Source organism: Xiphophorus hellerii, chromosome 18 (genome assembly GCF_003331165.1).
Source record: "Xiphophorus hellerii strain 12219 chromosome 18, Xiphophorus_hellerii-4.1, whole genome shotgun sequence".
In the NCBI taxonomy this organism is placed as follows: domain Eukaryota; kingdom Metazoa; phylum Chordata; class Actinopteri; order Cyprinodontiformes; family Poeciliidae; genus Xiphophorus; species Xiphophorus hellerii.
Window position 1 is genome coordinate 23,933,672 of NC_045689.1, and position 144,179 is coordinate 24,077,850.

Genomic DNA, 144,179 nt, shown 5'->3' on the forward strand with positions numbered 1-144,179 from the left:
CACACAGTGCCATTTTGTAGCACAATTTATTAACTATGTTACCTTCAGTGGTTATAAAAATGTTGCATCAAACATTGAAGAAATTTTACTTTGCAATTGGATGTCTTAAAATTGGCCTCTGTATCTTTAGGAAGCTCCTGCTCCACCTTCAGCACTTTATCACTACAATGCCTTTCCATTGTGCCATTTACAACTTTTCTTAGGAGTGTTAGAGTAATAACTTGTTTGATGAATTCAGCAGTCACAGTTCAACCAGGTGTTTCCTTGTAAAACACAAATCCACAGGAGAAACGGCAGCAAAGGCATTGTTAGTAGCTCCAGCTAAGAAGGAGACATTGTTAAAATGCTGGTAGATGTAGCTTTAATAGGAGAGAGAAAAACAAAAAGAGTATCAAAGGTAGGAGCAGCAACAACTTGTTGATTCTGTCTGGCAAAGAGAGGTAGGATTTGCCAAAAACAATTTTAAGGAGCTTGGCTATCTTTTGAACAGGCACTTTTTGCACACAGAAAGTTTGGAATATTTCCTAACCCACATTTGCCGTTGAGGAAGACGATCTCAATGACTTAGTAAGGTACTAGTTTTAAAGTTCTACTAAGCTCCATTGATTTGACACCATTTTCTTTTTGCATGTTTCTGTTACATATTTAGACAGGTTACAAAATACCCTGCGAAAACATTTACATGTTTTCGTAGGGTATTTGCTTAAAAGGGGGTCTATTTTAACTGCTTCGTGCAAGTTTTTAAAATAAAAAATGAAGAAACTACACTGCAGTGTTCCTAAATGTTCATTCGCCAAAGCACCAACCGTGTTAGTAGGTGAACATTACTCTGGCAGAAATTAATCTATTTATTCTGAATTCTCCTGTTAGTCGGAAAAGGGAATGAATTTGGAAAAGCAGGAACACGACAGGTCTCGGGAGATTTCTGCCGGCTGCCTTCAGCACCTAATAACAAACATCGCATTAGCCAGACCCATCTGTTGAGGAGATGCAGGTAATGTTCCTGCGCCTGTGTTTCGCTGTAACTGAAAGGCGCTGGCTGCTCAGGGTCGAGCAGCGTGAGGCATCGGGGGAGCCGGGCCTGCTGCGCTGGGGAGAAAAATCTCAGGACGATCGATGAAGAGGATTAGGACCGGCTTTGGGGGCTCAGAGGCCTGGATCTGAGCAGTATTCTCAGTGGGGCCTCTGGGAGAGTTGGGGAGGAACGCTGGAGGGAAGGGAAGAGGGAAAAGAGAGCTAACCTGGAGCTGTCAAGAGGCTGAGAGAAGGGCTGGCCAGGCTGGGAATAGAGGAGCAGCCAGGGTCCCAGTTCACATTATGAATGGCACTGAATCTGTGCCACCCACTCAGATAAAGCAGTCGAGGGGACAGGATGGGATTTGTAACAAGACCGAACATAAAAGCAGATCAACAAACAAGCTGAAGTTGACTGTTTGTGTCTCCCTGTACTCAATCTTTTAATTTTCTTCAGGGCAAATTGGTGGTTGTCCTCTAACTTGATGAGCGCCACGCGCAACAAAAGGCTGCCTCCGTCTGCCTCTGATGCTCATGATTGGTCAGCCCATTCGCCGGCTCTCCGCTTTCCCCCGGGTGCGGGCGATTGGATCCACGATTCATTTTGCAAAGAGGAAAAAAAAAAGAAAAAGAAGAGAGCACATGTGAGAGAACAACCAAAACCACTGGGAAATTATACGGCGGAGCAGCGTGGTGGATCTAGAATTAAACGGCATAATTAATCAAGCAAAGAAGAAGAAGAAGAAGGAAAAAAAAAAGAAAACAAGCACGTTGCTCATACATTTATTATTTGCATTTTTTTCCACTTCAGGAGATGTAATCAGCATGTACACACTGAGAGACTTGTGATACTTGTCACAAAGACCTGAAGGCCGGGCGCCCATTTAGATTGCTGACCCAACATTTGTAAAGTAACGTCATCTCTCCTGTGCGTTTAGTGTTTTTCTAACTTCACAACGCCTTCAGCCTCTGAAGTAATCTTTGCTGCAAACACAAAACAAGTCCAGAGAATCACATTGTTGCATGCCCCTCTTTTAAATCGAGGCGTCTGTAAAATTGGGTTCACAAGTCAGAGTCTCTGCGGAGTTGTTCTGCATTATACAGCGAGCGCATTAGACTCAAAGAATGGAAAAACTGGCTTCCTCTTAGACAGGTACTGTATGAATATCCTAAAAGCACAGATTACAAAGCAGGGAGTGCTGTCTTAAGCAAAGTTGAAGGATTACATTTTCACCTCGGAAAGGAATTTCACAACAACAACAACAAAATAATCATTGCAAACATGTAGAGAGTTTAAACAAACATCAAAGATGAAACACACTTTCAGCTGAAACTAGATGTTTTTTTATTATAATAATGTAAAAAAAAAAGATACACATTGCCATGTGAGGATTACCAAAATTGTTTCTACTTGTAAAATGCTGGATTCATTATTTTCATTACTTTCTTTACATACTGAAAGTTACACACAAACACAAATACACTAAGATTCTTTCAAGCCTACTTTGGCTTTCCAGATCGAAAATGAGCCAAACTGCCAAACTTTAAATGTTCTTGTGAAATCTGTGTGAGTGACAACAAAAAATGACATCTGCTCTCATCTCAAAACTTCACAACATTTGAGTTAGGCTATACTTGTGGCTATATTTTAAGGCAACACCTCAAACACAGTGCTGTGCCTCAGGGATGAACATGTGTTGGTGTGAAATGTAAATATCAGCCACCCCTGCAGAACAAAAACAAACGACTTTGTGCTGATGCTGACTGAAGCGGGTAAGAATATAACAGGTCAAAAACCACTGTAAGCTGAGAGGTCGCCGAGTTAGGAAGAAGCCACTAGGACAGAGCATTAAAGTTTGCATATACCTTTTACTGCACATTGTGAAATGATAAAAAATCAGAGTCAAAAACCAATGCATCCTTCATCAACTGAACACAAGACATCATTAATGTTACACTTGCTTGCAAAAACGTCTATATTTTGTTGACTTGGAAAAACGTCACACAAATTTGGGCAACTTTGAACGTCTCTGAAGTAAAAAAAACTAGCATCTTCTGTGTGAAGCTCATTCCTTGGTATCCATATCGCAAATTCTGCAGACACCTTTAAGAGTGCTTTTCTATGCAGTATGGTGGACCACAAATAAAATACAATTAGAAAGCTTTATACCAAATCCACCAAACAAATGATGTAAAGGAACAAAAAGATGATTAAGTCTGGACAATTCAATATATATTTTTTACAGTGTTTTCTCCTGGGAAAAATAAGACCAGGTAACACTAATTTCATAAATCAAGTGATCCAAATGCCTGTTTGTAGCCGTGGCAGCATGTGCAGTCCTCCGCTGTAGGTCGCCCTCCTGTTTCCCAATGGGAGGTTTGTACAGGAACCGGCAAGAGTCTCTTGGGTTGCAAAAAGTGTCAAAAAACTCAGTTCACCTCCACACCCTTCAATCTACCAGGGAGCATAAATTCAGAACCTTGGCATTGCTATTCGGTCTAAGAAACAGACTACTACCAAAGATAAGATCGCTTAATCAGAATATAATCAATTCAGTTTGTGATGCCGGATCTGTTTTGTTTTGTCAAACAATAGTGCAGAGACACCGGAAGAACAAAACGTCTGTGTGGTTTTAGAGACATCAGTTTCGTTTAGCTGTTCAAAGTATTGATGTTGTAAATAAATCCATGAAGAATACTCAAATGTGTTGGGTTGTTACCAAGATGTTCTAAATCTTGTTCTCTCACTTCTTCATTTTTCTGATTCCACATTGTTTGTGCAGTTTTCTGAACACTTGAAAGTTTAATTTTATTCTTCTAAAATCCAGTTTTTAAATTTTTTAAATTGCTTTTCGGCTGGATGTGGACCTATGTAGGTTTTTCCTTTCGCATCTCATTTAGGAGAACCCTTAGTGACAACTTATTAATCTCCAAAATATAATCCATGTCATGCGAACCTTTCTTTCTGTCTTGGTCCTTTAATATTCGAGTTGAAATATTCATATAACGGACACCCATTTGTGAAAAAGTATTTGCAATGCTGTTATTAATGTTTTATTAAATAATTCCAAGGTGAACTACTTATTTGCCTATAAATGAGGGTTGAACCTAAGAAAATTAAACAAGTGAATAGTAGTTATCAATCCCACCTCAAAAAGTCAAAAATTACCAGAGGAAACATGCAAAAAGCTGGTCAGCAACTATAAGAGGAGTTTGATTGCTGTGATGCCGATAAAGATTTTTCCATTGATTATTGAGAAGGGTATGAATAATTTTCAAACATGCAATTTGTTATTAATATGTAAATTACACCAGGAAAATTATTCAATATTGATGCTCCTTTTATTATGTTTGGATGGATACCTGTCAATTTCTTATCAGAAATACCCTTCTTGGTTGGTGTTTGAATTATACTTTACAGTACACAGTTTTGGAGGTCACATTTTGATGACACATTTTTGCTTGGCTATGTGCAATGTTAAGGTTTGATCAATTTCTTAACCTCGTGCTGGGATGCGGGGGGTTGGGAGGAAATTGAATAGACATTTTTTTCCATTATATATGAAATTATCATTTGAAAACAGCTTTTTGTATTTACACAAGTTACGCTTCTCTAAAGTAAAACTAGTCTGGAGATCTGCCACAGTTAAATGTGACAAAAAAGTAAAAAAAAAAAAAAGAAAGAAACTGAACACTTACAAACCTATATGTAAAACTTATGGGCTATAGGCAGCCAACTATGGCTACAAAAGCAGCATCAGAAGAGTGTCCTTTTAAGGAGGCTCAATGAAAAACAGGAGGCAGTGCTTTTAGTTTTGGTGTATATTTATTCAAATATTAAGTGATTTGAATAAAAACAGACAATTACAGCAGCACGATGAGAGACAAAATAATTGACTCAGAATAAATTAATTCCAAAATCATAAAGTCCATAGTCCTTTTTCTAGCTGGCCATCTTCAGATCCAGGTATGGATCTGATCCAACAGGGGGGGGAAAAGCCCGACCTAAAAGGTCAGAAAACTCATTAAGTGTTTTATCAAAAAAACAACAATTATGTACAAACATACAAAGGAAATAAATATTAAATTTGAGCATTTGTTTATGCATATTAATTGCAAAAGTAATAATTAAATTCCTAATTAGACAAACATTTCAATAATCAGGTTAAATTAACCATAATTTAAATAAAGTTTTAAAAAAAATTTTTAAAAAAAGAGTATCATATTTCACGCTAATCAATTTAAAGTTATCAATTTAAAGTTAAAGTGCACTTTCAAAATATCAAGAAAAATTAAATAAATTAATTGTCAAATACTATAGAGGAGCGAGAGAGAAAAAATTAAATAAATAAACTGCGCGACATCAAACTTAAGTGTAGCTACATTCTGTTTTGATCAATTTCATTTTTAACTTCGCTGCCTCAGCATCGATGTAAACGTGTCAGAACACGCACAAAATTCAGCCAACAAGTTACCGTCTCAAAGAGAGTGGGGCGCACTTACCCACAATCAGCTGCGACAGAATCCCGGTGATGGTCCAGGTAAGCAGCGCCAATGATTCTAATAAAACAAAGCTCCAAAGAGCAATCGAGCAGAAGTTTCACGTGTAAAAGCAATACTGCTGTCAGGTAACAAACTCAACAGGTAATCAAATCAGTAGGTTCAAAGATTTGGATGAAACTTGTCTTAAACTGGTAATGTCTCACCACTTACATTACTGTTAGTTTGTTAGTTGTGTACCCAACAAAACTAATTCCTGAAATCACACCACAAGTGTTTGTTAAAGAGTTTTCACGGGAGTGTAGCTGTCTTAGGTTTTGGTAGGTTTAGTATTTGACTCTACCACTACGTGTTGGTGTGTCCTTGGGCAAGGCACTTCCACTCAAATTGTGTATCGGTGTATTTTTGTGTTGTGAATGCGGTTCGGTTAATGAAGTAGTCGGTATGGCAATACAATCATTTAGTTAATGAACCAGATTGATCACACCTAATGTAAACGCCTTGAGAAGTCAGACTAGATGAGCTACAAATTCAGTCCATTTACCATTTAGTTGTTGCTCTGTAAAATCTTTAGTTGTAAAAATAAAAAGGAGACATGGATTCTTCGCCCAGGGCATCATTTATGATAGAACCACAGCAACGCCTCTAGAAGAATCTAGAGACACTTCATGAAGGTTTTCACACATTTATTTGCACACAAATCCAAACCCAGTTCTGTTCTTCTAGTATCCCTGTCTCTGTGAGCCATTATTCCAAACTACATCCCACAAACAGCTTGAAACGTGTCACTTTCCTGCAGGTCAATAAAGGCTCGGCGCTGAAGCGCCTTCATCAATCGTGGTATCAATATGAAAATACCACTGTGACCCAGACATGAATCAATCAGGGCTCCTCTGGGAGGAGACGGAGAAGGGGAGGGGAGGCCAGGAGCGCCTAAAATCATCAATGAGCCGGATCAGGCCGGAGTCAGGCTCGGACAGTCTGTATTGATAAGAGCATTTCCACCTGTAGCGGCCGGAGCGGAGCGGGGAGACAGGTCGCATCTGAATTCAATACCCGCCGCCGCAGCTGCGAGCTTGGAGCGCAGAAAGGAGACACGGTTGAGCGGAGATACGTGCCTCGACTCATCATCAGACCAGTCTCTCTCTCTCTCTCTCTCTCTCTCTCTCTCTCTTTCTCCACTCCTCCTTATATATATGTTCCCTTCCTTCTTCTTCTCCTCCTCTGTTGTTCCGCAGAACTTTAAGACCTAAACATTACACTTTTAATACTGAGCAGACACGTCCCGCAATTAAGTTCTTTTGTCTTTATTCCGCAGCTTTCCGTACTTCCTCGCCCACATTATCTCTGGAGTTTAGTAAACCCCCTTCCCTCCTCTGACTTCAAACTGAGAGGGGAAGAGGAGATCAGGATCGGGAGGGAAAGTCTTCAGAAGCTGCTTTCTCGTATTCCCCTCACTGAGAGCGCCGGATTAAGGTGTCATCCCGGCCTGACATCCAAGACTTGACCCGATCAATTAGGTCCATGCTCTGAAAATCCAGCAGGGCTGCAGGGGGACCAGCGCGAGACAAGGCCGCCCCCTAGTGGCGCGTCTGTGCATACACACACACACGCACGCACCCCCCCACACACACACACAAAGCAGAGAATGGAGAGGCTTTTCTTGAAAGAAAAACTTTTATGCTAAACGAGTGTGGCTCAGTTTAGTTTGAACTTTTCTTGTTTGCATTTTCTGACGTTACAACCGCAAACTTCATCCTCTTTTATTGGGATTGTAGGTGAGAGACCAACACAAGGTAGCATGTCAAACGATGCGGAACAAAAAGGAAGAGTTTTGCTTTTTAACAAATAAAAATCTGAAACTGAATACTTTGCGGAGCCACTTTTCACTTAAGTTACAGTTGGTGGTCTTTAAGAATATTTCTCTAAATTTGCACAGTTAGAGACTGACTATTTCTCTTTGGGTGCATAGCGATTTTCAAGTGTTGTCCCTTGTTTTGTCAATGTCAAACTCAAATTTATTTATATAGCACTTTAAAAACAGGTGTAAAACTGCACCAAAGTGCTGTAGCAGAACAATAATAAAATAAGTTAATGAGAAGGAAAAAAACAAAAACAAAAAAGATCACTTTTTTTGTCAAAAAAAGTGATCTTTTTTTATTTTCTAAAAAAATGAACATTGTTCTATCTAAACCAGGGGTTTTGAAATCCAGGTGTCAAGGCCTGTTTGCTCTGCAACTTTTAGATGCATCCCTGGTCCAACAGACCCGTATCAAATAGCTGAATTAGCCAACTGTTTTCAAATTGTAGTATCTAAAAAAAATTGTAGGAAATTATGTTTACCTACAAATTATGTTGCAGGAACAACATACATTTTCATTCTCATCACTTATGCCCCACTCAGGCTTATAAAATGCCAATACAATTAAAATTTGTGGTTGCACTGTGACATAATATGACCGGACTGGCCTGCTAAACAACGTCGAATTCCCCATGTTTGATTTGCGATCAACCCCCAGGCTGTGCTCTCTCCACCACGTCGCTCTAAAGGTTAGAGTTTAAGGGTCGCGTTCCTGTGTGTAAAGAGGCCTGCCCTTTTCATCCCCAATCGGAAGCTAATTTTTCCCCCCCTCTTCCAGTGCCAGCATGAAGAGATGCTCCACAAAGGTCATAGACATGGATTTCCTTTGGTTTGACTCTATGAAAAGGTCAGCTGAGGGCACCATGAAATGGCAGCGAGGCCTTCACGCTACCCTCTTAGGATCACAGTCCTTACATCACCCTGAAATGGCATAGGCTGAGCCCCCGCTCGGGGATCTCCCCCAGGACCGTCCTCACAGGTTTGGGCTGCTGTGAACCCATCTGGTCTCCCAGAGGAACTTTAGAGTCCCTCATCAATGTGCAACACATGAACAAAGAACAACGCAATTAGCATCATGTATAAAATAAAACTGTTTTTTTTTAAAATGTTGTTAATGCCCATTTGATCAAGATTTTCTCAACGTTCATTATTGGGAGCCAGTTTTTAATGCAAGATGCAAAGAGATTTTAAAAATGTTTTCCCTTTTAGAGTAAAATTCAGCCATTTATCAAATGTTACAGCAAATATCAAAAGAGTATTGTGCGTCTTGCAACTGTTTTAATTCTTTTTTGTTTATGTTTTATGCCTCTGACGGGTAAGTGTGCATGCTTTGCTGTATGGATTGTGATGGAGTTTTGGCCTGTCCGGTGTGCAACCCGCCTCTTCCTCAACGACCGCTGGAGAGAGGCAACAGCTCCCCCTTGTGGCTGGATGGATTTTTAAAAATTACTATTATTTGTGAATTTACGGTGAAAATAATTTTAAAAAGAAAAGAAAAATGGAATAAGCAAAAGCTCTGTGTATTCTAGAGAAATCCTGTTTTAGTCACATCCACGTATATCCAGGTTCACTGTTGAAGTTGGATATGCAACACATCCAAAATTCTACATATTTCCCAATTATGACAACATGAAAAAACTTTCTGGATGGATTGTTAATCCAGCTTCATTGTTCGTTGTTAGAACCTCATGAATGACTGAATTTATTTGTTAAATGCCTAAAATGGAGAAAAGGTGCGTTCTTTTTGCTATGGCTGCTTTGTTTATTGCTTTTTAAACTGATTACAAGAATTTGTGTTTCAGCACAGATCAGAGTCAGTATCTTTCTAACTACAGCACAGACAGTAATGTGCATTGTTTTTAATGCACAGTAGTTTTTTTTTTTTAGGTTTCTAACATCAACTTCTCAGCATTGTAAACCTGCTGAAAGAACTATTCTACTGGACGTAAATGTTGGCACATTTACGAAACAGAATTTCACAGAAGAACAAAGTTTGTTAAAAAGTACGGAAAACAAAACAAAAAATAAAGCAGGTATTTTGGCAGATTAACAGTACAAGATTTGCAAGATTAGCTGTAAGCAGATCTAAGTTTCAGAGGGACTCTGAGAAAGTCTTCCCATTGGAAGCAGTTCAGTAAAGTCATATCTTGTTTCAGCCAGATATGACTTTGCTAATCCCTGACAGATGTAAACATGGGGACTGAGGCTGAAACAAGTGAGATAATGATGATCTGTTCTAGTATCTAAATTCCTGTTTGACGTTGACATGATTAATTACCATGTGACTGCGTGGTGCTGGTTAGCAACGTTGCCTTCCAGCAAGAAGCTTCTGGGTTTAAATCCTGAAGTTCCACGTTCTGCCTGTGCATTCTGGGTAATCACTGGGAACATTAGATAAAGTAAATAAATGAAATGAGCAGGTTGAAGAAGTAGCTTTTGCTTCAGTAGTTCTTTAAATATTTCAGGTGGCTACAGATTTTCTTTCTGCTCCCATCCTTTAAAGACTCTAGCTGAAAAAAAACAACCTTTATCAGCTTTTCAGTCAGTTATTTAAATAGAAATTTCAAGCTGTCCTCTTAATTATCAGAAGTTATACCATGTTTCCCCACCACCTTTCGGTAATATAAACCATAAGAACATTATCTCAACGTCTACTGTCAATAATCTGCAGCTCTAAGTTCACCTTTGACAAACAGGTTTGAAAATTGAGTTGAATTCGGATTTAATACATTTAAATTGAAAGGTTTCCAACAAAATGGAAATTTTTCATTAATGTTACGTAAAATAATTTGACCTGTTCTAGATTGCTTACATTTTCTCAGTAAAGACTTTGTGTTTTTCTTTACACGCCAGCTGTTAAAAACAGACAAGAAACGACGAGTTTAACAAGATTTGATTTATTAACTATGATACAGGTCACATAAGGCCTTGCTGTATACACCATTCCCACTGAGACAAATTACCATACTCAGCAAATAAAGACAGTTTTTTTTGTGTGTGACGTCATCTTTTCACTTTACAGTATTTCACTTATATATATTTTTTTAAATCACTCTCACCATCAACTTCCCTCAGCTCCCATTTATTTCTTTTTTTATTGTTATTATTTTATGTCATCACCACCACCACCACTTAAATAGAGAGAGTGTTGAAGCCCTCTTCCTTTCTCTTGGGAAGAAATCATGCATTATACTGGGCTGGTCTCTGTTGCTCACAAAGAAATTGCAAAAAAAAAAAAAAAAAAAAGGCAAAACATTATTTTTTTTTATCTTAAAATCTTAAAATTAAACATGAAAAGAAAAAGAAAGTGTTTCTATGAACCCCCTGACTAAAGGGCAAAGTGTTAGATCCCCCACCCCCATACCCTAACGAGAACAATTTGAATATAGTGTTGCTTGTTTCTGGATTTAACTTAGACATATGTCACAATTGTTGCAATATAAACAAAATAATAATAATAACAATAATAATAATAATAATAATAATGCAGCCACAATAAATTTCATCACTGAACCAAAGTTTGCAACTCTTCATTAAATTGTCACTTTGCTTCAGCCCTTCCCATCCCCTTTTACTCCCTTCCACAGTCTTTGGCTGCCCTCACAGTCAGTTCAGTATTAACAGGTTGATGTACAAAGGGAACACCACCGGCCGGCGTTCTCACACAAGTACCAGTGGTCGCTCCCTCTTCCCCCCACCCCTCCGTCTCCCAGATAATGATCCCATTCACACACCCCTCCCATGTCCGCTCCCCCGTTCAGTCGTCGTCTTCTGTGAATCAGTGCGTGTAATCGGGACGAGCTAACAGGGTTACACGGCGGTGCAAGTGACCAAAAGCAGAACCACATTCCTTCCAGTTACGTTCGGCCGGATCTCGTGTCACACGCCCCGCACACACGCAAAGTGAGCGAATGAGCTGATCAAATCTCCTTCACTGTTCACTGGTTGAGTTAGAAATATGTTGTGGTCATTTTGTCTGGCTCATGGAACCAAAACAAAACAAACAAAAAAAAAAAACCACACACTTGCAGGGACACCCTAAACCTTCTTCATTCGGATCTCAGCGATTCTCCTCCAGCTGCATCGGCCGGTTTCTACAGTAACGGTGGGCTCGGCCTGAGGAATCCAGCAATGCTCCGCTTGGGTCGTGCGCTCAGATGAATGGACTGTCTGTTCTCTCTCTGCTCTCTGTTTCTGATAGGGGATTCAGAGGCGCACAGAGAGATTGAGCTCCTGGTGGAGTGGTTATAATTCATTTCTTGCCCACCAAGAGCACCAGATAAGATATTTAATTCCAGAGAGCCTTAAGCTGTGTCCACTGCCGAGGCCTGGAGAAGTGGCTAACAATTATTTTCAAGCATAAAATACCTTCAAGCTCTGATTTTATCTCGCTTTGTGTCTGCTTTTTACTAAAACACGATGTCTGAAAGAGAACAGGGCTCCTTTGTCAAGGTTTGAGCTCGTAGCAAAGGAGAAAACTGAAACGCAACTGAATTTTTGCGGCTACACATTCGGATTTCATATAATCTTTATTTACTTGCATTTGAGTTAAAATCGTCTATGTTTAAGTCTACACTAGAACATCTATTTCCACGTAATTGAAGCTGATTTCACAGGATTTTGACAACTGCACCAGATGCTACAGAAACCACAGCAAAAGGAAGGTGCTACGCCCATGCTCATGTGGCAGTGATACCCAAGTCCCCCTCTAGATGTCAGTGTTGTGTTCCCAGAGATAAAGTGGACAAACAACAAAAACAGTCACTTCATGGCAGCCCCTGGATTGAAACTGTGCCTCAGAAAAGTGCTTTTTTTTCTCTCTCTCTTTTGATTAAGGTCCTCGCTATGAAAAATTGCAGCAACAGAGGCTTGGTTGTAAAAACCACCACAGCGTGAAAAGAAACATGACAGGTAATGGTCCAACTCTGGAATTATTTCCGCTAAGTGTCGAGCAGAGGGAAATTCAGGTTAAGAAACCGAATAAAAAGGCAAAGCTGCAGGTACTTCAACAGGGATTTGGACCAATCAGAAAATTTCACATTGAGAACTTTAGATCTTATAAAGAAGTCCAGGAAACAGGGAGGAGCTTTTTTCAGAGAATTCAAAGGTCGCTACAGCACCTATAATCCTCACCAGCAGATCCAGTTGGTTGGGACTTTTTTCTTTTTTAAACTCTGCCTGGCATACTTTTATGATTAAACCCGATTTTACCTCTCTTTCAAGGTGTGTGTGTGTGTGTGAATGGCTGACAGATAGGAATTTCTGAGCCTCTTTGGTCTGAACATTCTGCCGGGTGAGCTTTAGCACGTGTTTCCTTGTGCAAGTCCTCTGCAAAACGGTGGAATAAACCAACACATGTTCAGTCCTCCAGCTTGTGGCAGCCGCAGCCTCTGGGGGTGGTTTGTTACAGCAGGTGGGCTCGTGTGTTGCAGCGCGTCTGCTCCCGGATTGAGGATTTTACTGTCGTTTGGGTGCATGTGTTTGTGGAGCGAGCCCCGCCAGAGTCGCTTGGACAGCTTTTCCTCACTACACTAGAATCTACAATCTGGTGTAGATTTGCTAAAAGGCAGTGAGGATGGAACTAGTAAAGTGAGACAGAGAGACAAAGGGGATAAAGTGTCAAAGAGAGTAAAGTTCATTCAGTCAGTTCAGAGGCTCTTCATTTGTTTCGTGTTCTGAAACCAGCGGAGGCTGAAAACGCCTCGGACCTTTTCCCCCCAAATGTGTCGGTTCCTCCCTGTACATACTGCATCTCACTCATACTCTCCCAACTTCGACTTCCATCTTAGATTACATGTCCCAATCCTTCAAACTTTGACCAGTTTTACTTTGAATTCTTCACGCTTTGTCCGTCTTCATCTGCCATCTCTCTTGATTTTCTTCCTTTTCCCGTCCCCTTGATGCCTGGGTTCACAGCGTGTGTTGCTCAGCCGGGGGGTGATGGGGGTGCAGAGAGGGCGGCAGCAGGGCTGGGATCGTGGACTGGGGATTGGGCGGTGGGGAATGGGAAGGGGATCGGTGTTGATGGTGGTGCTGGTGGAGGGGAGGGCCGTAGTGAGGAATGACGGGAGGGGTGGCGGGGAAGACGTAGGCAGCGGGGGACGGAGCCGACGAGGAGGAGTAGCCTCCGGCCATGCAGGAGTAGGCCGAGGTCCCGCTGCCCCCAGACAGCGTGGAGGTGGGGGAGCCGGTCAGGCCGTTCGAGAGGGGCTGATTGTAGAAGAAGAACGCGCACTGGTGGATGAAGCTCTCGATGATTGTCTGGTAGGTGCGGGTGGCGGTTAGAGCGTCCATGGTGGTAAAGTCAGGTCTCATCAGCGTGGGCCAGAAGCAGATGGACAGGTTCTCACTCGTCATCAGGTTAGACTTGCTGTTCTGACTCACCCTGGGAAATGGACATACATCATTAAATTTAAAAAAATTAAGACAGAATGAAGTGTGACCAAATCGGCCTGAAATGTATGAAGATTTTCCTAAGAATAAAGACGATCTGGAACTGCAGCATGTTTTTGCATTCGAAATTTAGACAAAGCAAGAGACGATTCTTTGACAATTCAGCTTCATAATGAATAACAATACTCAATTACGACAAAAAAATGACGTAATTCAAGATGGTACAAGTCGGAAATGGTTTGTTTACAGCTACAAAATTGCAGTTCGATTAAAAAACAATGCCAATGTCCAGAGCCGAAGTCTGTTAAATTAAACGGTATATGCTAGGAGTCCACCTGTGCAGCTAACCTGACGCGTTACAAAGCTAACATCAGGTTATTAGGTTCCCAATATTAGATTATAAAGACACAAAAAAATATTTAGCACAACAAGCGCATTGATTATAGAATTGCTTCTAAATCTGGTGTTTACTGCACATTTTTCTTTAGATTTTCTATTTCTCCCTCATCTGTTTTACGAAAAAAGACAATTTAAGGGTGGCCTGCTGGCTCACTGGAGCTTTAATAGAAACCAGTTTAGAAAAAAGAGATTTCTTCATTAATATTTAAATATTTATTAATGATTGATATCACATCAGTTTCCATTGCAATAAACTGTGACATCAAAATGACGGTAATAATTGAAAAAAATGAAAGATTCTTACATCTTCGAGCCATTAATATAATAATAGAAGATGCTGTATTGCATACCAGCCGATGTTTATAGTGCAACATGAGCTGGTTTGAAAGAGCAAAAGTTGAAAAATATAGATCAGGGGCCTATCTTTGTCACAATATTATGAAAAATAATATTTTATTGGCTATGAGAAGTAATGTTTGTACAGATAGAGCTGAAGTTGACCTCAATACAGAGAGCCTTTGGTTTGGAGAGCGGCTACACCCATAATTACTCAAATTACGCAGCAATAACATCATGATAGTGTCATAACTTGGTCCTTCACTGACAATTGCGTAGATTACATTGTTTGTAGGTCAAATAGTTCTAACAAAAATGCTAGTTGCTAAAAGGTTGTTGTAGTTTCAGGTCTTCATACATCTGAATATTGCCAAAGGAATAAAAACACTCCTTACGATAAAGACTGCATCGCATCTCTGTGAATTTTAGGAATACCTATAATTAAATGAATACGCTGAAACGGTGCTGATGTGCAGAACACACAGCCTGAGTGAACAAAACAAACAAACAAAAAAACAACAGCTGTCTAATACAATCACTGCGGCTGTTCCAGTGACATCACCTGCAGGTCACCTGACTGGGTGACCAGCTGTGGAGTCAGCACAGCTGCCAGAGGCCATCTCTGCCCCTGCCCATCACTCACTTGTTCAAATGGCTGATGACATATTTGAAGACCTCGTAATTCTCCCGGGGAAAACGTCGCAGGACATCCTTCATCGTCTGAAAGCGCTGCTCCCTGTCGTTGATTTCTGAATAATCGGCACAGGGAGACGAGAGGTTACAGAGGAAGGAGCACGAGCGGCCGAGAGAAAAGATTAGGGGAATTTGAGGAGAAGATGTCTGGGGATTTAGAGAGATGAACAGGGAGAAAAAGACATTCACAAGCAATGGGCTTCAGCATTAATAGTATCTGCACATTTTATCCTTTAAAAGTTGCAGTATGAAACTTTTTTTTAAAATTAAAAAAATGTTTTTTACAGAATTGTTCAAACTGCCACTATTTCGTGGCAGTATGGGATGAGACAGATAATCTGAAAGAGTTGGGCTGCCTTCTCCCAGTTGCCTTCTGAAACAACCAATCGCAGCCAGGATTAGGGCCTTAGCGCTGTCAATTATACCTGTGTACGCGCCTCTCACACCCTCCCCTTTTCTCTCTGCTACGCTATAGCTAGTTCCCAATACAGTCTACCAGGAATGCTTGCGATACTTAGCATGGCCACCGATGATGGCGAATAAACAGTTTTTCTGGAACGGTAAATTGTTTCTCCACCTCTAGCCCATTTAGGAGCGTGTACACGAGCAGGACTGACAGCGCAAAGACCCTCCTGCTGGATCTGATTGGCTGTTTCTCACTGGGAGAGATGCATTTCTGTAGATGTGAATAGGAGCATTGGAAAGAACTCAGTCTTTTCACAGATTATCCGTCTCATATTATATTGTTATAGTTTTAGCAAAAATATAACATACAGTTTGTAAAAGTTGCATATTTCAGCTTTAAGACTATCATAAAGGGACTGAGTACAGATGATAAGAACATTTCGTCCGTCACTGAAAAATACAGATGAAACCGAAGTTTACAGTTATAATGTGAAAAATACCATAAAAACGTTAATGGAGGAAAAAATGCGTTCCTGTATTAACGATTGAAAAAGACCTCAAACTACAAATGGAAGAAAAAGAAAAAAAAAAAAGAGTCAAGACAAAAGACCACACACGTTCCAGAGCAGAAACGGCCTAAATCCTCCCAGTACAGTCTTCTGCAGATTACAGCAAATCACACACAAGCTCTCTCCCTCTCACACACACGCCCACACACACACACAGGGTGTGCTGGGCCTGACGACAAGCGGGAATGAGTCAGAGAAAACGACGTCACCAGCTCACACAGTCCCATCCTGCGTGTGATCGAGAGCGAGCGAGGCAGAGTGAGCAGATGTTCCTCTCTGGCATCGGCGGCGTGATTTACAGGCAGAGAATCGGAGTTTGTATTCCCACAATGAGGTCAGCTCAGATCAAAAACAGATTTAAAGCGGGATCAATTTACAGAGCAACGGTTCCCCTCCTGCTGCAGATCCATCACCAGAGATTAAAACGCAACTTCCTCCAGTTTATTCAAAGTAATGTCACTGTGACGAGATCCAACTGAACCCACTCCTCTCCGCTCGCACACCAGGTCCTGGACGCCTTCTATCCGCCCCTTTGTGGCGTCGTTTCAAATAAACTCTGGTCCTGGGCTTTGTGAGACCTTGTTTGTGATGTTTCTGCTGCAGAATGAAGGCTTTGGTTCCTCCTCCTCACCTGCTCTGTGTCGGCAGGAGGTTTATCAGGTCTCTGTCACGGCTGAAGGGTCTCGATGGGAAACACGCGCGCGTCGAGCTCTGTGACTGACAGCAGCCGTGTGGCCCGCGGGTAAATCTCTCTGGCGCTACGCAAGGCTAAGCTGTGCTTTAAATCTCCACTCTGACAGATTACAGGGACACAAAGCGAAAACGCTGCCTCGTTTATCTACCACACGACCGTTTTCTAATGACTTCATTCAGATCCCTCCATCGCCACCGCGCCGTCCTTCTCAAAAGCTTTAAATATTCTCCCCTTCACCTCCTTCTCTCCTCCGCTTTCACAAGCGAGTGGTAAATCTAATTCTCCTCTTGGATGGATTTGGATTGCAGGGTTTTTTTTTTTTTTTTGCTTGTTAGGCTGGAGAAATGTTACAATAAAGGGAAACGGATTTCAGACTAAAGTCCAACACAAGTGCCGAATCCGGTTCTCCACACAGCCACCCTCCCCGTCTCCAAGCATCGGGGACTTACTGAAGGCCTCGACCAGCTCCGTCTGCATGCTGTAGGGCACCAGAGGCTCCGGGAGCTCTGAGAAAAAGGCCTTCATGGCTCCTGCAACTGTGTTGATGCTCAAGTCTTTCTCCAGGTCCAGGTTGTGGTCTGTGGAAGACAAACGGCACAGAAAGAAAGTTAGAGTTCTGGGCAAAAGTGTAGAAACTCATTCTGCGAGGGAACGTCTCAGTACGTTGTGTTTTTTTTTTTAAGGATTTATTGGGACGACGTTTCTTCCACAAAGTTCAACTAACTCAGACGGAGAATTTTAGATCTACAAGAAATTGAGACTGCAGCCGTGTATGCATAGTTTTGAGCCTTTGTGGGTTAGGGAAAGCTAAATTTGAAAATCAAAAGTTGTGTATTTAAATTAAAAAAACCCCAAGAAAATAAATAATAACCATTTGTTGTATGACTTCCACTGTCCTACATGTTTTAGAGGTTTCCCTGCTTTAATGTGCCTGATTCAACTGATTGCAGTTCAACAAACGCCTGTTAATCAGTCATCAATTGAAATCAGCTGGACTGAAGCAAGGAAATACCTAAAACATGCAGGGCAGTGAGTCTGGAGGACCAGGGTTGGGAAACACTGACTCAAATCACAATAGCGTCTGCATGGAACGGCTCATGGTTTGCTACAAGTCAACCGCAATTGTTACCAAATTTATGTAATGAGCAACGCAGTTACATCCAGGTGTAGTTAACTTGAATTTAAATTATTTCTAAGATAAACCTGACTTGAAGATGGTTTTTTAATTAAAAACAGGATTAAAAGACGGGAGCTTAGTTTAAATAAATTTTTGGGAAAGTAAAGAGAATAGTAACAGAGCAAAACCAGAGGAGTAGGAGTAATTCAATGATCCGTTTTTAACAACGCAAGTCAGCATGCGTTTGAAAAAGAGCTACATTTTCAAACTTAGTTTCTTCTGCAACTACTTCCACCTGCAAAAAGTTTGAAACACCTTCAGGGAGCCGATGAAGGGCCGACTTCAGTGCAGCTCTGCACCACCTGCGCTGAAGGTTTCACCTTTAATTGACTCGCTCCATTGGGCGAAAGACTTCGAATGATTCAGTGCAGGTTTTCAACTCTGGTTACCTGAGTTGAATTTAACCCCAGCCAAGCGTGGACACACACACACACCCACACACACAGATACAGACCCATAGGCCATCTTGGTCTGCTATCCATCACGACAGCAACATGCTTCATTAACCAAACCAATCTGGAGGCAATTAAATGCCCTCAGCAGACAGACACGCATTCAGAGCGCTTGTACTCGTGCGATGATGCACACCGGAGCAGGTAGACGATTAATGAGGGGCAGCTCTGCAGTCTGAGAGGAACTGAAGGCCAATTAATACACCCTGCTCAATGAAGGGAGAAGCAGGGTGCTTTCAGAGCAGGGGTGTCCAAAGTCGGTCCTCGAGTCCCGGTTTCCTGCATGTTTTAGTTCTCGCCCCCAGTTCAACACACCTGGATCAAATGATGGCTCGTTAGCAGAACATTGACATGCTGAGGAGGTAGAAACTACCACCAGGGAGGGAACTAAAACATGCAGGATACCCCTGTTTCAGAGGGAGACACACATGCATCTTTATCGCATTTTGTTTGCACTTTAAAGCGTGCGGTAGGCTCTAAGAGGAAGTGCCCACCTTGTTCGAACTGCCGCTGCATGCCCTCGATCTCCGCCTTGTTGCCGCTGACCCTGTAGATTCCCTCTGTGCTCAGACCTGGAGGCGACAGACAGAGAGAAATGCTTTCAGCTCAGGGTTCATTTGTAAAAATATTTTATGGCAGGTTGCCTCCAAAGGCTGGTGTGCAGCACACAGGTAGAGACTTTTTCCTATCACAGTTCTAAAGCAATTTATGATGACAAACCACTGCAGGAATCACTGGTGCAGGTAGAGAAGTCATGATAACAGATTCTGATGGACAAATTGTCCCAGAATTTATAGGGATAAATGACATTATTGTTGATTTGAGACCACTTTCAAGAAATAAATTGGTAATGGCATAATAATGCAAGTTCGCACTCTCAAAGACTTTAATTTTGTACACAACACGGTACTGGAAAACATTTAAAATATCCAAAATTAAACGGCACAACCGAAAAAATAATAAATAAACAGGAAATAAACACTGCACACAACTGAAATCATAAATAAAATGAGTTATGAAGTCTCTAAACAAAATTGCCCTTTAAAAAAATGTTAATCATCAGAATTGAAATTATTTTCATTTATTACGCAATTAATTGATTATTGCGACAGGCTCAGGCGCAGTGTGAAAAATCTAGACTGCTTTGGTGCCACAGCAACATAAAATGTCTTGATTTACAAAATGAGGGGGAAAAATGGTTTTGTGACACTTCCATGTACTTCAGGAGTTTAAAAACCCCAAAATATCTATATCTGTTCAGAGAGGCGATGGGTAAAAATAGCTGGAAATCTGCAGCAACAGTTTATTGAACATAACAGAAGGAGAAATGATTCATGCTAAGACGCAACTAAATCAACTTTTTTAATAGACTTTTTTTTTGCTGCTTTTGTTGCTTTCGTTCGTATATATAATGAATTGCCTTTAGTTTTTTTTCAGTGAGAAGTGCCATTCTTGCAGTACTGAGTGTGTTCCCTAGCAATGAAGGACTAAGATTAGACTTTCTTTAATAAAACAAATTACCTGAGGTGGAAACAGGTCAAAAATGATGTGATGATAAAATAAAAAGTAAAGTCAAGAGTGTGGGATAAAAGTACCTGATTTAAAATAAATTTTTAGCACTTTGAATGGAGGTTAATTTTTCAACAGTGGTGAGGTGTAGACAATAAATTAGATATTAACCATAAATTGATCTTTAAGTAAAAAACCACAAGTTCACAATTACAAAAGCAAGAGTACTGAGAACTGAGAAAGCAATTAAACTAAATCTCAAAGTTGCTCCTTACAGTTACAATTACAAACAGCTTTTGCTTTCATAGACTCAGAAAATTAGCAACATGATTTTAAACAAAAAAGTTTAAAAGTTGTCAACGAATTTATGTAAAAAAAAAAAATACAGATAAGATGTTTTGATACAGGTTTACGTGTGTGCCTATTACAGTTGATTTAAATGACACATCTCAAGGATTAAAAGACTAAAATCTTTACAGGAGGCAGAGGACAACCAGGGTAGGGAGTTAGTCCATCAAGGGGTAACACAGAGACGAAAAGGACAAATAACCATGCACACACACTGAGATTGTCCCCTTGCATTGTTCACATTTTTTGTTAACTCGGTAAGAAAGGCAACTTCAATTGTCTCAAAAATGTGTTCAAGTTAATTTGCATATAAAATCTACTTTAAAAAGTATAAAAGAAAAAGCCTTTTTGCTGCATTACAGAAATGTGAGTAAATGTTGCTATCCATTCCACTAATCTAACCTTGTAAAATAATTTAAATGATCGTGCTATTGCTTGATAAACTTTATAGAGAACACAATGTTGTAAATGTAATGTCTTAAAGCGGAGTTAAATTATTATTATTATTACACTAGTTTTATAAATTTTTTTTTTCCTTGGGCAGTTTTGTGGAACACTGAGGTTGTTGTAATCATTTACAATTTGTTGTCACGTGCTCTGGTGATTTAAGAAATTCAAGTTCATATCCAGAATAGCCTGCAGCCCGACAGACCGCAGCTATGCTGAAAAAGTACCAAGAATCCAATGTGATTTCCAGACAAAACAGATCAGATTTAAACTGTTTTGCACTCGTGATCTTAATTTTCACTCGCCAGACTAAGAAGCCACTGGTCACTAAAAAAAATGTTGAATAATTGATGATTATTTTCTCCCCAAATCGATAAAAACACAAGGAACTAAGTCAAAGCAGGACAGAAAGCAGACATGCAGATACCTCATCGCATTTTATCTCATCAATATTTTCCACCAAATTGCCATAAAAAAAAAAAAAGATATGGTTTCAGTTCTGAGTCTTGAATTACACTCCCTCACTCACACTTTGGGGGCAACTCGGAGAGACGAGGGGTATTCCAAAGGGAGTGAGGTATATAGGGCAGAGTCAGAAAGAGAAGATGAAATAATGGGAGAGGCAGGGAGGAAATGAGAGGGCTCTCTGTTAAGGCATACAGCATCGATCTGTGCCTTCTGCCAATCAATTCCCCACAAAAGCTCTGCAAGCCAGACGTGGGGAAAACAGGGATGGGAGGACAGATAGTGGGAAGGAGTCGTGTCGCAGTGGGAGAGTGGAAGATAGCATCAAAGTAGGAATGACGAGGAAAAGGAAGATTACAACAGTGGAAACAGTTGGAGAATAAAAAATGGGTTAGGAGTTGTGGTCTGTCATTTTTTTTTACTTTTGATTGTCTGTACAGAGTCTCGTTTGTAGAGCTTCAAAGTTCATTCCCCCAACTTAACGTAAGTAAACACAAGAAAAACCTGACGACATCATGCTCTGTGGTGACTGTCAGAGCGTCTACTAGCGCTCAAGTGAACAGAAAGACGCCCGAGGACCTGCAGACTTTGACAAACAGCAATAAAAAGTCTTCAGGGTTAGCGGCTGCATTTCCGCTTGTGCCGCAGACTGACACGACACCAGCTGATCCCTCATCAGTCCCGGCCTCGTTTCCTCGGGGAGGAGCGTAGGGAGGAGGGTCCACCAGCCCCGGAGGCCGATTTCATAGTTCACCATGGAGACAGGCAGTCGCTGGGTGCTGCCCTTTTCGTCGCTATGGTGGTCCCCACCACCAGCAGATATGCCTGTGCCCGCCGCAGCACATTCATCACCTGGGGTGCCCGAGATGAGCAGAGCACCCGGAGACTACCGCGCCGCGAGAAAAGCTTGAGCTGAGAGGAGATAACAGCAGTCACAATGGATTGATTTTATATGACTGCTTTTCTGCAAACTCAGAATGCCTCGGAAAAAAAAAAACAAAATACCACATCAACTCCAATTATTCTCAAGGACAAAAGGAAAGTAGCTATGAGGAACAAAATATGGGAGACAGATGAGACAACAAAAAAAAGGACAAAAAATGAAGTCATTGCGTTTCAAAGAGTCACTATTAAAACCAACCAAACCCTAAATTATGGACGTGAACATCAATTAGAGATCTCCAAATCATTTGGAAATATGGCTGCAACTAACAATTACTTCAATAATTCTGGCAATTAATCTGACAAAAAAATTGGCACATTCTGCAGACTTTTCATGTAACCACTTAAATATAATATTAGAAGGATATTAAAATATGAAAAAAATAATGTAATTCCTTTCATAACTAAGAGAATAAACATTTTATTGCCTAAAATGTGATAACAATGTGAAATACATATAACAGTTTCTTAATTCTTGCTCTGAGGGTGTTGCTCTTTCAACAAATGGCCTTTTGAGTCTGCTAATAGCTAATCAATTTTAAATTAGTTGATAATTATTTCAATAATCGACGCATTACGATTAATCTCCTTAATCGTTTCAACTCTAGTTAGAATATAATCCAACAGTTGATTAAATGTAAACAAAAAATAACTTATGTAATATAAACTCATTACATTCAGAGAGATATATTTCAAGTGTTTATTTCTGGTAATGTTCAATACAAAAATGTTCTGCTATGGCCATATTCATGGCCCACACAATCCAAAATTCAACTTTTTAAACATTTTTTACTTTAATTTATTTCATACGATAAACCACATACATAAAGTATTCGGGGTACAAATAATGTTTTATTATTAACCTTCATTTCACCAGAAAAATCCCAATGAGATTAAGAATCTCTTTTACATGGAAATCTTAACTATGACTGGCCAAAAAAAAAAAGAAGAAATAAATCAAAGCAATAAAGCAAGATATGCAACAATACAACCTGATCTGGATATCAATTTATTTTTGATATCCAGAAAGGGTTGGGAAGTAATGCCTACTTGTTTAATCACATCCCTTCTTCAAAACTCAACATTTACGTCAGTTGAATAATAGTAAGTGTAAGATTTGGTCAAGGAAGGTAAGCTACAAAAGGTCATTGCTAAAATAAGCCGGTTCCACATAGAATGCACGAATATTAATGGAAAGCTGAGTGGAAGAAAAAAAATCTTCCAAGGGATAATAACTTCAGCCTTCATCTGATTATAAAACCAAAATCAGAAGAGCTTCATATGAGCTAAGGACAAAAAGGGACCAGACTGCTGGCCCATTATCCAAAGTTCTGTTTTCAGGTTAAAGTATTTTGTAATTTTCATTAGGAAATCAATGTGCCAGGAGTCTGGAGGATAAGTAGTCAGGCAGAAAATAGACTGAGGTCCTGTAGGAACTAAAAATGATGGTTCACTGTACAAAGTCAGAGACATTCCCAGAAGTTTTGAAGCACCTCATGTTTTCATTTTCTCGCCAGACTTGGCTCCTGCTCTCACTGGCAAATCTAGATTTTGGATGAATTCTTTGTGGCATAGTTTCCTCATGGCGTTGGTAACATTTCTGAGAGACTCTGATCTATTAATGTTAGGGGCAGCTCGATATCCTGCGAGTTTACTATTCCTGTGCGAAATCTAAATTTCCCAAACAATTCCTGGAACTAAATTAGCAACTTGTATCAGGAGTTCTGGCTTTCTGCATCAGTAAAAAACAAACAAACAATAAATTAGTGTTGAACATAGCTAAAAATATTTGAAGACGGCGGAAGGATGTTCTGATAAAGACACCAAGAAACTACAACTCAGCCAAACAGCATATGTAGTCAGAAACATGTTGCTGATTTGGAAATAATGAGTTTTCTTTTCTCCCCCACACATTTCTATAATTGCGACAGACTGGTGACCTGTCCAGGGTGACCCCCGCCTCTCGCCCGGAACGTTAGCTGGAGATAGAAACCAGCAACCCTCCCGACCCCATTAGGGACAAGGGTGTTAGAAAATGGATGGATGTACATTTCTATAATGTCACACAAGGAAAAGGCATGTTTATGGTGTTAAAATACATCCAATTACAAAAGAAAAAACTCAGATGACTTAAGTAAAACTCTGAAATTTGAAAATAATGCATGTCGTGTACGTCACAGACTGCATGACGAATAAAAGTAAAGATATTTTCAAAGTTTCTTATAAATAATTCTGCATTTACTAAAAAAAAAATACATCCAATTAACTCAGATATTGTGCACTAACCTAAAATAAACTTACAAACCTATTAGATCACTATGTGGGTTTTATGATGTTGTTTAAATGCATGATAATCATAGCATATTTAACAAACAAATTTGAAGAAAGTGTAAAAAAACCCAATTATTCTGGCATTTAGTAAATAAGAATGATAATCACAGCTGATCTAAAGTAGGAAGTGTTTAGTCTTCCAATGTCAGGCAGTAAGGTAAAAAGGTTTTGTGTTAAACATCTGGTTTCAGGTGTCTGAACCCTGGAATGTCTTCAATTAATGAACAAAAAGTGCTGAGGTTTGATGGTGGGTAAATCTTAACCCTCCTGAATGACTGTTTACAATAAAATCGCAAAAATAATTTCAAAAACTGACTATGGGTTTCTGTTTCATAGGTGACAAACTATAAACTCCCTTTCCTCCCACAATAACTGAACACAGTTGTGAGATTTGAGTCAGTATGACTGGTTTGGTGACTCCTCTTTCGTTGCATAAGCTAATTCAGTGGCATTCAAATCTGCCATTTATTTGAGGGGAAACAACGAGTGTGTTTATGCTATGGCTATAAATGTAGTGATTTCAAAAAAGGTTTTGATAACGCACTCCTTTTTACTCAGTCACGTCTGACCTTAATGACACCTGATCCCTATTATTTAACTGTAAACCTTAATGGTTAGTAAAAACTGGTGCAACTCCTTCCCTCCTTCTAGATAAATAAACCTGAACGAGCTAAACAAACTCGGAAACAGCAAAGCACAAACATCCGTCCCGTTCCTGATCTTGTTAAACGGACAGAGGGAGCTGTGGGGCAGAACATTACCTGGAAGGTCCTTGAGAGGAAAAAAACAAAAAAAAAACCACATCCTGACACATGCAGACTCAGCACGTTGGTGAAAGAAGGGAGAAGAAGCACTGAAGAGGAAGTAAGCAGATAAAGAGAATAGCTGGAGTCGGAGGGTGAACAAAGGAGCAGAGGAAGAAATAAAAAGAGCATTTTGAGAAGGAATGAAAGAAACTAAATATGACAGGTGTAAGTATTCAGTAAGGAGAGGAAAAAAAAATAGACACACCTGGGAGCTGAAAGAGGAGAGGATTAGGAGGAATACTAAAGGTAAAAAGGTGAAGATAAAAGGCAGCGAATACCTGAGAGTGAGCTGCAAACGCAGCTCCGTGAGCGTACAGCAGAGCATGTAAATACCTATTCAACTAGTTTTTCTCCTTTATCCTGCAGTAACTGCTGTGACTGCTTCAGTTAACATCTGAGCAGGGAGAGGCAAAATCAAAGATGATGCCTTGTTATCCGGGGCTATGCCCCTATACGCTCCAGCATGCAGGAAGGAGGTGGCTGTTTTGTAAGACGGTAATCCACAAACGCACAGGCTTTTAATCAGGCCAGAGATTAAACTGGAAAGCACTGGAATGTCCGTCAGCAATAAGAGCATCATTTTCACTCAGACAGCAAAATTAAACGCAACTAAAGGTAATAAAGTAAATTTATCAGGCACATCGCTTAGGGTGTGCAGATGGAGGGAAATTAATTGCAACTAATGGGAGGGGGAGGGCGGGAGGACGGAGCATGTGAAATCGTGATCCAGAGAAGAACTGAGAGATCAGCATCGCAGCTCACCCTCTGGTTTAGGTTAACAGCTGGTGGCAGAGTAAGCTGGCACAGCCGGGGCAGTGTGGCATCGGAGCCGCCTGGCAGAGAGCCTGGCATCTGGGCAGCGGGGTGGAAAAGCTACAAGAGGCTGTCTGTGCACATCTGTGCTCCAAGAGAGGAGAGAGAGAGAGAAAAAAAAACTGGATGTATAGATTGTTGCTGACACCAGACTAATGACCTGTAACCTAAACACTGAAACACAACATTAACCTGAGCATATGGGTCTTTCAGGTCTAACGTTATTTGTTGAATCCATTTGGTTGGCTTAAAAATCGCTGTGATGGGGGAATGTGGCTTGAGGGTGCTTTATGTGCTTTGAAGGGCAACGTAATTGCATTCAAGGAAAATAAAGTAAGACAATGGTCCGTCCCACCGGGTTCTTTTCTGTTCGGCTCCACGACTGAGGCGATGAGGGGGGGAAAAAAAGCAGCGGAAAATGAAAAGAAAATATTTGCAATCTGTGTCATGCAAAATTATGCACACCCCGTTCATTTATGTGACACAAAGCAGCATAATGATCAAGTTGAGGGTCAATTATACTTGTTCAATCTTTTTAAAAGCAACATATGCCAACATAACATAAGTGGCATATGTTACGCCAACATTACATATTCCACTTATGTTGGCATATGTTGCCACTTATGCCAACATAAGTGGCATGCATTTATGTTTGGTCCAGCTTCCGCTGATATTTTTAGATAAAGTCCATTTCAGAAAGTTGAAAAGAAGAGCCTACTACGTGTGTGTAATAATCTGTGAATAAACCCATTGGCTCTGTAACGAGCTCAGAGATTTTAGAGAAGTGAGCAAACAGCACACACCGGCAGATAAACAATATCCCAAGCTTTGAACATCTCTCAGAGAACCGTTTAAACTATCACCCGAAAGGTGAGATGGGACCACAGTTCAACGTGCTGTGAGGCGGAAAACTAACACTGCATATCACCCTGAACACACCATCCCCACCGTTAGCTGCTAAAAGGATGTCCAGTCAAAGCCCAGACCTAAATACAAGTGAGGATGCGTGGCAGGACTACGTGACGTCCGACTGAATCTGAGCTGATTTGCAAAAGAATAAATGTAAAATTCACTTACTCCAAAGGACTTGTAGCTGTAATTGCATTATTTTATCCATTATTAGATAATTTGCAAAAAAACCCAAAAACATTTCAAGACAATTCATCCTATTCTGAACACATCACAATGGTGCCGAGTTCTGCGTCGGACCATCACATGCGATCCAAATAAAAAACTACAAAGATCAAGGGTGCTGACGTGACAAAATGTGAAGGGGTAATTACAAACTTTTGTGCAGATGCGTAACAAGAGACACTGAAAGAAAAGGTCTGACTGTGATGCGTCAAAGACAAGTTGAGCAGATTCTTACCTGTGGTCTCTATGAAGCGGATGCATTTCTCAATGAAGACAGGGATCGGTCGCTCAAGAGTGACCACCGCAGCCAGCGGCATGCCGAAGTAGTTGCTCTCAACAGGTTTGGAGTTGGAATGCCGGGGCTTGGACCGAGTTTGTTTCTACCAAAAAGGAAAAAAAATAACAAACAACAAATAACACAGCTTGCTTGGTGAAATCAGACAGAAAATACAACATTATGTGACACCAACTGTGATTGGGACAACTGGCTAAGGCAAATTTTAGACTTTTTTTTTTTTTAAATCCACCATAGCACAAAAGCCACAAAGGCCATGACCTTTTTCTTTTTTGGAAAGTTACTGCATATTCATGCTTATTGTACAAAAAGGGCAAGCGTACATGTGCACACCCCTCTCTCACACATACCTTCTGAAGGCTAAGCCGATAAGAAAATCATACATTCCTATCTTAAGCCCTGACGTTTCCATCAGTCAGATATACATCGCCGTTATCGCTCTTTCATCTCTTCATGCTTACCCTTCTCCTTTTGGCGTTTTGAATTTCTCCCTCCACTGCATTGCAGCTCTCGTATAATCAAACTCTTATTCAGCGGTTAATTACTTTTCAACCTCCTTTATTTTCCTGTTAAGAGCCCTCTTACACACTCCCGCAACACTTTCTGCCTGTTCCCGCAAACAGCCGAGGGGCAACAGCAGTAATTGTGCGATCCCACTGATCGCTTTAATAGCGATCAGTGGGAATATTTTCAAGCCCCCCTGCCCCTACCCAACCTCTGAGGCCTGGATCTGCAGTAACTCTGTCAGCAACCCCAGAGGCACTGCCCTGGCAGGCTGGGGTGGGGGTGAAGCAGAGGTGTATGGTTGGCTGGACACACAGATTGCGGATGCAGTGCAGCACTACCGATAGACGGACAGACAACAGGAAAAGAGCTGGAGTAGTGCTCATTAGAGAGAAGAAGCACCAATGTGCCCTCTGCTCCAGATACCGGCCTCACTTCACTCCGCCGAACATTTTTGATCACATTTATGGACACATTTACTCTCACAGCAGTGCTCAAGCAGAGAAAGCAGAGAGAGAGAAGTCATTACAGCTTGTTTTCGTTTCATCTTCCACAACCGGCAGGACCGAAAACCAACACAAGTGAAATTTGTTTTTGTGTATTTAAAAAAAAATAAAATACAAAAAATCAGTTTTACATTTGGAGACGACTTGTGCACTTAATCCTAAAGGGACAGTTACAATTTCTACAATTTGTCCTACTGGCTCGCTGAAAACACAACGTGTGGCAGTTTGTATCAGAGTTTCTGTGTAAAACTCATGTTCATTTTGGGCCAGGTCAAGATTATGAACATACTCAAAGGGGCCGTTTGTGGCAGAATGTATTTATAAAACCAGTAAACAAACCATAAAAATATAAATAAATAGCTGTCTCTGCAATAAATGAGTACTTCTGAGAGTTAAATGATATTAAACAGCTTTTCATACTGATGAAAACTGCTATGATTTTCCTGATAAAATCTTATTTAAGCATACAACTATTACCTTGAAGGCTCTATTTATGTGTCTATTTTGAGTCTAAAGGGCCACATAGAAAGTAATGGCGGGCCGGATTTGGCCCTCTGGCCTTGAGTTTGATACGTGACGTAAAGAAAAAAAAAAGGAAAAAAAAGAGTATTATGAAATAATTGACAGATTTTGAATTGAGCCATAATTTGTTTAAAGTTTAATTCTGTTGATTAAATTATTTATTCAAGTTAATGGTTGTTTAGTCATAAACAGATCAAGTTATTTAAACAACAACCATGAGAATCCCTTAAACTATTCTATATTTTAATCTTTCTATTATTATCCAGGTTTCACCTGGAAAAATGACTGAAATCAAAGAACTGGAAAAATACCTGTCAATTCCTGCCTGAAAATAAATGAAGTAGGAAAGAAATGACGACTGTTGCAGCATTCATTGGAGTTGAAGTATCTGTGTGGACGTCCATCCGTTTCAATTGGGGCAGTGCAGTTTAAATAACTTGACAGGAGGATATCACAAATAAGCTTCTGAGGGAAGGTTAAAAATGACCTTAAACATACTCTGTAATCTTGTGGATAACCTTCCCAATAGAGCTCAAGCTGTGATAGCCGCCAAGGATTGTGTGACATTTTATTAAACCCTTTGGATTAAGAGTGGGATGTCACTCAAGTTCTTATGTGTGTGAAAGATGACAAGAAAATACGTTTGCCACTGTAGTCTAAGGATTTTTTTTTTTTAAAAAGGTAGACTGTAGGCAGTGTTTAAAATTTCTTAGCTCTCCTTTTTACAGCTGATAGTTAGGTTTCTGTTGTCGCCACAACAGATCACTAGATTACTAACATCTAGCCCTAAAAATGTCTGCATGTCATTCACCGCCTGCTATCTGTCCCTACAACTAGTCCAATCTGTCCAAACATTCCTGATATCTACATTCACATTCTGCAGTCAAATGTAAACTCTGAGCTAATGTATTAAAGAAGTACAAGTTGTATATATTTACACAGAAGTACAAGAAATAACTACACATGTCTGTGTTTGGATAAAAAAAAAGAAGGTTGTAATAACTAGACTGCAAGAGTGCAGAGATGTGCTGGGTTCAGTTTGGCAGCATCTAATTTATTTCACTTCCATCACAGTAACTGTGTTGCCGTCTCATTTTAGCAGACTGTCTCTGTACCCACATACTTCTTCTCTCTTACTCTTTCTGGCTGTCTTCTCCCCCTGCAGTTTTGCCTTCTGGCCTCTCCTTTCTGCTGCTAACTGAGACAGGATATGTCTCCAGCTCTAAGAAGACAAAGCAGCCCTCCACACAACCAAAACGAAACAAGTCACATCCTTATACAGACATCAAGGGGAGAGTTTGCGCATACACACACTGCATACTGTAGGACACCAAACCACGACTCAATTCTGGAGTTTTGACATGAATTTGTTTCCCGTTTCTGCAATATCTTGAACTCTTTTTCCTTCTTTTCTTTTTTTTTTTTTTGCTTGAATGAAGACACCAGACGAACTAGGTGTCTGAAGAATTTCAAACATTCCTCTCGCTGCCTGAGGAGATTTCAACAAAAAGCTGCAGGAGAGAGAGAGGAAATGTTTCCTGTGTCTCAGTGAGGGAGGGAGATCAGGGCGGACAGACTTGGTCAATGCCTGACGTAAAAGTTTTTTTTTTTTTTAAATGGGCTCAAAGTCCTTTTGAATATTTGTTTTAACTCATCATGACTCAGAGTGGAAGACAGTACCCTAAAGCTCCACCCAGGATAGTGTTTATGCTGCAGCATGTGAACCCAAATCCTTACCTTGAGAATAACTTTAAAAAAAATATATATATAGCTTTAGTTTAACTGGCACAAAAATGGGGACAGGACCTTTTATACAAGCCTGCACCAACTGCTGCAGCATGTCTCCTGAATATGAAAAATGAACTCGATAAAATGTAATCTGAAAGGGATTTCGAGCTGCAGCAGACTGTAAATGGCCTATTACTTGAGCGACAGCTGCTTATAAAATAGGTGAAGAAATTTAATCCTTTGTTGTAACCATAATAAATCCATAATAGCTTGTAATGTGGCCATCAAGTTCCCAGACCAGCTGCATGCCACAAATCAGAGGCACTTAAAAGAATAACAAGGATGACATAGATCCACACCCTACTGGCTGCGGCTTTTTCAGGGATTTCTCTGTACATGCTGGATTTTTAACGTCCAATGTGACAATTTGCATCAGACGCAGATTGCAAACCCAGATGTCTTCTCGTGACTGAGCTGTTCGTACTTTTTTCTGACAGACATATGGCCTCAAGCACTGCAGAATGTAGTCCAGGCAGCTGAATAATGCGAGACGACAACCTCCGTGCAGGTACATCCCAGCTGAGTGTCTAAAAACATTCATCATCCGCCTCCTTCTCCACCCTCCTGACAACCACGGCAATTATCACAGATATACAAGCACAACATGCACAGCTGCAACTCCTGCTTCAGCTGGCACTTCAGCGCCACACCATGTGCGCGAATAAGCAGCATACCAGGGCCGATAAGCCTAGTGTAAGAGGTCAAAAGTATCAAGGGTGGGAATGGAACAGGACACGGTGTGACAAGGAGACGCCAGTCTTTAAAAATAAAAAAATAAAAAAAGACAAGCGAAGAGAAGCGAAGCAAAAAGGAGGTGTGAAATGAACAGACAATAAGTATGATGAGAATGTGAGAAGCAGAATGTATGAATCAGCAAGATGCAAAGACAAACAAACGGAGCGGCAAATAATGAAAGGAAGGAAGTAAAGAAAGCCAAACTGTCGCTGGGAAGAATCGTGAGTCTTTAAAGAAAGCTGACAGGCTTTGGCATATACTACACTGCAGTGACAACAAAAAGCGAACAGTAAGCAGTGATGCCTCAGCTAAGAAATAGCACTAGTGTCCATCACAGCCTCTTGTTTGATGGCAACTTTGTGAAAAAAAGTAGGGTAGGGAAAAAGTAAATGTGGAATTTAGCAAATTATGCAACAGGGAGTGCTGTTCTATTCTGGTTCTATTCAGATGAAACTAACTTTATTTGTCAGTGGTAACCTAAGTAATCCATGCCTGGAAATGTAAATAAATAAGTCCATAAATTATGTGTAATAAAGTGGAATGATATAGGAAATGGGGACTGAATAAATGAAAAAAAATAACCTGCGAAAAGCATAGAAAGCCAAGAAAATAAGTGGAATCTGACAATATTTAGAAGCAATCCTGTGCAAATTAATATCAGTGGGTTTAGTCACTTATTACCAACATACTGCAAAAGAATCAACTTATAATGCTTATAATCAACACTCAACTGGCATCAGGGAAAGAATACAAAGCTACTAGAATAGCAAACTGGACTTAAATTTACATGAAAATCTATGAAGATCAAAGAGCATGGATGAAACCCCAGGAACACCAATGAATCTGTGTGCTGTTTAAAGTCACACCTGAGCAATGCATGCTTTCTGTCTGCAAAAGAAATTTAGAAGCTCTTACTTTGACAAGATACTTAAATTTTAGTGAATGTGATCAAAGTAATTACACATCATTTCACACAACTTCATTTATGGACTTATTTGAGCTGATTTATTTGTGGGTGAACTATTTGGGTTCACACACATCTGGAATGAGATTCATGCCAAGAGGCACATTAGAAAAAAAATAGTGAAATCATTAATTGCCCAATACTTATTTTTTTACACTAGAAAAGTTTTAATTTTGGGAATTAAAAAAAAAACCTTCCATGCTGAGGTTTTATTCTCGCTTTTCATGTGATTTCATTACTTTTTTATCATGGAGAAGAGCTGACCGTATGCATTAGACATATATGCACAAAACAAAACAAATGGGGCTCTGTTCCCATTCATTAAGACATTTTGGATTCTGGTATGCAGCAGTATTCTGTCAGATTTCTTTCCCACTGGTGATCTGGCTAGTTTAGGGGACTCCCGCTGAGTGGTCCATCCATCCATCCATCCATCTTCTTCCGCTTATCCGAGGTCGGGTCGCGGGGGTAGCAGCTTCAGAAGGGAGGCCCAGACTTCCCTCTCCCCAGCCACTTCTTCTAGCTCCTCCGGGGGAATCCCGAGGCGTTCCCAGGCCAGCCGAGAGACATAGTCCCTCCAGCGTGTCCTGGGTCTTCCCCGGGGCCTCCTCCCGGTGGGACGTGCCCGGAACACCTCACCAGGGAGGCGTCTAGGAGGCATCCTGACCAGATGCCCGAGCCACCTCAACTGGCTCCTCTCGATGTGAAGGAGCAGCGGCTCTACTCTGAGTCCCTCCCGGATGACTGAGCTTCTCACCCTATCTCTAAGGGAGAGCCCAGCCACCCTACGGAGAAAACCCATTTCGGCCGCTTGTATCCGCGATCTCGTTCTTTCGGTCATGACCCAAAGCTCATGACCATAGATGAGGGTGGGAACGTAGATCGACCGGTAAATCGAGAGCTTCGCTTTTTGGCTCAGCTCTCTCTTCACCACGACGGACCGGTACAGCGCCCGCTTGACAGCAGACGCTGCGCCAATCCGCCTGTCGATCTCCCGCTCCCTTCTTCCCCCATTCGTGAACAAGATCCCGAGATACTTAAACTCCTCCACTTGGGGCAGGACACCCCCCCTGACCCGGAGAAGGCACTCTACCCTTTTCCGGCTCAAGACCATGGCCTCGGATTTGGAGGCACTGATCCTCATCCCGGCCGCGTCACACTCGGCTGCGAACCGCTCCAGCGAGAGCTGCAGATCACGATCTGATGAAGCCAAAAGGACCACATCGTCTGCAAAAAGCAGAGATGAGATCCTAAGGCCACCAAATCGGATCCCCTCAACACCTTGGCTGCGCCTAGAAATTCTGTCCATGAAAGTGATGAACAGAATCGGTGACAAAGGGCAGCCCTGGCGGAGTCCAACTCTCACCGGAAACGAGCCCGACTTACTGCCGGCAATGCGGACCAGACTCTGACACCGGTCATACAGGGACCTGACAGCCCGTATCAAAGGGCCCGGTACCCCATACTCCCGGAGAACCCCCCACAGGGCTCCCCGAGGGACACGGTCGAACGCCTTCTCCAGGTCCACAAAACACATGTAGACTGGTTGGGCGAACTCCCATGCACCCTCCAGGACCCTGCCGAGGGTGTAGAGCTGGTCCAGCGTTCCACGACCAGGACGAAAACCACACTGCTCTTCCTGAATCCGAGGTTCGACTATCCGACGGACCCTCCTCTCCAGGACCCCTGAATAGACCTTGCCAGGGAGGCTTAAGAGTGTGACCCCTCTATAATTGGAGCACACCCTCCGGTCCCCCTTTTTGAACAGGGGGACCACCACCCCAGTCTGCCAATCCAGGGGAACTGCCCCCGATGTCCATGCGACATTGCAGAGTCGCGTCAACCAACACAACCCTACAACATCCAGAGCCTTAAGGAACTCCGGGCGGATCTCATCCACCCCCGGGGCCCTGCCACCGAGGAGCTTTTTAACCACCTCGGCGACCTCGTCCCCAGAGATTGGAGAGCCCAACCCAGAGTCCCCAGGCTCCGCTTCCTCAGTGGAAGGCATGTTGGTGGGATTGAGGAGGTCTTCGAAGTACTCTGCCCACCGGCCCACAACGTCCCGAGTAGAGGTCAGCAGCACACCATCCCCACTATAAACAGTGTTGGTGCTGCACCGCTTCCCCCCCCTGAGACGCCGGATGGTGGACCAGAATCGCCTCGAAGCCGTACGGAAGTCTTTCTCCATGGCCTCTCCAAACTCCTCCCACGCCCGGGTTTTTGCCTCAGCAACCGCCCGAGCCGCATGCCGCTTCGCCCGCCGGTACCCATCAGCTGCTTCCGGAGTCCCACAGGCCAAAAAGGCCCGATAGGACTCCTTCTTCAGCCTGACGGCATCCCTCACCGAAGGTGTCCACCAGCGGGTTCGAGGGTTGCCGCCGCGACAGGCACCGACAACCTTGCGGCCACAGCTCCGATCGGCCGCCTCGACAATGGAGGCACAGAACACGGTCCACTCAGACTCCATGTCCCCCACCTCCCCCGGGACGTGTTCGAAGTTTTGCCGGAGATGGGAGTTAAAGCTCCGTCTCACAGGGGATTCCGCCAGACGTTCCCAGCAGACCCTCACAACACGTTTGGGCCTGCCAGGTCTGACCGGCTTTCGCCCCCACCACCGGAGCCAACTCACCACCAGGTAGTGGTCAGTGGACAGCTCCGCACCTCTCTTCACCCGAGTGTCCAAGACATACGGCCGCAGATCCGATGAAACGATGACAAAGTCGATCATCGAACTGCGGCCTAGGGTGTCCTGGTGCCAAGTGCACATATGGACACCCTTGTGCTTGAACATGGTGTTCGTTATGGACAATCCATGGCGAGCACAGAAGTCCAGCAACAGAACACCGCTCGAGTTCAGGTCGGGCGGGCCGTTCCTCCCAACCACGCCCCTCCAGGTCTCACTGTCATTGCCCACGTGAGCGTTGAAGTCCCCCAGCAGAACAAGGGAGTCCCCAGGAGGAGCACTCTCCAGTACCCCCTCTAAGGACTCCAAAAAGGGTGGGTAATCTGAACTGTCGTTCGGCCCGTAAGCACAAACGACAGTCAGAACCCGTCCCCCCACCCGTAGGCGGAGGGATGCTACCCTCTCGTTCACCGGGGTAAACCCCAACGTACAGGCGCCGAGATGGGGAGCAACAAGTATGCCCACTCCTGCCCGACGCCTCTCACCTTGGGCAACTCCAGAGTGGAAGTATGTCCAGCCCCTCTCAAGGAGACTGGTTCCAGAACCAGAGCCGTGCGTCGAGGTGAGACCGACTATTTCTAGCCGGAACCTCTCGACCCCACGCACTAGCTCCGGCTCCTTCCCCACCAGAGAGGTGACATTCCACGTCCCAAGAGCCAGTTTCTGCAACCGAGGATCGGACCGCCAGGGTCCCCTCCCTCTGCTGCCACCCATCCCACACTGCACCCGACCCCTTTGGCCCCTCCCACGGGTGGTGGGCCCATGGGAGGGGGGGCCCATGTTTCCTCTTCGGGCTGAGCCCGGCCGGGCTCCATGGGTAAAAGCCCGGCCACCAGACGCTCGCCATCGTGCCCCCCCTCCAGGCCTGGCTCCAGAGTGGGGCCCCGGTGACCCGCGTCCGGGCGAGGGAACACCAAGTCCAAAGTTTTCCTTCATCATTGGGGTCCGCTGAGTGGTCAAGAAACGAATATGGCGTGCAGGCATGCTTTCAGAGAAGTCCGTACAGCATGACATGTTTGCTCTGGGTTCAGTTTTAAACAGCAGAGAGGTAATTCTGAACCCTGCTTTTTCTTAACTTCAGTAACAAACAATTATCCACCAATGCTAACAGTACTGGGTCTTAGCCAAAAAATAATTACGATGGGGTGATTTTCTGCTTTTCTGTGTACGTGAGGAAAGCAAATGTTTATGCTTTCCATATTATCTAATCTAAATTTAATCACGACATAAGATTGATAGGTTTGCTTAAAATTAATGTTGTACCAGGTTGTTCGAAGATAAGAAATCTCTTTCTTAAAACATTTTTAAATTTACTGGAATAATGAATGCACTCCCCATTGGTTGGATATATAATCATATTTACTCATACAACATTTGGTTACACAGTTACCAACCTTTGTATTTCTGCGGAGACCCCGGAGAATCTTTATTGTTTTGTGATCATCACTCTCATCTATGGAGTTGTCCTTCTGAGGTCCTCCGTCGTCCTGGCTTGTCTTTGGTGGACCACCCGTCTCATCATCACTGCCAAGAGAGAAGCTTGTCCTAAAACTGCTGAATTTTCCAAGCCGTTGGGACCTGTCTCTGTAAAGCTTGGGCTTTTCACCAAAAACGGACAGCTTCCTCCTGCGCTCCAGCGAGCTGCTGTCAGCTTCACTGTCAGAACCGTTTCCCGCAGCGCTTCCATTGGCATGACCTTTGTTGGCGTTGCGGATGGTGACAATCTTGCCCTGCGTGCTGTCAATAGGAACAGAGTAAATATTCTCCTCTTCAGTAGGTCGAGGTTTGCACACAGCATCCATAGGCTCTGCGTAGTCCGAGGGGTCGTAGCCTCCGTCGCTCCCTGGAGCCCAGGTGACAGTTTGGGGCAAGACGGGTCTGTTGGAGGTGCCTTGCTGATCAACGTAGGGTCCGAGATTTACTTTACGCACAGGCTTGGGCTTTACTTGTGGAGGCACCTTGTTATTTAGCTTGCTTTCAAAAGTACCAATATCAGAAATGACAGAAAATGTATCACTTGATTCCAGGTCTTGCAGCTTGAAACTTCCCAGTTGGGAACTTAGACTACCACCCTCCCTAAGTGTAGGGTAAGGTGGTGATGGATCAATATCATCCTCTGAGTCAACATGAATGTGAACTGGACTGGGGGACCCACAGCTCTCATTGGTACATGCCTCAGCTGTATTATCATACATGTGTGCGGCCTCAACAACATTGCGCTTCTCCATCACCTCCTGTAAGAAGGTGTGGAAAAGATCTATCTTGTGAAGTCCTCCTACTACCCCACCATGTCCGCATATTATTGTGCTAAATCTGGCACTGATTTCATGGGCCAGGTCCTCTCCCTGACAGATTTGCTCCTTAGCTGAATCAGAGTCTGACAACTCCATCTGACTCTCCCCTACTGCTAGCAACTGGACCGGGACAATGTCTTGGACCTCACAAAGGAAAGCACACATTGTCTCCATGGAGGCTTTACGGCGGGCAGAGTAAACTGCAATGTAGCCGTGGACCAGGCCTGTTTTTCGGAGCGAAAACGAGGAGTGGAAAGAGAGCAAAGACAGTTCAACGTTCTGTCTATGACCCCCAATAATAAGATCCATGAGAACGGATGTGCCGCTGCTATGGCTTGATGTAGGACGACAATGCTGGGGCAAAAGGAAAGGTGACAGTAGTTGATCTAAATCATATGTGTCCCCACACATCAGGCACATAACTATTCGGAGGTCTGCCTCATTACCTTGCTGAGACTGAGAGTCTCTGTAAGCAGGGGATAAAGGAGGTAATGTAGGGGAGCTGGTCCCAATGTTTCTCCGAGTTTCTAAGAGGCCTCTCAGCATCTGGTTAAGCTGTTTCTCACTGACATTGCGGCCATAACCCTTACCTGGGGAGGCTGGATCTAGGTAGGCGCATTGTAGCATTGCAGCTACCTGCTGCCCTTGCTGTATTAGAGTCTGAGCCGTTTCTCCTCCGATATCCCCAATGGAACCAACACCACGCTTAGTGACCAGAAGTAGGGAAAGTGGGAGTTGAGCTAAGCTGTTTTCCCTTTCTCTTCTGCCTAAGGTTGACTCTCTAAGCTTTTCTAAACTCTCAACAACATAAGAGAGGGATTCCTTTGAATTGTACAAACAAAGGCATCCATGTGGTGTGAAGGTAGGTGTGTGGAATGAGTTGACAGGCAGACGTACGTTGCCTTCTATAGGACGAAGTGTTAACTCATATATCTTGCCATCTACTACATACCTGTCATCACTAGAACATAATGCCCTGATCTCATTAGCCATTTCTCTGGCTAGTCCATCTTTCCCTAGGATGACAAGATTTATCCGTTCCGCCCTTCCACCTTCCAGTCTAGCACTGTCTGATGATGCGTATCTGGTAGGAAATCTGGAAGCCAGTATCTGCTCAATCTTACTGTCAACACAGTGGGGGCTGTTGGGGCAAGTATCTTTTGTAGGATGGTAGACAAAGTGTATGTGTTTCAGTACTAGAGCATCCCTTTCTGCCTGTAGCTTTTGTAGTGCTTTGAATCGCTGCTCCTCGCCCAACACCTCCTGAATGGCTCCCATTTTCTCTTTACTTGGTTTTGCATCCACTTCTAACTCATAAAAGAGCTCAGAGTATTCAAGAAGCAGTTCCTGAAAGTCTTCTTTGGCCCGGTCAATGATTTCCTTCTGATGTTTGTTGTAGATGTCTAAATATTCAGCTTCATCCAGCCACTGGTAGAAATCCTCATTCATGATAAAACTTCGAGCCTCTTCCCACGGTTTCCCTGGTGTGATGAAAGGAGAAACACTTAGCTTTTCTTTGAATTCCCATCTCATCTCTGCCCGTTTGCGCTCCTTCCTTAACTGATCCAAGTGGGTTTCATAGATGGTTTCAGCTGCTGGGGTCTCCAGCAGGTCCTGGGGGACTCGATCATCATCCATTTTATCAATGTGCGGTGTCGTCTCCCAAGGTGTGTCATCCAAAACTACAAACCACTGAGAGAAATCTCTCTTTGTCTCCAAGACCTTCTGAACTCCAGACCAACTCAAGTGGTCTATCTCATCCAACTCTGGTATTAGCACAGATAGGGCCTGTGGTAGAGTATTTAAATAGGCCTTCCTGCGTTTCTCTATGTGCTCTTGTTTTAGTCTGTGAACATGCTGTTGGAAAAGCTTCTTGGCCTTCGGCGTTCCCTCAAGAAAAACATAGTCCTTGTACTCAGGAGCTGTCTGCATGCGACGACTGACAACAGGCCATGTTTCATTGTGGTTGTTCGCAATTCGGGTGACCAGCCACTCATAACGGTCTTTTGCTAAGGCAATCTGTTGGCTCTGCTGTTTCAGAGCCTCAAAGTATGGTATAATCTTGGGCTTTCCCCTGCTCTTATCTATGAGCTGAACCAGAGTAAGGAATGCCAGGTCAACATTGACATTAGAGCGGGCTGAAGTTTCAACCACCTGTAGGTTCTTCTTGGCAAGAGCAAAAGCATGAGAGTCTTTAATGTAGCGCTCAACTCCTTCATCACATTTGGTGAGAGCCAATACTACTGGTTTCTTCGTTTTGGCTAGTTGATTATACAGATTGCCAACAAACTTCATCTGATCCTCAAAACTACGGTTCATACCCCTGCTTACATCAACACTGAGTAAGAAGCCATCCACTATAAGCTTGCCTTCAGGCATTTGCTTTTGCTCAAAGTCCTGCTCTAGGCCCAACTGATCTGTGCAAAAGTACATCAGTTTTTCAGCTGAAGCCAGCTTGGTGGAAGCTGCCCTCTTGATGTACGGCTGGAGTGCCGTGCTACGGTGTGGCTGGAATGTCTGATCATCAATAAACTCTGTCTGCTCCACCACATTCATGCGGCACTCTTGCCCCTCTTCTATCGTCCTACCAGCTTCTCCCCAGTATAGAAAATGGTCATTATTCACCACACGACCTCCAAAGTCACTGGTGCTCAAAACGGAGGTGTGATCCAGGTAGAAGTCATCTGCACTCGGCCGAACAAAGCGGTTGCACAGGCAGGACTTGCCCACGCCACACTGGCCTTTTTCCTTTTCTGTGCCAGACAACCCCACCACAACCAGGTTGTAGATGGGAGCCCGGGCATCTTGTTTTTTAGCCATCATCATCGCTGGCAGAAGCTCATCCTGCCATGCTGGCTGCAAGCTTCAGGGAGAGGAGGGGGCTGCCAGGGAAGCAGGGTTTCCATACAAAATGGAGCTCAATGAACTCTGGTCATGATCTGTAAGATATGAAGAAAGACAAAAGAAATACAGAAACTTAGTCTCTATATAAAACAACATCAAGAACAGCAATCCAGTGTGTGTCTCATTTAAATTCCCATTATGTGCCTAAATTTTGATATTAATGTTTAATCTCTGATCCTATTTTCTCTGTAAATGTTTCCTGAAAAGATTGAGGTCAGTGGCAAAGCTGGTGGAATGCAGCACATTATTTTGCCAAGCTTTAGTTCAGTGAAAGACACTTTCCCACCAGTTTTACTCATTCAATTTTGAAACTCCACAGACTGCAGGGCTTTCTCAAAAGCCTGGCTGATATGGCTGAAAAAAGTGTCAGAATATAAACATTTTATATCGGTCGATATCAAAAATGATCAATTTAGAGTTTGCTTTAAATATCTAAAATACTATAAATATCTTTTCTCTTTAATCCACAACTTCCTCTTTAACTGTATGTACGGTTTAGTACTCATTTTCTCCTTTTATTCCAATGCCCTCTTTTTTATTCTTAAGCAGTTTTGGGTGAACGGTGGTGAAACATACTGAGTCATACTGTGAACCGTGCAGACCCCGTCCCGTTTGCACTGACCTGCAGACAGTTGAGATTTTATAGTCGAACATTTGCCTACATTTCTCCTGACAAATTCCCACAATCCGAATGGATACTAGGAAGTTGAGGAACTAGTTGTGTTTGTGTGTAGTATGTGTGTTAGGACACAACGAACAGCATGGTTGGCCATGAATGAGTATAGCATAGTATAAGGTGAATCAGTAAATGTATGTACGGTTTAGTACTCTTGCAGCAGACAGACATGAATGTGCACAAAGGCCCCTACACACTTGTGGAAACAGGCAAACTAAGCTGCCTGCACCCCAAAATGAAAGAGACACACACACACACACACGCACACACACAAGAAGATGAAAGCAGATAAGTGTTCCAGTGCTAAAGTTACTAATTGGCCAACTAGGGAGAGCCATCTGCATTTTAAAAGGCAGCATTGCCTATTGGTTCACGTCTTCATCAAAAACATATTTTCCCATGTTTCTCATCCAATAGATCAGAGCTGAATAACATATTTATCTCAATTTGAGTGAGTAAACTGATGTATGGCAAGCAAGAAAAGGCATATATTAGCCAGACTGTACACAGAGGCCTGCTGTGAGGGAAAACTGAAGAAAATTTATTATAGATCATATCTAAAAAGAAATTAAGCGTTAAGGTTCGGGGATTAAGTTAATTGACAGACTCTCCATTAAGGGAACAATTAAAACTTTTCCTTAGCTGTAAGGCAGACATGAAACCCCACCAATCGATATAAAAACTAACATTACTTATAAAAGGCAACACAGATAAAAACTAAACGTTCTTACTGTTAGCCAAACAGTAAGAACATTGCGAATTTTCAAAGATGAACTTCAAAATCCAACACTTCTAATGCAGATGGGAAAACAATGAAAGTAACTGCCGTAGCCGAAGCAAGTAATGCTCTACAGGACGAGATCAAACAGTGAGAGACCTACTGTAATTCGCCAGCTGAACATTCTGTATATTCCTTTTCTGAATCTAATTTGAACAGGTGCTTATCAAGGTTCAAAGCTGAAAGTTTTTTTTAAAGCACCCCATCCCTGGTCTTTATTCGTTTCCATCCAGAGCGTGAAATAACATCACAGAATCCAGCGCTGGCATCAGCAGCTTAAAAGTGCACCTGTGTCCTGACCCAGACTTGTTCACATTACAAAGCAGATGGCCTCGACATAACTTATACTAAAGATAAAACATGACCTTTGAATATAGTCTACCACCTTAACAGGGCATGAATTTAGCCTGCTAATAATCGTTCTTTATTTCATCAGCATCACTTATTGGACAATATTTGCCAAATCTACAAAGCAAACATTCTATAGATCAATGATTTCCATCAAATTTAGTCCTGAATCATTTAAATGCTTTAACTCTCAGAATAAATAATTTTTTTTGTTTGATTTGGGTGTAATCTTTGACTGCTTGGAAATTAAAAGTTGTTTAATCTCCAACTTTTCTCTTTCTCTTTTGGCCAAAACAGAAACTATATGGAATTATTCCAACCATCTTCACAAAAATCACAGTTAGTTCCATCTGACAAAAAGCTGCCCCAGATTGTAGCATTACCACCAACATAGCTCATTGTGGGTAAAGAACGGTGACAATAATGTTGTAAATTTAATTTGTGTTTAATCTGGATATTTCACAGTGTCCCCATCTCTCTTTTGAGATATTTTGTTTCTTGCAAACCTACTAACTAATGTAACAACATGGAGAATACAGAAAGTAATTCCTGCAGTTCCCTCAGTGATACCTTCAGCCTCTCTGTAGCCTTGAGGTTTTAGTCACATCTTTTAATTAAGTTTGGAAAAATGCCTAATTTTTTGTGAAGTCAGTCGTCCCATATCTATTATTTCTCACTGTTAAATGGCAATATTGTGGATTTTTTTTGTATCTTCTATTGACTGGTGCTTTTGTGGGTAAAATTGTAACTTCATTACATTTTACTCAGACTCACCGACTGATGGAAGGTGTGCAAAGAGTTTCAACAATGTGTTAGTTTTAGAAATACACATTTATGAAAATTATAGCAGATAATAGCAGCGTTTCTTCACACATTTGTTTATTTTCCCTTGAACGACACACAATATAAATCACATTACACACAGACAAGGTTGTGTTAGGTTAATGTATACAATAGATTGTGCTTTTACCTTGCTGTGAGACTCTCCTAATTAAAACATTGTCAAGCACTCTAACCAACTGCTTCTCTAGCCTAACTATGCATTTCCTTCACGGTTTACACCAAGGAAAGTTATCAACAGGCAGCCTTCAGGACAGAATTCAATCATAAGTGATGTTAGGACTCAATGGTTTAGAAAATATCAGCAACAAATAATAAAAGGATATGAAATGCCTCATTAAATGCCACAGCGGAGCTAAATGGATGGAATCAGAGAATATAAAAGGACACGACGACTGTATTAGATGGCTTTATTCAACAGAATAGCCACTGGAAGTCTGAGTGCAACATTTCATAGACTAATTCGTCTGGAAAAAACATTCTCTTCCTCATAAAAATGACACAGAATGTGCATAGCTAATGCAGCAGTCCTGTCACATCCACGCAAACTGTCTCACAGTTCGCCCTGAAGTCTGGTGTCTGGCACGGGTGTGCAGCCACATACCGGTGTCTTCGGGCCTTGGAGTGTATAGGAGAGGAGGTAGGGATAGATTGGGACTCCAAGTCTGCCTCTGACTATGAAACATGTCGGCAAACACAAAAGGAGAAAGAGAGACGGGGAGGGGAAAGAGGAAGAACTGCAGGAAAGAGAGGAAGGCATTGGTAAAGTCAACACAGGGTGGGAAGTCAGGGCAAACACCGAGAGGATGGGGGTACGGAGAAGAATGGATATGGAGGAAGGGGAGAGAGGTCGGTGGTCTGGGTCAGGCGAGCTGCGTACTGGAGTTCCCCTGAGGGAAGATGGGCAGGCTGTGGCGAAGTGCTGGATGAGTTCTCTTCAGCCAGCGTTTGTCAAATAGTGAACGGCATTGCAGGCCAAACGCCGCACCTGATTTTAGTCTAGTCTTTTCCCTACCACAATTTTACAAAACAGTCTGTTTCAAACGGGTAAATCAAAAGTCTGAGCCTATCATCGAAGCCCCTTTCTAGGTCATTGGCTTTCTCAAGGATAAGAGTAGCCAAGGAAGACAGAATGCATCTGTGGGGTGTTTGAGTGCAGCCTGGAGCTAACGCTTGGGTGGCAGGGCGTGAAGTTCATCATTACACGTGCTACAAAGGGCAGCGGGAAACGAGACTGTTTTCACTGCCCATAGGAAAGAACAGGCACCCCTCGTGGGGTAGCTGAATTCCTCTTATTACAGAGTTTTAAGAGTTAGCAAAGGCGTGTTGCACAGAAGGTTGAAATCAGGGGCAGTCTTGATTTTGAGCTTTTATTGTGTTGCTCTGACAGCTGACTGGATGAGAGAGTCATGATATCAAAGGTAAAGAAAACCCAAGTTAAGTATAGTGGTTCAAAAGGAAGCTAGTGGTGTTTTAAATAACTTAAATACAGGTCTGTGTATTAAAAAAAACACTATAGGACTGAGGCCATCGGTTTGGATAATCATCCATTGCTAGAAGTCGTATTTATACATATTTATAATGTTATGCCTCTGAAAATAATGCTTTCTCTAGTAACCGAAATTCTACATAAACGTGAATTCTGTCAATTCTGTCTTGAACGCAGCATTGCAATTCTAATTCTCAGATATTCCAGCTTTTTACCAGCCTTGAACGCATCATCCCATGCAGGATGAAAGTCTCAAAAGTTGAAAGCACAGGCAGGATGATCTGTCTGCAGTTTGGGATTCGTACACGAGTAGTGTATTACGACTTCTGCCATTTGAAAAGCACAATTTTGAGAATCTGCTTACATGTATGTGAATGTTGAGATGCGCATTTATACGTTGCTTTACACACACTTGTGAATCATGTTCACAAATATAAGCATTTGATAAGATACAGATCTTATGGAATGCTTTTTGAATCTTTCTGAGACTAATTTAGCTCCATAGACAGAGCTTTTCAGCACCCTTTATGCCAGAAAAGTGTCTTATTTTGTAGAAACAAATTTTTGTACAAAAACAAAGGTCCCGGTAGGAATCCAGAGTATTAATGATGTCAGCTTGGAAGAAAATCTCTCTTTATTCCTAGTGAGAAACAAGAGTGACCAGCCCTCTTTGTTTGTGTTAAAAAATAATCACCTCCCCCACTGCATGATGTAAGTCCTTAGTCAATTGTACATCCATTCTGCTCCCCCTTATTATTTTACAAACATTATCCTCATCATATGGATTTCCCATCCCCATGTTTAAGCTTCTCCCACCCCCCTCCATTCTTACTCATCTCTACTTGCATGCCCCTTTTTAGGGCGAGGGCCGAAAAAGTGTACATTTGGGGGGAAAAAAGGGCCTTTTTCTAAAAATTCTGGAGGTCTAACCCTGGGTCGTAGGGTTACGGGGTCAATCTCTAAAAATCCGGTTATCCCTCGTTACCCCCGTGACCCACCCTACCGATTTTTAAGACCCCCGGTCTCCCCGTGAGAGACCCCCAAACAGGACAAACTTTTCACAAAAATCATGGATTTTGCTCCCTCGTGGCAAGATTCGCTGTAGTAACGTGTTTCTGCCACCAGAGGGCATCGTTGCCATCTCGGTGTTTCTCTCAATGGGGAAAACTGCCACTTGGGTACCGGACCCGAACTTGCCACTTGGGTAGTCCGTCAATGGGGGCTTGCCAACTGGGTATTCTTATCCATACAACTGACACTTTGTCACATTTTCACTCCATGGGGCTTGCCAAATGGGTGTTTATGCCTATGGGGGGGTTGCCACCTGGGTATTCGAGAACATGGGGTTGCCACCTGGGTATTCGTGAACATGGGGCTTGCCACTTGGGGACCAGGGCAGATCATGGAGCTCACTTACCCAGGGATAGGGCACCCAAAGCCCGCATGGAGGTTGGGTGACAGACCCCTTGGACCTCCAGAGAACCAGGGGGGGGACTCATGGAGCTCCTTTACCCAGGGACAGGGCACCATGGGGCTTGCCACCTGGGTGTTTATTGCCACTTGGGGGACCAACACTTAAGCACCATTCGAACCTGGGGACCCAGACTTAAGCCAAATGGGTGTTTAGGACTATGGGGGTCTTGCCACTTGGGGGACGGACCCACACTTAAGCACCCTTCGAACCTGGGTACCCCACACTTAAGCACCCCTACGCGGACTACACCCACCAGCCCGCACGGCCCAGAGTCTCGTGCCCCTGGTAAGGCTCCCTTTGTGGACATGGCTTGCCACCTGGGTGTTTATGCCTATGGGAGGGTTGCCACCTGGGTATTCGAGTACATGGGGCTTGCCACCTGGGTGTTTATGTCCATGGGGGCTTGCCACCTGGGTGTTTATGCCTATGGGAGGGTTGCCACCTGGGTATTCGAGTACATGGGGCTTGCCACCTGGGTGTTTATGTCCATGGGGGCTTGCCACCTGGGTGTTTATGCCTATGGGAGGGTTGCCACCTGGGTATTCGAGTACATGGGGCTTGCCACCTGGGTGTTTATGTCCATGGGGGCTTGCCACTTGGGGGACCAAGACTTAAGGACCCTCCGAACCTGGGTACCCCACACTTAAGCACCCCTACGCGGACTACACCCACCAGCCCGCACGGCCCAGAGTCTCGTGCCCCTGGTAAGGGTCCCTTTGTGGACATGGCTTGCCACTTGGGTTTTCGGCACTATAAATGCTCTGCCATCTGGGCACACTGACCCTGGCTTCCCCCGTGGCACAATGGTTAAGGCTGGTGCCTCCCACCCGGCAGAGCCTGGTTCGATACCAGCTTGGGACGCAGAGCTGCAGGACTTGCCATCCGGGTATCACTTTCAAATGCATTGATGCCAAATGGGAACCAACATTCACGGGGGCTTTAAGGGGGGGTCCCGCGCATTTATTGGGCCAAAGGTGGGCTCGGGTCATCACACACACTTGGAAGAATAAACGAAACCAGGCACAACCTCCTCTGATGACCCCCTGCTCTGGGGGGGCTTTGCCAAGGAATGGAGCACCATAACCCCGCATGGAGGTTGGGAGACAGACCCCTTGGACCTCCAGACAACCAGGGGGGACTCATGGAGCTTCTGTACCCAGGAATGGAGCACCATAACCCCGCATGGAGGTTAGGAGACAGACCCCTTGGACCTCCAGACAACCAGGGGGGACTCATGGAGCTCATTTACCCAGGGCTAGGGCACTGAAAGCCCGCATGGAGGGCAGATGAACCACCCCCATGGACCTCCAGAGAACCAGGGGGACTTATGGAGCTCAAGTACCCAGGAATGAAGCACCATAACCCCGCATGGAGGTTGGATGAACCACCCCCATGGACCTCCAGAGAACCAGGGGGACTCATGGAGCTCATTTACCCAGGGCTAGGGCACTGAAAGCCCGCATGGAGGGCAGATGAACCACCCCCATGGACCTCCAGAGAACCAGGGGGACTTATGGAGCTCAAGTACCCAGGAATGAAGCACCATAACCCCGCATGGAGGCTGGATGAAACAGCCCCTGGACCTCCAGAGAACCAGGGCACATCATGGAGCACAAGTACCCAGGAATGGAGCACTATAACCCCGCATGGAGGTTGGATGAACCACCCCCATGGACCTCCAGAGAACCAGGGGGACTTATGGAGCTCATTTACCCAGGGCTAGGGCACCCAAACCCCGCATGGAGGACAGATGAACCACCCCCTTGGACCTCCAGACAACCAGGGGGACTCATGGAGCTCAGGTACCCAGGAATGAAGCACCATAACCCCGCATGGAGGTTGAGAGACAGACCCCTTGGACCTCCAGAGAACCAGGACACCTCATGGAGCTTAAGTACCTGGACCTCCAGACAACCAGGGGGACTCATGGAGCTCAAGTACCCAGGAATGAAGCACCATAACCCCGCATGGAGGCTGGATGAAACAGCCCCTGGACCTCCAGAGAACCAGGGCACATCATGGAGCACAAGTACCCAGGAATGGAGCACCATAACCCCGCATGGAGGCTGGATGAAACAGCCCCTGGACCTCCAGAGAACCAGGGCACATCATGGAGCACAAGTACCCAGGAATGGAGCACTATAACCCCGCATGGAGGACAGATGAACCACCCCCATGGACCTCCAGAGAACCAGGGGGACTTATGGAGCTCATTTACCCAGGGCTAGGGCACCCAAACCCCGCATGGAGGACAGATGAACCACCCCCTTGGACCTCCAGACAACCAGGGGGACTCATGGAGCTCAGGTACCCAGGAATGAAGCACCATAACCCCGCATGGAGGTTGAGAGACAGACCCCTTGGACCTCCAGAGAACCAGGACACCTCATGGAGCTTAAGTACCTGGACCTCCAGACAACCAGGGGGACTCATGGAGCTCAAGTACCCAGGAATGAAGCACCATAACCCCGCATGGAGGCTGGATGAAACAGCCCCTGGACCTCCAGAGAACCAGGGGGACTCATGGAGCTTAAGTACTTGGACCTCCAGAGAACCAGGGCACATCATGGAGCTCAAGTACCCAGGAATGGAGCACCATAACCCCGCATGGAGGCTGGATGAAACAGCCCCTGGACCTCCAGAGAACCAGGGCACATCATGGAGCTTAAGTACCTGGACCTCCAGACAACCAGGGGGACTCATGGAGCACAAGTACCCAGGAATGGAGCACCATAACCCCGCATGGAGGCTGGATGAAACAGCCCCTGGACCTCCAGAGAACCAGGGGGACTCATGGAGCACAAGTACCCAGGAATGGAGCACCATAACCCCGCATGGAGGTTGAGAGACAGACCCCTTGGACCTCCAGAGAACCAGGACACCTCATGGAGCTTAAGTACCTGGACCTCCAGACAACCAGGGGGACTCATGGAGCTCAAGTACCCAGGAATGGAGCACCATAACCCCGCATGGAGGTTGAGAGACAGACCCCTTGGACCTCCAGAGAACCAGGACACCTCATGGAGCTTAAGTACCTGGACCTCCAGACAACCAGGGGGACTCATGGAGCTCAAGTACCCAGGAATGGAGCACCATAACCCCGCATGGAGGCTGGATGAAACAGCCCCTGGACCTCCAGAGAACCAGGGGGACTCATGGAGCACAAGTACCCAGGAATGGAGCACCCAAACCCCGCATGGAGGCTGGATGAAACAGCCCCTTGGACCTCCAGACAACCAGGGGGACTCATGGAGCTCAGGTACCCAGGAATGAAGCACCATAACCCCGCATGGAGGTTGAGAGACAGACCCCTTGGACCTCCAGAGAACCAGGACACCTCATGGAGCTTAAGTACCTGGACCTCCAGACAACCAGGGGGACTCATGGAGCTCATTTACCCAGGAATGAAGCACCATAACCCCGCATGGAGGTAGGATGAACCACCCCCTTGGACCTCCAGACAACCAGGGGGACTCATGGAGCTCAAGTACCCAGGAATGAAGCACCATAACCCCGCATGGAGGTTGGGAGACAGACCCCTTGGACCTCCAGAGAACCAGGACACCTCATGGAGCTTAAGTACTTGGACCTCCAGAGAACCAGGGCACATCATGGAGCTCAAGTACCCAGGAATGGAGCACCATAACCCCGCATGGAGGCTGGATGAAACAGCCCCTGGACCTCCAGAGAACCAGGGGGACTCATGGAGCTTAAGTACTTGGACCTCCAGACAACCAGGGGGACTCATGGAGCTCATTTACCCAGGAATGAAGCACCATAACCCCGCATGGAGGTAGGATGAACCACCCCCTTGGACCTCCAGACAACCAGGGGGACTCATGGAGCTCAAGTACCCAGGAATGAAGCACCATAACCCCGCATGGAGGTTGGGAGACAGACCCCTTGGACCTCCAGAGAACCAGGACACCTCATGGAGCTTAAGTACTTGGACCTCCAGAGAACCAGGGCACATCATGGAGCTCAAGTACCCAGGAATGGAGCACCATAACCCCGCATGGAGGCTGGATGAAACAGCCCCTGGACCTCCAGAGAACCAGGGGGACTCATGGAGCTTAAGTACTTGGACCTCCAGAGAACCAGGGCACATCATGGAGCTCAAGTACCCAGGAATGGAGCACCATAACCCCGCAAGGAGGCTGGATGAAACAGCCCCTGGACCTCCAGAGAACCAGGGGGACTTATGGAGCACAAGTACCCAGGAATGGAGCACCATAACCCCGCATGGAGGACAGATGAACCACCCCCATGGACCTCCAGAGTAGTACCTATGAACCACCAGCACTCAGACACTTAGCACACCCAGCTAAGCCACTTTGCCACGAAGGAACACCGGTCAGAATACCCAAGTGGCAGGCCTCCCAATCCCCCACAATGCCCGTGGACCACACTACCCATGAACCACCAGCACTCAGACACTTAGCAGACCCAGCTAACCCGCTTTGCCACCGAGGATCACCGGTCGGAACACCCAGGTGGCAGGCCCTCTGAGCTGAAACTGAAAATCTGACAAGATTCTATTCCTTATACAAGAGCTCCATCCAGGGGATTTTGCATGAACTGCATCTGCACCCATATGACTCCAAAAGTGCCCAAATGGCCCATTCAAAGGAATACCGAGGTGACAAATAAGCTCTTGCAGCCACTTAGGCATAGTGGCAGAACACGGCGGTGACAAAGCCTATGGGAGAATTTTGCCACTTCGGACCGTGACCCTAACCCTTTTCCCCCCTTCTCTCTGGAGACTTGCAGTCCATTAGTAAGACACGAGGGTCCTAAGCAAGGCATTGGGGCTCTGGGTGGGTGGGGTTGTTTTTTTGTTTAAACTGATACCACTTCCTGCTCAGACTGAGATCTCCCACTGGACGAGCAGATGAACAGAAAAATAAAGAAGGGATGGAAAAACACAACTTGGACTCTTAGAAAAGAGCGAAGACATGTTTGTAACACAGAAATGACTTGCAGCAGTCCTCTGTGGAGTGTAGTCCCTTCAGTTATTTATCTTTTCCGCAAATGCTGCACATCTATAACGCCACTCACCAAACAGGAAGTACAAATTTCCTCCCCATTTCCATTTCTTGTAAAAACTCATCAGGAGAAGCAAAATAAACACTAAAAATCTAACGGCTGCTAACGTGTTTCACATGTGGCATGGCAAATAAAATAAACCAAACAAACCACACGGGCATATCAAATTGTGACTATTTTTATACTGAAATATGACCACAAAGCTCCAGGAGAGCCAAATTCACATGGACTGCACAAAATTAGGCATGGACTAGTTATCAATATCAAGGGTGTCCTCACGTTTTTAAAGAATAATGGTCTAAAAAAAAACACACAAACACCTTCTAACCATTTCTGCAGTTTAGGCATTTTCATGAGAAGCCAGAGAAAGTGCTACAGGGAGTTTGTTTTTTTCTAGCTGCATGAAGCATAAAGTGATACAGCACTTTCCCTTCCCCCACTTGTTGCTGAACACTGCCAGCCTGCTCGCTGGAAAAGGCCTGCTTTATTTTTCCATGCACACGTGACATGTTGCCTCTACCTGAGATATTAGTCTGAATAATTTCACAGATAATATCAGTTTGTCAAGCTTGTGCTACTACATGAAGAGCACAGAGACAAAAGGTGTCATATGTTGCACAAAGCACTTCAAATGTACTATATTTAGCATTGTTTTTTTCTAATATATTAGCTGAAGTGTGTGAATTACAATTACAATAACTAGAAAGTAGGCCTTATTACAATAAGTAGTAGCTTGTATTATTTTAGCAGCAGTAAGAATAAATATTGGTTCTCTTAAAAATAAACATCTTCATTTGAGTTTTATATTTCGGTGTAAATAAGGTAATGCAACATCATGTAATATTAAGTCAAGACCATTATACTGTGGGTAATATATACAGACACTTGTCTAAACACGATGTTTGAAATAAAAGTAAATAGATGTAAAAGTACATAAAATGAAAAAAGTAATGCACAAAATCAGTAAAAATAATATTATAATCTCCAATCAACCTGTTGTCCTATTTCCTGTTGAGCTGGTTACTGTGATTATAGACAGGCTGTAGATTAGTTGATGCTATTTACATCTTTCCATTTGGAGAGTCAGAAGTGCAGCTGAGATGATAATATGATGAGAAAGCAATGGGAGAAAAAAAAAATCGCTATGGCTACTTATTTGTGGTGCAAATTTGCAATAATGATCTAAACAAGAACCTTTTCCACAGACATAAGCAACTCCAAATGCTTACTTTCTCTCTTGCACCCGTTTCATACATACTCTTTTGCAATCTCTTAGAAGTTATTCTGCTATCGTTCTCTGGATTTATACATTTTGACAATGAGACATTTCTGATGCTTTAGAATCTCTCTGCCGACTCTGACTTAGATGCAACCGAGAAAATGTCAAGGAACGTCTATTGGAACAGCTGAACAAAGCATTTTAACAGGGGAACGTAGACTTTTTTATATCCACTGTAGCTTTAAGTCAGCACAGTGATCTAGCGCTGCACCATACCCCCAGCTACATGTCCAGTTTCCTTTGACAAGAACTGCAGATTCAAAGCATCAGCACCCCCAACCAACAAGAGAAGTATAGGAATAGAGATCAAGGAAAAATACAGGATAGCAGCACAAAAAAAATACAAGCGGGACCAGGTCAGCAAGAAATAAACTCACTGAAATAGCAAGATATAAAAACGACATTGCAGATAAAACTGTATTCATAATCCTGTCCGTATTTCACAAAGACTAAAACTTAAACTGAAACATAAAATAGAAAAAGGATGAAAGGGCAAAGTTTAAGTTGAATAATAAAGCTATTCTGAGAGAAAGGATAGACTTTGTGGAGAGCTCAAGCAGCGAAAGAAGAAGAACAAAATACAACAGAACACGTTTCTGACAGCACGGTTCAATATTGTGCTAGAAACATGAATGATGACGTGCAAACTACTGCTAAAGAAAAAAAAAAATCCATGTTGAAAACCGGTACAAACACATGGCTGAGGTGCACAACCATTCATGTTGTGGTAGCTTCTTGTTAAAAGGCCATTTCTCCCCAATCTGACAGTAAGTCAAATGAAACTGACCGAATCTTTGCAAACTGCGACAGAAGCACACAAACTTTGACAGCTGGAAATATTTTTCCATTTTTTCTTTTTTATGCCAGCTCGATGTGTAGACTTACCACAGAGATGACAAAAATCTGAACTAAAGATGTGGGATTTTCGGTAGCAACCTTCACCATCTGTGTACATCCCAGATATAGTGCTGTACATGGAAACACTTGCTCCGGCTTTACCAGTTCATCAGGCCATGCTATATAAACAAATACAACTGTTGTCTTGCATGTTCAGAAAGAAAAACAAGCCTTTGCTTTCCTCTGGCACAAAAGCTCATCTGTGGACCCACTCTCTCTCTTTCCCTACTTCTTAATTCTCTCTGCCAGGCATGAGCTGTCTTTCTGCTAATTTCTTTCAATGCTACCAGCCTTTTGCGTAATTCCGCCGTCATTTCTTTCTATCTTTGTCCACGCACATCGCTGCTGTGCTTCGTCTTTATTTTACACCTCTGTCTCCTCCTGCTGCGTTAATACCCAACCTTGCAGCAAGGCTCCTGTCAGAGCAACAAGACAGTCTGCTGGTTATATTTGCATACATCTGATCTGTGCTGTTAGGCTTGTCTACATCAGCACAACTGTATACACACGTTCAGCCATCCAGTGTAGCTTTCCCGTCCCCGGAGCAAAAATCCGATACAACAGCACAAACAAACGGTTATATGACACATGGGTACATGCAAATCTGCCAAACACCCTCATCAGGTTGTATGAAAAGGTGCACAGGGGACAAGCTAGAGTAATGTGCGTGGACAAATCCTGCACAGCCAGCATTTTGGGGCCATATAATGGCATTCTGCACAGGGACGGCGGCAGGTGAGGGTTTCACCTTGGCTCGCAATATTCCTACTGACTCTCACTCCAGTTTTGATTGCTTGTTGACCTGATTTAACAGCAATGGTGTGTGTAAGCATTTCAGTTTTCCACTGCATCCTCACTGTCCTGGTGATAATATCATGGCACCAGTTTAAAACAGTACAGCGGTTTAAAAAACGTGGCTTTATTTAACATAAACTCACTGGTTACTTTATTAGATACACTTCCTAACTGTGCTTGAGGGATTTTTCCCATACAAGTATCTCTTACACATATATTCGTATCCAGAGGACAATGAGCCGACTGGTTCAAGATAAATGCCAACCATTACACAAAGGTATGCAGAACTTTACTGCTGATAGTACAATACATTGAAAGGTGAGGCAGACAGGGTACAGCGGTCTATTTCAGTATCATTTAAACTCCGTACTCTGCCTGAATATTGCTGGTTGCCATTTCCATCCCTTTGTAGCCAGTGTACGAAATTTCAGTTTGATGAAAAAGATTTCTAAGAAGTGTTTTGAGTGTGTAACAAGCCCCGACAATGCTGTCCGCACTTATTGACACTGTTGTAAAAGAAAGATGTTTTAAGAGCCTCAAAATAAATTAATCTTTTCTTTTTGGCACCATTTATTCTTTGTGCTGCTCCTGCTTGCAAATAGGAAAGGACTTAGTCTTTCCCTAGACCATTTCACAAGGTTGGATCACACAGAGAGTGGGATTATTGACCAGTCCAGAAGAACGAACCCAGAGATCCAGAGATTGCACAAAGTCAGCCTGTGGGTTTTTGTGAAACTATTTTTGGGATTTATGATTACAGTAGAAGGTCAACTTTGTGGCTGATGAGCCAAACCTCTGTTGATTTTGTCAAATGTTTTTGAATCACGCTATCTTGCTAAAGCACCCAAAAATAGCAATTTATTTTTATATCTTCTGGTAGAAGCAGTCAGATTTTTTTTTTAAATCTCAATTTTTCTCCTGGTTATTCTCCATGTGAGAGATTATGCTCTAGAAATGAAAGAAAAACATATTTATTGACAATAATAACGAAAAATCCTTCTATTACATCTCTAACAGTAACTAAGTGTTGAATATGTGTGAGTTGCATCTCCCCAGAACTACAGTTTTCCACAGGCAATCTAAAGCACCGTCCATCTGAAGTCAAATCTCAATAGCGGGTCACATGCTGCCATAACATTCAATTAAATCGTCGTTATTAACCCATTTCCACAAAAGCACTCATCCTTAGCTGTAGTGAATGTCTAATAGACATGCTGGGTGTGTTATCCAGATGGTGAACAAGACAGGAAAGCTGTGCACACTTAGAACCAATTCTGATGCCATCAGAGTTTAATTTTCATCACTTTATCTGCTGCTGGGAAGATAAACTGACTGCCAGATGAAAACCGCAGCAGAGTCTTGATTGAAACGTCCACACAGACTTGGCTGTTCCATTGTATGATTATAATGTGAGCCGCGTAGCTCGTACAAATCTTCTGCATTGTTTCCTTCCTGCTAGAGGAAAGAGAAGGAAGCTAAGAAAATGGTTGGTGGCATGAGATGACGTAAAGACAAAAATTATTGCCGTGCAATCAAATGTTGTAGCTATTAAAATGTTTTCTTCTGGTAAAAAGGCTCTTTTTTATTTTTCAGTCTGAACAAGTAAACTTCAAAATTGTGAAGTAAAATACATTCAAAACTACTTTTGTATGTAAAACATCATGTACAATTCTGTAAGAAAATGCAAACAAAATAATTTGGGGGGGGAATAAGCTACAAAAGGTACAATGTTGAAAGAGATTTTAAAAAATCCAGTTTTATTTATTCGAAATTTACAAGCATGCCGTGTCAGAACCTTGGTAATGGTTCTCATTCTGTCAAGCAACATTGATCAAATCAATCTTTGAGGAGATTTCTTATCCACGGCTCTCTTCAGATGACTTCAAATATATTCTGGCATACTCAGTTCTGCACATTACCTTTAGTTTTCTTTCCGTAAAGTTTTTTGTTGGTTTGGAAATATCCTGGGACTCACTGAGACACTGAAAAATAAAATCACTGCTCTTCAGCTTCCTAGCAGACAGGTTGAATCTGGACGGTATCTGGAACTGTTCATGGCTTCATCCACCTAAAACGAAGAACACTCTCCCATCTTGCATAGCCTCCTTATTATGAAGCCACTAAAACCAGGTGTACCACTGTTTTGTGTCAAATATGCTGGAAATTCCTGCAACTTCTTTATCTGTTGCTGCTGACTTGTTGGCAGCCTAGATTATTAATTTACATCTAATTTGGAGAAATGTCCAGGTGTCCTGGGATTTTAATGTGTGGGGACTTTAGAGATCCACAGTTAGGTCTGTCACGATAAACAATAAATCAATTAATCGCATAAAAAATTAAAATGAGCTCAATAATTGTCATTTGCATGACTCGTCGTTTCTCTTTTCTCTCTCTTTCTACCAAAAACTGGATGACAAAAGTCTTCAGTCTGGTGCATCGGTCTAAACTAGACCTTTTTTCAGTAAATTTTATTAACCGATTTCATAATTTATGTTATTTGTCATTTCTGTTGCTTCGTTTATATTTTGGATATACCTTCCAGTTCCAGTGTTAAATGTTCATCGGACTTTAATGTCTGATGAACTTTAAGAGGATTTTCTTGCATTATTATGCCATTACCGCTGTACTACTTGAAAATATTCTCAAAACAACAATATTATCGTTTATTGCGATAAATTCTGGAACAATTTATCATCCGGCAAAATTTGCTATTGTGACAGGCCTATCCACGGTATACCTATATCATAATTGTGCTTCACAGATGCTGTGCTACGCAGTAGGAAGAGTGTTTCGCTGCTTTCAGAAACGCCTCTAAGAATAAGTTCTTGATTAAGCATCATTAGCTTTAATGCCAGCAACACAGTCTGTTTAATGCCGTCTACATAACCATTAATGATCTGAAGCTTAGCATCTGCCATATATTAGAGGAAATTAATGTTAAAGCACCACAATAATGTTCACTCCTTATTAAAATTAAGCGTTTAAGGTTAGTGCTGCAAAACTCTTTCCGTCTAGAATAATAACCTGCAGCCTTTGTATGTAATTATGTGACAAGATGCCTGCAGGGAGATCTTACATCAACCAGAGATCAACTCAAACTGTTACCAAGTGACAGATGGGGTTCACACACACACGCCCACGCACACACACACACAAAATCTAGCACCTAACACCATATGTTCCAACAAAGATACAGCACGTTCACAATGTACACATCCCCTCTCACTCATCTGCTCTCTGCTTAAATTGTCAAAGTTTAAATAGAAAGGTTTAATCTGGTCTCCACCGAGAGAAATATTCATGCACCAGCAAATCCTGAGACCAATTAAAACTGAAAATGACAAAAATGCACAAGTGTGACTTGATAGGGAAGTAGAAGAAGACGCTGTCGAGAGGTTTCTACAAAATTCTCTGTCGACTGCAACCATAAAAAAAAAAAAAGAAAAAAAGAAAAATGTCAAAGATGCCAGAAGAGGGACATCACTGAGGAACTGTGCATGCCCAGCAGTATGTGGTCCGCTCTCATCATGCTCTCGTGTGGGGAGTTGAGGTGCTAATGGCTAGGTCTGGTTGGGAGCATCTTTGTAGCATCATCGCGCCCTGCCAGCAGCAAAACAAGAAACTAGTCAATAAGCGTCACTTCCAATTGCATCTCCAGTCAATCCTGCTTGTCCATCTCTGCTCAGGGAAAGGCTAATAAAGCAGCCAGAAGTAATAAAAAGGTATGCCTGGACACAGCGCTGCAAGCTGCTTCTGACAGGCTTTCTGTAATTAAAGGCACAGCTCTGTCTCAAACAACTGGAGAAAGAACATCCCAATACCGGCTTTGTATGTGTAATTATTTTTTCCGCATTGACTTGGGCCTTTTTAGTGCTTTGCCAAATGATTGAGCTATTGACGGGCGACAAATTGCTTATTGTGAAGAAAAACAAAACAAAAAACAATGGATTGGAAAACTACAAATGTTTTGTTAAAGCTCTCATCGATTCCTCAGCTAAATTGTATTTTTTCGTTTTGAGAGAAGAAGTAATTTTCCACCAGTAAATGCAGCCTTTAAAGAATCTGGGTGTCTCGAAATTGAAAAAAAAAAAAAAACAGAAGTAAGACAAGAGCAACAAAATGAAGTTGGCTTAAAGTGGGTATACTCCAAGAGGCATTCGGGAGTGAATGAAGTCATAATTGAAGCAATGCAATTTTACGAGAAAGAGAGATATGACATTTAAGTACGAACAAACCAGAGAAGAGAAAATTAGTCGTTAAAGGGAACTTAATCTTCTTCCTTGAGTAAGTTAGGATATGTCTACGGGCTATACTGAACATATTCATTACATTTGTTGCACAAAATAATTCTCAGATGATGAGACGTCACCTGGCCAATTCTGTTTCGAGTTACTGTGCGAGTTGAATGTTTTAGAACCGTCCTCCAGTGAAGGTCTGCTGGGAAATCCTGCAGTATGCTGTCAGTCATTTTCAAAATAATTCATTGTAAAGTGAAACTACAATTTTCTTTGACAATGTGGCTGGAACATTGAAAACAGACCCAACAGTGGATGGGATCTCCCACCATTCCCGTCCCAGACAGGACAGCCTCTCGCCGGCCACTCCAGGCTGACAGTTCTCCCCTTTCTGCTGGAGGATTGGACTTAAAATTTTCTGAGATTTGTGCCTCTAGTACAGCACCGACCCACTAGTGGATGAGAGTATTTGGTTTCCCTCCCCTCCTTTAGCACATTTACTCTTTTTTTCGAAAAGCCAAAAACCACCTCATGCACACATATTAAATTGAGGAAATTGTTTTGAATTTTTTTGTTTCCATCAAATTTTTCTAATGTGATACCTCAAAATGTGCATGAAAACAATCTTGATGAAAACACAGTTAAAAAATCAAATTAAGCCAATCTGCTCTGTTCTTTGTTATATATAATTTTTTTATCATTTGTAACATCCTTAAGCTTAAACTAAGGAGGTGATTAGATGTTTGTGGAGTTCTTTGGCATTTAACATTGAAGCAGTTGGCAGTGAATGTAAAGTTAGCACGCTAAAGTTATTGGATTGTCTGTATTTTGCAATATATTAGTCTCAGAAATCAGATCTAGGGATAAAGCTACAACAGAGTTTTGTTTGTTGGAAATGCTAAGGTGTCGCCAATCACCAAGGCCTCCATCGCTAGAAGAAGATCTATTTTGACGACATCAGTGTATAATCTCTATACGTTGCTTTCACTGCATCCCATGATGAATACGGCATCGTGTAGTGGATGAAAAATAACACCTTTGAAGTTTTACTTCAGTTCATGCTACTACAAAAATGGCTGACTCACTGTAGAGCGGGCTGAAAAGTGAACAAGTAGACAGTCTGAACCCAGCTTTATTGTTGTGGGAGGAAGGAGGAAGTTAACACAAGGAGGTTTTGGTAAGTGCTTAGTGCTTGCGGTAGGTTAATGGTACACAGACAGGGCGACTCTACGACTCTACAATCTCTTCTCTGTATTTTGTGTTGCTGCAAAGTCATAACCCTCATAGAAAAGTATAGACAGACACTTTCCACATTCCTGTACCTCACATGTTCCCCGCAGATGAATCTATAGCACAGCTAAAAGCACCGGTGGCTAATCTTCCTCGTCATCACTTTTTACTACGCCCAACATCAACTGATCTTTCGATGCTTTATGCTGATCTAAAGTCACAGCGGCATTACTCCGCAAGCCCCACGGAGCAGGATAACCTTACTGAGGGAGATGACGGCGTGAAACACTCCCAGACCGTAAATTGTCCTGCGAGGCAGCTGGGGGAAAAAGGTACACAGTGAGCTTAGAGAAAGGATGACACAGGGGAAAAACAAGGAGCGCTAGAATGAAGCGCAGGTTTGCTGCCAAAGATGGGTGAGTCACTGAAGAGAGAGAGGGGGTAGAAAACACAAGATACAATTGAAAACACCTGAACCTGCCACAGAGTCAATTAAAGATAATGACTTTTTACTCGTTGCTGTAGTAACCAACTGTTGGCACAGAGGCAGATGGTTGCAGAGGTGTTTTGTTTCTCTCTATCAAACATTTCTTCCCCCTCCTCTCTCTCGCTCTCTTCATTTCACACCTTTTTTTTCCCTTTTCCTCTGGGAGCTTCGAGCTCTGCTTCTGTGCCAGTAAATTATGAACGTGCACAAAAAAGCCGACAATTAAACTGAACAGGTGCTTCGCCAAAACCCAGAGTAGAAAATAATTTATTTTGTCTTCATAACCAGTAATAAAAACTCTCAGGTGTATGAAAAACATTGAGGGTGTGACTGTGGTTGTGGAGGAAATATGCTTCTTTTAAGGAATTACCCTAAGTACAAAGCCACTTACTCTTTCTAAGAATGAAGATGACAATGCATAATAAAGTCCTTAGTGTTATAGCAGTGTTTGTGTGAACACTGTCCCATTTGCAGTTTATGTGAAGGAAAATTGGGAGCTTCAGAGGTTGCTGTGCAGGGCACCCAATTTGAATCAGTCAGCAAAGCAGATGCAAGTGTTGCATTAAAGCGCATGGCTTTGCCATTTCGCACCAATGTGCCTGGAGCAGCAGAGTATTAAAGCCCAAGGACAACTTCTGTGTGCCACGGCTCACTACGCAGACTGCAATGCACTGACAAGCTTCCCAATGAATTAAAATCGTTCACCTTTCACTGTGAAACCCAGCTGCTTATCCCAGAGGTGGCAGGAAAAAAAAAAAACATCTTTAAATTGTATTTCTGTTAATACTTTTAAATATGCATCGCGACTTGGCAAGTTGCACGCACAATACCGCGCAAGTCATGCTAGCGATATTCTGAAGAGGTTAGTGAGTGCAGAATGCTAAAAGTTAGCTATTGTCATCATCGGGGAGGTGTTTGAAAATGAAGGAAGAGGAGAAGATGAGGGAAGCTATTGAAAAGGGACAATTTATACAGCAATAGTAAGAGAAAGAGAGAGACAACAGGAAGTTAACAGGAAGTTTCAATAGATTTAAAGTTGCTATGGTTTATCCCTTCAATTCGTTTCCTCTGAACATACTTGATTTGGAAATGCTGGATATTTTAGAGGCAAGAAGAACCAACACTCTCTATTGCGAAACGAGCCACAATGACCTTTCTAATCACAAACAGTGAAATGCTAAGTCCAGTTCAAACTGTCAACACCACTGTTCTCTTCCCCTGTGCTGTCATCACTTCTGCTCCCAATGCATAGTTGCTCATAGCAGGATGACTGTAAATATTACAGCTGCTAAAGAGAAATTTGAATCAACTAAAACTGTGACTGGCAGCTTAAAATGCATCTCTAATCCACTGCATCCCCTTCCTCCAGCCTATTTGTCTGCTGAATTGTAGCACTGGTGGCTACAATTCAGCAGCGCTAAGTGCGGTAATGTGAAATAGATGTTTACTTAAGCGCCGGTACAAATTGGCGTCTAAATAGCAGCACACTAAAAGGAGAAGTGTGAATCTGAAAGATGTAGTATGTGATAAATATAATGGCGGACCACAGGCAAGGCCAGATACAATCAATACTGACCCCTGCTGACATCCTCCTCCTCCACAATTCAACCAGTTACAGGAGTATTGTCTTAATTATTCACTTTCAAACTAGTTTCTGCACACAGACTAGTGTCTGCTGTTAACTTTCCAAGCCTCAGAGCAAGACAACAACTCTCTGGGGGGTTCAGAATCCGCCCGGTCTCTGCTGAAACAGAAAAAGAAGCAGGTTGGATTTTATAGCAGTCCTCCTGGCTTTAACCCAAGCATCGAGCTCTACCTCCCACCTCATGAACACACACTCACTCCTCATAAAATTCCTGTTCTTAGCGGCGATGCCAAGACTTCCTTTCGCTATCCCCTCCTCTGTGCCCCACCCATCCTGTCTCTCCCCTCTCATTGGCAAAGTTGCTCTGCACCACCTCATGTCCCAGGGTTCTCGTACGAACCCGCCGGCCAATAGCGCTGGCCGTGAGCTTGCAAAGTTTCTCTGAAATCCTCTTGCGGAATGAAAAAGAAAAGTTTGGAGCTCTCCGTGTTTTGTTTTGACTTTTTTTTTATTATTATTATTCTTTGGAGCTCAAATGTCAAAGAGTTGAGTTGAACTTCTACTGTAAAGTATTTCAGCCACAAATTCAAAGTTTATAGCTAAAGTGCATTTTAGAGTTTAAATCAGCCTAGTTGTGCTCCAGATATATTTAAAATAAAATTAGAAAAAAAAGGCAGGGTTTGTCATCTTGTGAGAGAAGCATCTAATTAAAGGCGTTTTTACATATTCGGACAGCTGAGCTAATTAGCTAAAACAAGAGAATACAATCTGCTAATTATCCAAAGTGGCTCGGTACAACCATCCACGATGTACATGATGCACAGCGAGTATGAAAGTGATGCTCAGAGACCCCAGGGGGTCTGTTAAACATTTTAAGAGCATAATACTCTAGTGTACCTTTGTGTGTACAAGAAATGTACATCAAACTAAAGGGGATACTTACTAAAAGAGCGGGGGCTGAACTGAGTTATGAATTCAAAGTATGCTGACCCAACACAGGGCTTTCTACGACTGAATTAAAGGTCTACAAAAATTTTTGTATCTTTTTGTTACATCACGACTACTGTAATGCTCTGTATGTGGGCATGTATCACTCACCTCCATTGTTTACTGCAGCTCATGTTTGTTTTCATGCTATAGAAGGTGAACGCTTTCCTGCTGTCCTCTTGTCTCTCCTCTGGTCTCTGTCTGCTTCCAGATTGATTTGGAGTTTTATTATTAAACTTTAAATAGTCTGGTTTCGTATTATTTAATGGCTCTTCTCAATGGTCACACACCATTAAAAGAACTCCAGCCCACCAGCTAGTTACAAGATCTACGCTGAAATGTAAAAGTGGCTGGACCTTTGTGCGTCTGGAACCGATTCATGTTTTTGGTATTAATGTAAATACTAAACGTGGTGTGGCATTTGTGGCTCTCGAAAATATTTAGTTTGGCCCCTGAACACAAGTCAAGAATGGTAAAAATTTGCCCAAAAAATAGAAAACAGTCGATGACCCAAAAAATGTGGAAACTGTTGTTTTTTCTTTTAAGATAACTAAAAGCACCTTTTTATATTTTGTATCTTTAATGACATTCAGATTTTATTTTAAAAAAACAACAACAAAAAACATTTCATTGTTGAGGAGGTAAAAGAAAACAAAGCAAAAAAAAAATCACAATAAACAAATTCTTGTTTTTTCTATTTAATGTACTTTTGGCCTGTCGGTAGCTTAAATTTGGCTAATTTTGCCCCAGTGCAAAACGTCTGGACATTAAACAGAACCAAAAACAAAAGAATGATTAGTATGTCTTTATTATAAGATAGAATTTCAGACATCTTTTAATGTTTAATGCAAGGCCTGTGAACGATTAATTAATCAGGATATTTGCTTGTCGAAGCTAGCTTGCTGCTGGTGACTGTAGCTTGATGTAGTGGTGTCATCTTAATGATAATGACAGGTGGTGCTTATTCATTTAGTCCATCTCTGTCTGTATTTTTCTCAACCCAAAGCCTCCTTTCAGACAGCTGACCAGAAATGCACAGCAGCAGACAGGGGGAAGCATATTGCTGAAATAATTAACTTAACCAGCTTGAGAAGAGTCCAGTCACTCCAGCACTTTCACTACCATCTAAAAAAAAAAAAGCTAAACCGTAACAGACAATTTAGCCATTTTTGGAACCATAACATTAAAAATTGTGTTTTAAAGCATTATTTTCTTTAGATAAACACTTCAAGCATCTTCCCACTACATGCATTACTGGATAATGACTACTTCTGCCTATTGTCCTGAAGCATCAGCATCTTACAGCAGATAAAATCTGCATCAGGTTTTCATTTATTTATGTAGCAATAACGTAAAGTCTGTCCATCTGGCCATAAATATTACTGACATGTCTGGTGTAAATGATGTTGTGTTTCCTATGATGTTGTTTCTCCACGTTATGGGTGCTGGTCAAGCTGAAAAGTGGCCTATTCAAGTCCACCAGTGAAGAACTGGTGTATCTTTACTGCAAATCCTCCCTCTTTGCAGAGCTAAAGCCATCTTGGAAAACAGTTATCCTACAGCTGGAAAGGTGATGAACATTAAGAGCCTCCTAATCCTAGATGTGTGAATACCTCCCTGAACCCAGACAAATAAATGAGAGAATCACACACTCGCCTTCTGACAATGCCAACTCAACTGATGAGCTCAGGGTAAGGCAATAAATGGGTCTGCCATGTACGGCTAAGGAGGGATTATTTTGACACTATCCACTCAAACAACAAGGGACTTAAAGCTCTCTTTTTAGTCTTTATCTCTTCCTTTTCTCTTTCAATCTCTGAAAGCTCACTTTGCCTCTAGTGCTCGTCTCCATGGGGATTTGAGTAGAGAAGAAGGAAAGAAAAGAAGGGATAAGGTGCGAGATTGTGACACGTTCCTTTTTTTTTTTTTTCCACCATTTGTGAGATAAAATACATGTGCAAGCTGTGTGTACAAAGCCTCGAAAAGCGCGCTGACTGAGTGGCCTTCAGTGGGCTCATTCATAATGCCAGCCTACACACCAGAGAGGCACGAGCAAACAACTGAAGTTGATAAAAATCTACTGGGACAGTGGAGGGGGGGTAAAAAAAAAGGAATAAACTAATTAAGCCAGATAAAGCCTTGTTTTTATTGCACTCAGGAGACTTGCAGTCATGGCAGGAGCCTAAAAGGAAAAAAAAGTTTCAAAAAGCCGAGTCATTTACTGAAGGTTGTACTACAGCAAAACAAATTCTGTCACAGAAACAGCTTCATTTAGATTAAAGCAGCCAGGAAAACACCGCTGACATTGATTTCTGCAACTGCAGCTGCTCCTTGAGTCCAATAAACTTCTGATTTTTTTCAGTGGCTTTTTCAGTGACTGTCACGCTTCTGGCCCCAATCCCACAATCCACTCTGGGTGTTACATGTTTCAACTGAAGCCCTCACCTCACTCAGTGTTATGGGCGACAAAATAAAACAAAATAGAAATCCTGGCGCATCCGCCGGATTGTAGCTGAAGAACACTTTAAAGACAAAAGATGCCGAAAGGAAAAACAAGTCCAATTTAAACACAATCTGACATTTCCTACCGAATGGTAAATGTTGCCTTGTTTGAATATATTCTAGCGTTTTCTGAAGCACTGCTTATTAAACCCTATCCCTTCATCTCCCCATTAACTGGTCTGTCAGGCAGACTGTTTGCTGGACCGCTTTAAGCAATGGCATGTTTACCTCCAGTCAGATTCCCATTTAGATCCCTGAAGGAGAAGAAGGAGGTGAGTGTGCAAGTGTCCTGGAGTCTTAACAATGCAGGCTGGCTGCTGTAGCTTTGTTATTGTCATTGCTACCGCTAAAGGCTTTTTACATGAAGACAAAGCACACACCGCGAAGAAACGCCGCTGGCAGATTTAGTCAACTATATTCAACTTTTATTTATTTATTTATTTATTTATTTATTTTTTGTCAACATGATTCCTCTGTCTGGAAGCAATTTCAACATTTTTAAAGAGGCACAGGCGTCTTGACTTTAATATGAAGATGTAGCTAAAGGTTAGCGTGTTGGCAAAGGGGTCTTTCAACCTCAAAGGGTACTTTGGTTCGATTGGGGTCCAAAATTGCAACATTTGTTACTTTTTCAGCTGGTGCAGTTCACATTCATACTGCAGAATGTGACAAACGCTGCAAACACTTTGAGCAATCTGTTTACGCACTCGCCTGCAGGGGCGCTACACCAAGAACCACTGAAGAAAACAACACAAAGACTTCTGTAGACATGAGGACAACTTCCTTCTTTGAGACACAAAAGGAGTTGGACATCAAATTTTAGTGGCTGTAAGATTTCTCTTTAGTTTTTGGGAAAGGCCACAAACTGTTTCAGTAAATTTCAGTTCTTAAAGAAAAGAGTAAATTGTCAAAACTATACAGAGCTGAAAGAAGTATAAATTGTCTCAAACTTTGTGTGGTACATCACACAGAGAGCTCGTACTCGGGACGAGCTTCATTATGCATTATGGGAATTCTGGACTTTCTGAAATCACTCATATTTTATGTATACCACACCAGCCAGTCTGCTGGAAACAGATTTATGCATGCATGTCACAAAAAATGTCTGTAGGCAAATGATTTAGTTTTTGCTTCAGCAGCATTTTCATCTCAGAGCCCAGTCCTCACAAATCAGAGCATATGCATACTTACATGGGAGAATCCCCCCCCTTTTACCATCGATGGGCCAAAAACGCATGCATTTTCAGGTAATTACCTGAGCAGAGGAAGGCAGCTCAACTGCTTTATTAGATGCAAGGGTGTGTGGCTACAGCCAAGCAAATATGCACATCCACACTTTTCACACACAGCTTCAAAACATCACTAAGATGCCAGCGTATTAACACCTTGTCGTCACGCACGCACACACTCACGTGTGAACGGCTTGCCACCCTAACAAAAGGAACCGTTTCATGCAAGCCACACGAACTAAAAACCCACCCACAGACTCTCCGTCTCTGGCAGACGCAGCAAACATGCAGAGCTCGTGGTATAATAGGAGAACATGCAGCATGAAGATGGCACTAAAGCAGCTGGACCTGACTAGTGACAACACTTCCATTCATGACCGCGGCCCCTAGAGACTCTACATCCCTTCACCGAGGCGAGCGAGCGCGCACACAAACGCAGCTGTGCTACAATCAGCGCACAACGGCCCGTGTGAGCCTCGCCAACCAGTCGAATGGGGCTACTTGTGCGCTATATTATTCATCTGCATGCGAGCACATGACGGCGTCTCTGCTAGGAGAGATAAGGAGCTTCTTTATTTCAAATATTCATCGAACGTGTCGAGGAGTGTGTTCATCCAATCATCTATAAAATGGTCCATTTGTTGAAAAAAAAAAAGGCAGGAGCGGAAACAGAGATGTAATGGAGAGAAGTTAAAGGGTTGTAGAAAAGTGAAGGCAATCGAAGAGGAATCACTTAACAGAAGGAAGAGGAGAAAGTGAAGCAGATGTGGAATCGGGGGGGGGGGGCTTATCTTTGTCATATCTCACTTTATGGTTGAAAAACTCAGAAAACTCTAAATTGAAGTAGAAAAGTCTCCTGTGATGTTCAGCTTCCCTTACATTCAGTCCCACAGAGCACAGAATATATATGCACCAACAAGCCAACGCTGTCAACAAGCACAGCAGGCTTTATTCCACCTCTTCAAGAAAACAAACACACATGGCAGCACAGGTACTACAAAAGTAGTCTAGCCTAGAATAAACTGGAGGAAAAATGCACCAAGGAAGCACAGAAAATAGTGTTTATCATGCTGCTGTGAAAAATAACCCACATTTCCTGGCTCTCCCATCATCCTCCATCTGAACCTGATGGCATACGACGGCGTCATTAGACGGGCAGCGGGGGAAAAGAAGAAATGAAGCGAGTTAAAATTACAAGTGGAGATTTGCATTTAAAACGCTCCTGTTTGTGATGCAGGTGCGTCACAACGTGTCTTTGTTTACAGGAGCAACAAGGCTGAAGAAACGACATTCACTTCAAATAATAATATTTAAAAAATTAAAAATAAAAACTGTGAGATAAATGAATTAGTGAAAGATGAATGCTTGACTTAAAAAAAAAAGGAGATTCGAGCTTGGGGATTTTCCACTTATTGGACAACATGTTTGTTGATGTTAGAGTAAGACTGTGAAACTGAAATCAATCCATCGGATTGAAGCTACATGTTTGTGCTAATCATTTAGCTTTGTATGCTGACTACCGGAGCACCAGACAATAAATATGAGTAATTCTAGACACTCTCTGGTAAACTGAATAATTGACAGACTTCATACAGGCCACACTTTGAACCACGCTTTACAAAAATATACAAGTTGATGTCCATTCAATTGGCCAAGCAGTTTATTTGCATTCAGAGGGCTTTTGCAAGGCACTGGAATATAACAGTAAAACACAGGGTCAGTGCAATCAATGCATCGTGCCACAGGGTCAGACATTCATTGTATCTCATCATTTATCGTGATGCGATTCCTATAAGAATTTGGATTATTGTTGTCCCAAAAAAAATTTCAATTAACGATGTTTAAAACCCCACGGAACTGTGTGAATTGTCGAGAATGTTAGTTTTACAATTTTCTCCACTGTCTGTTCAATGAGAGCAATGAGTAGCAAATCATTTGAAAACATGAATAAATGAAGTTACTGTGTGCAGCTTCGTGACACAAATCACATTTCATTATGTGCCTGTTCACACCTGAAACTGTTTATCCTTTCAGTCAGTCAAAATCATAGTTAAAACAACCACAGCGGGGAGCAGCTCACAGCAGAACAGTAGCACAAAGAAAAAGTCCAATTTAGAGAAATAATTATCTTCAGTGGTAATCACAATATGGAGTATTTGTTTTGGATTGTTTCTCCTTGGGCTCCTCAGCCTCTTCAGCGACCACTCCCGTCTCTAAGCGGTCCACTAACAGGCTACTTAAACTGACGTCTGAAAGTACTTAATGCACCTGAATCCCACAGGTTTACAGGAAGGAAGTATGCAGTGTGTTGGGGTGTGTATGTGTGTGTACGTGCAAATGCTGACAGCAAAACTATGTAAAAAATTTTTTAAAAATAAATAAATCCTGCATGTTTCAGAAGAAAAAGCTGTTAATGCCCTCCGTGGATGTATTAAAGCAGTGCATCGCAGGGACTCTGGGATTTGTCATGTCAGGGTTTTTATATCGTTTTTTTCTCTCCCATGGCTGAAACAAAAATGGTGCCTCGACCGTTTGAACGTGTGTTTGCGGATACACACTCCTTTACGAGCTGCGAGCCACACTTAAGTGCACACATAGGCACAATAGAAAGTCAGCGGGTGAATGGTAGACGAGCAGGTGCTGTGTTAGAGGAAGATATGGCTTCTGTCCACCTCAGCATTTCTAAACACTCACAGTTATCTTCCCTCTCCACAGGAGGAGAGGTCATTCCTTTCTTCTTTTCTCCTCCTCATCACCATCCTCTCCTCATTTCTGCTCGTCCCCACACCACCCCGCTTCGGCTTTTTCTCCCCGATCTCATTTATCCACTTGCAACCTCCTTTTATATCCTTCCCCCTTTAGCTTTTTTTTTTTTTTTTAAATAATTTTTTTCGGCACTTTCCTGCTTTTCCACTCCACCCTGCTCCTCTCCATCCCCTCCTTCCTCCGCTCCTTGTCGTCTCCTGTGCTCTCAGCGGAACAGTCCATTCAGCAACTAAACAAAGCTGCCTACAGCATCACACACTGGCTAATCAAGCAAAACCAGAATGCAGCAGTCCTCAGATCCACTCAACAGCAACCATGATACCGGGCAGCCAGAAGACCCGGGTGACTTTGCCTCAGAGAGAGAGAGAATAAAACACTGCACGAGACAATGTGATCCTCACTAAATGCTGCTCCCATCTGGGGGGTTCGGCCCATGTCTGCATTAGCATTTAATCTAAATTGGCGTAAATATACTCTGGCACACGCAAGACGTGGTGTGAAGGATGCAGCGGACAGTCCGACAGGCTGGAAGCACTACAGGTTAAAATGAGGTGGGACCGAGAAGCTAAACAAGAGCAAACAGCAAAGGACAAAGATGATGCAGTGGAGAAAATTCTCCGACAGCCTATCAACATTAAGGCATTGCTTTTCCGACGATGATGAAACCAAACACTGGTCAACTGCAATCTTGTCCTGTGAGGAAAATGTAAGTTTACCAGACAGCGTGCGAGCCTCCCCTCTGTGAAGCAAAGAAAAAAAACAAAGATAAAAAAAAATAGATCAAAGATAGTGGTAGTGTAAGATGCACAGATACAAGGCATATGTAACCCTACCAAGGAAGCCACAGGGGGGCTCGTCTAGAGCTGCAGCTCTCTTCTACCTAAAGACACCGAGCTTTGAAGCAGCAATAAAACCTTATAGATTTATTTTCTTTTTTGTCACATTTACATGTTCTATAGTAGACAATGGTAAAAAATATTAAATAATGAAGTTTTTAAAATATAATTTCATTGAACTGAAAATAAGGTTGTAAATTCTATTCATTTTTTTTTTTTTGAATCATATGTCTAAAGCAGCATGACGTAGGCTAAAAGATCAGGCCCAAATATGAGGAAATTCAAGGACAGATGACAAAGTCACCGACATCCATCAGCCAGGAAAGACTTACAAAGTCTAAATCAAACATCAGGATGATCCCACATCTTTTGGAAAATCTTATTTGGTCTGATGAGACAAAAGCTGATTTTTATTTGGAAGTTGTGACTCCTGTGCTAATTCCTGAATTTTTCTCGTTTTTTTATTTGTTTGTTTTTAGATGTGTTGTGTGTTTCTGTGCTCCTTATGCTATTGTTCACAACAGAGCTGACTTTCTTCCTGACAGCTCTGTTGATATTTTTGTTTTTATGTCCTCTTTGTTCAGAGACTATGTGAACGGCCACACTCCTATTGCTTTCTCCAGGGATATGAAGCTAGCTTCGCTGTACTGCCTCCCACCAAGCGACACAATACCACCCAATGTATTACTGTAGTAGCAGCATCAGATATATAGGTTCACACAACAGTTGTTTTTCAAAAATATGTAAAAAAAAAAAAAAAAAAGAAGAATAAATGTTGTGATGGAAAAATTACTTGTAGTGCTTGGAAATAGTATTTTTTTCACGACAATGTTAATAATAATACTGTATAACTGTCTTGTACACATAATTGATGTCTGCAGAGGAAGTCATGTAATCATTTGAACATAGACAACATGTAGGACAGGACAGTCTGAGGATCAGGGTTGGGAACCACTGGTTTAGGGAGAAATTATTTTTCACATATGGTCAGGTTTTAAAATTTTTATTAAGCCTTTATTTAATCAAGCAATTTCCACAAAAATTAAAAATACCTTTTCAAAGTAGCCACGGCAAAAACATCTGTAATATCTGACTTCTTCACAGCACTGTAAATATTCAAATGCAAGGCTGGAGTCGATATTTGCACCATAATAGAAAAGAAAAGGGAGCTACCGTTATTAAAATGAGAAAAATTCTGTTTGATCTGAAAAAGCAGGAAGGCAAACAAAAACAAGGGCAGGGAGAGGTGTGGAAGAAGAAGTGCTGCAGAGCGTGCAGAACTCTCCCTGGTTTCTCAGTCAAACTCCCAGCATCTCAATTTTGCTCCAAAGCAACCAATACAGCCCCAAGTTCGGGAACCCATGCTGCTTTTGATTAACTTCGCCGAACAGTTGAATCGGTGTTGAAGTTCTGTCTCGGACAGAGTGGCTAAGAAATATTGAGTTTGTAACCCTGAGAAGAAGCTCCTCGCTTCACAGGACTGTCTTGAATGAAACCTGGTTCCTACAGCAGCTAAGACGAAAAAATTCACCAGTCATCGAAATCGGCTAATGCTCGGCATGTGGAAACACACCAAGAGCAACAGTTTTATCCGAATATATATATTTTTTTAGGATTCATTCAAGCTGAAGTCTGACATGTGCAGAGCAGCGCTGTCTGAGTTACTCAGCAGAATCAATTACTGCTAATGTGTTTTACTCATCAGATTCTTATTTTCACTAATTACTGCACATTAATGTTCATGTATGTTTATAGACTGAACAATGGTTGCTAATCGGATAACATTTTAGCGATGTTTGTACTTATGTTAAACCTGGACTGAATAACTATATAAAATGCTTTAAAAAAACTGTTTTTGATTCACAAAGCTTTACATGTTATTGTTGATCACACTCCATCTGTTTAGAGGTGAAGATTACTAACTCAACTCTTTTCCCGGTAGAAATAATGCAAACTCATGTCTCAAAAACATAAATGAGAAAATTACCAAATACTATTGTGACACCATCAATTATGCCAAACCCACATTTTTATTTCTGTTTCTTTTTCTCATTATCCTCATCAATCTCTGAGCTTTTGCATCTCAGCCACTGAGAATATATACAAAAAGTGTCTCATCAAGGTTTCCTTGATGTCTATTTAACAAGAACAGTTTAGTATTTAGTATTACATGTACTGCACTTAAAATATAGTTTTCTACCAAATTTTGAATCCATGGAGACACCTGTGATTGCGATCTTGTAGGCACTGATATGGCAGTTGTGCAGCTTAAAGCCTTTATTTAATCAAACAGAGCGAACTCATGCATTCGTTGATTTTAATTTGAACTACCGCACGAATTAAAGACATTTAAGCATTTCAACAATTGATTTTCTTTATCGTTTTGTAGCAAATTTGCCTTTTTTTCTTATATTGCTTAAAGCAAGAAGCCCTGCTGCAGTTTGAAAGAAGCCAGCACACCCGAAGCATCTAGAGAGTATCTAAATTAGATTACAACGAGGACCGGGCAGTACTTCCACAATCCTTTGTCTTGGGCATGTTGTTCTTTTAAAATATCTAGCCTCCAGCTAGGACTACAAGTCCCTGAAACACAGAGATAATGCTCACAATTAACCGCTCTGTGACATGACAATTTTTAATGCACATCAAGAACCTACCAAGACCTCTGTTGCAGCTTCAACCTTCTCTGTGCTGCTTCAAACAACTCACCGCTCTAAAAAAAGAACCCACTTTCAACAAAAGAGTGGCTACTAAACTGATGAATATACAGATTGAGAAATTTCCGCCTTGCCTCTTGAGGTTGTCATGTTGGCCCGGCCGACTGTTTGGGTGTGATGAGAGACATTAGCGGCGCTAAAAGGAAAGAGTGGGATGGTAAGTTCAAAGTGTGCTGCGAGGAGGAGTGAGTGCCGTGGCAGGCGCGGTGATAAGACGGAGAGGCACGAGTGATGGTGTGGCATGGAGGAGAGTGTGATGGTAGGATGGGATTTGAGTCTTTTAACTTCATTAGTTCTGCCTCAGTCTGGGGTCTGTAGATTATGTCTAATTAAGCAGCTTAACATGGCTTAAAATGCACCACACAGAAAGCACAAGAGCCTTATCTGTCAACCTGCTCAAACGATTCTCCGCTCCTCCTTTTATTGCCGTGGCAGGCTAACATAAATTCCCTCGCATAGCCTTTATGCTGGGGAGATTAGAGGATTTGACATCAGCGTGAGCTGGATAGAAGGCAACTGCAACATTAGCAGTGAGCATGTCTGGCAGGCAGAAATGCAGGCAGATGCTTCATCGCAGGATGCAAAGGGTTGACAACAAAGGGTGGGGCTCAACACACAGAACTCCTCCTGAGATGTTCAATTAAATTAGTGTTAACACTACAACTGCCATATGTGGACCACGCAGCCTGTCAGAGAGTCAGATGATATAATTAACCAGCCAACAACAGCAGGCCTAATTCAGATCCCTAAGCTGGACATCCAGGTTACACCAAAAAGGTCAGGGTAATTACAGGGGGTAACTTTTAATTAACAGCGCAGACAATAAGTTGCACCAAAACCTGAATGTAACATGTGAAATTTGTTATTTTTGGACAAAGAAATAGTACAAACTAGTAGTTGGATGAAATTTTAATTTACAGACTTATTATTTTATGAGTAAACTACACTTTTAAAACAGATTTATCAGAACCAGAACCAGAGATGTGCTTCTATTTAATCATACATCTGAATTTAAGGCGCCATCTCACTGATGTCAGCTCCAAAGTTTGGATCAACTGCGTAAATCTAAATGGCTTCTCTTTTTGTTCCTTTTCAAAGATCCCTGTTAGCACACAGTTTTGGCAATTGGGCTGGTGGTAAAACAGCCAAAGCAGCAGGATTATTTCTCAGCTACAAGTTCTAAATAAAAGCTTTTTTTGTTCTTTGCAAATGCCCAGGCTCGCACAAACCTTAAACCAACAAATCTTATTGCCTGCTTTTGATAGGCAACCCCTTACATCATTTAAAAATACCCAGTGTGACCTGGCCACTTCCTCTTCATATACACCACCTGTTATTTGTCCAGAATAGCAGCATTGTTTGACATCAGACAAGCCTGGCTGCCATATGTCAACGCGAAGCCACAACACTGGAAGTTCGAGGTGGAGACACAGGGAGTTGCAGTAAGACACAGGAGGTCAGATGGAGTTTGGATCGACTTGATTTTGTAAGCAAACCAGCATGACTCTACCTCAGGCAAAATTGCACCCACACAGTGGGTTACTTTGAAGTAAGTTATAATAAAAAAAAGAAAAAGAAAAAACACTCCCATGTCTCCATCCAGCGTCTTCTGCGTTCCTGTTATCGCCTCTGTGACAGCAGCACGCTGTCAACTAAGACTAGTACTATGCGTCAAACAATTCCAGCTAATCCACAAACAACCTTTTCTAGGTATTAAGGCAGGATGTAGAGAATTATCTCATGTGCGATTTCAGAGGCAAGATGGCCTCGCTCAGAACCGTAAACACGGCAGGAGATGGGGGGGGGGGGGGGGAACTGTTCTCACAGAGACCGTAATCTGCTGATGTCAATCGCCTTAGGATAGAAATCCACTTTCTCTCTCTTTCGGACAGAAGCTCATCTAATTTACTTCAGGTGTAAAGGTCCACAGGCAAAGAAACACAAGAATAATCTGCAGAAATACAAATGAGGACAGCTCGAGGTATTCAGATTGTAAAACGCATAAGAAACCAATGTGGTCAATCGTTGTAGAGAAGAAGCGATAAAAAGATAAAGTCAGCGCCTGAGCGACGTGTTGAACAGAAAGACAGTCAGACCAGAAACAGAGGGAGAGCTGAAGGCAGAGCTGCTATCTGATAGACGGGATTTATCCAGCCCTGGAACAGTAATTTACTAAAGCCATTCTACAGAGGCCCATCAGTAGTGATCTGCTGCCAGATTAGACGACAAAACCTCATCCCTTGCTTTCCCTCCAGCCAATCAGCGGCAAGCGGCGTGAACGGGGTGAAGAACGAAGAGAGGAAGGAGGAGGCCAGAAGGAAAAATTTCCTGTCTTGTGAATTTAAGGCGAGCGCATGCACCAAGACACTCACTCACGTGTGCATAGAAAACATGGAAGAGATCCGATTCGAGCCGGAGCTAATGCTGTTGCGATTTCTCGCCCTCAGGATACAGCGGTTAACTCCATCTGGTTGGAAGAGCCGGGGATTTGTCTTTTATAATCGGTTTTCTGCTCGTTTCCTCTGCACTTGCTTGTCCTTCTTTTCTGTGTTGCAGTTGCTTTTCTACCCCAAAGGCCATTGCAGCATTCCTCTGTTCTGCTGGTTCAATCATTCTCCAAGCCCACTTTCTCTGCCTGCATACATCTCACTTTCCACACTGTAGAGTCAGAGTGTGTGCCACAGCTGTGCAAGCAGCGCGAACCGTCCACCGGGGTGCACTGACAGGGAGCCCCACAAGTAACAACCCACACTTGTGCAAAACTCAATTTGTAGCCCCTCCAATAAAAATGGCTATAGCCCTTGACCAAAAGCCGTAACCTGCTAAGAGACAGGGTCAAGGAAATTAAAACTGGTGCTACTACTGGTTGAGAATGAACAACCTTTCAGGCCATGGTGATTAAACTTTAGTGACTTCCATGTTTAAAGACCCAGAACCAGTGAGGTTTCTACTTGGGTTAAACCAACAACATAATTGCAAAGCAGCAGGCCAAAAACTGAAAGTGAGTGCTCTAGTTGGGATAAAATATATCCACTAAGAAAACCTAAAGTTGCAGAATCCAAAATGCCCTTCTTGAGAAACATTAGAAATTCAGCCTTTTCTTTACCTTAAAACTATCAGGTTTTCACCCATACAAGATCCTGTAATGCTTCTATTCTTAAACGGATCAAAGACAAAAAAGTCCTGATCTAAAGGAGACGTTATTCAGCCTCACATGAATACGTTATTCATCTGAGGCAATACTGTAATGCCTCAGATGATGTATTAAGTCTAAATTCTTTCCAACAAACTCCAACAATTCAACTATTTTCACTATAAAAAATATGCCAAACCTATGGGGCAGTGTTTAGTTTACATTAGATAAATAAAAATAAAAATAAAACAAAGTCACCTGTAGAAAATGTCTACCTTGCTACACATAATCTGTTGGAACTTCCCTATAGAGAGGGATACTTCCTGATTATAATAAGAGAAAAGAGATCTCAAATTTGTCATTTGTTTTGCTTCTTTTTTCTGTTGAGCCAAATTTATACTGAACAGACATGTATGTACCACTACAGCGCTCGTTTTTTACCATGTGATGTTGTAATCTTTCTCTTTCACTGTTCTTCAATACTTTAATATACAAACCTCATTTCAAATGGCATCTAAAGCTACTCAAAATCAATGCCTATATTTTTTTAACGGTCTTAATACCAGCCATGTTTCCCAAATGAATTTAAAACCAGGAAAGAAAGAAAACGAGAAAGACGAAATACAATAAGTACAAGTTAGGAGACACATTTGATTTGTGAGGGTAAACTAAGGTTTGCCAACTAAAATTCAAAACACACTGAAGGGAGTGTCATATCATAAACTGCAACATGTATATAAAGTGATGTTATTCCATAGCTGTGATCAAAACAAACCAGTTCATAAAGTGTCTACTCCTCCCTTTGCTCTTCAGTAACTCTTAGCATTTCACACCCTCTTACCGCCCAGCGTAGACCAAAGCCTTCTTGGGAATTAAAACATTTCAAATTCTACATGACTATGTAGCAAAAACAGAAACTTTCCAGAATTACTGTAGAAAAAGAAATGAATCATAATCTAAATTTAAACCTGCCATGCTTGCGGCTTACCAGATTGTCCCGATGATTTATGCGCATGTCCTAACCATCGACATCCGGTGTCTCCCACTAGAAGAGTGACGTAAGACAAAAACAAAAAAAAAAACAGAACAACTTCAAGTCATTCCTTCGCTCTCTGCCACAATTGCAACCGTTTCCCAGTTTGAAAAAGACACATAATAACAATAACCTTCATTTAACCAGATAAAAACCTCTAAAATTCTTTTTCAACAGGGACCTGCATATCAGCATAACCTTGCAAGATCTACAATGACTCCCTAAATCCTCTGAGGAGTGGGATGACATCACTGACCCATGTCTCCTGTCAACTTTGACCTCCAAGCAGGAGCAGCCCTACAGCAAGGGAGATAGGAAGAGGCGAGGCCATGGTTGAAGGCTCCACTCTGTGGTCGAAAAGCTGAATACTCCTAGGATTGCACAATTTCCTAGAACCTGATTCTCTATGGTCAAACACTCACCCTGGAACCAGAGGGAGGGAGATATTTACATAGTTCAGTGGCATACGCTGAAATATTGTACAAGTATGTTGAAACAGAGTTGCTTAAAGTCTGACAGTAAGCATGTTCGAGTGTTTTACCTTGAGTTCTGGTTCTGGAGCAGGCTATGCTACTCTCTGACACTTCTTACGCTTATTTTACACACCAGAACACGTACAAGAAATATCGTCAATAAAAAGAGACAACCGAACTGATAGCATTACACCAACAACTATGTTGGTGATTATTACTTTATTATGCATATTTTCTAACAAACTACATTGTTTATAACCTTAAATAACTTGGAGACATTTGATCTTACACACCAGCATTTTCAATATTTGGATAGACATAGCAGGAGGTAGAAATAACAGGAGTTAATGGCCTGTAGGGATGTTTTAGTATCAATGTAGAGCTTCTGCTCACAGTAAACCCATACAGCGAATACTAATGGCAAGCTCTTTCATGACAGACTTCTACAAAGGATGGCTTTGAAAAACTTCACAGCAATCAAATGTCCTACCCATGTCTTGAAATCATGTCTGGTTTTGCTCAAAAAGTTATCAGAAAAAAAATACAGTGAGTTCTGCACAGTATCACAAATGCTGTTGTTTTCTGGTGTAGAGGATTTTCCAGTGTTATCGGTATGTGCTGCATACAACAAACATTGAAGAATTAAAATGGTAAACGTGAAGATTTCTATCAAAAGCTTACTTACTGGAACAGAAAATATCAAAAAATGTAGGCTGAAAGCAAAATAAAACAATATGGATTTATTGTTTTGTTTTCGCCTTGTTTAAATCAAGTAAACTGTGCCTCTAGGAGATTTCTACAGACTTTTCAAAGGTCATTTCCTCTCTTAACCTGACCAACTTCTCCATATTTATGTTCATTTTAAAATAAATTTATTGAAAATGTTGTGTAATGCAAATACTGAATGAAAACACGGACTACTACGACTAAAATTATTATAAAATGAAGACAACTGCATTAAAAGGAACCAATGCAAAACTTTGTATTAATCATAATTACTTTTTTTAAAATCTAAGAATAATGGATTACAATTGGATGATAAAGCCTATATTTTTCTGTGTGCACATTTAATGTGAGTCAGTTAGTATATTAGTATCTGTCTGCAGTCTACAAAAACAGAATTGAAATAGTTTCAGTCATTATTGCATAAAAACTGAGTCCTTCTGGTTTATTGTCCATTTCTAAGAATTTCCTTATTACTATGGTAGCACATGCTTAACTTGTACAGAAACCGTGAGTAATCAGTCCCTTGCATTTTTTACACTCACAGTTTTATTTTAACAGTGAATTAAAAATTGAGGTGTTAAACTTTTAGCTCCAGTCATATTGATACAGGCTCATAGTTTCCAATGCTAATAGTTTCCAATGCTAAAGTTCATGGATCTGCAGCCTGCAAGTGGCTCATTGGCTCACTTAATATATCTTAAACAATGAAATATTGCCTGTTTTTTGTTTTGGTTTTTATGCTGCAGTCTTTTGTTTTGTGCCTCCATGAAAAACAAAACTGGTCCCTTTCAGACATCTGGTAATTTTTGTCTAGAACTGCAGCTGCCTTGAGAGCTTCTTTTTTTTTTATAAACACAGCATATCTACTTCTGCTCAAAAATATAAACAAAATATTTGATTTATTTCAAAATTTGCACTCCAACTTTGCATGTAAAATGTAAACTCTACGTCTTAAAGCATACCCTGAACTCTCTTCGCTAAATCTCCTTTAGCACACATTTTACTGTATTTTTATTAGTGTCTTGATGTTCAAGGTTTAAAGATGTGCTTAGCTAAAAGCTCACCTTTCACAGCCTTTGTTCTTTTTGTAGCCATCACATGTTGTTAAGATGAGGCAAACTCAGTTCATCCTGACCTGACAGACTGCATTCCCAGCGACCTTTTCCCTCATTGGGTAAAAGAGCTGCATTCAAATATCTCCAACGGCTGTGACTAATACGAGCCGCGGCGTGGTGAGGTCGTCGTCTCTCTGAATAACCTTCCAACCAAAAAACAGCTCCGAGCAATGTTTACATTTTTTAGCCTGTGTTTTTCTTAATTTTATCTTCTGGAGTTAGGGCATAAATGGAAGTCAGCAAAGATACAAAAAAGGGAGAGCCTGGACTTGTGCAGACTCAGGGTTGTGGTATTTGTGGAGTTTAGCAACCAACAGTGGGTTGGTCAGAGTACTATTAGAAAGACAAACACGAGCAAGACGTCAAACTTTTCCCCATTTTGAAGTTTGAGCTATGTCACTGCTCTGACTCATGAACCATTACAGCAGCAAACTTGTGCCGTGTCTTGCAGGCTGTAACCTTGACTAAGAGGAAAGTTTACTCATTGTGAAAATTCCTGGATCGCAGAGTTTCATATCTCGGGGGAATTTCTGGGAATTTTTTTTTATTTGCAAGTTTCATCTTATTCTACAGCTCTGCTTGAGTCAGCTGATACCAACCCCCATCGCAGATGGATTCAGAGTTTTAAATTTACGCATTTCACTCTTCATCAGGAGAGATTAGGAAATGGTGGATCCTCAGGAGCGGCTGGAACACTGCAACAGGAAATGAACTCTGACATAAGTGCTATGGACCTTGGGGCCACGACAGCATCCTGGAAAACTCTGGCACTGAGAAAGTAAAAAAAAAAAAATTTTTTAAATAAAAAATACCCACATCCCTCCCCTGAGCCAAAATGAAAGCCAGAAAAACATATTTACAGTCCTCAAAAAAGGCATGGCAGAAATATGCAGCATTTTCTAAAAAAACTTTGTTTACTTAAAACTTGTATGTATAAAATGGCTTCCAATAGTCAAAATAAAAATCCCAAAAGCTAAAAAAAAATTATCTGAAATCAACCATTTTTTCCAGAATGGGATCTGATGGACAGATATAATATTGAAAATGTAAATTTTTTCATGTTCATCAATTGCATCACAACCAAACCACCTCCCATTTTGGGGCCCTTAAGCGCGTCATGCGCCGTTTTTTGGTTCGACAAAGACATTTGAAGCACAAATGGAAATGATGATGTAATGCTTTCTTTTTTTTCTATCAAATCCTCTGTTTTCCTCTGTCAAATGACCCACAACACATAGTTTGTCTTATATGGTATTGTCCTTGTAAATATGGGGGGAAAAAATGGGTTTGGTCAAAATCCAAATCAGCAGATCTGACCTCAGAGAAAACAAATAATTGGCATCAGCCAAGAAAAGCTTGATGGTTGCGTCTCTGCATGACATGACACAAAAATGTAACTGGTGCTTTTTAAAGCTTGGTTTAAACATTATACAGACAAAAATCTGGACCAAAGAGATGTTTTTTAAATCCATCTAAGATTCCTCAACATTTTTCACAGCACTGTAAATGATGAAACCCTTTATTTTCCTACAGTCTGCATTCCAGCCAATTCGTGACTAAGAAGCTTTTTTTTTTTATAGCATAAACAAAGATTGTATTTGCCCAGCAGTACTAATAATTACAGTAACAAGGTCAGGATATGGCTATCACAGAGACAGGCCGAAACAGTGATCCATCTTTCTAGCATACAGATGGACCAGACGGCAGCACAACAAACACAGCCAAAGCACAACAAAAATGGGAGGAGGCAGCAGGTCTGCCATTTTAAAACTCCATACTGTGCTGGACTCAAATGATCACATCCAGGGAATGTCTTAATGTGTCAACACAGAATTGACCTGGGAATTTACAATACATATTTTAACCTTGTTCAGCATTTACCCTGTATGCAAAACCCGGACTATGTCCCCAATTACACATAAAACTGAGTGAATTATTTAGTAACATTTCTGATAGCAAAAGTATTTCACTACAGGTTTGATGTAGAAGTTCAATTTAAAAAGTACTACTTGTTTGGACAAGTTATTTGAAGATAATATAAAAATTTATCTTTAGACGATATCCTAGAACCTCCCAAAATTTTTAAAAACATATTCAGACACGTAAAAAGAACCCAGAAAATGACATTATTTTGCACATTTTTTTTAAAAAACTGTGAGGTAACCCTGGAAACTGAAAGTACAGAAACTGTAAAAGTAATAATAATAATATTAACAATAAATGGATGACTGCAGTAAAAAGGTTTTACAAAGCCCAGTCTACTTTAGGTGTCTCACTGTTATCTTTCATATCCATCTTTCCCTCTCGTGCCACCGCGTCAAACGCCCACCGCTTTCTTTTTTGTGGCCATTTTCCAAGCTGTGAGACAATGGCTTGGACATCATTAGCTAAGTGGTGGCTGGATGACAAGCGCCAGCACAGCGATCGATAACGGCATGGGCCCTGGCCCGGCCGCTGGTGGAGCACCGCTTACTCATCAACCCCTGGGCCTGCCGGAGCCAGAGCTCGGACCAGATGCTTGGACGAAGCCAGATAAGGGACGTGAAGGTGTCAGGGGCCCGCTGCCTGTGATAACAAACGGCTATGAACAGCCACCTTATCGTCTCACCTCAAAGGGGTAATGACGCCCACTGTCACACAGCTGCCAACAACGCAGAACGGCTCTTGACAGTTATGAGGATGCCTACATTGTTTGTGTATTGAGGAGCCATAATCTTTAACACCGATTATTTCTGCCCTCATGACTGAACATGACGACAAACCACGTCCTGCATCAATTCTCAAACGTCCAAAGTCGAGTTACAGCTAACTGGAATACTAAACACTAGCAGCTAGATAACCACAACCTCGTGTCAGAATGCCTGCAGCAAGCTACGACTGAGGAATACCTAATCCAAAAGTTGTAAACCGCGTCCTAAAATAAAAGAGACTGTGTCAGCACCTGTTCGCTGGGGAGATGCCAAACAGGTGGGCAGATCCTCCTCCAGCGGCATGTGAAGCTAACATCTAATGACAAGGTGGTGCCCTTCCTCCATCCTTAAAGACAACTCGGCTCAGCCCTGCTCCACAAGGACAACAAAAAAAAACCCCCAAAAAAACAAACTGAAGCTGGGAACAGAAGTGAACCGAAAAAAAAAATAAATTAAGCGACAGATAAACAACATGAGAAGAGGAAAACAGGCGCAGGGGTGAGACCAAGTGATCAATGAAGTTGGTGGGAAGTTCAGGAGAAGTCAGAAGCTCTACTCTCAAGAGGGGCTTGCGGTTGTGCCCACAGAACCTTTTCTCCATCCCTTTCCGCTCCACTTCTGTTGTCTCCCCCTTTTCTCGGATGCAAATCGCTCTGTGATTAAAGCTGCCAACTTTAATTAGAATACGTTTGAAGCAGAACACCCCTGTGACTCACAGTCTCCACCTCTCCCTTCTCCATCTGAGCACTGCAGGTGAGCGAGTACACGTCCAATGACAGAGTCAAAATCCACGGAGGGACAGACTAATAAACAATCAAGACAAAGGACAAGTAAACTTCAAGCGCAAACAGTGTCAATATTAACAAAAGTATCGAATACTGTTCTTATAACCGGTTTAATTTTAAAAGCCACAAAGAAATTATCCACAGGAAAGGACCAAAAAAATATTTTAGATCAGTATCGGACATTGCATGACATGACAACATACAAATGTTAATGTTGGAGTTATTCTTTGCAATAAAACTTATACCATCTGAAAGTCTATTTATTTACACTCAAATGAGGCCAATGTTATACAAATATTTGATCCTCACCCATAAAAACCATATCAAATTCACTCTTTCAATGCCAAACTGTTTTTGTTTTGTTTTTTTGCGGGGGACAATGTGATGATATCGTACAGCATCTCCCTCACTGGAAAAACAAGGATTGTAATCACTGGAGACGATCTCAGAGCAGGGAGACAAAACAACGAGATTCTGCCATAAGTGGAAATCCCATATCTCCACTCTTGTAGTGCAAACTATCCTCCAAAAGGTCAAAGCCCGACCCGAGCCCTACTGAACCCTCGTGGCATCAGCCTGGGTGTGCTGTTCACGTCAGGGAGACCAAGGTTGCTAGACTGACAGATTTGTAACAAATGCTGGTAGGAGAATATTCCACAACCACGTGCGACCAAGCTGGAGAACGCCGTGCAGACCGGATGACAGACTGGTCTGGCTGATTAGGGTGGAAAGCTTTATGTTTGTAAAACTGTTCTGAAAAAATATAAAAGTGAGCATTTTCATGCTTTCTTTTCTTTTGGCATGAGGACCAACTTAAAATGCTTATAAGTGGGAATTGTCCATTTTCCCAGAAATATTGCTAAAGTATATTTAGCGTTCTCATATCTTATCTTACCTAATAATCTGGTAGATCTATTGTTTTAGTCTGACATTATACCCAGAAACGTATATTATTTTACATAATGTTCCAATACTATGACAAACTCATACCTCCCAATGTGCATATCTTACTATAACAACCAGTAAACATATCACCTTTAAATATCTTTTGTTGATTATTTGACAAATGCTGTGCCATGTTTTAATCTGACTATGGTTTCTAATATTTACGCTGCATTTTGGAGCCAAACAGCAGCTCTGTTTGACATTGTTGCTGTCAGTTATGATTTTTACCAAGCAGATTTGAGAATAGGTGAATATCTCAGTTTTTTTTGTTCAAATACAAACCATTATACTGGACAAACAGCTTACAGGCTGTCCAACTCCACAGCTTGGGTGTGTCAGAAAGACACACCCAAGCTGTTGTTTAGAAGTCTCTTTTCGCCATTTTCACAAATGTTAAGATAATCTCAAACTTTTGCTTGCTTATATATACACAATAATAAAACCACAGATATGTGACTTTCTGCTTACAGAAAACAATAGGCATTGAACCTTACTGAAGCGGTAGGTCGGATGCCAAAACATAACTACAACTAGATCTATGAAAACGGAAATTAGGTGTGTGCTCACCTGACATGATTCAGAGCAGCAAGCATGCACAAAGTGTTTAGTAAACAGAAAGTAATTTACTGACTGACTGACTACCAGCAACTTAGAAGACTCCATTCCTGTCGATGAGGCACATTTCTTTCCTGATCAGGGTGGTTATAAACAGGCGGGCTGTTGTCCAACTGTCCTCATTACAGATAGAAACAAGCATTACTGTCCCGTTGCTTTATGCCTCTGCCAATAAATCAGGTTTGAGATTACATCCAAGTATATCAACACTCTTAATAGTCAAGTGTATTTATGGTGTACCACAAAAGCTGATTCTGGTCAAAGACAAGGCTGTGGTTCACAAACATGATAAATCATATTGATGTCTTTGCACGCATAAGTATGTCACCAGAAGTTAAAGTTAGCTTTTAGTTCCTTGGTTTAGATGTCGTAAAACGACGCGACATCAAACAGTTTTAATCATCTCATCTTGAGGCAATATTATGCTGTAAAACAGCATTTCCTGACATTCTTGTGGGCATTAAATTTTTCCAGACCAACATGCCAGTAGTAGGAATATAACTTGTCTACCGAGTCCTTGTCAGCAAGACAGTAATTGTCTTGTTGACAAGCATTCAGTAGTCTTGTTCATCGGACCACTGATCTGGTACACTGGCAATGTAGTAACTTAACCCACCATATGTGTGTGATCTTATTTTTAACCTTGATTTGTGAACCTGATGAACAACAATAAGTTGTTTTTAAGCTGTTTTCTTCTTTCTCCGTCTACTTTTGGGCAAGGTGTAACATGTTGCTCAATCCTTCAAATACTCAGATCCAAATCTGACTTGGAAAACATTGCATCAAAGTCATATAAAAACTGAACAACAAGGAATTGCATCATAGATGACCATGATAGTCTGAAATAAAAAATGGCTGTAATCTCTCTGAAAAGGGAAGACATTTCAGATATTAAATGACTTTACTGTAGTTGGAGGTAGTACACCTGAATTTCCCCTCTCTGGAACAATAAAAGCTATTTCTATTCTGTTCTCTTATTTGGCAAAAATTTACAATATTTAACTTGAATTGCTGCTCGGAATAAAAATGGTTTTTTTTAGTGCTTCATTTGAATTAAAATAAACTGTTGTCATTTAAACTAAACTAATGTAAACTAAAGATTCGGCTTACTGAAGTTTTTAGTCACACTTGAAGTGTTGGACATATTTTGGACAATTCCTCGCTCTTGTCACTTTATGCAACTTGAAAATTGCTTTTGTTTAGTTCTAATTAAACCTGCTGCTATTTCCTCCCCAATTTGTTTGTCAATCAGTACTTCTGGTGTCTTTTGAGATTAAGCCGCATGCTGGGCGTGTTGGCAGTCACATGAGAAACATCTGTGCGTTCACACCATAGTCAAGTTTTAAAATCAAGTTTTCACCATACTTGATGTTAGCATTAAAAAAGATAAATGTCAAGGTGACAGTTCACATCTCTTGCTGCGACACGATGCAGTAGAACAGTTTAATCCCAAAAGGACTTTGTGCTCAGTAACGATGACAACCATTGACTGACGTCAGGTGAGCTAGGTCAGATGAGAGAACAATGCAGAAGCTACAAGAAATCTTTTAGTAACTGAAAAAATGAGAGGGAAAAAAAAATCAGCTTTATCAAAATCATGATGTACCAACAATTCATTCATGTTGCGATAGAAAGAGCAAGAGCAAGACTTTCACCCAGTAAGACAAACACATGGAGAGATGTCTTTTTCATACTAACTCCTTGTAGTTAGGTTGGACATTTACCCATGATGCAACACTGATTACTGATTTGGGACACCCAAGGGCCTGCTAAGCCTTCAGTCATTTAAACTATTTCTCCTTACTTCTCTCTGATCTCCTCCTCAGGTGTGCTGCTGCCTTTTGCTTTCTAGATTATTTTGATTCCACATTACAGCACTTCCACTTCCACGTATATAGGCCCGTCGTCCACACCTGACACCACTGATCTCACTGACTTTCACATTCCATATTGTAAACTTTGATTTTAACCTTAGTTTTTGTTGAATAAATGTATACTTCAGGAAACTCCTATAGCTACATGGAGTGCCTCTCTTTTTGTTGTGGCTTTTTAAGACAATTCATAACAGGGGAGGTTAGAATCATTCGGTCTGGCAAAACCATATAATAAAAAAATAGCTCTCTCACAAAGCGCCTTGACATTGCCTCTGTGTCTAGTATACATATAAAACAACCCCACTTCCAGCAGAGGCAAAGGAATAAAGTTTTAAATGCTGTCCTTGCATCTTTTATTATGGTTCTCGAATAGAAAATTGAATAGAATCAAATTAAAGTTTTACAAAAAGCAGAGATTGGCCACAGAACTCTTATTGGCGCATCTTTAAATGAACGTCCAGTCTTAGAAGCTCAGCCTTTTTCTATCTGTTGAAAAGTATCAAAAACTGCTTGAGATAATAACGAGGAACGGAGCGCAGACAGGCTTTTAGCTTAAAAAGGTCATCACTTAACACCAGTCATTTGTGTCATAATTAATTACTAGCTACAACTTTTTTATGACAGCATTTATTTCTTATAATTTAGCACTTCCCTCTATCTTGCCAATTACAGGATCCAAGTTATCAGTTGCACCAGTATTAAAGGCAGACCCTTGGGGCATTCGAGAGTTATCGCTTTTACAAGAATCAGATGACCCAAAAGTATCCCCCCTTTGGCCTAACATGAATGAATAATAAAACAGACCGCTGCCCCTTTCCAGCTCCTCTCCTCACCTTTGACCCTGTGCTCTCCACTTCTTCTGGCCCACCTCTTCCCTCCCACGCAGCCACGCATCATAGGTGGACTTCCTACAGGAAGCCCAGGGGCGCCAACAGCGAGAATCTCCAGTGAGAAAGTTAAACAAGAAATCATGGAGTCCCCCTTCTGCTAGCATCAGCCCCGAATTTGACAGAAAAAGAGCGGGTTTGAACATCAGGTTAACAAAAAAATAATAATCTGATCAGTGTTATTGAAGATTATAGACATCGTCACATTTATCTTTAAATGTTTGCGTAGGTGAATTTCAGTGGGAACTCCACTCTGTACAGTCTATCACCATATCAAGCCGTAAGCAGAAACACTGACTCATCCCAAAAATAATCAGACACTATTACACCCATTATGTGTAATGGAGGGTGTGTTTAAGCGTATCAAGTCTTTTTTTAAGTTAGTTCCCAAGGCAACCTGCCAACCTGGTTGAACTTTAAACCTGCAGAACATGCTGGAGCTGCATGCAGGTAAAACAAACTTTGTGTGAGCGACTACAGCAGCACAAGTCCAACCTCTTGACCTCTGAGCAGTGGCCTAATTTCACTGCCAGAGACTCAATCATAACATCTTATCTACGGACGTGCTGACTCATGGAATTCGGCTGGGCCATAGCTGAGCAGCAGGGTTACTTATGGCCGACATTGATTGGTCGATCCATGAGCACAAACACCAAAAGGGCGCATACCAGAGACACAGCCTGAAGCAGAAACTGGCAGCAGTTCGCTCGCGCTTTGTTTCACTCTTGTTGCCTCCGAACTGACAGCCGACTTTGTTGTGTCACTCTTTTACTTTTTCTTGCTCTTCCCAGAATTCCCTGCACCCAGGCTCTCCATGGCTCTTCCACATTACCACAGCCCCTTGTTCCTCTGTTGTGTAATTGGAGCTGAAATGGCAAAACAACGGCCGCTCGTTTCCAGAGGTCACCATTCCTCTGCGGCTCACATCCTGGTTCTTCATCTCTATGGTCACACTAAGTCCAAATGCTGTTACTGTTGTTTTCTTATTTAAATGTGACTTACAGATAAAATAAAAGATAGTATGCAGCGCTGTGCTTTTTTTTCCCTCCACTGCAACAAGTGTACACTCCCAATAAAATTAAACTATGTAACAAAGTGTGGATTTCCACAGTAGGATTTATTTTACAAACCAAAGTTTCTGAAATGTTCTTGCAGAAACAAAATGCTAATTCAGCGTTGTGTCTCCTTGGTTTGGTGACATCCCAACACGTTTAAGAATCAAGCAGATTCTTAAACGAGGAGATAATCAACTTTTGTCATATTCCCACATAAATGTTTAAGTTGCATTTGAGCCAAAGTTTACCACTGACAACTAATAACCTATGGATGCTACTGAAGATGTCGACATCAACAATGGCAAAGACTGTCTTCAGACCTTTAACTGGCACAAATATGTGTCCCATTGCACAGCTCAATCATTTGTTGCAGCTGTACAAAACACTTGTTTGCACCTAAAAAAGGAGGTATTGCATTGACAACAATAATTTTAAAAAACCCAGATTTATTCAAAAGAACTCAGATCAGTTACCTTAATTAAGCCTTATGTCAAGTCACCAGAAGTAAGTGTGCTTGGAAGCTTGCTTTGGAAAACCTGCAAATCAAAGAACTGACTATGACATGCTGTTCTACAGGGGGCAAACAACATCTAAACCAAGTCTGATTTTACAAAAAACGTCTGGATAGTAACTAAAGTATTTCTTCAGAACTACATAGAAAATATTTACAGTATACAGCACAATAGAAATGTATTTTGCTCCAATATAATACACGTGTTGTGATTGTAAGGTGAGTTTGAGTTACAAAGTGAAACCAATCTACTTGGATCACTGGTTTAATTTTGAATTATTTTCACGGTCATTTAATTTAAAGGACTAATGCAGAGAACTGTGTGAAGTCCTATAAATCATCTGCAAATCTGTAATGAGCTAGAGAACAGAAACAGCGGGGACAGAGGAGGCCTCAGTTCGACTGACGCAGGCACACTTTCTAATGGAAATTCAGATACAATCATCCCAGAATGCACTTCTCTCTGCCTAATAATCGGACACTAAAACAAGGCGGTCATTGAGAGGAGAGAGTGACTGTAATCTGGTCCAGAGAACTCCAAAGCTGGCCGCTATAATTAGCTTCTTTTATGCACCAAACACAGACTTTCAGGAAATAATAATAATAATAATAATAATAATAATAATAATAATAATAATAATAATAATAATAATAATAATCCACTCCTTTGAACTACCAGTGGGGGATAAAAATTTATGAAAGCACAATTTCACAAGTGGGGAAAATTGCCATGCTGGGTGTATGGAGTCAGCTCATGCTGACAGGTGGAACAGTTGTGAAATTTGCAAATGAGCAGGTAAGCGGCCTGCGATTTACCCAGCAGTGCACTGGTAAACAAAAGCTGGGGGTTAATGTGGACAAAATATGATAAGTCACACAGGGAAGTAGTGACTGTGAGGTTTATTATAACTCTCTAACTCTTTGATAAAATAAATTCAGCAAACCTAATGTCAGATTTTTGGATCTCTGATTTGATAATAACAGAAAAAGTGGGTTTTTTGCACCGATAGGAAAATCTGGGCTGATATCAACATCCTGTTATGTCCGATGACAGATATTTACCGATACAATATATGTTATATTATATATATTTTGACACCTTGAAAAAAATGACCACACTGCTGACTTCACCACTTCTTATCTGCTTCGGTTAAACTCCCAAAATTCCTTCGCAGCATCACTATGACACATGACTAAGCAAACAACATATGAACATCCTCCTCTCTTCTCTCTCAAGAATCAAATAGCAACGATATGAAAATAACTACTGATTGTTAATATCAGCCCAGTTTTATTAGTCAGACCGATACCGATATGTCAAAAAATTACTAATATCGACTGGTACCGATGTTAGTGCCGATATATTGTGTATCTATTGTGTATATATTGGGGTTTTTTTTAATCAATTGACCAGCTAATCACCAATCAGTGCAGATTCTGGGAAAACTGACTAAATTTGAGTCTGTACATCTTTACAAATCACCTTTCTTACTCTGATATTAAGAAATAGAGAGAATTTGTTATTTAATGCCACACCCTGTTCAGATCAGGATCTATCATCCAGTGACCTCAGCAAAACAAAACAGAAAAAAAATGTCTCTGCATCCCTGGCCTACATCCTGATGAGCCAAGTCTGCATCCTCTAATCTCAGGAACACGGTCAAAACCCAAAGCCTCCCATCTCAATCCACAGCCCTGAGGCAGAATGTCAGGGGTGAATGCGGCTAGCTAGCCCGCTGCCTGAACAAATGGCACAACTATTAGAGTAAGACAGACTTCCCAGAGAGGTGTGACTGCATTGCAAAGGGCCCAATCAAGCACAGCACAGGAGAGCTGACAGCTGCTAATGCATTTACCTGTGAGTAAAAAAAACAAAAAAAAACAGCATATTTCTGGGAAAATCTATATACGCATGTGTTTACTCAGTCTGCTTGGTCATCCTAATAAAGCCTGGATTAAATCTATAAAAAAAAAGACTTATCAAATGTACTCAGTCAAAACACGCCGGGGCAAATGTGGGATAATGAGTCACTAGATTTGCTGGAACAAGCCGCCCCATCCACAACACATAGCACCAGACAAAAGACAATCAAATGACAAAGTTCCTGTTTTTTTGCAAATGCCTCATTTATCAAGCAATGACACAGCAGTAGCTGCAGCTACAACTCAAAGTCCCCCTGCATGCTGAAAACAGGCTACAGTTATCTCACCCTGTGGGGAATATTTCACAGCCAGCATCCACTTGTAAAAAGAAAAGCACTCAAGTCCAGCAGAGGGACTCGAAGAGAAAGGGAGTGGCTGCAGAAGCGATGACCAGTCTGCGTTGAAATAAAACTGTGACACATCAGTGAATGATCTCGCAATACAAGAGAAAATGCTTGTGACAGCAATCATTCCTAACTTGACTCCGTTCTAGTCAATCCTAATATTAGAAAAGGCATAATTGGTGTATGCCATCTGAAAAGACTAAAGCAATTTCTCCTACAGAGAAGGGAAAATATAGAAATGCACCGATCAGCTTTTACCGGCCGAAACAATTATCTTTTTTTCACCTGATACAGCAAGGTGAAAAACGTATGCAAGGTTCATTTATAGTGGTTGTAGCTTTGAATCCTACAGACAATTACGGACCTGTAAGATTTACCCAATTTATTCTCAAAAGCATCCGTCCCTAGCACAGATCGGCCTTATTCAAGTCAAAAAAAGTCCATCAAAGGACAGGTTGCTGGTCAATGAGCTTACAGACTATAAATGGTGGGAGTTCTTCATTTTGATGTATTTAGAACCAGGAGGGGAACAAATAGAAATGTCAGTTTTTAACCTGCCGCTCAATCCGAGTCAATTGAGGATAAATCAGACAGCTGCAATTTCTATCCATTTCATGCATCTCTGTAAGTCAACTTGGAGCTTACTCCCAATCTCTATAGTACTACAAGGACATTCAATTTTGGAACAGAAATACACTCAGTCCACTTTATTTAATAAGACCTGATAGTACAGATTAGGTAGCAAACATATGCCTCTGTAGCTATCATGTCCTGCCCTTTAATGAATGCATGGTGTTGTAGAGTTTCTCCAGGCCTGGCAAAATCATTCAAACAATTTAAAGGCTTGAGGTACACATTTGTACAATCTTCCTATTCCATATTGAAACCAGCATACCTTAGAGAGGCTCTGAATATGAATTTCATGAAGCCATACATCATCATTAGAAAAAAGAAATCATTATTGCTACAACTAAGGACTTCAAATCGTGCCAGCCCTGTGTGTGTGGGGGGGAATGGGGTTGACTCCCAGTTCTCTTCTTATTCGCAGGAGCTCAGCCCAACACGAGCTGCACTGCTCAGAACACGATAAACACCCTAAAATATCGGCTTATTAAATTGCTATGATAATGTATGGAAAAGAGGAGTCTACATACCACAAGCAATCCTGTCTTCCCAGCTCTCGTCCACTCCGTTCTTCCTCTATGTCGCTCCTCTGCGACTCACGGCCGGGGAAAGACTTTCCCTTAAATATATATTTTAAAAAAACACAAAACACTCCCCAGAAACACTCGCATCGATTCTTTTTTTCCGCTTTTCTAGTAAACACGCCGTCTGGCCCATTCCCCCCCTTACATTAAGAGCTCATCCCCCCCGCTGTAGTCTGAAGTTTTCAGACATGAGCATTTGCACTTTCTCTTTCAGGAGAAAAAAACAGAACTCATTTCTGATTACAAGCAGCAGCAGTAAAAAAAAAAAAAGAGAGAGAGAAAGAAAATCTTGCCAAAATACAAGGAAAAAGTCCCGTCCTTTCACATAGGCTGGAAATGTCTGGCGAGGAGAGAGAAAAAGAAGGGGGAAGGCGTTGGGAAGCGCTGTTTCGGTGTGTTTTCCCCTTCTTGGATCACCACCACGTTGTTTTCACCAATTATTGTTTCCTTTGTTGTGTCTGAAATAAAAAAATAAAAAAAAGAAACAAAACAAAACAAAAGAGTCCGTATGGAAGCCGACTGGGAGCTCTGCCGTCATTTACAGCAACGCTATTTTCAGAGTAAGGACAGCTCGTTGTGAGGCGCTGTGTTTTCCTTTCTCATGTTAAGCCCCTCTCGCAGGATAAATGCGTGACGTTGAGTACGAGCCGATTTTTTTCCCCCTCAGCTTCCCCAATAATGGCGGACGTTCTCCTCTCCGATTCACAGAAAGCAGAGAGAGTCTCTCCCCTCCCAGCGGTTGATGCCACAATTACAGCCCAACACAACAATATGTGACAAAAAGCATTATGGATGCCATTTACTTTAGGCCAGAACGGCCAGAAATAGAGGTTTATTTTTAATTTAATGATGTCTGAATGATTTTAAATAATATCTGACCTTGGAATTATTTGGGTATTTAAATAAAGCATATACAAATAAAACCATAGAGTCATCTCAATCCTACGTGGAAATTTTATCTTATTGTATTTTTACATAACTTTGACTTTATGCCACAAATCTTAGTCAGGTTTTGTATTTTGGGATGAAATATTTTTTTCCCTCTGATGTTCACTCTCTCATATCTGCACCTATATCGTTATTGTTTTGTGGTCATTGGTTCAATTATATATGTAGTGCACAACAAATGTCATCTCAAGGCATTTTAGAAAAGAAGTAATTTCAATTCATCATCGCTGTTTTAGCCATAAGCTTTATCAAAAAGGACAGTTTTAAGGCTAGTCTTTATAGTAGATCGAGTGTCTGCCTCACTAAAACCTTAAACATCTTCCTCAAATTCTGGGACCCAATCTGAGAGCAAAGTGTCGTGTTAGGAAGATGGTGTCTGATGAAAGATGGTGTTTCATTATTAAGGACTTTATATATATGTGTGTGTGTGTGTGGGTGCGTGGGTGTGTGTGTGTGTGTGTGTGTGTGAGAAGGAGAATCTTAAATTCTATTCTGGATTTAATGCAGTCAGTGGAGGTTCTTTTCAAAAACACTATTCCCTTTTTTTTTTGTCTTTTTTATGCCAATAGGTAACTTTGCAGTCGACAAAAATCCCATTCAGAATTTCCCAAGGCTCCATCTTTAGCCCCTATAATGTATGCGCCCAGTAGCTCAGAATATGACAATGATAAGCTGCCGTAATAATGCAGGTGATACGCAGCTCTACAGTACGATGTCACCACTATGAACCCATCCAAGCACTGAATATATGCATAGAACAAATCAGGGCATGGATGTCAAAACTGCCCTTTTATCATCTAAAGAACATTTCTAGGAAAGACGGACTAATGTCCCAGCATGATCTGGAAAAACAAATCCATGCTTCTATACTTAGTTTAAATATTGCAACAATGTCTTCGTAGGTCTGCCCAAAGAAATCAATCAGACAGCTTCAGATGATCCAAAAGGCTTATGCTAAAACTAGGAAGTTAGAGCACACCACCTCAGCTCAGAGAGTAGACTCTAAAATACTTCTGTTAATTTATAAATCACTGAATGGTTTAGCACCAAATTACATCAAAGATTTGTTGTTGATGCATTAACCTTGCAGACTGCTTTTCTGATAGAGAGCAGAGTTCGTTGTTCTGTGCATGACAGCATGTTGACTTGGTTCTGAAACAGCAAAAATGTCCAAAAAGCAAAGTTTGAGTAACTTTTTCTTTCACCATAAAAGAATAAATTGACTTTAATGTAAATTTAAAGCGCAGAAGCACACAAAATAAATTTCACATTTGTCTGTGTGAGTAATAATTCAAATAGGATTTGGGTTATTGGTTCTGGTTGAGCCTTCACTTTGTTACAGTAATATACAGTGTATCTGCAGTTTAGAAAAGGACTAACTGAGTATATTTTTGTTCCATTTCCCTCCCCGGCCCCAGGGGTCACACATACCACTTCCGTTCTTTTACAGCTGACATTCACACGTACAAAAGTCAAACATTAGTCCTTCTCTGACATATTCAACCGTCCCTCCTATGCTTCACCCAATAAAGGATTCACCTGATAACTCTGACCTGAAGCCTGATTTAGCTTCAGTGGCAGCAGAGAGGGGAAATATTTCCTTCCTTAGAAAATCAATCATCTCAAAGGTTAGTCCTAATTACTTGAGTTGTGCTCAGAGTCCTCCACTTGATAAAAGAATTACAGTGACGGGCCTGGTACTTTGATAAGTTCAGCCAGTGAATGATGAATAATTCAATGTTCTGAGGATATCAGCGGCGCTGTACTTTGGAGAAATGACTGCAGAGTCGCACAAGAGCTCAAACAGATGTTTAATGTCTCTTACTTGGAACCCTCTCCTGAATATTTTCTCCCTCATTCTCTGTGAGTTCTTGAACTTCCTGAAATATGCCTTTTTAGACTCTTGATCTAAAATCAGTTTAATATTAAACTGTACTTTATGTGGCTTTACAACCAACTTTATTGAGCTGTTATGTTATCGGTAGGAGAGTACGAGCGTTGATGGCATAAAATGTGACTTCCTGGCAAAGCAATGTTCAACTTGTGCTAAAACAAAAACATACCTACCGTCACATTGCTTGCTGGGCTTTTAGCAATATTTGCATGATCCCGATTGCACAAAGCACGGTTAGCAGGGGTCAAAGTTTCAACTGAGCAACCTGTCTCTGTTTCAAAGGCCTTTCTCCTCCATTTGCTTTCCTTTCCTTCTTTTTCCCCTTCTCATGTTGTTTTATAACGTTAAATACCATCTAAGCAATTTCATCCTTGCTTAGAGATTACCACAGTAATGGCGCTTTTATGAAGCCAGGCACATTGGTGCCAAAACACAGCCGCAGGCATTGCATGGAAGAAAAACGTCTTTTGTTGAACCACTTGCAAGCTTCTGTTATCTTTTTTGTTTTCTTTCTTTCTTTTGCTGTTCCACCTCAACTCTTCTCCGCATTTTGCAGCTGACATATTTCTGGGTCCCATAGGACGAGCACATTCCTTTCCTCGCAGTTGTGCAATCCCTGACAATCACAGTCCACCACCTCCCCTTCTCCCTCTGACTCCCTATTTGCCCAAAGTGCTCACAGGGCAAGCTGTCCAAACTGTCTGGGCAATGTTCTCTGGTGAGCTGGCAGCCTAGCCTGACCTGTGTACAAAAACCGACCCCTTGTGATGAAGGAGCGAAGCACAAATAACTTGTTTTAAAAACACAACAGACATACAGTGGACATAAAAATCGAAGCACCACTGGCATAATAACAGGCCACTGTGTTGTTAGAAAAACAGATGTGTTAGAACTTTCTCTGTTTTTAATCTGACCTGTGCAATGAAAGACAAAAACATAGTGGAAAAGGTAGAAAATAAGAATTGAAAATAAGAATTGAACATGATACGGTAGAAGAGGGTGCTGTTGGACACAAACTGAGGATGTGTTCACTAACACCCACCACATTTAAGCTCACGTTAAACTGGATCCGTTATTTGAAAGCGTGTCTCATTAGCCCTAAGTAACTTTCAGCGTTTTCTAAAAAGTTTTTCTCACATTTTCTTGGCCATATTTCAAAGCAAAATCCACAGTCTACAAACAGCTTCTAGCATTTTCATTGCCAGGAGGCATCAGTCAGAGGAAAACACAGAAAAATTAATGAGGCTTTAAATGTACCATGGAACGTGGTCATCATCCTATTGAAGGAATATGTTTTCACAAGTGAACAGAGAGAAACTGGTCACCCCACCCCATAACACCTATGGGATAGGGTGGCAGCATAGACCATTTCTTTCAAAGAACTTTAGCAAAGTGTACCGAAAGCACATTTGCAAGATGTATTTTGATCTAAGGAAAACAGTGTTGAACTTCATGGCCAAAATTCTAGAAGGTATTTTGGGAGCAAAAGACCTGCACAACACCAATCCCTCTGGTGGTGCCATCATGACTTTTTTGTGCTGGGTTTCTCCAGGTATAACTGATGGCTTAGTCATGAACAGTTCTCTGGGCCAGTCAGTGTTGGTACAAAACTATTAGCCTTCTGCTAGACAGTTGACAATTAAGAATTGAACATAGGAGTCCAGAGTCCAGACTTAGATCTAATTTTTCCGAAGAATGGGACTGTTTAAGAACAATACTAATGTGGCAGGTGTCTATTCTATATTTTCACCAAAGTATGTGTATTTAAATAGAAATTACAAAAATACATGTTATTGAAAATATTATTAAAACTGCCACAGCTAGTTTAATTACTTGTTTTTGGAAGTAGTTGAAATAATTGTTACTTTTCTGTTTTAAAATTAGTTACAGTATATTATATTTTTACTGACATATTCAGTAATGGTTATTGGATTGTTAGAATCTCATGCTTTCCTGTACCTAAATGCAATGAGTGGCATAGTTTGGCTTCATATATCCTTGTCCATAACAAGAATGACATTTCTGTATTCAAAATATTTGAAAGTTTGCAATAAAGCTGAAGTTGAACAGTATTGATATTCGTGGACGTAGCTACATACATATACTAATGAAATGTCAGAGCGGTTGTTTAATAATTGTTAATGTCTCAAAGAATTGTGTGAGAGAATCCAAACAGTTCTTGTTAAATATCTGAGCCACTTCTTTCGGATCTAAAAACAAAAGCCGGAATTCCCGTATCCGCATCGCGACCAACGGATGGACTCATGTGACTTTTAACGCAACTCATTAAGAAATCGTCATGCAGGATTTATGGGTTTTGTAGTTCTAAAAATGAAAGCTCTGAGTTCCTACCAGTGCAACAGAAACACGATTCCCATCATGCAACGGTACTTTAGCGTAGCTTTGCACTTCCGGTTAGCTTGGTAAGATAGCGGACGAGCGGTCGATAGAAGAAATCCTGATGTGTTAGTGTGGAAGTGGTGCTTTTTCTGCTCAGGAACGCGGTATTCTTAAGCTCGCAAAGACTTTATTTGGAAAACGAAAATGGTAACTATGTCATTGTTTTGCGTTGCTGGGCTTTACTTAAAATGTCAGTTGGAGTTTGCTACCGTTTGAGGGTTGGACTGATAAGCTCGACATTCAGTCAGCAGGGAAAAAAACCGCTAGCGATTTATTTATTGACCTAAAGAGTCAAAATGTATTTAATTGACCCAAACTAGTTTAAAAATATGGCTGGCTTTCTAATTGAACTGTCCTGTTGCTAAATAAACAGCTGTTGTCATTTCACATTAGCTAGGCTAGTAGTAGTTTTTAGCTACAGGGACTTCTTTACCAACCTGTCCACACTTCTGCGTTTTTGCCTACCCTATAAAACGTTAAATACACATATATTTTTGTTTCCCCATATTAAATTGCTTTGACCAAGGTGATCATTTTTGTATTTTTGTTGTAGCTTTACTAATGTTTATTTTTCTGTTATCTTTTTCCTCGTAAAGATCCGCTTCATCCTCATTCAGAACCGAGCAGGGAAGACGCGGCTGGCCAAATGGTACATGCAGTTTGATGACGACGAGAAGCAGAAGCTGATCGAGGAAGTGCATGCCGTGGTCACTGTCAGGGACGCCAAGCATACCAACTTTGTTGAGGTAAGGGGATTTGTTCACGTTTAACTCGTGGTTCATTCTTTGCGCAATTTTCTCTCCAGCAGATTGACGGCTCTGAACATTTTCCCAAGAGTGTTTGTTGTTAAAAGATCTTGCTAAGAGTCTGGATTAACATAATTGCTGTTTTCCAACTAGTTGGTGCAAAGCTGCAGTCTCTCTATGCTATGTGACTATTCTCATGGAAGCCGTCTGTTGTTTTCCCTCAAAATGAAATCTGCAATCACTATTTAAAATGAAAGTGTCCGCTGAAAAGAAAAGCTATTTTTTTTTGTGTGTTTTGAAAACGCTTTAAATGTAGACACCTTAAAATGTGAAATATTTCGGTTTAAATTATATAAGCTTTAGTGTTTGTAGGGGTCCTACATTAACCATTTTCATATCAAGCGAATCATTTACCTGTAGCCTATTGTACAGGGCATTGGCATTTTTTAGGAGAGGAGAGGCTAAAGTTAGTGATAATTCACTCATTTTCATTCACTCAAGTCATTTTCCTTTGTTTAAATATGAGTCATTAAACTCAAAGGAACCTCAGTTTCTGTACAACCTTGAATTGTACGACCTTCAATTCAAAGTCGATGCATCTGATGCTCCAAGCCATCAGATATAAACAAAGATCTGACCTTGTTTTTATTTCTTCTTCATCCTGCGGATTTTATACGTTTATGCAACTTTTCTTGATGGGAAAGCTGTGGATATTGAGCGCTGGTGAAAGTGCTGATGTTATGAAACGAGATGCTGAGTTATTAAGAGTGTTTCTTTTGTTTTACTCCCACAGTTCAGGAACTTCAAGATCATTTACCGGCGCTACGCTGGCCTCTACTTCTGCATCTGCGTGGACGTGACCGACAACAACCTGGCATACCTCGAAGCCATCCACAACTTTGTGGAGGTAAGTAACTGAGACACACACCATGTAGACAGAGCATGTGAACTGTGATGATTTAGTTGTTGTGGTCTGCTGGTTTCCAGGAATGTCTCCAGAGGGTTTCTCATTCTTTTTATTGTTTTTTTTTTTAAAGAATGCTTTCTGGTTTATTTACTTGCTGCATCTAAATGTCAAACTTGTATTATTTTTCCAGTCAGTTCAAGTATTATCTCACTGTAAGCACATCAAATAAGTTACTGTTCCTGCCTGATGCTTTCATGTCTGTATGGACCAATATTTCTGAGAAGCACTTGTTCACGCTTTGCCATAAAGAATTAAGGCAGTTCTGAAGGTAAAATTTGCTACAACACAGCTCTAGTAAGATGTACTGAATCAAGAGGCCATCCCATGGGATTTGTTTTCGCTGAGTTTTGTGAACACAATTTTTCCCCATTGCTTCTATGTAAGCAAAGCAAAACTGAAATGAATGATGGTTCAAGTTATTCAAATTTCTATATTAAGTCTTAAAACATTGTAAAAACTACTTACTGTAGAAATGAAGTGTAACTGGTTTTTCAACCCGACATGTAGTTTGTAAAATGTTTGCAATATATTGCAATATTTTTGTCTTAAGCTATGTGTCTCTATCATTTAGTTAACTCCCTTCTGAAATTTCAAGCTTAAAGTCCAGTCAGTTTTATTTTTTTTTTTTACTAAGACAAACAGTTGAGCATTTTTGTCTTGACTGCTCAGGAGCGAAGGTCTTTTAATTTACTGTTTGACCTTGACAGAGGCATTTAATGTACAGCAATGCAGGATCTTAAAGCCCCCTGTCTTGTTCTATGTGGCCACTTCTAGAGAAAAAAAGATACTTGTTTTTGTCCTTTTTTTTGATTCATTCTTTTGTTGCTATAGCTGTGGCTCGAGAATTCCATTATCTTTAATCCATTCAGACAAATAAGAGAAAAATTGAGCTTTTTCCCCCCTTTTCCTTATATATCCACAGACTACTCATTATCTGACGTGCACAGTTAAATAATGCAATAAGATGTTAGAGACACCAAATGAGTTCTGTCACATTATTACAACAGGTTGAAATAAAAATCTCTTCAACGTGCAAATGTAATATGTTATAAATGTGTTTTCCGCCTCTCCTTTTTAGTTTTTTTTTTTTTTTTTTATCCCTCTGGGATGATTCTGTTTTCTTTTTCATATTGACATGATGTACTGTAGCTCCACACCCATTTGACACACTGTTCAGTTTTGTGAAAAGTGGCTGATATTTTCAGTGTGCTGCAGCTTCTCCATCACTGTTCGGTGTATGAGCAATATTAATGTAAAATTACTTCCTGCCGGTAGAAGACAGAATTGACACTTTTGCAGATTTATGAAGTCATTATTGTACTCAACATGCTATTAAATTAGCTTGTTTCAATCAGAACATTGATTTCTCCTGATTTTTTTCCTGCTTCTTCTCTCTGAAGGTGCTGAATGAATATTTTCACAATGTGTGTGAACTGGACCTTGTGTTCAACTTTTACAAGGTGAGATTGTTTTCCATGTCGAGACTTTGCGATTGTTCTAGAACCCAAATGCAGCACAGATGACAGCTCCTTGTGCGTTTTTGTCTTACTTCCCGTGTGCGTTTCAAGGTGTACACCGTGGTGGACGAGATGTTCCTGGCAGGAGAGATCAGGGAGACCAGTCAGACCAAGGTCCTCAAGCAGCTCCTCATGCTCCAGTCACTAGAGTAGAAGTTGATCCCTCTTTCCCCACTTATCTGCATCCCCTGGCATTCAACCCTAGCTTCTCCGTGTTTTATATCGCTCTGAAAAGCCACCACGTCTCTCTCCTGCCACTTCTTCAATGGCCGCAAGGAAGCAGCGTTTAGAGAACATAGCCAATATTGTCTAAATATTGATATTTGAGGTAAACTAAACTGCTTGCCGTTGAAAAATTAGACTTTGCAATATTCTGTACACGTGGAACAGCTATTGTTGTCAGTAGGCGAACAGAAAAACACTTGTATTTGTTACTGTTTGAAATCCTCATTAAGATGCAGTCATGTTTGTGTTCTCTCTCAGCCAGCGGGTGCGGAAACTAGTTATTCTGTGTATTAACAAGTAAATTGACTCATTTACCTCTGTGCACTGTTAAAATCAGTGTAAAACTGTTGGCCCCTGTCCGCTTTTGTTGCTCTTTAACCCATACATTCATCTAATGGCACTACGTTTAACTAACAAGCACCAAAAAGAAAATGTGGATCACAGATGGTAATGAAAGCCTTGCAGTCAAAAAGCAATAGCCTCGGGAACATTACAGTATTCTTCAAGGCTCATTTGCATTTTTTATTCAACTCTCGCTGCAAGCAGACGACAAGTAGAAATTCATTTTAGAGCGATTAACTCATCACAGCGAGTTCATCCTACTCGAATGCAGTACAGTTTCAATGTTATGCTAACCTGTGCTGTGTCAGGCATCCTTCTGGGTGGTGGATGACACGATAAATTATCTTTGACTGATTTTTTTTTTTTTTTTATTTCAACAAATGGTGCTTGTTGGGTCCCTCTCAAAACACTTAAAATGGAGACGAAACTTGGACATTCAGCGTATTTTCCATGAGGCAGTAATGTGATGTTTGCTCAGTGCGGTGTGTGTAAATACAGTGCATCTTGTTGTTGAGTATTATGAAATGAAGTCAGACAGAGTCGTACATTCCTTTGGCTCTCCGTAAAGCGAAATTGAATTTTAAGCTCCCTCGTGAAGTCAAAACGATCTGCTTTTATACATGTCTCTGCCGGAGTTAAACGCCTGTGAAATTGAAAATGTCATTCTAATTTTAACCATATCCAGTCGCACAGTTGATTTCACATGTTGACAAATGTTTTATCGATCGAACAATAGTGAACAATCTGCCACTTCCTTCCTTGTGAACCTTATGAGATGTCTCCAGTTCAATACCTGTATGTCCCATTTTTTTTGTGTAAATAAACAAAAATTGACCAAACTGTTTTATTAGTATGACTTATGATGTCAGTGATGGGACTGCCATGGGAGTATCCATTAACCTGCACCTTTTTTACACTTTGTCACAATTAAAGCTATATACAGTACTTCAGTGATTTTTAAAGGGATTTTAGACATAAAGTAGCGTTGATCTAAAAAAATGTAAACATTTTACAAATAAAAATGTAAAACGTGTTAGGCACATCTGTATTGATCCCAGTTTACCAAGACAAGTCTCTTAGGTCGTACATAGCCCACCTGAGTGTAATTTAATCAGAGAACAGCTATATTTATATTTAAAAGGGCTCAGGGGTTCTTCAAAGAAAATCAATGAACAAGCAGCATCACAAAAGCATAACAGGTATACAGTTGTGGGGAAGTTTAAAGCAGTGTTGGGTTATAAACCTGTTTGCCTTTTTTTTTTTCTCCTTTTAAAGGCAGCACAGTTGAAACCTTCAAGTTTACTTTGCCATCTCCCTTTCAGCAGGTAATCCGGTAGATGAGTTGGTAGATAACTTTCTAAAATGTCAAGCATCATTGATTCCATTGCTCCCACTAAAGTGAAAGTCGAGTCTGGTAGGAATAAATCTCAGTGGATACGTACTCAACTAGTTAGAAGTGAAGGAGGCCATTGTCAAAGGGCTGAGTGAAAATGGAGCAAAACTTCAGTTCAGTATGAGAACTACAAAGAGAGCCTGCGAAGCTGCCGTTCAACACTAAAACATGCAAGGGAAATGTTCTTAGCTGAAATCATTGACCAAAACATCAACATTGCTTGTGCCTTGTTTACGGATTGACAATCCCTCTTGCGACTGTACCGGGCTGCACTCGACCAGAGCCTACGGTGGATCTGAAAATGTAAACACTGCTGCACACGTTCTCACTAACACTTTAGGAAATGGAGTGTGTCACTCCAGTTCCAAAGTCCTTCCACTGGCTCCGAGAGAATGGACTTTAAAATATTTTAGTTTATAAGTCACTGAACGACACAGCACCAAAATACATGAAAGTCCTGTTGCTATGTCAACCTTCCAGACCACTTGGGTCTTCTGGCTCTAGTCTACTCTGTATCCACAGAACCAAACATGGAGAATCAGCATTCAGTCTCTATGCCTTATAGTGTTACTTTTTTGTTTGTTCATTGTATTGTGTTTTTCCAGTGCAAAGCACTTCGACTTGCCTTGTTGCTGAAATGTGCTGTAAAAATTATTATAAAAGGTTCTATTCACACCATCAGTGACTGACTGTCCACCTAAACTGACAGGTCTAACAGGAAGAGCATTAATCAGTCTGCTGTATCTCTGGAGGAGCTGCTGAGATTAACAGCTTAGGTTCGTTTGGCAGCGCAGTGAGTCATGCACGTCACATCCTGTTTTTTATGGAAGAGTGGTGAAAAGAAATCCAGAGGAACTTGCTGGTGCTCTGGTCAGATGAGCCTGACATGTAAAATGCTGAGTGGTGTGGAAAACTAAATTTGCACATCACCACCATGAAACATGGTGGCAGCATCATCCTGCTGCAGAGATGCTCTTCTGTAGAAAGGAATAAAACTGGTCAAAGTTGATGGCTGAATAAATGGAGGGCAAACCTGGGAAAAAAATAAAAAATTAAAAGACACAAATGACCCAAGACTAAGGCAGAGGTTCTACTTTGTGCATCTGACACCTAAATAGAATAAAATAACATTCAAGTTTAAAATGATCCAGAACATAATGGGTTTTTTTTTTTCGTTTTTAATTTTCTTTGTAAACTGAGTTTTTAGAAAAGTGCTTTACAAATAAAATGCATTAATAATCTTTGGCACGACTTAAACTATTAAATCCTACTGAAACCTCATAAAGTCACTGATCTTAAAACTTGTATTATTTTTTGGCAAGACAGAAATACGGCCAAAAAAATAAGGAGAAGCCTCATTTTCTCCTAAAATCGTTAGGAGAAAATGTAAGCCAGCATCTTCTGGCTAACATTTAGCACCATCTAGTGGCCAAACCTCACACGCAGTAAACCCCACTATTCCGTTGTGAGGTCATCTCCACAGCAGGCGTGCGATCAGTCAGTCAATGTGTCCACATCAGCAACATTACGCCCCTCGAGTCGTTACTCCACCGACCCGGGAGCATAAATTCACACAACTGGACGCAGAGGGCGCATGTTATATTTACCGCGGGAGACTTCTGGTATCCTGGCCTCAACCTGACGGCCTTTAAAAGAAACAACTCGACCGAAGAAATTAATCAAGTGCGCAGATTCCGACGTGAAGTTTCAGGCTCCACCAAGGCAGCTGCCAATAAATCTGAATTGTAGTCGCTGCTCATAGGAAGCAGCAGGGAGGGCTTGGTTTATACTCAGTGACTCCTCTGGTGTTACCAAAGAAGAAGAAGAAAACAAACACAGAGAACCTTTTAAATGAAAAACAAGCAGTTTACTGGGAATTGCATAATTAAAACAATGAGCAATACTCACCCTCAATAAGACAATTGACAATTCGTATTTACAACATAGGTTATAATTAAAATGTACAGTAATATTTGGGCTGAATATATCACATCATTTACAAAACAACCGAGTCAGGATTGCGTTTCCCGAGTGATGAAGTCCAGACAAGTGAAGAAGCGACGCTTGTGTTGTTGTTCTGATGACTGCCGTTTAAACCTGTGCACACATATTGATGCGCTTTAACCGCGAGTCAGCAGAACTGAAACGTTTTAAATAATAAATGTGCATAAAACAGAAATTATCAGCTGCTTTCTCACAAAGCGAACAAGATGATTTTGCTCCACTAGAGGGTAACGACAGACACAAGAAGACCAAAATTAGGAACCTCAGTTGTAATTCAATAAGAGCTGATAACATCTACATTAAAATCTTTATTAAAGTATATCTTTTCAAGTAAAATAACATTTACATCTCTATAGTTACAGCATATTCAGAAAACAAAATTGTAAAAGTAAAAGTGCACTTTCAGAAATGACAGACTCACACAATGTAAAGCAACACATTTTCACCCCTCTAAAAACCCAGAAAGTCCTCCCCAGTTTCCCGTCAGTGTGCCGACTCACTTGGATTAAAATATCCACCGCGAGCCTGGAGGGACAGGACCTCATAATTCAGGATAAAGATAAACGTTAGCTGGCTGTTTTCATCAACCATTGGATGGGCGATTCACACAAGCAGTGTCTGTCTCTCTAGTAGAAAGGTGGTGGTGGGGGGTTTGTAAAGGTACTGAAGTGGAACCCGATTCTCCCCAGCATCACCAGAATGTCTGCCCCAGTTGTCCAAGGACAGAGGAAACACCCCACCCTCCTAAAGTAATTTATAACCTGAGTTGGCTCACTAAAACAAACTAGAACAAAATAGATTTTTTTTTAAAAGTTGAAATCTTGAGTCATAGTGTCAAGAATACATTTCACCTCAATTTTTGATAATTCCAATTTTCTTTTGACATTCTCTTTCTTTATGACAATGTTTTATGACTTTTTTCCCACAACAATTTGAAAAAGTAAATGGTCTTTTCTCAACACGTCACATTTTCTCGAAAAAGGTTTTTCGATTCCAACTCTAATGTTCTAATCTTACCAAAATGTTTTTTTTCTTTCAATATTTTGACTATTTTCAAATCAAACTTTTGACACTCCTACCAACCCCTTCGACTTTATTCTCGACATTTCAACTTTATTCTCAAATGGGAAATTAGAAAAATACATTAAAAAAAAAAAATCTACCCTAATATAAGTATTAGGGTCATTTGTTTTCCTCCAAATGACCCTAATACTTCCTTATAGTTTGTGTGCTTAAGTAGTTGCTTTTAAGGCTGCAAACAGATTTCTGAATCATCACTTCCCCACGCATGAATAATTGACCGCAAAGCTTGAAGACGAATCTGAGGGAGCATGAAAGCTTCCAAAAGCAGGAAGCTGCACTTGCCGTCAGATTCCTGAACCAGCATTAGCTTGGAGAGCAGCATGGATCATTGGGAGTTCATGAAGGAAAAGCCCAGGAAGAGGAGCAAAACACTGGTTTTTAATAAAAAGGCAAATGACTCCTAATCTGTCAGTGAGTTAGGACTAGACATCAGAGAGGTCCTACCGCCTTAACCTTTTAATATCGCTCAATATTTACATGTTGGGAACTTTGGAAATCAAATTTCCTCTTTGTTGCACTTTGACGTGGAGGGGAGTGAAACTTTGGAGTAAAACACAGTTTAGGTCAGATATTTAAATGAATAGTCACCTTTTAATTTGGGCTGAAATTAGTTGTTTTAAGTGTTCTTTGGAGTATAAAATTATTATAGAACATACAGCTTCAATGGCTTCAAAAACAACACATGTGAAGATGTTAAATTGTAAATACATGTGTGCATATATATATATATATATATATATATATATATATATATATATACACATACTCTGCTCTGACCCCTACTGAAAATGTGAAAACTCTGCTCTACAGTTTGAGCCGTCCCGAAACAAATTTGAGAAGACTGGCAAAAACGTCCAGGCAGAATTATTATTATGGCTACAAGACGTGTAGTTTCTCTACAGCTAGCAAACAGAAATTTGTGCAAATATTACTGTATGTTTATATTTGAGGGTTCATATGCAATCTTGACGCTGTGTGGACTACAACAACAACAACAAAAAAAGCCGCAATCAATTCACATTGGTGCTCCCAATTCTTGCATCTAAAACTCATTGCAACTGTATGGTATATAATCACTGCAGAAAAGAAAGAAGAAAGAACAGGATCAATGTGGTGGATGAAAGGATGCAAACCTCTGACCAAAACTGTGGATTTAAAGTATGGAGCATAACCTAAAAGCCATCGCTCTGCATCATTACAGTGCATTTGCAATACAAAAACCAAGCATTTTCCACTTCAACACTCAATGATTGAACACTCAGGGTCTGAGTGAGCTCCACCTGAACCCCACTACTCTTCAATTTTCTGATCAAATGAGAAGTATGACGTATCACAAGATGACAAACCACCGACGTTACATCTGATAGAAACCTGAATACGACATTTTTAAGCCAAACTATAGAGGAAGATGACCTCTTTTAAAAGTACACATTTAGACTGTTTATCACAGAGTCACTATCGGTTACGATTTGCTTCGATTAACTAATCAGCCGAAGGCCGAGTGATGAAAATGCTCGAAGGAGCTTCACAATCATTTATAGTCAATGAAGTGCAAACTTAGGAAAACATCTTAGGGTTGCTTAAAACCAGCGTGGGAAAGCGAAGACGGAAAACGACGGGAGAGAAGCTCAAAACAAACAACCCTTGACTTGTCCTCCTCTGGCGTCTTCGTGCCTTCTTCGTGATCGTACCTTCTTCGCACTGAGAGGGAGGGGGGTTAAGCTGTCCAGATGCGGGATGAAAACCTGAACCACTCAGGTAAGGAGGCTTACCAGAGGTTGGAGGTCAGGGGTGAAAGTAGTGCCCCCAACCCACCAACATTGATCCAGGTGGTCTAAAGTGCATGAGACAGCAGTCGCACACACCCAAAAACACCTGGAGATGAGCTGCAGAAGAAACGGACGTTGTCTCATCAGTTTCAGAGCGTTGAACAGTGAGGTGATCCAGCCTCGGTTGATGATTTGCTACCTACCTGTAGGGGGCGGTCTCTCCGTATGGGCCAGCGGGTTCAAGTAAGGTCGGAGTCCGACCCCTAGCAGTTACACTGCTGCTTGTTTTGCGTCGTCGTGCCTCTCGGCTGCCGCAGCTGCCTCAGTGAGGCGTCTCCATATTGGATCCCTGAGCCCATCCTCTCAGGGTCCAACTCCCCTTTAAAAAGGAACCAAAAGGAAAGAAAATGTCACCATAAAAAAATAAATTGAATATATCCAAACTCTGGCAGAGGTCCCCGTCTTTACCAAACCAACTTAAAGCGTACCTGAATCTATCTTGTTGAGGATAGTGCGAGCACATTTCAGGAATCCCTCCTCGACGTTTTCACCCGTCAGAGCGCTCGTCTCCAGAAACATTAGTTCTGTGTACAAGGCAAAAAACGTGCGGGTAGAATTTCATGAGACGAACACAGCCGCGAAATGTTTGCGAGATAAACCCAACGCTAGTTACCGTTCTCCTGAGCAAACCGCGAGGCTTCCAGAAACGTCACTTCTCTCTCCGCGTCCAGGTCTTTCTTATTTCCGCACAGGATGATGACGATGTTGGGGCTCGCTAGTGTCCGTGCGTCCGTCAGCCAGTTGGTCAGCGCATTGTAAGTTTCACGGCTGCAACGCAACAAGTTGAATGAAGTTTCAGTGTGGAATATGAAATGAACAAAGGGTATTTTTCACATTTCGTTCGACTAAAAGTACAAACTCGCATTTTATCATTTTTAACTTGACAATGACTATGAGTGGGAAGAAACGGCATCATGAAGACCAACAAACAAAGCAGGCAGGACAGAGGGAATGTTGTGGAGAAGCTTATAGCAGTGTAAGGTTAGAAAACAAGATCCTAGAGTGGCCCAACTGCAAACCTGGTGGTCCAGCTAAGCTTTGTCCCCATGTTGACGTGTTGGCAATCACCACATACATACGTAGTGGTACGTGATATACATAATATTGCTCAACAACAGCCTGTTGCGTGCCTTGGTGTCTATGGCAACATGAGGTCAGTGAGGTAAAACAGGGTGTAGGCCTGTATATTAATGTTTAACAGCTGTTTTCACCGACAAGCACAGGCTGATGTAACTCCTTGTCCGCACAGTGATGAAATGAGGCGACTCGACCTCAATCTGCTTCCCATGATCTTTCTCCTTCCTTTAATCCAAGAATGCCGACTGCCTCCCTGCTGCCCACAGATGAGACCTCACTTTGGTTACAGAAACTCCAAACTGGATCACATTCCTTCTCTGCCTCATTCCCCTCCCTCAATTTCACAAAACTTTACTCTTCATGTCTCACTGTATCTACTTAGTCATTCGACTATGGGGACTCTATAACAGTTATGGGCTATTACTCATATTTTACAAAAACAGACAGAGAGAAGATCGATCTAAAGTGAGTAAAGCAGAAAACTATTTGCAGTGGAGCTTCAGACAACAGTACATTTCAATTTTGAGTCCAGCCAGATGCAACTGCACATACATATGTAAGGACGTATGTACAGTATGTGCAGCAGATCAAAATGATTTGGTTTTGGACGGCTACCATCACGGAGTTGTTTTTGCTTTTCTTTCTTTTTTTTTTTTTTTTAAACACAGATCATTTTAAGTATAAGAGGACATAAAAAACAGGAAGTGAGGTTAATGAGTGCAGTGATTACCTGGTGATGTCATACACCAACAGGGCTCCAGCTGCTCCTCTGTAGTAGCTACGCGTCACAGAACTGTGAAAAGACACAATGTAAGACAAAAACGCTCTCTTCATGTAAACACTCGACTTCAATACACTAAAATTATTTCAGAGAGCAAACGAACTGTCACAATAAGCAATAATTCAATTAGTTGCATGATGAATTGAAATTAGCTTAATAATTTCTGTTAGAATAATTGTCAGAGAGATGGTCCACTTTAATATCATTGAAGAACCGACATTTTGAAAAATGCTGCAAACATTTGACATGTGGTTCGTTTCACTTTTTATTCTTTTCCTTTTTTTATTTTTACAAAAGTCCTACCTGACACTTTTGCCTGTCTACGTTGACAGATATATACTTTATGAAAAAACAAAATTTTGGTTACAGATCCTTTGTAAGCTATTTCTGTTCATTTATTTTGGATTTTTAAATGTTAAATGTCCTAAATATTCTTTAAAAATGAAACACTTTGTATTTACTTTAATATGCCATTACTATTGTTGCACCAATTGAAAATGGTCTCAAAATGACAATATTATTGTTTATCGCAATAACTTCAGGGACAATTTATCGTCCAGCACAATCTGCTATTGTGACGAGTCTAACTGTCACTCTGCATGTGGGCTCGGTAAAAACCCCCTGATCTCGCTCACAGACTGCCGAAACCTCGGCAGGAAAATTCACGAGACGTTACCGGAATCGCTCCTGTCCGGCAGTGTCCCAGATCTGCAGTTTGACCGTCTTCCCGCCGACATTGACCACCCTGGAACCAAACTCCACGCCGATGGTGTGGTTGGAGTCCTGTTTGACTGCACAGGAGTGATGGGATAGTTTCAAAACAAAGAAATGTCATATTTATTTAGTTTACACTGCAGTAAAGAAGGACACAGCTTTATAGGCGTTCCCACCATTTTAACCCTGATATCAACTGCCGTTATTGTGTTGTGTGTTTGAAACTCTTGGATCGGCAAACATTTGTTTGAAATTTGCCGATCCAAAAGTGTGACAAAAATCTGAAATCTTTAAGTGGGGAAAAATACTTGCTCAGACTGCTGCATCTCTCCTGATCCCACTGGAAAAACTGAAACCAAACATTCACTAAACCAGAGATTTATCTGAAAACTTGAAACATTTACAATATAACGTTTTATTTAAGCGTAATCCTTGCAGCTGACAGTCCTGATTACATTAACTTGACAGTTTAAAAGTCCAAACAGTTTAAATACTGTTTTACAAAATGTCCCTTTCACTCTGAATGACAGGTTTATTATATACACTTGAACAACGTTGACTTTTATGAAGCTATAATGGTCTGTTCTGTCAAAACAGCTTTCGGATTTAAACTCACTCAGGACACTGTTGACCTTCAGAATGACAAAAAGTATAATTTTCATCAAATGCTCTAAAATTAAAAAGTAGAAAACTGTCTGTAAAAGACAGTTAAAGCCATTCAGCTGCAGAGCACAATATGTACAGTATAATTAGCAATACCCTGCACTAAATGTCAGAAAACAGGACCGGCATACACTTTGTTGTTGTGGTTTCATTCTGCGCACCAGTGAGTCAACGAATCTTTTTTTTTTCCCCTCAGAAGAAGGACGGCTGACCTCTTTTAACTGAGACTTACACTTGTTCTCGATGAACTGGTGGAGGAGGCAGGATTTCCCCGCACCAGCACTGCCGATCACTAGGAACTTGAACAGGAAGTCTGCAGAAAAGATGAGAGGAAGTAGAGATGAACGTGAATCATCGACGTTGGCAGCAGATCGGCTGTCGCTCTTTGCACCAGAGACGAGCCTCGGATAAACTCCTAATCCTGTTAAAGCCATTACTTTCACAGCATCCGCCTAACTCCAATCACACCACTAATCAGAAAACCTTGAATGTAATCTTTCAGGCTGTACAGGCTACGGTTGTTTGTCGGAGGTCAAAAATGGTTTTAGTGTAGCAAACTTTTCATGTCTCACGGCGAAAAAACTTGGACATAGAAAAAAAACTTTGAAGATATTGATCGGAGGAATTGCCACCTCAGAAGCAAAAGGGAAACATAATAAATGGTTTCCAAAATGTTTAGCTGATTAAAACCTGAACCGTTAATATTTTGTTGAATCACCTTTCACTGAAAGTCTGTCAGGTTTCAATTTAGCTCTAAATGCCATATCAAAGTTAGCAATAATACAATCTGAAAGGACTACTTGGATAGTACATGATTTTGTATAAACAGTCAAGTATTCACAATTAGCATAGCAATTACATATATCCAGTTGAATGGTCTAATAGCCCTAGATGCCCACTTATGATCAATAAGTTTCAGTGGCTGAGATGACTATGGTCACTAAAATTGTATTAATGTAAAAAAAAAAAAAAATACTGTTAACAAAATTGTCCTTGGAATATTCAATAATAGCATGATAAGCACTTCTAATATCGTTTAGCCCAGAAATTTTCTCCCATTTTCTTTGTAAAATATTTCAGACTCATTCGCCTGGATAAAGTGTGTCAGTGAACAACCTTTTTAAAATCTTGCCACAAGTTTTCAGTTGGCTTTGGGCCTGGACTTTGACTGGGCCATACGAACACCTGAGAAAGCCTTGAATTAAACCATTTAATTGTAGCTCTTCATCATGTCAGAGTTGCCGCTCACTGGAAAGATGACCCCGCCAAACCCAGTCTCAATGATTTTGCAGCTTCCAACAGGTTTTCTTGTCAGGATCAAGGGCAGACCACTTAGGCTACCCAGCTCCTGCTCACCAGTATAATGCAGACTCCGTCTTTCTGTGAGATTTACTTATTGTGTGGTTTTGCAGCCACCTTCACCAACTCGGTTTATGGTGCGTCATTGTTGAGGCGGGCGGTTCCATTAACAACACCAGCTAGAGGCCAGATTTATTCCACCTGATTAGCAGTGGTGAATGAATCAAAGTGTTTTGCTGCAAAACACAGTTTCCATAAGATAAAAATTGACTCAAAAGGCAACATTTCCGTTCGAAAAGCTTGCCACAGCGTTTCAGACATCATACCTTATACCTTGCCTCATAAGAACTGCAAACAGCCATCAAGTTGTCAAGGAGACGGTGAAAGTTGTACATGAAATGCTTTCAATTAGAGATGAACAAAAATTTGGCATCATGACACATGTTGCCTAAATTAAGCAATAAGTATTGCAAAAATGATCAATAACACACACACACACACACACAATTATTTGCTATTTTCGCTATATTTTGGATTTCGGAGCCATTTTGTATAGCTTAAGCAAAAACAGATTTGTTAACACTGCTGCTTAAAAAAAAGGCACTAATCAGGTATTTCTGGGGTTCCTACAAAACTCTTTGTTAAAATGCCATACTTTATCCAGACTCAAACTTCTGGAGCTTATAGTCGGAGGCAAAAGTACGGCAAGAGATGAGGAAAAAAGAAGATAGGAATGAAGGGATGGGCATTTATCGTGTATTGCACCATTTATCGTTTCTTATAGGTATTTTCATTTATCATTGTCACAATAAAGTCCAATTAATGATGTTTGGAACCCCCCAAATATGTCAAATTGTATATTTTTTTCCTATTTTCTCAACCTATTTACCTTTACTATTTTCTGTTCAATAATAGAATCAATACATATCAATAAATCAAAAAATATGATTGCATGCAGCTTAGTGATACAAATCACACTTGTTTATGTGACTGGTGTCCTAAAGATGAGTATTACAGACGGATATGGTTTTCAAAAGCAGCATCTGTGTTTGCGGGGATATGACTGCTCTGTCATGCAGTCAGAGCCACACAGTTACCTAAAATATAAGTAATAAATTGTTCCTATTGCCATTTTTATTGTTATCACAATAGTACTGCAAACAACAACATTGCAATAACATGCAAACATAAATTAAATATTAAATAAATTCCAGCTGCAACCGATTAACATGCAACTACTGCTTCATGATGCTTTCGCTGTTTGCAGAACCGATGCTTCAATGAAGACAGTGTAGGGAGACTGAGGCAGAAATCGATGAAAGGCTATTATAGCTACCATTAGAGCTGGCACTTTTCCTCAAATATACAACCCCCATGGATAAAGTTTCATACAAGGAGTGAGGCGGCGAGGGGAATTCAAGTAGATACAGGCGGCGAGAGTGGGACTGGGAGCGCAACAGGAGAGGGTGCTGATGGTGTGGCATTTCAAAACATCTGTGATGTGAGAATCGGCGTGCTCTTGGAGCTTGCAGCAGACAGAGTCGAGGTAAACAGAAAACTGACGAATATTAGCACAAGTAAAGAAATTGAAACGGCAGCGGCTGGGTTTTTGCGCATCTCCCGCTTTATGAAAAGGAGAACTTTGCAGTTGCTTTGATTCAGGATGGGGAACTGATGCACGACACGTTTAGCTGCTGCAGATCTACAGGTAGCTGCGGCGTAATGAACCGCAGCTCCGCGGAGCTTCCTCTTTCTCGGCCTTGGACGAAAGGCTACTTCTTATTAAAACTATCACCACTCAAAAATGCGGCGAGGTTATTGCAGCCAATATGGATTCCTCTGGCTTAAAATTCAATCAACCAGATTATCGGACTTTCTGCAAGAACCATCTTTGCGGCCCGACAAAGAGCTGCTGTTGCATTTCGTCAGAAGTTTAGTCAACTTTCACTTACCACGTCTCTCCATCTGTTTGCTCACGTTACACCGACTGCTTAACGGGGCAACATAATCCTCCATTGCTGGACAAGAGTGTTAGCTAACAGACGCAGAGGTCGCAAAGTAATTCAGTTAAATGGTAGATATAAGCTTAAAATGCTCACTATAAGCGCAATGAAGCGTCTCATCGGCTATATTTACACCAAGCTAGCTAGCGGCGTTGCTAAGAGTCAACCTGTCACATAGGAGTACGTACAGGACAGAGCCATGAACGTTTAACAACTAAATTTACACACCAACCCTAAACAAACCTACCGTATGTCTCAGACATCTTGACCCTCGCTGTGTCAAGGACCCTTTTACGGTTCTTTCTGGTATATTTGCAGCTGTGTGACCGCTGGGTTCACACCTCTTCAGGGGTGTTTATCTACGATGCTAGAGGTTTCCTTGATCCCCTTCTTGGCTTCCTCTGTTCTGACCACAACCAAACGCTTGCAGTTTACGTGTTTGCGTCATCGGCGTTCCAGTTGTGTGGCGTTCAAATTTCCGCGGAAATGTCGGAGTCGAGTTTCACAAGCTTTGTTAAAAGCAAGGTTTCATAAGTTTAATTTATCCTTTGACGTCCAATCTGTTGGGTGAACTAAAACAAAGCATTCTGTCATTTCTAAATCAGATGAGACACATAAAAAAATGGACTTGAAAATTATTTCTTTTTAAAACTTTTAACTGCACTTAAACAAGCTGAAATTAGAAATTAGAAAAGTTAATGTTAATGTTAAAATCTTAAATGCAACATGGGATGACTGTCACTGTCTTTCCAGATTTTTCCATTGCTATTAAAAGCTTATTTAACCTTCAGTTGGTAGGGAAACCAATGGGTTGTGATATTTTACAAGATAATTTACAATGTAATCCAACATTAACTAAATTTCTTTGCAATTTCGTAATTGAAACATAAAAGGAACATGTTTAACAATAGAGGTTGTACAGTACCATGTGTGAAAGACTATACATGGATTGCAATATTATAAAGCAGCATCAAAAAACATACTTTGATATTTGATATTCTACTAAAGGATATGGCTTATTTGTACAAACATGAAGGCCAGGGCCCACATTGGGACATTGCTGTTGTTTGATTATTATAGAACCAGACACTCCATGCTCCCTGAGCAATCTTGAATATAAAGTAAGATAACAAATAAAAAGGCCAAATATGCAACAATAGACACAATACCAAGTTTAAATGCAGCATGTAAAAGTAAAACACAAACTTGTTTTGGAGTTGGTTTGTTCCCTTGCTTGCCTGACTGGTATTTCTCAGTGCTTTTATGAAAAAATACCATAAAATACTATACTGTGAAATACATATCTAAACACAAGTGTTTAGACACGCAGTTCTGTGAGTGCGTATCTAAGCCACTGGGTGGCAGAAAAACATAATGAAACATCCAGAGTTTTCTTGAGACAGCAAAATGCAGATTAACCTAGTTTGATAAGCATGACAACAGTCCAGACCTCTTTGTATAATGTCGCAAGAAAATATTACTCTTAAACAGCACTTTGTGTCATTTTTAGAATGTATTTATATTAGTCTCTTCTGAAAACTTTTTTCTGTTTGCTTTACTTGATCTAATTTCCATTTGTTGGCCCCAAAACAAGCACATAAATACCTCAGGATCCTCCTGTGCTACAGAGAGGCCTGCAGAACTGTGGTGTCCTTGGCCGAATATTTTTTTTTTGTTTGTGTTAAAACCGAGTTAACTGTGTCCTTTTTGTCCCCCTTCTGTATCCATTCATCACCTCTTAATGCCTGCTTTCATACACACAGACACACAAACAGAAGAGAAAAAAAAAGAAAAGAGCCCAGCGCTTCGAGTGCCGGGCAGCCTAAGGGCAACAGGTGATAAATTACAGAGCCTCCCTTTCTGCCGCTATCCCTCAGAGTTCCTCCCTGCCTTTGTTCTGCTTTGGCAGATTCACTCATCCTCCCTGGCCTTGTTAAAAGCTCTTTTCGCAAAGATTAAAGACAGAAGGAAACACAAGGCTCAGCGTCGTGTGGGGGCACGGATGTTTTTCTAAGGTGGGCTATAAGAAAGGCTGCCCACAAAGGTGTGCAACAAGGAGGGGTTTTTGCTTCCGCTAGGTGCTTTCCTTTGTTTCTTGATGCTTGTTCTGTTTTTGTTTCTCTTTTTTCTGTCTTGTCTTCTTGCATCAGCGCAGACATTTGTTTGACTGGTGTGGCAAACAAGACATTTGTGTGCATCTGTGGGAGTCGTCTGTTGACTCACTGACAGTTCAGATTAACAGATGAAAGCCAAACACCAGAGACACGTGAAGAAAATTAAAAACAAAAGAAGTTAGGAGCTGAAATCGCATCATGTCATGCTTCGAAGCATAGAACAACCTTTGTACATGATCACAACACATGAGCACACCCGGGAAACCCCACATAAAACCGTTTTCAGTGTTTACAGCAAACACAGTCGCTCTCTGGAGAGCATAATTTGAGTGAATCACCTCTTTAAACAGGTGAGCTCTGTTTGTTGGAGGCCATGAATATAGAAATAAAGGTGTTTGTCACGCTGCGACTCCCGGTCTATACAATAACATAAAGCGATTGTTGATGACCCGCTGTTTTATGTAGAGGGAACAAAGGTGCGATGGCTGTGAAGTAAGGCCTATTAAGATGCCACACGGTGTGAACAGATGAAATGTACGAACGCGTAAATGAGCTGAAACACGTGGGAGAATTTTGTGAGGGGGGGAAAAAAACAACACATTATTGCTTTGTGCCAAAAAAACGTCACGAGTATGGACTCAGGTGACTGCAGGTCCAATTCACATGCAACGCTAACTACATCTCCATGTACCCCTCTTTAAGATGCCTTAAGAGAAATGATCATTTATTTCAACAGATTAATTCCATGCAGAAACATTTAGAAGAAACATTTAATTTACAAAATCACCAGAAATAATTATTGCTACCCATGCTTTCAATACTTTGTATAACTCCCTCTTGTGAGAAAAACGACACTTAGTGTCTTCTGTTACATTTTGCAAAGTTTAAGGATATGGAAAGATGTGTCTATGGGGCTGGTCTGAGATCTAAAATGGCCATAGGAAAGGAGTGCCTTTTTTTCCATTTCTGTTTTGATTTGGCAAAAATGTTTTACATTATTAAATCACCTGGTATCTTAAAGCGGTCATGATGTCATACACTGTGACCGTTTTCCCATTCTCTTTGTAAGATGAACAGGCCCACAGTCTCACAGATTATTTTCATTAACATTGATTTTTTTTTTCTCCCACATTCTTTTTGTTTCAGGTCAAAATACCAAAACTGTTTGTTGCTGAAAGCCAAAAATGAGATAACAGTGAATATTTTATTTAGAATTCTTATCATCGTCCTCATTGTGTGTGATGGGAAAATAAACTTGTCTCCGTTTTCTTTGATTTTATTATTGTTCTGATGGTAGACAGTAGCAAATTTAGATTGCAGCTATTTTCTTAGACCCCTGTCCTGATTAATGCAGAACGAGATACACCTGGTTTACTTGTACTCAATGCTCTCTTCTCTTTCCCATTTGGTTGAGTGGCAAAGAGAAACAGGCCTCTGGGTCACATCATATTTTTACCTGTGGGACACAGAAATGCAAATAAGAAGTTGATAGAAACTCTTGAGCATAAATGAAAAACTGAAAAAGGCTGCAGACACATTTATTTAATGGTTGTTGCTTGGGATTCGAAAAACTGAAGATAGTATAGGCGACTATTGAAGAACACATTCTTAAAAGAAAAAAAAAAAACAGAGGAGATGAGGAAAACAAAGAACACAGCTGTGATTCAGTCTGAGGGGGTGTATTTATGTGCTTACCTACTTTTCACAGGACTGCTTGTGCAACAGTTTGTTTGTACACCAAGCCGCCCACGTTAATTTCTACCTCAACCCATTTGTATTTTGCGATGCCAATATCAGTTAAGCTCCAGCAGTAGGTTGGCTCACACAGGCAGGAAAACATGAACTGGAGGTCATTTGAACAACCGTTGTTAAAGCGACTGGAGCGGTTTCGTGAATAAAAATGGGCCACAGGGGCAGGCCGTGCAAACAGTTTCCCTCGGTATGTGTGAATATTGCACAAAATGTACCAAAATAAAAAAAGAACAGTGTTGTTTATCTGTGGTTTGGTATATGCAGTCAGACCTCTTATTATTAGAATCATAGGAAGACTGTAAACAGTCTGTTGAAAATCGACAAAGATATGAATAGAGATCCGTTATTTTTTCGCCCAAATCGAAACATTTTGGATGAGCACATTGGTCATTTGCACAACCTTATAAACAAAAATATAATACGCAATCTCCATCCAAACATACTTAAACAACAAACAGTACACAGACTTAACATCAGTGACATTCTCTGCAGTTCATGGGGTCCAACTATATAATGCAAAAGGAGTACGCAAGTTCAGAACAATACAGTAACATAAAAAATCCATAATCAAGTTACTGGTTTGGTTTACATATGTCATACTTGAATGTATTTTTGCAGAACTGAAGTAGGACTGAATGATTTCAGTCTATATTACTGGAGTCAGTTAATTATTAACTGGTTGAGTAAGTAAACTTCACTTCACCTGGTCAGAGTAATTTGTTGTTCAAATTTCAATTCTAGGTTTATTATATTTTGTGGAGAAGTTTGGCTCAACCATACAAATGTACTTACAGTATTTTGCATCTATTTTTCCCCCCAGTTCGATTAAATGTTACTTTAATGAAAGTTTTTGATCTTTAATAAAATTTTACAGAAAATTTAGTAAAACTGCAGTAGACAACAGCATTAAAATGGAGCATTTCTAAAGTGAACTCCTGGCTATTTGATAAATTACTTGGTTACAATGAAGAGAAACTATGTAAACGTGATACTTTATATGCCTCCATGTGCCCCTTAAGCCGTTGTGCTTTGTGCATCTTATACATGTCATTTAAAAAATGTAGGTACACACTAAACATTTAAAAGTTAAAATAACAAATAAAGATTATTCCCTCTAAAAAAAATATATTGACGATTTAGAATACCTGTCTAAAATAATGCTGTGGTCATGAAAATAAATTCCAAACAACAGTCAAAATTCTGCATGTATGGACAATATGGACACAGAGCCAACAAGTTAACTTTCCCCGAAAATTTAAGCCGACTTTGTGGGTGGCCATGAATGCATGCCCCTACAGAGGTGAATACAAGAAAAGAATAATGTCAGTGCATTCAATGGTCCAGAAAACCCTGCGCAGCAACAATTACTGGATCTTTTAACACCGCACTAGCAGACAAGGCCCTTCTAAAAGTGTTAATGTGTGGATGTCCTTGCATCAAGTCACAGAAATAGCAAATTCCATCCATCCATCCATCCATCTTCTTCCGCTTATCCGAGGTCGGGTCGCGGGGGTAGCAGCTTCAGAAGGGAGGCCCAGACTTCCCTCTCCCCAGCCACTTCTTCTAGCTCCTCCGGGGGAATCCCGAGGCGTTCCCAGGCCAGCCGAGAGACATAGTCCCTCCAGCGTGTCCTGGGTCTTCCCCGGGGCCTCCTCCCGGTGGGACGTGCCCGGAACACCTCACCAGGGAGGCGTCTAGGAGGCATCCTGACCAGATGCCCGAGCCACCTCAACTGGCTCCTCTCGATGTGAAGGAGCAGCGGCTCTACTCTGAGTCCCTCCCGGATGACTGAGCTTCTCACCCTATCTCTAAGGGAGAGCCCAGCCACCCTACGGAGAAAACCCATTTCGGCCGCTTGTATCCGCGATCTCGTTCTTTCGGTCATGACCCAAAGCTCATGACCATAGATGAGGGTGGGAACGTAGATCGACCGGTAAATCGAGAGCTTCGCTTTTTGGCTCAGCTCTCTCTTCACCACGACGGACCGGTACAGCGCCCGCTTGACAGCAGACGCTGCGCCAATCCGCCTGTCGATCTCCCGCTCCCTTCTTCCCCCATTCGTGAACAAGATCCCGAGATACTTAAACTCCTCCACTTGGGGCAGGACACCCCCCCTGACCCGGAGAAGGCACTCTACCCTTTTCCGGCTCAAGACCATGGCCTCGGATTTGGAGGCACTGATCCTCATCCCGGCCGCGTCACACTCGGCTGCGAACCGCTCCAGCGAGAGCTGCAGATCACGATCTGATGAAGCCAAAAGGACCACATCGTCTGCAAAAAGCAGAGATGAGATCCTAAGGCCACCAAATCGGATCCCCTCAACACCTTGGCTGCGCCTAGAAATTCTGTCCATGAAAGTGATGAACAGAATCGGTGACAAAGGGCAGCCCTGGCGGAGTCCAACTCTCACCGGAAACGAGCCCGACTTACTGCCGGCAATGCGGACCAGACTCTGACACCGGTCATACAGGGACCTGACAGCCCGTATCAAAGGGCCCGGTACCCCATACTCCCGGAGAACCCCCCACAGGGCTCCCCGAGGGACACGGTCGAACGCCTTCTCCAGGTCCACAAAACACATGTAGACTGGTTGGGCGAACTCCCATGCACCCTCCAGGACCCTGCCGAGGGTGTAGAGCTGGTCCAGCGTTCCACGACCAGGACGAAAACCACACTGCTCTTCCTGAATCCGAGGTTCGACTATCCGACGGACCCTCCTCTCCAGGACCCCTGAATAGACCTTGCCAGGGAGGCTTAAGAGTGTGACCCCTCTATAATTGGAGCACACCCTCCGGTCCCCCTTTTTGAACAGGGGGACCACCACCCCAGTCTGCCAATCCAGGGGAACTGCCCCCGATGTCCATGCGACATTGCAGAGTCGCGTCAACCAACACAACCCTACAACATCCAGAGCCTTAAGAAACTCCGAAATAGCAAATTCCCATCAAAAATCGTCTAAGCCACAGTTTTCTCAACTCTTTTGACAGTTTACAAAATCTTTTAACTGCAGCTAGAAGCTTTAGCTCAAAAAGTGTTTTTTTTTTTTCAAACAATAGTCAACTTGCATTTTGTTTTTCTTTCTTTTATGTCAAAGCTTTGACAAAGACGTTGTAACATTCCTGACTTTATTGTTTCTCCTGAATGGAGACGCAAAGCATTTTCCCTTGTTTCATGCTAGTAAAATTCACACTTTAAACATTGTCAAATTAGCCAGAAATGTGTGGTTAAAGAAATGTGTTGGTCGTTTGCCACAGTTTGTCTTCATCTTCTCCTATATCCTAAATGTGTTTGGTAGAAACTATGGAAGGGTCAACAAGCAAGAAGTGGAAAAACAGGACGACTCGCATGAATATGGTCATTTGTTTTAACTACGTCTCCAGTACTAACATTGGTATCCTTACAGTTTTACTGTAGTTTTTCTTTTGTTGCTTTTCAACTAGAATAGAATAGAACTGTTCTTAACTGTTTAACAGATAATTGTGGCACCTTCAGATATATGGAAACTAAAACAAATGAAGAAACTTGACCAGTGTAAAACCAGCGTAGATTTCTTTAGATTTCTCCATGATGTCACACAAGGAATCAACGTGTTTGAAGTGTTGACATAAAATGTACTTGTATCCAATTTACTCAAAGGTTATTTATTAACCAATCAAAAGGTTGGTTGCTCATAATCATAATATATGTACTGTACGTTTCTGAATTTGAAGAAGTCATGAGAAGTGTATTAGAAAACATTTGCTTATTATGCTGGATTGCAAAAAAAAAGTTTATGATAATTTTAATTGACTTGAAAAAGTCTTGTAGAATATATGATCTTGTTTTCTGAAATCTTCTTTAGTTTTATGCCAAATGACAGATAAGACAATTTTGGCAAAGTGACACTTTCCTCTCATCATTTTACAGAACATTTTAAATTTTGGTCATAGTCTTGGTGATCATGATGACGTTTTCCTTAGGATTCTGTTTGTTCATCGGTGGTTTTGCCCTTGAAACATGGATGTCATTTTTACCCTGCCTCTTTCTTATAGTCGAATTATAAAAACGGACTGTAGCTGACGCAAGGGACAACTGCTTCCAATGTTGTTTTGGGTCTTTTGCGACGTCGTGGGCAAGTGGTTGATGCTCACTTTTAGTAATTTGGGCAGGGCGACTACTTCTGAGAAGGTACAACGCTGTTCCATGTTTTCTACATTAGTGGATAATGGCCTCACTGTGGTTCACTGCAGTTCCAAAGCATCAGAAATGGCTTTGCAAACCTTAGTAGACAGAAAGTGGTCAATGACTTTGTTTCTCATCTGTTTTTAAATGTCTTTATATTACATCATCATGTGTTGCTTTTGGAGATCTTTTAGCATAACGGTGTCTGTGTGTGGGGCGGGACAGTAATCTTTCCAGCTAGATTTTACAAGGAATGCAGTAGCTGAACAGTAAGGAGAAATGTATTTCATCATTTCCTTTAATTCACTGAGCGTTTTATTGTGTAACTTAAGAAGTCGAGTAGGTGGCTTGAATACCTCTGACTAATTATATTTTAACTGAGACCAATCCATCAAACGGAGACAACACGTATCATCCTGTCAGAAGCAGCGATAGTCAGACCATCGCTAGCATGAATTCAGCTTGAATCACCACACCGAATTTGATGCACACATCGACAGGAATTTGACAAGGAATTTTCTAAGCAGCCTGGACAGTGAGTGAAAAAGTCCCGAAAAATAGTCAAGTTTCACCCGTTGTTTAAAACGTGCAAAAAAAACGTGAAAAATAAATGAATGTTCTCCTGCATAATCCTACACTAAAAAAAACTAAAATATGTGGGATATTTTGTCTCTTATAATGAAAAAATATATTATATATGTTTGTATATACAAATATATATGTATATCTTGCTTTTGTAGGGCTTTTTATGCCAGTGGCACCAAATAATCTTCCCTGTATAAGTTGGCAACTTCAGCCCCATGCATCCTTCATCACTGATAGATCCTCAGCGACAGTGCACAGTTTCTGTGTAATGCATCATTAGCTATGCTTCAAACTGTATAATTGTTGTTCAAATGGAAAGCTTGTTTTGGCCAGCCTTGACGTCTCTCAAGCTTTTACTCTGCGCAGAAAAGCTCAGATGGGATTAGATCAGGATCAGATTCTCCTACTTGGACTGACATGAACATGGTGAGTTGATCTCTTGGCTAGAACACTAATCACCCTTCTCCAAATTTCTTCTCTGGCTGTTTCACCCCCGCAGGAAACGATGAGGTCTGGATGTAGAAGACAGACATTAGCTCTTTACAAACTAATGGCAATTGCACAAAACCAATTCCACATGAGGTGGCTGGCTGAAAGAAGGATTTATGATCCATTTAAATTAGATGCAAGAATTGCCGCAGTAAATTAAAACATGGAGAGAAAATTACTCAGGCTCATAAAAGTTATGCTCCGAAACTATGCAGTGTTGCATTGCTAAAATGCACATAAGCAATTAAGCCAAAGTTTATCATTGCTTCTTCACGTTTTTGTCATTTAAAGAGGTAATTTTAGGAAATGGCAGCCGAATGTAAAAATGTGGGAAGGAGAGGCCGTAGGTCAAGTTCTAGAATGGGGGGGGGGATCCAGTTTACGTCTTTAGTGGCAGATTATCATCTAAACCGACTCCCCATGCATCAACCACTAAAACAAATAGTCAGCTGCCTTCTGCTTCACTCCACTAGTTCTGCTCTGCGGGGCTTTCACACTGGCAGAGCACAGCTCAGAGGAAACCAGAGGTTGACTCTGGTCCAGGGTTTAAAGGAGACAACATGGCCGTAAGGGGTTTGGATTGAAGCGGCAACTGTAACCGATCAATGGTGAAATTGTGAATGGGGAGGAAAAGATTGTTTTCAACATTTCTGTATGACTCAAAAGAGACACGTTTTAATTATTACCTCCAAAAATCACCTTGGAGTTTTCCTGTCTGTGACTTAATCGTGGGCTGCAGTCTCCAGTCGACTCTTCAGATCTGCAAAGATGTAACTGTGGAAAAAGGAGGTCCTATACAGGAAAAACACGGACTGAGGAGGGCTGATTGCAATGGCACGCCACACTTTTCAGATTTGTATTTGTCTGAAGGTTTTTTGAATTACCTATATCCTATGTCTTCCACTTAGCAACTGCACTGCTTTGTGTTCGTTTTACATATGATCCCTATATGATTCCCTTTGTGGTATCGATGCTCTTTTAAAGTTCTGGATATCAAAAATTTCGGAAAGGTTATGTTCAATTTCAAAATAAAAGAAAAAAGAGAGAGTCATTTTTACCACTCCCATCAAGGTTTATCCAAATATGAGTAAAAATGAGATTGCATTGATCGACTCAGAGGGAGATTTCAGTTGCGACCAAAGATTTATCTCTCCGGGGAGAGGGAAGGGAATAATGCTGCTAATTGGTCTCACTTTTGACATCTTTGTATTTCCAAACTTCACCTCGATTATATCCAAGAACAAATTCTTGCTTTTCCACGTTGCGTCAGTTAGATGTGACAAACCTCGGAATCATCACGCAGAGCTTTTTGCTGAAATTGTGGTGGGTTAAAACATTACCACATGACATCCCGATTAGAAACATGCCCCGATGTGTCCCCGCTGTCTCCTCTCTGGGCCTGTTAAAATGATCAATCTCAGCCTCGGAGTGCAATGCACGTATGCTGGATGCAACTTGTTAAGGAATCTTTGCATGATGTCATTCCCAATGTGTGGAATTCATGCAGATTCTCCCGGGGGACGGAGTCGGGGGAGGAATATCTTCTCTCACTTCTTGACTGTCTGTGCTTGTTCAGTTTTCCTTTCTCAAGCCCCGAAAAGAAGAAGAATTCATATTTTCTAATTTATGGGTTTTCTGCTCTGATGTAATTGTCAGATCTCTTTTCAACAGGCCCTCAACCAGAGAAAGACCGCATCAGAGAATATAAAGCTTCACATAAACACACCAAGAAAAGTCTCCCATATGCTGCATCTCTACAGGGGAAGAAAAATCCCTGCTCCTTAAGCCTCACTGCCTGCAATCTGTCACTCTGAGCTGCATCTATACATTCCCCTTAGAGAAAAACTCTCAAAAACATTACAAACTAATTATTAGCTACTCAATTTCAAACATTGAGGTAATCTTTTCCTTCCTTTATTTACGTTTTTGTCACCAGTTTCCTGTCTCAGAGGTTGTCTCTGGTCTTCTCATGCACTCTTAGTTTTATATACCTCACCCCCAGGCATGAATGCATGAACGTACTCTATCCTTCCCCTTCCTCACACATCTGCCAAAAGACTTGAGCCGTTCTGCACAAGTGTAATTCCACGATTATTAAATCTTCTGCTGCAATGTCTGTTTGCAAGGTAATTTAACGGGAGGAGAAATCATGAGGTTAATTGTAAGACAAAGTTGCCAAAAGTAGAGGTGAAATGGAAAAGAAAAATACTGGAGACACTTGCAGTGGAAGATCTTAGTAGTCAGTCGGAGAAGAATAGTTGTTTTCCACTAGTGATTGTTTCTTCTTTCTTTTTCTTCTCTTTTCTTTTTTTTTTGTTGTTGATTGCTTCTGTGTTCTTGCAAGTTAATACTGGCCTGTCCTGCAGCATGTGTCAGTGAGAGATAACAGTCGCCCCAAAAACGATGATGTCAGGAGGCCTTGATGGATGACCCGACTGACCACAGCAACCACACGGTCACAAATCAAAGAGACACTGCACTTTCTTAAAGGGGTAGCTTCCTTTACCTCTCAAGTAAAGTTCTAGGAGTTTATTATAATCAGCATTGTTTCACTTACATGCATTCAAGTTAAATCACAAAGAAATCCTCCAAAATCCAGGCTTTTTAAATTCAGTTTTCAAGATTCTTTAAGTCAGTTTTTATTTTTATTTTTTATTTTTAATCAAGTTTAGCGTCTTTAATTAAAGCAAGGTGACATGTCTTTGGCCAGTGTTTGCAATAGGGACATGAGGACACAATGAAGAGGTCGTTAAAGGACACACATTTAACTGCAGATGATTCACACAACTTTTACCCCCCATTCCTCTTTTTGTGCTCAAAAACCAAGACACAACACCAAAGTTACTTTCTAATTTGCCTGAAGTTATCTTCTGATTTAAGCGCCTATCCCCATTTCCTGTGTAAGTAATCGTAGGAGCACAGGAAATTAATGCATCTCTTATGCAAATGAGGTGATGATTGACAACGTGGTGTTAGCATAGGCCAATATGATATTTTTGAGATTAAAGTTGTTTTACAGTGCCAGATGTCAGCTCTGTTCTTGGATGCTCTCAAACTACCTACAGTGTTCAGGACCAACTAATCTGGATTTATACTAACGAAAGATTTAGGTGTTTGATTAAAGTATGTTGTTAAACACTCAAAAACAGAAATCCCCCCCCCCCCACCCCATCCCCCAAATAACTATTTTCTGGGGTTTTGGCAAATTTTGAGGTTCAACAAGAAGCAGGTTTACAAACAATCAAGCATGTTTTAAACCTAACAAATTTGTCTACTAATGGATCTTAAATGAAGTTCACAAAATCTGCTCCCTGTGTGTAAGCACAGTGAGAGTCATTGAGCTGAGTTGGTGTGTAAATGGGGTGGCTTGTGGGGATGTGCAGGTGTGCAGCACCTGGGGTCTGGTTGGACCACTCGTGCAGGTGAGCGTGTGGGTCAGGCCCATACTGCCTCCTCCCTCTGTCCTCCTTTAAGCTCCTCTAATTACGCTCTCAGCCCACATCCCCTCTGAAAAGCTTCAAACAAAACCCAAACTCCACCTCACTCAGCTCCTTTTTTTTTTTTTTTTTTTTTTTACCTCATCTCCTTTTCATGCAACGGTCCCGGTACTGAGTTAGTATGTCTCTAGATTCAGCTGTACACAATATTGCAGTGAACCTAATTGATTGCTACAATATGCTAAGGGTGTTTTTGCACCTGATAGTCCAGTAGACTCGGTTCGGTTGAGGACAAAAATGCAACAATTGTATTTTGAGCAGCTGCTGCAGTTCGCTTCCAGAGTGCACTGCATCACACATACCAAACCTTTTCAACAACCTATTTACCTATCACCTGTAGTTGAGAACCACAGAAGGAAATGACACAAAAACCTCTGAAGAAGACACTGAGCTGTACTTCCTTTTTCACAAAATGTAAACAAAAATGGAATGGCGTCAAATTTTGGCAGTTTCAGGATTTCTCTTTTGTCTTTGGCAAAAACCATGAGCCGTTTTCTCTCGCTAGCGCTACAGTTGCATGTTTGTTTTTGTTGTATTTACCCATAATGAACTGCGGTATAGTTCGCTTACTGCTTTTGGAGCACTCTCTGGTCTCATTGGCATCCACATATGCATTTGAACTGCACCAGAGTCCAGTTCACTCTTTTGGTCAACATCAGAGTTCAGTTGTGCATTCACACCTCCCTAAGTGAACCGGACTTTCTAAGAAAACAAAACTAGAGTTCAAATACAGCTCATTAAGCAGTTGTCTTTATTTGACGGGAACACGACATGGAAAGAGTGCAAGGAAACTAAAGGAAAGATGCCATAAATGACCAAGAGTCAAACCGAGAGCAGCTGCGTTGAGAACTGTGTTACCATCTCTGTAAATCTGTCCACCTGTACCAACACCACGCCAGCTGAAACATTTAAGTCGGACAGAAAAACAAAATAGCAGAACAAATCAGCAAGGGGACAAAGATTTGTTCTGGATGAAATTATGTTTTCCTCTTTCCTCATCTTTTACAGGCCAACTGAGGACGCAAACCACCATATTGCGGTAAGATTTTAATGATAAGCTTGCCCTGAGATTTTAAAGGCAGCTCTGTCTTCGCTTCCTCTCACTTGCCATTGCTCCTCACCTCAAATCATGGGGATTGTACAAACAAAACTGCATCTCAAGTCCAGCAGGAGTGCACCTGTGTGCCTGTGTGTAAGTCTGTGTGTCCTTTAACAACCTCCTCATTGTGTCCTCACGTCCCTGCTGCAAACACTGGCCAAAGACATGTCACCTTGCTTTAACTATAGACGCAAACGTGGCTTAACCGTTCCGTCCCCAATTCCACCTCCTGCGCGCTCACAAAAACACATTTCTCTGAGCTCTCAGAGCAGGGCTAGAAATGATATTTTTCTATCTCCAACCACTAAAACAAAATGAACATGTTCTTGCTGAAAAACAACAGCAACAACAAAATCAATGCAGACAACACATTATATCGCAAATCAAGTTGCAGGAATTCGTCAGTAAAAGTGCATCTCGTTTCTGCTGAGAATCCTTCCACAGAGAAAAGCTGCATTGTACACTGCAGCCTCTAGCATGTTGTTGTTCGAGTGTAATTATTCTTCTGTAGACTAAACGTGAAGAAAGATTTGTTCTCCTGCTTCATAGCTTAACATTTGAATGTATTATTATTTCTCAATATGTCAACATACACTGTAAGATAATACACAGTGTGATGGAGATTGAAAAAGTTTGGCATCTTCTTTGCTGTCCCTGAAATCTGGTCTTCTATTCAAATTGTAAGTCCACCACTGGCGGGTTAATTACATTTCACCACTTTTTTTCCACCTCTATCTCAGTGGTGACTTTAAGTGACTCATTTAACAAAGGTAAATCCTCGTCCCATAGTAGCACTGGAAGAAACTAGAGATTAACTCACATCTGTATGGTACATTTCCAGGAGATTAAATCGAGGCACTAAAGACCCGGGGTTCATTATCTTCTGTAGAAGTGACTCACTTTGAGGCGGAGGGGTCACAAGATGTCACCTGCAATTTCTGCAACTTTCTGCCCAGTTACTGTAAACATGCGACGCACTTTAATCACTTGAGTCACTGCTTTGGGTTGAGCACTCTGAGCTGCTTTCCGACTCTTCTGCAGGGGAATTTTCACAGGGTCGGGGTCCAATTAACCTGTTCATCTCTGAGGACAAAAGCAGGCCTTTAAGCTGTGACAGTTTTCCCAGAGAACCACACCCCCCTCCCCACCACCACACTCTCACCAACACCCTCCCTCCCCTCCGACCCGCCCCGAGGGCACAAACAAATAACCTCTGCTGCTGGGATTTCTCAGCAGGAAGCGTCGGAGGTGCTGATCAAATTCCCATGTCGAAAGTGTGAAAACCTTTTGCTGTTTCTCTTCCTAAAGTGCGACTTTACCTTCCTGTAAACAGTCCGAGAGCATATGGACAACATGTTGGAACCTCACAAGATGCCTGGGTTTTGTTTTTTTATTTATTTTTTTGGCCTCGCATGCAAAGGCAAACATTACTGTTCACCCACGTGAATGTGGGATCGATTATAAAACGGGTTGGTGTGATTGCAGTGGAAAGTGAGTAAGGTCTTCTCTTTGATCTTTACACATGTATCTAATAGTAAAAGTACACAGCATGTGAAACTGATTAGACCTTAGTAACGAATGTTTGATTGGAGGCAAAAAAAATACAAAATTTCAACTGGAGCACAAAAAAAAAAAAAAAAAAAAATCAAAGGCAAGTAATCTCAGCGCCGGATAGAGACAACTCCTTTTTTTGTGCGCCAGAATGGATGAAGGAGGCTTATTTGGGATTTGCTTGCCTGTATCTACGCTGAATCACCTGTGGGTGGCTCCTCGGCAGGAAGGGGCAACCCAGGCCTGTCTGTCTGACTCTCGCACTTTGCTTTCCAGACATTCATACACAGACACACACCCACACACACACCCACCGAGGCTTGACTGAGTTATTGCACAGGCATATAGGTGTGTGTTTTCTGAAGCTCTTTCATTTCTTCTGTAATCTCTTAATCATAGGGCCCACCTGAGGGACTGCAGCCTCAGTTTGCACAGCAGTCACTTTCCATGATGTCACTTCCCATTGCAAAATTCCTCCCCCATCGTCCTGAGAATTATCCACTACACGCGACGCTGTCCAGAACTTAAGCAAACAACACCGAACTGTAACTTTGATCTCTTGAAAAAGGTCAGAATGAAGGTTCTTGGTCATCTGTTGGAGACGGGAATGACCTGAACTGAAATGTTTATGTTTTTATGATTTCTTTTTTTGTAAATGTTATACGAATCTGAGATATGAGATGTTCTGTGCCATGACAGACCAACACATAGCACAGTAAACGGTAAAGTTAAATGTCCATCTTGTCTCATAAGGTACTTGATGGTCTTCTTGTACTTACGTGGCTCTCAACTCCGAAAAACGCCTCTGTCCCCCACAGCATCATGCTGCCACCATATTTTAAAATGGGGGATGGTATGTTCAGTGGTAGTTTTTCCCAAAAGGTTTCCATTTGGTGGTGTGGTTAGATCTCATCTAACCACACCACTACCCTCTACATACTTGCTGTGTCTCCTACATGGCTTGTGGAAAAGTACAAACAAGAGTTGTTTTTTTCTCTGCATTGTTCCTTTTAAAGTTTCCTCCTTGACCCGTTTGCTATATTAGTCCTGCTGTTGGTTCTATCCAACAATCTTCTGACACCGTCATGTAACAGCTTATACAGAAAGGTGGACTCTTTTTACCATTTTGGTGGCGTCTGTATGTAATTGGTTGCAGTAGATTTTATTTAGATGTATCAAACAAAAATAAGAGACTGAATTAATTTGCATTTCATACTTTCAGAGTTTCATTTCAAATTAAATCCATGCATCCAGTCCTTTGAGCGACCGTCTTACTTTGTGTTGGTCGATTGTATATAATCCAAAAGAAATGTTCTAAAGCTCGTCTCAGTTTTGAGCTGGCAAAATCTGAAAATATAAAGCCAATATTTTTTGCAAGGCTCTGCGTTCGAACAAAACAAAAATAAAAATAAAAAAATAAGTCAGAGCAGAGGTGAGCTGTCAGCAGTGTCTCGTAACGTCTTTCTATTTTTAAGTGTTTGTAGTTGTGTCCTTCAATAGAGACAAAGAGCACAGTGAAAAAAAAACTCAGGAAGTTTACTCTGGGCTTCCATGGATTGTATCTGTCTCCAGTGTTTTATTGGGACCCCATTCAATAGGACAATTGAGCAAATTCTAAGCGAGAAAAAACCTGGACACCTTGTAAATACAATACTTTATTCTGTTTAGAGGCCAATTTTATAATTATGTGTCGGGAAGTATCCTAATGCAAAGTGTGCAAACTGGATCTTTTTTCAACATTTTTTGGCAAGCGTAGGTCCATGTGCAACAGATAAAATAGGTAAACCTTACAAATGTGGTCTATAAAAGTGTTAATTTGTGTGCAGCCTCTGTGTTGGAGGGAGATCCGTTTATGAAGACACAATGTCCTGAAGTTTTAGTTGCTGCCTGAAGGGCACAAAGCACACAAACACACAAAAGCAGCAGGGTGCCAAGGTTTACCGCAGGAACAGATCATGTTATTATAGCTGGAGCATTGACAAACACATGCTCCATGCTATCTGTTTTCATTCTAAGCGTATTATTAGTAGCGGTAGATGTCTGCACATCTACAGTAAGACCTGTGTTTTCAAATGTCCTATGTAATGTGGGACAGTGATGTGTAAATAAAGTCTTGGTGTTATGGAGGTCGGTGTCGTTTTATGCTTTTAAATTTAATCTAAACAACTAAACAAAGAAAGTCGCATTGATTAGATTAAGTTCTGCTGGAAACCATTTTTTTTTTAATTGTTGAACTTTTTCCAATCTGCAATCAGGCTGATAGTGTAGCTCACTTCAATTAAGAAGTAATAAAATAAAGCTTCTCTTCCTTTCTTCTGAGACATATAGTTGCTCAGTAGTGTATTGACACCAAATCTTTCTGCTGATTTCTAATAATATTCTCGTTGTTAGATTTGCAAATCTAAAATATAAGTTTACAGGAATATGTACTCTGGTATGCCTAAACAAAATCCAGCACAACCAATTTCCGTTAACAATCACCTCTTTATTGAATAGAGTCCAGCAATCCTGAAAGAAAACCTGCAGTGTGCAAGAGCAGGACAACGAGAAGGAGTAATTGGAGTTCAAATATAGCAACCAGAACTAAATCCAATTAGGAGTCTTTGTCAAGTCAGAGTAGATGTTCTCCATCTACTCTGACTCACCAAGACCACAGAAATACAATCTTCATCAAACCCAACCTCACTATCAAATAGCTCAGCACCTGAGCAAAAATGTATCTCTGGAAATAAGATACTGACTTCTCTTGACCACTCTGCAGAACCCCACTTTAAAAAAAATCACAACCATCTCCTCCAGAGTTTTCACAGTATTTTATTAGACTGAGACAGTCAGAATTCACTGCAGTGGGAGTGGGGGGGACTTTTTTGTTTCCCAATGAGTCATTATATGTTAACCTGAAATTACGCTGTAGTCACCAGGAGTCTTCAAATTAGCAATGGTTTTGAATCAATAACTCCCAATAAAGAATAAGGCAAAGGCAATGCAAAAAAAAATTCCAACAAATTATGGACCTTTCAAAGTGTATTTTAAGATTTCACAGCACAGCACAAATGCTGTCAAACAGACTTGTTATCCCCCACTGGACAGAAATCAAGGCCATCACCTCCAAAATACACAGAGATTTGTCAGAAAAATAACCAGCTTCTACCGGCCCCTCCAATAAATCACTTTAAGCTCCTTTGACACAGCGCTGGCTAGACAGTCCCTAATAAATACTTCCAAGTTAGCACACACTCAGCAAGGGATCTAGGTTGCCTCATGCATATACAGACATCAGACACAATTATACACATAGGCACATGAACGAGCCCCGCCGGCCATTATCCTGTACGGCGTCTCTCCTGATCCCTCAGCCTAAACCAGTCTGCCCTGCCTCCCTACCAACCCAAACACACTCACGTTTTGGGGAGAAACTGAGCCGATAAATCAAAACTGTAACCAACACTGTTGGTGTTTCTCTGTCCCGCTGACCACCGCTGGGTCCCATTAAGGCAGCTTTAGTAAAGTCCAAGGAGGAAACCGGGTAGCCTGGACTCCTTCCTCTTTTTTTTATTTTTTTTATTTTGTTCTTTCCCCCTGCTCCTAACCCCAGCACACAGCACACGGCACAGCACATTTCCCACACACTGTTGGGGTTCACCTCTGACTTCTGACCCCTAAAGAACTCGTAACCAGGGGAGGAGGGAGGAGGAGACCACCCAGTGGAGTTCTTAGGGGGCTCCCTGCGGATGGTATGGGAGAGGGGTGTGGGGTCAGGACTTGAGGGGGACGCCATTATTGCAGGTTAAGGAACGGGGAAAGAGATCAGAGACACCTATTTGTTGATGGTAGGTGGGGAGTGGGAGGGGGTCAGTTTAACAAAGAATGGGGGGAAAACAGAAAGAGGCTTTAAACTTTGCAAATGAGACTTGAGTTCAACAGTGTTTTGGTAAATAACCGGGGGACGGACAAAGGCAGTCTAAGTCCTGTCAGGTTTCACCGCTGCTACCTGAAGGGGTTAAACACGCTTTATTTGACTGAACCTCTATGAAATAAAACGAATCGATTTTCTCGAAGACTGTGTTGTTTTAAATTGATTTTCCAGTCTTCTGATGACATAAAACATGAACTCAGCCACAGTGGAGGCATTCAGGGTGTTAAATGATCTGACAGATTGAGCTTACCTAGAATCTAGAAGCCATTTCAGAAAATAAAAGATTTCACTGAGATGCCAACGTGGACCGGGACTTCAACAGGAAGACTGTTTTCTTTCAGGTATGAGGAATTGCTAAGTATTTGCTCTAAGGTGAACATCCTCACCGGTCTAATGTTTTCCAACATCAATTCTGACCAGCTTTCCTGTACCGGCAAAAGAAGAATAACTGGATTATAAGAAATACTTTTTTATTTCAACAGATTGTCCCTCCTGAGCTCATGATTTCTGATACTCCTCCAGAGATCCTTTTGGCCATTACTCTGATTAGTGCTCTCTTCGTCGAATGGTTGAATGGTAATGCACAACGGCTTTACAGAGGAAAACTGGAAATATTTTCACAAACACCTGGAGTTCCCTTTATTTAAAAAAATTTTGCATTTGCGTCACACTTTCTTGATTGCAGGCAGAGAAAGCACTAAAAAAACAAAGTGAGTTTTTGCAGACATGTACACAAGAAGACAACGGCGCAAATCCCCTCTAATTATTGGGGGGGTGGGGGGGTGGGGGTGGGGGCATAAACAGAAAAATTTCTTAAGACCAATTTTGGGGGGCTTGGCGAAGTTACAGTGAAATGTAACGTAAAATGTGGTTTAAAAAGTTTTTAAACCACATTCAAGCTGCAGGACTAAAATGACTAGTAATGCACATCAAACATGTTTTTCTCAGTAAGCAACTTATTGAGAAATAAAACTAAAATTCTAATTTTGCTTCTATGCAAGTTTTGTTCAGTCTGACTGATCTAATCTCTGCTACACCTTTACAAAACTTTAAGGTTCTAAATACAAAAGCTTTAATGAGTAACTGCTCTTAATAACATTTCTCATAATCATTTATTTATTGTAATAGCTCCCAATACAAGTTATGGGCTGTTTAACTTATAACTTGTTAAGTTGCTTTATTTTTAAGCCTTTTTTTTTTTTTAGTTTTGCCATGTCCTGGATGACTGAGAACCAGCAGGTAGATAGAAATTAATATCTGGGAAGTATTATAACTTAAACATAACATTTAAAGCACCAGGGTTTATATAGAAAAGTATTCAGATTTTATTTTGTGGTTTTAAAGGCTCTACGTTGAAGACAGTGAGAAATAAAGACATAGCTTTCTTTTTTTTTCTACCTGTTCTCGGCTCCCACACACAGAGAGCTGGGTCCACTTGCTCAGCACCTCCCTCCCGTTTCAAACTCTTCTAATGGACTAAAAGTTAAATATGAATTAGATGTTTGTTACCTTTAACAAAAAACGCTTAAATCTATGAAAGCAGTGTAGCAGTTTTGCTAATGAGGCAGCTTATCATGATTCAGCCAAAGTAATGAAATTACGAACTGCAGTCTGATCTTTATTGTTAATGTGTTTCTTCCCACTGAGCAGTAAAAGTAAATAGAAGGCGTTACATGTCTTTTGCTTTAAGGATTTACTTACTGGAGGGGTTTTTATTCGTGCTAACAGCTAACAGCTAGCTCCTGATTCCAAGTACACCTCGCTGCAGCAAACAGAATGGGGCGGGGACGGACAACTGTCCGTCTCATACCTTATATGGAAATGGGGGGGGCGGACCACTGTCAGTCTCATACCTTATATGGAAATGGGACTATTTCATTCCGGAAATGAAGGGGGCGCTAGTGACACTATTTCCTGTACCGATCGTGTTATAATAATTATACTAATAATAACGTATTTTATTTGACAACGCCTTTTAAAACACCCAAGAACACTTTCAACATTAAAAATACAAATTAAATAGTAAAGAAATGGCTACAAAACGTGATATGTCACGTGGTATGTCTGTCACGTGGTAAGACACTTTTTTTATTTTCAAATCTTTATTAAATCTTTATTTAAAATTATATTAGTAACAAACAATCTAGAATAAGCAACAATAAGGAAACATTATGGAGATGTATTCATCTATCCTTACACCCAATCTATCTCAAACAAAAGTAATAAAACATGAATCAAATCAATATTTTGGAGACAAATGTACATTACATTAAGAGCACATTTATCCATCCATTAATTATCATGATTGATCCCTATAGTTGGGTCATGAGGGCTGCTGACCCTGGACAGATCGCCTGTCCATCGCAGATTAAGAAAACAGATATAAACAAATGAAGTTCAAATAATATATTTTGATGTTGTGGATGGTACTCTTAAAATAAATAAGTTAAAATCTAAAATATAATAGCCTCTGGCTTATTAAATAAGAACTAGATGGTAAAGAGGTTTGGTCTGTAAAACATTTAGTCAACAATTTTGGCCAACTTAGTACGTCCATTCACAGCGCACTTTTGTTGCTTATTTGCCAAATATTTTTCTTATTATTCACATTGTGAATATAATTTACAAACAAACCAAAGGACTTTTGAACTTCTCACAAGTGCCATTCTGAAAACTAGAATATTTTTGGTTGCAGGTGACCTGGCTCAGCTGTTATCATTGTTTACCATAATGTCTCATTGGAAACTTTTGCTATAAGGACTCCAGTTCAATCAGTAAACTGATTGGTGTCCCACTATTCCATTTAGAAATTCAATTCTATCAATTGCAATCGATTCATAAAATAAAGACCTTAAATATCCAATTGTTGCAAAACCCAAAGTGATTCATTTAAAACTTTAAATGTAGCTTCAACCTGGAAAGACTCACACAGAAAGTAGGTTTAGAAAGTTTATTTGACAAGAAATAATCTTTGGGGCTCGGACCCCGGCAGTAGACACTGCGCTGGTAACCGCCAGAAAGAATGATCTTTGTTCTATATGAAAACCTTTTTGAATAAAGTCACTGGTTACATAAATTAAACCAATGTGTAAATTCTAACTATAACTGTCTTCATCTCACCTGCTCAGCCAATCACCTGATCAGGTGTCTCCATCCCAGCCTAACGGCGCCGGGCTCATCACCCTTCATAAAGTCCGGCTCAGGATACCTTTAGTCTTATGTTTGTATTATGACTTTGTAACTGAACAATATGTTTCTGTATGTGCTTACTTTATTACAAAAAACCCAACAGTTGATTCTGTTAAAACATAAACAACTTAGCTGTATGTCAGGTTTGTAAAGAAAATTTGTATTGATTCCAGTCATTGTTCAAAAAGTATAGGAAACATTGTATTTACACATATAAAATATTGCAAGTTATTAGCTTTGCTTGCATTTAAAATTTTTAAAACAAGGTTATCCTATTGTTAAATAACGCTGTTACAATATATTTACAATTACTTTATTGGTTCTACTCTCTCCAACAAATTACAGCCACAATGTAACTTTGTGTGGAAACGGCCCATTTCTATGAAAACTAAATAATGTAAATCAACTGAGCTACAACAAAAGGAACATTCAAAAATGTAAATAATATTGAAAGAACACATTATTAAAAAGGATGACTGCACACGTCAAAAGGCAAATATTCTTTAGCAGAAATGATTTAAAATGGCATGTCACAAAAAAAAACGAACAATGTGTGACAACTGAAATGTGTGAAAGACTGAGGAAAGCAACTAATATTCTCCTTGCATTCAGTATTGACAGTCAGTGCAGTGTCCAGGTCGGCCATCACAGTAGTAACCAGGGTACTCTCCTCGTCTTCCATCGCCGGTGAAGCCCACAGTCTTTATATTACCGGTGGCAGGAAGAACACGTTACAACCGCAAAAGGAATCCGGTTTTCTGCCTTGAATGTTTTTGAAAATTTTCCCCAGTTGATCTCACCTGTTAATGAAAAATCGATTTCATGTAGTTGAAATCTAATTTCACATGTTTTAGGTGAAAAAAGTCAAAGGTCCTTACCATCCAGCCAAGCAAAGTGAGTCTTCTTCCTGAAAAGTGGGTCAGACACAACGGCTTCAAAGCACTTGCAGGTCAATGCCAAGGTGAGGTAAGCTGAGTCTCCCTGTGCTGGTATCACCTCCTGGAGAACAGCTTCAAGAACATTCAGAGGCATCTGAAAATAACAAAATAAAAAATCACATTGCACATTATGATCAGTAAAACAGTAGTTAATAATAGCCATTTCACCAAATACTTTGTTACTCTTACTTGTGTAGTTTATTGCAGTTACTTACTAAAACTATATTGAAGTAGTGCTACTCGTCATTAGAGTATCACATCTGGGTACTACACCCAACTATAATGGCTGCTGTTAGTTTATAAAATATATTAGACTTTCCAGAAATTTAACATTGGTGTACAAAACATATTTAAAAAGATTAACCTTTAAAAATAAAAGAAAAACACTAGAAAACTGGTAAGTATGTAAAACATATTTTATATTTTTCAAGTGTAGTTATACATACCGTTATGTTGAACCATAGCAGTTTGTGCTAAATGGCTCTGTAGCTTGTATGAGCAAAGGGGACAGCAATATTTATGTTCATGTTGCAAATAGATACGTGGATCTGTATAATGAAAATAAAAAACAAAGTTTGGGCATAAAATACATTTCTCAATTATACATGTTATCTACTTTTCTATTTTTATCTAATGGTGCCCTGCGGGATAATAATTAGCTATGCTACATGCTAAAATTAGCCTTCCCCTGTATGAATTACGAATTTCACTAGTTTACAGCTGTTAATTATATTTTCAACCTAATCTAGAAAAGCGTATTGATTTACTATGTGAAAAAATGTTAAGAAGATAAAAATACCTTTTGTTGACTTTGTGAGTTTTGCATTGTTGATCGTGTGCCGAACATCAATGGAAGAACCTCTCAAACTTCTTTCTTTCTTTCTTCTTCCTTTCCTCTTAACTCCGCGTCTTAAGGTATTTATACTAGTGATTATGAAAATAGCGCCCCCTTCATTTCCGGAATGCAATAGTCCAATTTCCAAATAAGGTATGGGACTGACGGAAAGGTCCGTCCCCGCCCCTTTCTGTTTGCTGCAGCGAGGTCCTTCTCCCTGATTCGGCGGCTCAGCTGCTGTTGCTCCTCCCACACTTTGGACTGAACCATTGTTCTAAAAATGGTAGGGGGACCTGAAAATTCATTCTTATTTTTTTCTTTCTGAGATAAATGGCAGATTTATTTCGTTCTTTGTTTCTTTTGCATTTTCCTATTGATATTATTTAAATGCAAATGTTTCTTCAATCTTTTTTTTGGGTGGGGGGGGAGGGCAATTCTAGACTTTACCAAGTCTAGAGATTTACGCCTATGCAAGAAGCACTGCGGTTTCTGTTGCATGAGTGTGAAGCAGGCGTGACGTAAATTGTCTCCTGTGCAAGTCGGTAAAGGTCATCTGCATCAGGCTTTCACTTATATTGGGAAAATGTCTTATTTGGATTTCAACAAAATGGAGGAATGAGTGTAAAGAGTCTCCTTATCAATTTACTAATTTTTAAGGCTAAATTTCACCTACATAAATGCAAATTTTTGAAGAAAAAACCAAATTTTTTAGTTTTTTTGATCGAACTTAAACATTATTTATCAACAATTCAATCCTCCACTAATCAAAAAGCAGAATCAACAATACGGGCTTGTAATCAACTTGGAATTTTGGATTATCTTTTATGTTAATGCACTGTGACATCTGGCACACGTATCACAATTTGTGTTATTTCCTTTATACATATTTATATTTATTGTCGTTTTCTTATCTTCTTGCTTTATTTTATGCTCCCCCTGGTAAATTATTGTTATCTTCCTGAGATTTGTTCACAGTACATTTGTATTGTTGTTTATTACAATAAATAAAGTTTAAAAAAAAAAAAAAAAAAGGTCATCTGCATCAAAATAATAATAATAATAATAATAATAATAAATAAATAAATAAGAAAAGCTCATCTGCATCCCACCATGGTCGACAGATATGGTCGATTTTATGACAGCACAGACAGTTTGTGCAGAAAAAGCATTCAGCAAGTATTCCCATTCAAAAGGTGGAGTAAAACACACAACAGACTAAGAAGACTTAATGTTTAACCCCAAACAGAAGGGGAAACAAGCAAGGACAAACCTGTTTAGGAGTTTTGCTGTTATGCATTACTGGATAATGTATGTCTTACAATCAATGACATGAAAAATATGACATACCATTTCTTGGGGAAAAAGCCCTGAAATGTCTTTTATTCTTCTGGATAGTCAGTTGATAAATATGTTTATTATTGCTAGCTGTTGGATTGGTTGATAGTAGTTAGATTAAAACAAGGGTTGCAGGGAGTCCTACTCATCTGAAAAATGTTTAATGGTTATGTTTCAGAGTTTGACCAAAACTACAATCAGTTTACAGTTTGTTACGCCTTAGTGCAGGGGTCTCAAACTCCAGTCCTCGAGGGCCACTGTCCTGCAGTTTTTAGATGTGCCACAGGTACAAAATCCTGGAATGAAATGGCTTAATTACCTCCTCCTTGTGTAGATCAGTTCTCCAGAGCCTTGCTAATGATCTAATTATTCTATTCAGGTGGTGCAGCAGAGGCACATCTAAAAGTTGCAGGACAGCGGCCCTCGAGGACTGGAGTTTGAGACCCCTGCCTTAGTGGATTGGGGACTTTATGTGGCAGACCCACATAAAGAAGTGAGATGTAAGATGACATGATTTTAAAAATATGACAAAAGTAAAAAACTAAGCAAACTAAGCTTATGGCCTCCACAGCTTGAATTTTAACAGATTAAAGATCTAAAACTTTTATGTTTTTTTTTTTAGAAATTAAAATCTGTCAAATTTGATTTGACAGTTTTAATAAGGTTCCAATAATACTCCCATCGTCCCTGACCAGCCTACCTGCTCCTGCAGACGAGAAGCTTCCGCACATAATGATGCTGCCACAACCATGTTATGCAATGAGAATAATGTGTTCATTATTTGAATCTAAGAATTGAAATTAAGCCAAAATTGTCTTATTTCACTGAGTCAGATTTCTTAATTGCTTATATTATTTGCAATTTGTTGGTTTTATTTTATCAAAACAGGTCTCTCTTGTAAATAAAATCCTGAATCTCAATGGAACAAGCTGTATAAACAATGTTCCATAAGAATCAGATTTGTGGACTGTCTGACTCTTAGTTGACGTGTTGACAGATTTTCCTGTACCCGAGCTGTGGGTCTCTGATGCTCCTCCAGAGTTGGTAATCATGAGACTGTTGGTTGTTGTTGGATACTGATTTACAACTTAGCCCTGCTTCTCAACAGCGTCATCCCTGACTTGCCTGCTGTTGTCTTCATGATGCTGTTTGTTCACTAATGCTGACTAACAAACCTCTGAGGCCTTGACAAGCTGTGAAAAATGAATGGGCATGAATGCGTTTGCAACAGACTTTATTTATTAGAGCGATGCAAGAGAAACTGTACTATTGGTTCAGTTTCTCTTATGTTCTCACAGTCTGCGTGCAGCTTCTGTCTCAGCGTCCTGACCTTGTGTCATGGTGGAGAGAGGCGGGTCACCCAAGCACAACGGATAAGACACGGGTAACATGGCTAGAGACGGCTCGACAAACTGGGTAATGAAGACAAAGTGACAGAGAGGAAGCAAAACAACAAAGAGTGCTAATACAAAAAGAAAAAAAAAACCAAAACGGTTTGACATGGATGGAGCAAGAATGTGCCGGTAGGTAGACATGAGGCCCAGGAAGCAGCGAATATAGGGAAAAACATGAAGGCGGAGGAATAATCCAGGAGGGTGTATGTGTGTCTATTGGGTTGAGAGGTGGGGTAAAGGGGAGCGCACGGGGAGATCAGTTTACCCCACCACCACTTACCTGCTCGGCACAACGCTCACTCTGGCAGCAGGCCTCAAAGGGAGACGCATCAATGGCCGCCATTCATCTCAGCGCAGGAATGCAAGTATGCAGGTCTGAGAGCACGTCCTCTTAAAAGACACAAGTTGCTGATTAATTGATGCGGAGATAAGGCAGGGAGGAAATCTTTCAGACTTCTGTCAGTCGCGTTTTAAAACAAACACAAGTGTTTGACTTCTCTTGTGTGCTTCTAAAGCTTTGGGTAAAAGTGTAAAATGGTCTAATTTTGTTGCTTTCAAATGAGCTCTTCTTAAATCTCGCAAGAATCACAAGCGAAGACAACCCGTGAGGAGGTATTGTGAGGTTCTTTGTTTTAAAAAACCAACAACAACAACACCTCGTGTGTAGTTACAGGTGGTAGTGAAGATATGATTTAATGGTTCGTGTTACTCGAGTCCCTGTGGTTACGTTAAATTAAAGGAAGGGGTTGTGTTTGTTTTAAAGAATCAGGACAGAAGGGGATTTTCCTGCAGAAACAAAGGAGAGCTTGGAAAATTGTGTTTTCAGTTATTTTAGACTTTCTCATACAAAGACAGATAAACCCATTTAACTATCCCACCCAGGACGAACAACTGGAGACGGGAAAACATTTTTCATCAAATGTGGTTACATCTTCCAAGCAAAGGAAATAGCATTTTATCCCTTTATATGTTTGTTTGTTATCCTAGCCTTTTTTATATTTTGTCAAATGAAGGTTCGGGGAAGAAATGTTAACTTAACTGAATCACTTTTTCATGTCTAAATCAGTCTCTTTCTTTGCACATGATGATAAGCAAAATACAACTCAGTCTAAGCTGCAGTAATATCAACACAACTGAGGCTAAGTTTACAGACACCTAAAGGTCTTCAGACGATACATTAACATTATCTCTACTCTTTGCAAAAGCAAACACAAAAACAGTGACGTCTGTTTGTCCTCATGCTATCTAATATAGACGTGTTAACAAAACAACTCTGGACGAAGTGCTTTGGGTGCAAAGAGATGATAGCAGAGAGAGCTAAAGAGACGGACACGAGCTGAGACAAAATAAACCAATAAATGTGCCAAGTCGAGTCAGCAAACAAGTTTGATCCAGTGATTGTGTTCTTCTAGAACTTTTCAGCAAGTTCATTTTTCGCATCGGTTACTATATTTTTTGTAACTACTGTAGATGAAATATAGTAAATGAATTACAATTGCCAGGGCAGACCCAATGCATAAGCAAACTAAGCAGCCCCTTAGTGGCCTCAGGGTCACTAAGGGGCTCCCTCTGTGGAGCTGATTTTTATTTATTTTTTTAGTAATAATTTCTATAATATCAAAAACACACAATTTCACTATGGAGTGATTTGTTTTTACAATAATATGTATTTGATAATGTATTTAGAAATCATTATTTTATGGATACAAAGAGAAAAAAAAAGCTCTTGAGGTATTAAAAGTATTAAAAAGGGTTAACTTTTCTTTATCTTTATGGAAACAAACCATCTCAATCAGTTGACAAAATTTTGGGGGGAAAAATACCAGTTTCTGAAAGCATCCTTATGCTTTGTGCAATGCTTATTTAGCTTTCGAAAATGTTACACAGCTGAAATCCACTCACAGCAGAAAAGTGACCCAATCTTTGTTTTTACCCGGCCAGAGAGTCTGATTCTGATTTCACAACTGAAGACGTGGCTTCACACGAGCGAAGACAATTCATAAATGTGTGTGGACCAAAGAGAAGAGGACATGTTTACCACCGAGGCCTTCAGTTGTGGCAGATGTCGGAGAGTAACCGGAGATGAGCTCTGCTTTTCTCTGCGAAGACAAAGGTCAAAAACAAGTGACTGGGGAAACATGGTCTGACAGATATTTGTATATATAAGGCTATGTTGCACGCTGGCCTGACATTTGACAGAGAAGGCACAGAGAAGGCACAGAGATCCCCAGCGCTTAGGTGACACTCATGCAAACTTTACGGCTTTAATTGCTGTTGAGGTTTCAGAATTTGTCGTTAACGGCTCATGATGTCAGCTTCACGAGCCGACAGTTTGCTCGAGCACATGTGTAAAATGTCAAAAAGATTTCGCTGACCAGGAGTGACAGGAAAATGTGATAGAGACGGAAACAAGAAGCTCAAACACCTTGCATAACGCTGACTGTAGGTGGTCAAAAACACAGCAAAGCTTAGTCACGCTGCCCCAGCCTGCTGCGTGGATACCAACTTTTAATTACCCTTCTTGCATCCGTCTGTTCCTTCCTCCTGTTTGTGCGTGCAGCCGTCACCACGTGCCTGTGTTTATGCATTTCCACTAACAGAGACAAGTCAGTGTGTGCTGGAAGACGGTCACGTTGCAAACAGGAACGTGGTGATGAAATCCCTGGTTTTCCAAACAGAGCAAGTCATTTATCTGTGACTGTTTGCTAGCAGGATGTAACAATTACAAACCTGAAGGTCAAATATTTCAAAAGCAACGCCGACATATTTAAACAGGCTCGTGAACTGGACATTTTTGAGTTAATCTGGGGCTTGGAGAACACTATAAACCCTTCTAAGTGTCAGAATTTGCAAATTTGGAAAGAGAAAAAAAATCCCGCTAGTTGATGAAGGTTGCTTTATTCAGATCAGAACGTTTAGCCAAAACATACTGCTAAATGCGCTTAGAGAGATGCAAGCTCTAAATCTAATATTTTGTATCATTTCTACATGATCAACCACTCTGAGCTCTGATTTAAACCTTTAAAACTGAGCTTTAAGGGACTCTGCTCTCAGCAGGGAAACATGCCATTTATTTGCCCTGATGCCCCAGCAGGGGTGCATAATCTTGCTGTTTCATGCTTGGCTGCACTGCTTGCTTAAACTAAATTATGTTGAGAGTAAACTTTTTTTTGACTTACTCTTTTGACTTGTCTTCTCAAAGGCGTATATAAAATCTGTAAGTGAGTAGAAAAAAAAAAACCTCTAGGTACTCCGAGTTGGTGTTAAGGTGTTTATCCAAAGCAACCATTTTTATGGTAGCTCCAAAAGGGATAGCATGGATGTTTCCAATTAGGGTTCTGTAGGGTAGTTTTCAGTAGTCAGTTGCCAACCTGGAGTAAACAGAAAGTCGCAGGCGCAGGTTACCATAAAAGAGAGATAAATCTCCTTGCACAGAGATG

The 144,179-nt window shown here is 41.1% G+C and overlaps 3 protein-coding genes and 1 long non-coding RNA gene across 4 annotated transcripts; 1 reads left to right on the forward strand and 3 right to left on the reverse strand.

Moving 5' to 3' along the window:
- Positions 1 to 10,256: 10,256 nt before the first annotated feature.
- On the reverse strand, positions 10,257 to 92,704 carry arhgap35a (Rho GTPase activating protein 35a). The gene is made up of 7 exons (XM_032590409.1): positions 91,946 to 92,704; positions 36,683 to 40,521; positions 27,524 to 27,668; positions 18,988 to 19,065; positions 17,314 to 17,442; positions 15,147 to 15,252; positions 10,257 to 13,760 (listed from the first exon to the last, which is right to left on the reverse strand). The coding sequence occupies exons 2-7, from the start codon at positions 40,406 to 40,408 to the stop codon at positions 13,286 to 13,288; spliced, it is 4,659 nt and encodes a 1,552-aa protein (XP_032446300.1). The 5' UTR covers positions 40,409 to 40,521; positions 91,946 to 92,704; the 3' UTR covers positions 10,257 to 13,285.
- Positions 92,705 to 97,225: 4,521 nt separating this feature from the next.
- On the forward strand, positions 97,226 to 101,880 carry ap2s1 (adaptor related protein complex 2 subunit sigma 1). The gene is made up of 5 exons (XM_032590732.1): positions 97,226 to 97,388; positions 97,838 to 97,987; positions 98,781 to 98,894; positions 100,355 to 100,414; positions 100,523 to 101,880. Exons 1-5 carry the CDS (start codon positions 97,386 to 97,388, stop codon positions 100,622 to 100,624), a joined length of 429 nt encoding a protein of 142 aa, XP_032446623.1. The 5' UTR covers positions 97,226 to 97,385; the 3' UTR covers positions 100,625 to 101,880.
- Positions 101,881 to 104,276: 2,396 nt separating this feature from the next.
- rab4b (RAB4B, member RAS oncogene family) lies at positions 104,277 to 114,305 on the reverse strand. The gene is made up of 8 exons (XM_032590731.1): positions 114,132 to 114,305; positions 110,815 to 110,895; positions 109,882 to 109,996; positions 109,155 to 109,217; positions 107,961 to 108,115; positions 107,776 to 107,871; positions 107,491 to 107,666; positions 104,277 to 107,404 (listed from the first exon to the last, which is right to left on the reverse strand). Exons 1-7 carry the CDS (start codon positions 114,145 to 114,147, stop codon positions 107,551 to 107,553), a joined length of 642 nt encoding a protein of 213 aa, XP_032446622.1. The 5' UTR covers positions 114,148 to 114,305; the 3' UTR covers positions 104,277 to 107,404; positions 107,491 to 107,550.
- A 22,682-nt stretch (positions 114,306 to 136,987) lies between these two features.
- LOC116737214 (uncharacterized) lies at positions 136,988 to 138,052 on the reverse strand. Its single transcript, XR_004342751.1, has 4 exons — positions 137,975 to 138,052; positions 137,622 to 137,723; positions 137,116 to 137,269; positions 136,988 to 137,037 (listed from the first exon to the last, which is right to left on the reverse strand). It is a non-coding gene; the product is annotated as an uncharacterized LOC116737214 (long non-coding RNA).
- Between the last annotated feature and the right edge of the window lie 6,127 nt (positions 138,053 to 144,179).

What these genes read in the sequence shown, in the direction of transcription:
- arhgap35a (XM_032590409.1), bottom strand. Translation starts at nt 40,408, where the DNA reads ATGATGATGGCTAAAAAACAAGATGCCCGGGCTCCCATCTACAACCTG. An exon ending in GTCTCCGCAGAAATACAAAG is followed by an intron (nt 27,669 to 36,682) that starts GTTGGTAACTGT and finishes CCTTTTTGGTAG; the next exon opens with AAACAAACTCGGTCCAAGCC. An exon ending in GGAGCTGGTCGAGGCCTTCA is followed by an intron (nt 15,253 to 17,313) that starts GTAAGTCCCCGA and finishes CCGATTATTCAG; the next exon opens with AAATCAACGACAGGGAGCAG.
- ap2s1 (XM_032590732.1), top strand. An exon ending in AGCATACCAACTTTGTTGAG is followed by an intron (nt 97,988 to 98,780) that starts GTAAGGGGATTT and finishes TTACTCCCACAG; the next exon opens with TTCAGGAACTTCAAGATCAT. An exon ending in CCATCCACAACTTTGTGGAG is followed by an intron (nt 98,895 to 100,354) that starts GTAAGTAACTGA and finishes TTCTCTCTGAAG; the next exon opens with GTGCTGAATGAATATTTTCA.
- rab4b (XM_032590731.1), bottom strand. An exon ending in CCAGTTCATCGAGAACAAGT is followed by an intron (nt 109,997 to 110,814) that starts GTAAGTCTCAGT and finishes ACTCCTGTGCAG; the next exon opens with TCAAACAGGACTCCAACCAC. An exon ending in GCCGGACAGGAGCGATTCCG is followed by an intron (nt 109,218 to 109,881) that starts GTAACGTCTCGT and finishes GTCTTTTCACAG; the next exon opens with TTCTGTGACGCGTAGCTACT.